Genomic DNA, 144,179 nt, shown 5'->3' with positions numbered 1-144,179 from the left:
CAGTAGGTGGAAAAAGATGAGGACATTTTCCATACCTGAGAGCCTTTGCTGCTGCTGCCTCAGAGTGGGCTGGTTTTCATCTGGGCTCCTGTCTTCACTACCCAGTCATGGGAAGTCTTCTCTCTATTGTCCTTCTAACTTGTTTAGTTATGTCAACCAATAACTAAATAATTGCCTCAGTTATAACAGAAAAGAAAAATATGAGAACTAGGACCTTACGAATTAAATTTTTTAAAAAAAAACAACTTTATTTGCCTTTCATAAGACCCCTTACTTATAATTTGACTCTAATTTCACTGCCATATCACTTTAGTTACTAGACATTCAAAATATTAGCCTATTGGAAATATAAACATTTTTGTCTTCATAAAATCTTTATGAAATCAGTTTGCAGAGTAGCATGTGCTATTTTGTTAAAGGGTGTGTGTGTGTGTGTGTGTGTATGGAGAGAGAGAGAGAGAGAGAGAGAGAGAGAGAGAGAGAGGCATAAGATCAAGACTGAGAATGATTTCTACTTGAAAGAATGATCACTGAATCCTTAAGAGTGCTTAGCACCAAATGATAGCATTTGGGATGGCTTTTGTAGGTTTTCTATATTGTTTAAATTATCCACAATGAACACATGTTATCTTTATGAAAAAGAGAAAAAAATAATTAAGTTACTATTATTGTCCATAAGACAATTTCCGAAGTTTTTTTGATGACCTAATTTATTCTTCATAGCTTAAGAACTGGGTTCTATGAAAAGTAACCTCCCAGGGATCTGATCATAAATTCCTAACTGGGTATATCATAGTGGGAAGTCATGCCCCAAGCCTATAACTTCTTTAGTAAAAGGCTTATATTTGCCTTAACCAAAACCCTGTCCATTGTTTCTGTGCATCTAGGTTAACACAACTTTGAAATGCCCCCTTTCAGACCTCTCCTTCTAAAGCATGACCACCCTCAAGAGAGCACATAATCATAAATGAAACCTCAAACTGCTATTCTCCAGAGCATTTGAGATCTTTCTCCCGGGCATACGTCAACAGTTGGTTCAAATAAGCTCATACAAATTCTTTACAAGTTCGGATGTCCTTATGTTGACAGGACATTTGGGGAATTTTCTAAAGTCACCAACAAGCAAGTGACATGGCCAGAACCTGATTTACAGTTGACATTCAGTACTATTTTATATTAGTTTCAGGTGTACAACACAGTGATTAGACATTTATATAATTTACAAAATGATTCCCCTCCCTGTAAGTCTAGTCAATAACATTGTAATAACTATGCATGGTGCCAGGTGGGTACTAGACTTATCAGGAGGGTCATTTACAAAAATGTAAATGATAAAAAATAAACATTTGAACAATAAGAGAAAGAGAAATGGAAGTCAACAATAGAGACTCTACTTTCTTATCATGGGAAAATCTATTTGGCAATCAACATAGACTGAAAAGTTCCTCCAGATCATCTCATGTTTTTGTCCTCCTTTGGGGCTTCCAGATTTCTTACTTTTTTTTCCTGAACACTGATAAAACCCCTACTTACTCAACTTTCAAAAGTAAATATGTAATTTATACTCCAAATTAACTCAGGAGGGTTTTTTTGTGTATACCTTCAGGTAAAGGGTTTGCCACATTACTCATTAGGCCCTTTTTTGACAACAGCATTTCAATGGGTTGACTCTGCTTATGTAAAGTTGCACAATCAGCCTGACCAGTGTGGCTTGCGGTTGAGTGTTGACCTATGAACCAGGAGGTCACGGTTCAATTCCTGGTCAGGGTACATGCCTGGGTTGCAGGTCAGGGCACATGTCTAGGTTGCAGGCTCAATCCCCAGTTGGGGGCATGCAGGAGGCAGCCAATCAATGATTCTCTCTCATCATTGATATTTCTATTGATCTCTCCCTTTCCCTTCCTCTCTAAAATAAATTAAATATGTATATATTTTTTAAAGTTGCACAAGCAAATCCATCATTTTTTAAAATATATTTTATTGATTTTTTTTACAGAGACGAAGGGAGAGGGATAGAGAGTTAGAAACATCGATGAGAGAGAAACATCGATCAACTGCCTCCTGCACACTCCCTACTGGGGGATGTGCCCACAACCAAGGCACATGCCCTTGACCAGAATCGAACCCGGGACTCTTCAGTTTGCAGGCCGACACTCTATCCACTGAGCCAAACTGGTCAGGGCAAATCCATCACTTTTTTCCTCCAATTTTTTTTATAGCTAAAAGAATAAGAGAATAAATAATATGGTCATAGACCACTTAAGTTTTCTGATTTTTTTAAGCATGCAGCTATGTCTTTTTTTCACACCACATTAATTCCACAAATAACGTTGACTTGGCTATTAAAATGTTTTATAGCAAGTATATGAAATAGACACAAAGTTGTCTAATGTTCTTTTTTTTAATAATTATTTATTGTTGGAAGTATTACATATGTCCCCTTTTTTCCCACATTGACCCCTGCCCACTCCCTCACTCCCTCAATCCACCCTACCTTTCTCCCTACCCAACCTACCCCACCCCAGGCCCTCACCGCCCCATTTTCTGTGGCCATGGGCCATGTATATATGCAGACAAGGTCCTTGGTTGATTACTTCCTATCCACTCACCCTCCCCCATCTTCCCTCCTAGATTCCTGGAACAGAGTGTGGAATTACATGGTCCTTACCTTCCAGGGACTACTAATCTTGAACAGAGTTTGGCAAACTACAGACCAAATGCACCAGCTGCCTATTTTTTTGTACAGCCTACAAGCTAAGGATAGTTTTTATAATTTTACATGGTTGGAGAAAAATATCCAAAGAAAAATAGCATTTCATGACATGTAAACATGTGAAATTCACATTTCAGTGCCCAGCCTGACTGGTTAGAGCAGTGATGGGCAACCTTTTGAGCTTGGTGTGTCAAACTTCGCCAAAAAACTGAGCATAACTCGGGTAGTGTGTCACTTTGAGGAAAAAACATTATTTCACAAATGTTTCATCCTCAGGAGCAGCAAATGTTTCATCCTCAGCATGCGGCCGCCTCAGCGGCCGCGTGTCATCAGAAATGGCTACGTGTGTCAGTGCTGACACGCGTGTCATAGGTTCGCCATCACTGGGTTAGAACATCATCCCAATACACCAAGGTTGCAGTTTGATGCCCAGTCAGGGCACATACAAGAATCAATCAATGAGTGCATAAATAAGTGAGATAACAAATCAATATTTCTCTTTCTCTCTCTCTCTCTCTCTCTCTCTCTCTCTCTCTCTCTCTCATGCTCTCGCTCTCTCTCCCTTCTTCTCTCTCTAAAATCAATAAATAAAAATTAATACTAAAAATAAATTTCCTTGTCCAAAATTCAAGTTTTATCTGAACACGGCTATACTAATCCATTGAAGTGCTGATTATGGCTGCTTTCCTACTAGAACAGCAGAACTGAGGAGTCATGACAGAGACAATGCGGCCCACACAGCCTAAAATAATTACTATCTGGCCACTTACAGAAAGGGTTTGCCAACCTCTGATCTAGAAAGTGAAGTGGAAGGCATACGGCTATAACTGTGAACTCAGGCAGGCTGGGCCAAGTACCATGTGAGTGATGCTCAGCCAATGCTGAGTGCTGGGAGGCTGCGAAGGAGAGCAGGGAGACCAAAGAAGGCATCATGGAGGAAGCAGCTTTCAAACTGGTCCTTGAAGGATAGGAAGGGTTTCAATAAGTGACAATTCAGAAAAGAAGGTTGTTAACAAAGGCAAGAGCTTCACAGAGAAAGGAGAAGGGGAAGTATAAGCTGGAAAGGGCTCTGGGGATAAGACACGCCAACTGTACCATCAAAAGGCATTATTAGAAGCAAAGAATGTGAATACCCCGGTGGATGTCCCCTCTTTATTACATGCTAAAAATCATTAATAACCGCAAATATCAAATGCTAAATGTTGTAGCACTTTAATTCTTAACACTTTTATCTGGAATTCGGTGCACTGCAAAAACTATTAGCACAAAGTGTGTTAAGAAATTGGATAGTCTGATAAACAGGAGACACTTGATTGCATTGGTCCGTAGCCACACCACTGGTGATTTGAATAAAATGGACATGAACTTGCATGATTTGTTCTTGGATGTGTCACTCTACCCAAAGAAATGTCAGCATTTTTAAACTATATTTTAATATGTCAAGTCTACATCTGCATGGCTGGTGACTTAAAAGGCAGCTAACAAAAATGTGCCAGTCTCCAGAAATCCTATATGACTGCCAAAATAGATGAACTGTGTCAGTAATCCAAAGGTCCTGAGCGCCCTGGATTGATGGTCACTAGGTAGTCAATTTTTTACCCATTTGCAAAGGTGTTTTCTTAGCTAAGAACCTTCCCAGATTACAATCTCTTAGGAAAAAGCGAAGTTCCTACCCTTGGACCCTGAGATGATTAAGGTAACTGTTTTACTTCATAAACCACAGGGGCAGTTAAAAAAGGAAATGTTTAGCTCTTGCTGCTGCTTTTGTACATAGTCAAAGTGTAAGGCGTTTCATGGGCAAGCGTGGCTGGGCAGGCAGCGCTGCACAGGGGAGCCTTCCTGATGTCATAAAAAGATAGTATTTTCAGCAAGTTCTCCTTCCAGAGCCTCCCGATAATAAAGCTCCTGCGCCTACACAGGCAACCATTACAATTAAGAACTACATTGTCCGAGTCCCAACTCCTACTCTCCTAGCTGTGTGACTTTGGCAACACCGCCTTGGGTAGTAACCTCCCAGTGACTCAGTCTCTTTATCTGCAAAATGGGACTAATAATAGTGTTTATCCCATACAGTTTTTGTGAGGGTTAGTAAGACTCAGTTATTATTGATGGCGCCACTGTGTAAGTCCTCAGAGAACTCCAAGATACCCACCCTTCTCTTTCTGTCAAGGAGTCTTCTGTCTTTCCCAGAGTCCATTCTATTAATGACCCCACATTTCTCATTATTTCCATGCTTCTTTTCTTACCACCATTCATCAGCCCCACTGCATCCTTCATGAAGTATAATAACCCCAGAAAAGGTCTACCCTTTTTGAATTTTCAAGAAGGATGAACAGGGTAGAGCTCTATGACTAGAGGCATCTATTTATTACTTAGTTGAGCTAGAGACCACCTAGATTGTATTTATATTTATAGCTGAGGTCTCCACAGTTGAGAGTGGAGCAATAGATGCCCTTAGATCTTCCAACATTTCCTCAAAAATCTGTAAACCTTTGTTCAAAGATACTCCTCTGGCCCAAGAACTAAGTATGCGACTATTGGGATAAGAAATCAATGACAAAGGCTGCTAACTTTCAGTACTCAAGAAGTCTCATAAAAAAAAAAAAAATCTAAAAGGGCAGGGAAGTGGGGGAAGGTGTCGTTAAAGAATTATCCATGTAGTCAGCTGTTTCAAAGAAGCTTCATTAAAGATTGAAGTTTTGTTTTTAATTATAAAAGACCTAATATAGTGTCCAATTTCAAATCTCTGCAATGAAGGTGTCATTTTATTTTTGGACTTATGAAGTGCTAAGACCCATTTGGGTCAATGAATTAATTCTGATGAAAAGAGAAGCTCCCAGAATGTACTCTCACTTGCTTTGAAAGCTTTCTAGCACTACACCAGAGTGCATTATAAACAGTTCATTTGTGTCTTTTGGGGCTGCTGTGAATTCATCACCAAAAATGAAAAGAATCCTATTTTTCCTTTTCCCATTCAAGATATGCATTCAGGTCTTTGTGTTCTGAGTTTTGCGTTCCTTGGCTCCAGGAGAGATAACAGTGTTTTGTAATGATACTAAGGCTTCTTTGCCTCCAAGGAAAGGAGGGTTCACCTGGATTCCCAAGGGTTGTTGGATCCCTGCAACACTGGGAGGGGAGAGGGATGGGGTTCTATGAGGAAGAGAAGCCTCCACCACCTTCTCTGAAATGCCCGGAATGTTGAAGGAGGGGCAGGTACATGGAAGCTTGTGCACCAAGGGCCTTGGGAACAGCAGTGGGGCTCTCCAGAACCAAGCCTGCAGAAATTAGAGATGACCTTGGTGAAGGAGTTCTCTGTGGTCTACCTGGAGCCAAACAGTAAAAGACCAGGGCATGACAGGGGCATCAAGTAGAGGGAGGAATGGATTGACAATGGTGACCACTGTAGTTCAAAGATCCAGCCCTCCCCATCTTGTCCTTAAGGCCAAGGTTCTTGTGCAAACCAATGCCAGGTGGGTTATTTATATTGAATAGTTTATTGATCTTGGCAAACAGGAATTCAGAAATAGATTCAATTTAATTTTAAATATCAGAACAATGTGACAAGTGTTATGGAAAAATTCATACCTGTTATCAATTCTTTTACTCACCCATAAAGTGGGAATAATAATACTATCCATCTCAGAGGTTTTTAGTATGACCAAAAGAGATCTACTGTGTAAAGTACTTCATACTTGAAATGGTTCTTATGCTGTAATAGACATGTTTAGCATGAACCTTCCTTCTCTTGCTGGAATGTTGACTAGCCACTTGCCCCAGAGTCATTTCTTTTTTGCACGTAAGTTAAAGCTCAGTTCATTACAGCCAGCAGAACTAGTTCTACAAATGTCAGAAATAGGAGATTGGTGTAATAGACAGACCTGTGAACAGGATTTGCTCTCTTAAGGGTTATCTTCCCTCCCTACACTAACACGCAGTGCTAACATAAGGCCATGGGACAGAAGCTCACATTGATATCCACGTTGCAACCCAGACCAATTAAATCAGAGTTCTGGAAGTAGGGCCTGGGCATTGCTAATTTTAAAAATCTCCCACATAATTCTAATGTGCAGGCCAGATGGAGAACCCTGACCTTGGGGGTGCTATGTCTTGGATAATACTAATAACTTTATAGACCTGTATAGAAAAGGTAACTAAAGGAAAGGTTGAAAGAGGCTGAACCTTCAGTCAATTATTCTAAGATTTCTGTTGGCCTTGTTATGAATTGTATTTGTAAAATATATACCTATGGAAGGCTTTTCTAGGTCAAATCTATTTTTTCAGTGCAGGGAAAATTGATTTAACTATTTTCTGAACACACACAAGAAAAGAGGATTCTTAATACTTACTTGGGGTTTTGCTTTTATTTTACATTTTTCTTATTTTTATGTATGTATGTATGTATTTTTAGAGAGTGGAAGGGATATGGAGAAACATTGATGTAAGAGAGACACATCGATTGGCTGGGGAACCTGAAACCAAGGTACATGCCCTTCCTTGACTGGGAATTGAACCTGAGATCCTTCGGTTCACAGGCCAATGCTCTAAACAATGAGCAACCAGCCAGGGCTACATTTTTCTTATTATCCATTCTAGGAATGACCTCTGAAGTGACAGTGACTTTTAAGCATGGCTATTGTAAATGCAGAAATCTAGCCAAATAATATAGGAAGCTTTATTCAGCCTGGAAGTCATCACTGTGATGCTCAGAAGAAATTTAATCAGATAATGTAGAAAATATGTAGATGAGTGTTGAAAATATGCAAATATACAGCCCTTCTCAGAATTTTAGTAAATTTTCTGAAATAATTACACTCTAATACTTCTCAAAACAACCTTATGAGGGAGATATTATCTCCATTTAAACAAGAGGAAGCCGTTTAAGAAAATTTAAGCAACTTCTCCCAAATTCCAAGACCTAGGAAATTGCAGAACAGAGATTGGAGCCCTTATCTGTCTGAAAAAAGCCTAGATTCTTGACTATGAACCTTGAGGGTCATTCTAGTCTTCTGACAACAGCACCAAAATTCTTTTGCTCCCATCAAAATCTTAACTAGCCCTGGCTGGTGTTGCTCAGAGGTTAGAACACTGGCCTTCGACCCCCAGGGTCACAGGTTCAATTCCCAGTCAAGGTTGCAGGAGGCAACTAATCAACATGTCTCTCTCACGTTGATGTTTCTCTCTCGCTTTCTCTTTCTCCTTCCCTTTCACTCTCTCTAAAAATCAATGGAAAAAAATATCCTCAGATGAAGATTAACAAATAAAAAAATCTTATCCAATCCAACCCAATTCCTGCCTTAAACAGAATTCTCCAACTTGGAGTCCTATAGGGCCCAGGCTGGTAATAAAAATAAATTAATATGGGTCATTTTTTAAAAAAAACTCACATTGGTCTATAGTATGTAACTAAGCTACTGCTCTGCTTCAGCCAATTATTATCCTAGGAGAAGTTAGTCTTGGTATTACCAGCCCCTAATTTTATAACAGAAGCCAGAAATTTGGATTTTTGTGATAAACACCTAATTTTCAAATGTTGGCAATAAGTTTACATACTCGTTTTTAAAAGAACACTACATGGGACAAATCCAAGCAGGCTGAACGATGTGAGTCACAGTTTGGGGAGAGAAGGGAAACTTATTCAATATATATTTTTTTATCCTCACCCAAAGATATGCTTTTATTTATTTTTAAAATATTATTGTTGATATTTTAGAGAGAGAAAGGAAGAAGAGAGAGAGAGAGAGAGAGAGAGAGAGAGAGAGAGAGAGACATTGATGTGAGAGAGAAACATGAATCAACCAGCACCCCCTTCCCCACACGGGCTCCAACTGGGGATAGAATCCACAACCCAGGTATGTGCTCTGACTGGGAACTGAACCTGCACCCCCTTGGTATATAGGAACACACCCCAACCAACCGAGCCACACTGGCCAGGGCTTGTTCAATATTCTTGTCTTTTGATTTCCAATAGACATTAGTTGCTTTAAGTACAAGTAAATGACTTCCTAGGGCCTAGGCAACACAATAAGAGAAGTCTGTGGTAGGAAAAAACAGTTAGCTCATTAATTAATCAGAGTCTCACTTATGCATATAACATGGAAATACCTTTGGTGATCTTAAATCAAATTTTATTCCTTGACAATGATAAACATATAAAAATGCTGTGTATCCATTACTGAACATATAAATATAATATGAAATTTATGCATCTCTCCTTTGACAACATATTTACTGGAGTAATTTTAAGCTAAATTAAAATCAATCCTTTATGGTGAAAGTTCTCTTATCTGTAGCAGGTCAATGAAGCATTATCAGGTTTAGAGGTATGACAGGTTTTCCCCCAGGAATGACAACTTAAATGAAAAGCCCTCAGGTTGAATTACTGCAAACGGAAAAAAAAAAAAAATTCCTATTTTCTAAAATCTCTCTTTAGCTTTGACATTCAGATCTCTGAACTAGAGATAGGGCTGGAATGTAGGTGCAGACGGGAGTAGTAGCACCGGAATCTTTTCAATGAAAATGCTTCTAAGTGCACATTTTTTAAAGGAGTTTCCCAATATCATTCAATGGAAAAAAAATATTTACTCTCTGGGCCTCAAAATAAGTACTGAGCCAATACTTGTGTCTCCATTTCATTTACACCAACCACTCACATTAATAGTTATAGTAGTCTCATCTGTCCCTTCATTTTTGTTTTCTCCCAAAAAATGTCAAACTCATAGAAACAGAAAGTAGAAAAGTAGTTGCCAAGGGCTGGGGTAGGGTAGGTGAAATAGGAAGAGATTGATAAAAAAGGTATAAACTCTCCGTTAGAGATGAATAAGGTCTGAGGATTTAATGATCTAATGTATAACATGGTGACTATAGTTGATAACACTGTGTTGTATAACTGAATTTACTAAATGTTCTCTAACTGAATTACCTAAATGTTCTCACCGAAGGAAAATAAAAAAGGTAAATATGTGAGCTGATGGATGTGTTAATTAACTCAATGGGGAGAATCTTTATACAACATATATGTATATCAAATGATCATGTTGTACAGTTTCAGTATCTTACAATTTTGTCTATTAACCTCAACAAAACTGGGGGAGGAGGGGGGAAATAGGGAGCCAAAGACAGTGGGCCAATTTAAAATGTCAGCAAGGGTCTTACCATTTCTGAATGTTTCAAAATATGGAAGGAGAACATTTTTCATTGTTAAAATTGATGTATATCTTTTTTAAATTAATGTTTTTCTTATTTGAACTAGAAAAGGGAAAGGGAAATTGAAGGAATTTACACTACTTTTCAAAAGAATTTTCTAGCAACTCTGGATGCAAAGAAAAAGAGCACCTTCGCCGAAACCGGTTTGGCTCAGTGGGTAGAGCGTCGGTCTGCGGACTGAAAGGTCCCAGGTTCGATTCCGGTCAAGCGCATGTACATTGGTTGCGGGCACATCCCCAGTGGGTGGTGTGCAGGAGGCAGCTGGTCGATGTTTCTCTCTCATCGATGTTTCTAGCTTTCTATCCCTCTCCCTTCCTCTCTGTGGAAAATCAATAAAATATTTTTTAAAAAAAGAAAAAGAGCAGCTTCATATGGTGAGTTGTCATATATATATATATGAGCTCATGAATGGGAATACAGAACCTTGAGACCGCTATCACTATATTTCTAAAAAACTAATAGTTATCTTAAATTTAAAATGGCCCAGGTTTTCTATAATTGATTTAGATTATTTTTAATCTATAAAAGTGGAAGAACTGCACTGACTCTGATGGGCTTAGAAGGATGCCATATTTTCCACGGCAAAGCCTTAATTAAAACTTTTAAAGGTGGAAATCATGGCAAAAGATCAAAGAATGAGAAATAGGTGGCAGACCATAGTCAGTTCTACATCAATAGCACTCAGCTGCCTCCTCCTCTTTTTTCTTGATAAAAACCTATTAATTCCCACTCCCCTCTGTGCTAACATTCATTTCAAGAAAAATATGCTTGGACCTGCCTTGTACATGCTTTTCAGACTGTGAGGAGCAGAAGCGTAGAAACATGCTGAACATCTGAAATAGTTCTGCTCAATTCATGACTGTGTGTCCTGCACCTCAGCCCCTCCTCCACCCACATGCAATGTCCTTGCAAAGTCCGAGAAGGAATTATCATCCCCTTTAAGACCTGGGGTGGAAAGATCTGATAACAGCATGGAAGAAGGTTATACAGTGACCAAAAAATGTCTAATCCTAGGCTCATGGCAATAATCAGAAGCCTCATAAACCCCATGTTCTTCCATATAATTTGGACAAAAGATGTCCATGGGGGTGGATTTTTACCTGAAATGTTTCTTAAATAAATATGCGTATGTTGGAGAAACCGGACTTTCGGGAGAGAATGACAGGACAAAGGTGGAGGATTAAATATGACCGTTCTAAATTGTGAACCTCTACCTTGCCACTACTGCTTTCAATTCTTACTTTAATGTGGGTAAAACCTAGCACTTCAAGGTCTTACATATAGACGGCACTTAGCCAATCTACATCCTTCTAAGCACACTTTTTAGATTAAAGAGTAAAATATATACACAAATCATTAAGTCTACGTTTAGATGATTTTTTTCACAAATTAATCCATGTAGCCAGCACCAGATCAAGAAACAGAACATTGCCAATGTCCCAGAAAGCTCCCTCCATGACCCTTTCAGATCATGACACTCTCTTTCCCCCAAAGAGTAACCACTATTCTGACTTCTAACCACATAGATTCATTTTAGCAAATATATATTTTAATGCAATTGAATTGTGTCCTTTTGAGTACTTGGCTTCAGATAAAATCTGCAGGTATGTATTGAAACAGCATTAACTATCTCAGGCACACATTGTTTGACTACACTGAGTTCTACATAGTGTGGACAAAAAAAAAAAAAAAGGCTTCTGTGGAAAGTAACCTCCCAGGGGATCTGATCATAAATTCCTAACTCAGCAGGTCATGGTGGGTAGCCATGCCCAGGCCAATAACTTTCTCGTGGAGTTATTGGCGTGGGTGAGGATTAACAATAGGGACTTGAGCTGCAAATGTGAAAGGCCAGTCAGACCCTGAGTTTGGAAGCTCTGTCCATTGTTCTTGTGCATCTAGGTTAACACACCTTTGAAATACCAGAAGTAATATCCATGGAAGGGGGCATTGACCCTCAAGAGAGCACATAATCTTGTTAACTATCCTGTAATCTGATTCCTGCCTTATTCTCCCATCTCCATGTGATCTTTCTTACATTCCCTCTTTAATTTCAAATGCATAAAAGAAACTGCAAAACTGTTATTCTCCAGAGCATTTGAGCTCCTTCTCTGTGGCATATGTTGTCAGTTTGGCTCAAATAAACTTTAAAAAAAAATTCTCTACAGGTCTGGATGTTTCTTACATTGGCAATAGTAAAATATCATTTTGGAACAAAAGACCCCAGATTTAATTCTTGCTGTACCATAATTAGTTATGATCTAGAGGGAATAACTTCTCCATTTTGGCCCTTAAATTTCTCTTTGTAAAATAAGTACATTCAATTAGAAACAGTACAAGTTCTCTTCTGAACAAATATGCTCATCAGAATGAAAATCTTAAGGTTATATACTTTCAACTATGATCATTTTCAAGTGTGTATAGTTAAATATATAGAAATAGATATAGAAATATATATTAAATTGAATACATTCAGTTATATACATAATTTATAATGAATGTAACTAGAGAGAAAGATTTATACAACATTGTGCTTATTTACCTTGCATCAAAAGACATTTGTGGCATTGTACATGCAGTAATAAGGGCATAGTTGGGATCCCTGTCCTCACACTGTTTCCAGTCTTCCTCTAACTGAAGCAAAGAAATGAGTGAGAGATCATCCAGTACCGGCAACCTGCAAGTGGACAAGGGTACCTTGATATACAGAAAAGGCTGGGCATTGGCTTAGACCACTGGATGACAGTCATCTCAGTGCCATGCTTTTGAAACAGGATAAATAGAATGTGCACATGGAATTGGTGGCATTCGCACAAAGAAACAGTGCAAGATAGAATATGATGAATTTGTAGAATGTCTGCTTCAGCAGAAAATGATGAAACTTCTGAGTGCCATCATGAGGCAGCAGTATAAGCTAATAAAAGAGGGGAAGTACACACCTCCACCCCACTATTTGGGCAAGGAGGATCCTAGACCCTGAACAGAGCAGCTGCTTATGGCTGGAGGCTGATTTTCATGTTCATTCTTCTCCACTGGAAAGCTTATGTACTGACAATCTCTTTGTGAAAGTGTCTAAAAATAAAGGATTGCCCTGGCTGGTATGGCTCAGTTGATTGAACGTCATCCTGTGCATCAAAAAGTCACTGGTTCAAGACATATAGATCAATGGAACAGAATAGAGAATCCAGATATCGACCCAAACCACTATGCTCAATTAATATTTGACAAAGGAGGCATGAACATACAATGGAGTCAAGACAGTCTCTTCAATAAATGGTGTTGGGAAAATTGGACAGATACATGCAAAAAAATGAAACTAGATCACCAACTTACACCATACACAAAAATCAACTCAAAATGGATACAGGACTTAAACATAAGACGGGAAACCATAAAAATACTAGAGGAATCCACAGGCAACAAAATCTCAGACATATGCCAAAAGAACTTCTTCACTGACACTGCCCCTAGGGCAATGGAAGCTAAAGAGAAAATTAACAAATGGGACTACATCAAAATAAAAAGCTTTTTTACAGCAAAAGAAACCATCAACAAAACAACAAGAAAGCTCACTCTATGGGAGGACATATTTGCAAATGCTATCACTGATAAAGGTTTAATCTCCAACATCTACAGGCAGCTTATGCAACTTAATAAAAGGAAGATAAATGATCCAATAAAAAAATGGGCAACGGACCTAAATAGAATCTTTTCAAAAGAAGACAGAAGGAAGGCCAAGAGACACATGAAAACATGCTCAAAGTCATTAATTATCCGAGAGATGCAAATCAAAACAACAATGCGGTACCATCTCACACCTGTCAAAATGGCTATCATCAACAAATCAACAAACGACAAGTGTTGGCGAGGATGCGGAGAAAAAGGAACCCTCGTGCACTGCTGGTGGGAATGCAGACCGGTGCAGCCACTGTGGAGAACAGTATGCAGTTTCCTCAAAAAACTGAAAATGGAACTCCCATTTGACCCAGTAATCCCACTCCTGGGAATATATCCGAAGAAACTAGAAACACCAATCAGAAAGGATATATGCACCCCTATGTTCATAGCAGCACAATTTACAATAGCTAAGATTTGGAAACAACCTAGGTGCCCGTCAGCAGATGACTGGATCAGAAAACTGTGGTACATCTACACAATGGAATACTATGCTGCCATAAAAAAGAAGGAATTCTCATCATTTGCAGCAACCTGGATGGAATTGGAGAACATTATGCTAAGTGAAATAAGCCAGTCAATGAAAGAAAAATACCACATGATCTCACTCATTTATGGATAATAAAGAACATTATAAACTGATGAACAAAAATATAGATACAGAGACAGTAAAGCATCAAACAGACTGTCAAATTACAGGGGGAAGGTTAGGGAGAGGTGGGGGAGATAAGAGATCAACCGAAGGACTTGTATGCATGCATATAAGCATAACAAATGGACACAAAACTTTGGGGGGTGAGGGCATGTATGGGTGTGGTGTGGGGGGGACAATGGTAAGATATGTACACATATAATACCTAAATAAAAAAAAGTGAAAAGAAAAAAAAAGTCACTGGTTCAATTCCTGGTCAGGGCACATACCCAAGTTGGGAGATGGATCACCAGTTAGTGTGGGTGGGGGAGGCAACTGATCAATGTTTCTCTCACATTGTTGTTTCTTTCTCTTTCCCTCTCCCTTCCTCTCTCTCTTAAACAAATCAATAAACATATTCTTTAAAAATATGGGACTTAAAAATAAATAAAATAACATAAAAATAAAGAATTGCCCCACCCTAAAAAGTAATTAATTAATTAGTTAATTAATTAATTAGGGTGTAATAATGGAAAGAACTATGGGACTAAATACGAATGGGTCATTAGGTGACATTTCTTCCCAAAGGGACACATAATTCAAGGAAATAGAGGAGCTCTATATAAAGCTCCAAAGTAGAGGTAGTTTATCTATAATGTCCTAACCCTTAGTCATCTTTGCAGTTCCTTTACTCAGTGAGAACTCTTCTTCCCAAAGTGCTCAGTGTCCTTATCTATCCTTATCAAAATCTGTTAAGATTAGTTTATTTTCATTAATATGTATAATACTAGAGGCCCAGTGTAGGAAAAATCGTGCACTGGTAGGGTCCCTAGTGGCTGCTGGCTGCCGCCCTGGGCCTCCCTCCCTTCCCCCGGACAGCCCCGCCCCCTGGTCAAACTCCCAGATGAACTCCTGGTGGAGGGGACAATTTGCATACTATGCTTTTATTATATAGGATGCTCTGCCTGAATGTTCTCCCTCACAGAAATGTTTACATTTACCAGGACATTTTGATTTGAAGGAGTAGATTTCTAGTTATGGAATTTCAAGTATCAGAGAATCAGGAGGACAGGCCCTCTTAGACAAGGAACAACTAAAATCACCCTATTCAGATAACCATGAAAGCAACCTTCTCTTCTAATATTAGTGGCCACTATTTACTGGGGCCTTACAATTGGATAACACTGTACCAAATCCTTTAAGATATCATCTAATTTATTTCCCCAGGCAGTACTATCCTATCTAATAAAGAGGTAATATGCAAATTGACTGTCACTCCAACACACAAGATGGCCACCCCCATGTGGTCAAAGATGGCTGTCCCCATGTGGACACAAGATGGCCACCACAAGATGGCCAGCAGGGGAGGACAGTTAGGGGTGACCAGGCCGGCAGGGGAGGGCAGTTGTGGGGGGTGACCAGGCCAGCAAGGGAGGGCAGTTATGGATGACCAGGCCAGCAAGGGAGGGCAGTTAGGGTTGACCAGGCCTGGAAGGGAGGGTTTTTGTGGGCGACCAGGCCAGCAGGGGAGAGCAGTTAGGGGCAATCAAGCCTGCAGGGGAGCAGTTAGGCATCGATCAGGCTGGCAAGGGAGGGAAGTTAGGGGTGACCGGGCCAGCAGAGCAGGGCAGTTAGGGGTGACCAGGCCAGAAGGGGAGGGCAATTAGGGGCAATCAGGCTGGCAGGGGAGCAGTTAGGTGTCAATAAGGCTGCAGGGGAGTGGTTAGGGGCAATCAGGCAGGCAGGCAGGTGAGAGGTTGGGAGCCAGCAGTCCTAGATTGTGAGAGGGATGTCCCAGATTGGAGAGCATGCAGGCTGGGCTGAAGGACACCACCCTCTGTGCATGAATGTTGTGCACCAGGCCTCTAGTTATTACGATATTTATTTCAGAGATGAAGAAGCTGTTAATTACCTATAAAAAAAATATTTGCCTTTCTGAAAAGCCAGTCAGACTCTGAGTTTGGCAGCAATCACCATACAAAGGCAAAAGTAGAAACTAGTGGTCAAAGTCCCCAGAACAGTACCAGGAAGGAAATTCATTCTTCTGGATCATTGGTGGCGGATGCCTGAGAGGCAAGGACACAGCCACTCTTTTTAGTGATACCAGCACCTCCAGCCCCCCTCCTTTGGGATGGACCCTTTCAGAACTTGCATTAATGCTTACAGGGCTCTGATAAGTTATACAGCAGCAAGGTTCAATTTAACATTGCGCTGGCTGGTGTTGCTCAGTGGTTATAATGTTGGCCTGCCCACCAACGGGTCTTGGGTTTGATTCCCAGTCAAGGGCACATACCTAGGTTGCAGGTTCAATTCCTGCAACCTAGGTATGTGCCCTTCGGTCAGGGCAGATGCAGGAGGCAACCCATGGGTGTGTCTCTTTCTTTCTCTCTCCCCTTCCCTCCCTTCTACTCTCTCTAAAGATCAGTGGGGGAAAAATATCCTCAGGTGAGGAATAACTAAATAAATAAAAAGAAAATAGACATTTGTTTAAAAAAATAAAAAGAAATACTGCTCCAAAGGCCAACAGATCAACCTGCCAGGAGGCCCGGACTTAAATTCATGCCCAGCCAAGGTATTATTGAAGCTTCAGAGGCCAATAGGAACTTCAGCTACAAATCAAGGGCAGCCTCTGAACACCCTAACAGGGCATGAAACGCCTAACGTTCCCCTCTGGACTTGAGCACCAACCGTGTCTCATAACTCCTAGAAGGCGATGCTTCGGAGTCACTCCAGAGAGGCCTGTTTTATACTGTTTGTAGAATTATAAAGCCCCCCCCCCCAAAAAAAAAAAGAATTATAAAGCCCAGAGGCTTTTCCAGGGCCATTTACTAACCAAGGGTTCTAAATACTGTGCAGAGAAACAGAACATAGCATGGTAGCACATATCCCCCAGCTCTTAACCCCCAAGATATAGCTAATGATTCAGAAGCATAATTCTGAAAGTGATCTAAACCAAATTAGTTCAAAAGTAGGTAGAGCCTTGCACAGTGCTTGGGATAGGAGGGGATGTTGAAACCCAACAACAGAATACAGCAGCTCCAGAGAGTTAGGAATCATTGGCTACCTGTTGAAGCTGTATCTCAACACATGCTGATTACATTGGGTTTAGAAAGATTACTGGCATTTTGTCCAGGATGGTCTCAATGTCAGTCCAACATAATGGAAGGATAAATTTGGGGCCACATCAACCTACAATAATTATACTAGCCCTATAAATAGGATGACAAATTAAGGTCTTAAGCTACTTAATTTAAAAGAATGAAAATATGATCGATCCAGTTCAGTAGCTCAGATCAAGCAGATCATTTGTTTTAATTCAAATGAGAGGTTGTTTTAAAATGTTACTTGCAAATATCCAGCTTTATCTGATTTTCTGGTATGTTACTATGCTGTGGTGTGTTGTAGGAATCATAATATGGCTGTGACTTGACTCAAGTGGACACAAACTTCTAAGGAGACTTATCTGAAGAGAAGTAAGATAAACAGAAGTCAGAGGTATGTTCAAGATTGTTGGAGGGATTTAGAAGGAAGTAGGAGGCAAAAGGGGCATCAAAGACTTGCAGACCTTCAGAGGCAAAGACTTCCAGCTTCTCTAGGTTCCATTTCCTCTAATCTGGATTGGCATGTCTGACCAAATTCTTGCCTTTGTACCACATCTAAAATCCTAAGAGATGAGAACATCAGACACTATTTATTATCTTTGGGGGAGGGGAAGGATAGTCTCAATTCAGAATGAGGCAGATCTATATTGTCTGATATAAAGCAACTTCCAAGATACATTATTAAACATTTTAAAAATGAAAGTTTCAGAATGACATGTATACTGTGCCATTTGTATATAACACACAGAGAATATATGTATGCATACATGGTTGTTTTAGATTCTAGAAGAATTCATTAAAAAGAGGTAAAGATACCCCTGGCTAGGTGGCTCAGTTGTTGGTTGGAGCATCATCCCATACACCAAAAGGTTTTGGGTTCAATTCCCAGCCAGGGCACATATCTAGGTTGCAGATTCAATCCCTGATTGGGGTGTATACGGGAAGCAACTAATTGATGTTTCTTTCTTCTCTCTCTCTCTCTCTCTCTTTCTTCCTTCCCCTCTCTCTAAAAAAAAAAAAAAATCATATCCTTGGTAAATGTGACTCTACACTTACACCTTGAAATTTTACATGGTCGGAGTATTGTGCAGAAATAAAGTCACCCAATGATGTCTTACACAATGATGTCTTACACAAGTCAAGCTTACCACAAGAAGATTTGAAAAGTGAAAATGTCAGTTTATTTTTGTTAAATCTACTCTTTTTGGGGGGAGCTGCTGGGTTTATTTGGGTGACATTGGTTAATAAAATTATACAGGTTTCAGGAGCACAATTCTATAACACATTATCTTTATATTGTATTGTGTGTTCACCACCCCAAGTCAAGTCTCCTTCCTTCACCATTTATTCCCCCCTTTAGCCTCTTTTGCTGCTGTTTGACTCTTATTTCCTCCTCAGATTTTCTGAAAATTAAAATCTTCATAGTAGTGAAAGACAAATTACAAAAACTGTAAAAGAGAAAATGTGTTATCAGGTTAGTTATTAAATAAAATTACTGCTTTAACTCTCTGGAGAGAGAATTACAAAGAAAAGCTGACTGAAGTTAATATAAAATTTTTGTTCCATAGCTACTTGTGAATATGGATCAAGATTGACACCCAGTGGCCAAATTTAATCCTTTTTTTCTTCATTGAAATTCCTTTTCTGTATGATTATTCATTTTCTAAAATTCTTCTTCACCTGTTTTTGATTTAAAATGTTATTTAGCCCTGACCAGGTAGCTCAGTTGGTTAGAACATCATCCCGATACACCAAGATTGTGAGTTTGATCCCTGGTCACGATGCATACAAGAATCAATCAATGACTGCATAAATTAATGGAACAATGAAATCAATATTTCTCTCTCTCCACTCATCTCTCTCTCTAAAAGCAATAAATAAAAATTTAAGTCTGATAATCACTTTAAAATATATATGTATATAATTTAAATCTATGACTTGTTCACTGAAAGTAAATTATCCTATATAATAAAAAGCTAATATGCTAAGTGTCCAGTCGTCTGGTCAGCCGTTCAACCAATCAAAGCGTAATATGCTAATGATATGCTAAGGCCACTCAACCCCTCGCTATGACATGCACTGACCACCAGGGAGAAGATGCTCCAACTGGTAGGTGAGCTTGCTGCTGGGGTCCGATCAATTGGCACTGAGCGAGACAGGCTAGACACACCCTGGAGCCCTCCTGCAGTCCTTCTCTGGCTGGCCACCCCTCCCTGGCCCCAATCATGCACCCATGGGGTCCCTCAGCCTGGCCTGCACTCTCTCGCAATCTGGGGCCCCTCGGGAGATGTTGGAGAGCTGGTTTCAACCCAACAGCAGAACGACCGGTTGCTATGATTAGCACTGACCATCAGGGGGCAGATGCACAATGCAGGAGCTGCCCTCTGGTGGTCAGTGCGCTCTCACAGGGGGAGTGCTGCTCAGCCAGAAGTCAGGCTCAATGTTGGTGAGCGCAGTGGCGGTGGCAGAAGCCTCTCCCACCTCCGGGGCAGCAGCACTAAGAACGTCCAACTGACAGCTCAGGCCCGCTCCCTGTGGGAGCGGGCCTGAGCTGTCAGTCAGACATCCCCCGAGGGCTCCCGGGCTGCAAGAGGGCGCAGGCCGGGTTGAAGGACCCCTCCCCCCTCAAGTGCACAAATTTATGCACCAGGCCTCTAGTATTTTATAAAGCCAGATAAAATTAGTAAGTCTTGTTTCATACATAATTAATATATTTATTTCTGTATCCTATATGTCTGCATTTTTTACCTAACATTAAAAAGCAATTATTCTTTAGTTGACAAAATAATGTACTCAATTTCTAGTAGAAATTAATGAGACAAATTGGAATTATGTAGCAAAGCTAATTAGTATAATTTATATCCTTAATTTTCCTATATCAAAGAGCAAACTTACCCATTTCTGGTAAGTTACTTATAATAATTTGAAATTTAATAATTTTAAAGTCTTGAGGCCAATATAAATGTTTATAAAATATGCTAGTTAGGGAACCCTACCAGAGTTTAACTCAGGCGTCCTAAAACTATGGCCCATGGGCCACATGCGGGTGTTTTTGCCGTTTTGTTTTTTTACTTCAAAATAAGATATGTGCAGTGTGCATAGGAATTTGTTCATAGTTTTTTTTAAACTATAGTCCAGCCCTCCAACGGTCTGAGGGACAGTGAACTGGCCCCCTGTTTAAAAAGTTTGAGGACCCCTGGTTTAACTTTACCCCTATTTAAAGAGAAGAAATAATAAGAAGAAATAAATATACAATTTTGTAGAATAATCTCTTATATGAGCACTTTAGAAGTTTTGTGATAAGGTTTAGATGAAATGTGTATTGTGGCATCCATTTTCATAGTTCTAAAGAAAATAATTTCAATATTTATGAAATTAATATTTTAGTAAACACATCTGGCATGTTTAAAACCATCACCAAACAAGAAATTAGAGAATTTAAGAGTCAGAAAGCTTAAAGTTCAAATTTTAGATGGGTAATCTTGGGCAAGTCTCAGCATTATAAAAAATTAGTGGAGAGCCCTAACCGGTTTGGCTCAGTGGATAGAGCATCGGCCTGCAGACTGAAAGGTCTCAGGTTCGATTCCAGTTAAGGGCATGTACCTTGGTTGTGGGCACATCCCCAGTAGGATGTGTGCAGGAGGCAGCTGATCAATGTTTCTAACTCTCTATCCCTCTTCCTTCCTCTCTGTAAAAAATCAATAAAACATATTTTTTTTAAAAAATAGTGGCGAGAACAACATAAATTGATGAAGAAAAATAGGTCCAGAGATAGAGAAACACCAAACAGACCCCATCACACCTCAGAGGGAAGGCGGTGGGGGGGGGGGGGGGGGAAGGGGGCATAAAAGATCAACCAAAGGATGTGTATGCATGCATATTAGCATAACCAATGGACACGAATACTTGGGCAATGGGGACATGTCCTGGGGGTGGGAGTGGCCGGGAAGGGGTCGATGGGGGAAAAAGGAGACATATGTAATACTTTAAATATATATTTTTAAAAATTACATACACACACACAACTTTATCACTTCTGAATTACTTTTTTTTTTGGGGGGGGGGAGTCCTAGCAAAAATTACAGTATAATAATGGATTTGTAAAGCAATATATTCTGTTCTATGTCATTGATATGTTACTAAAGTAACATATGCCTATTTTTTATAAATTGAACCTTCTTTACATGCTGAAGTCACTTGCTACGTTATGGAATCCTTTATAAATCGAGTCATTAAACAAACAAAACAAAACAAAAAGCAGCCCACGTGGGTGCCAGACCAGTCTGTTCTGAACCTCCGCATCTCCTACCAGTCTCAGTGTGCTTTCTTCTTTACTTCTCTAGTTGTAGGACTTCCATTCAGCCAGCTTTCCAGTGGTTCTGGATGATGGTTCTGTATTTTTCTTCTAAGTTTGTTTTTTTTTTTTAAGGAGGTTTTAGCAAGTTAAATACTTAGGTCCTGGTGAAGTTACCTGATGTGGATATGAGGCAAGGGGATGGGGAGGGGGTGCAGGGACAAAATAAAAATTAGCGGAGCTATTAATCTTACCTTGTAGGACTGTTGAAGGAAGATTAAATGAGATGCAACTTAAAATGTTTATCTACAGCCTGGCCAGGTAGTTCAGTTGGTTAGAGTGCCATCCTGATACGCCAAGGTTGGGGGTTCCATCCTTGGTCAGGGCACATGCAAGAAGCAACCAATGAATGCACAAATAAGTGGAACAATAAATCTATCTCTCTCTCTATCATAAATAATAATAAAATGTTTACCACAGTGCCTGGCAGATAAACATATAATGGTAGCTATTATTACTTCCATAATACCAGAAAAAGTAAGGTTACAAAAGTCATACCCACACAAAGCAGACATGTCTTCTTGAATCACTTGCCCAGTACCTGTTTCGAGGCAGGAGAACAGTGGCCCCAGAATATCTAAAAGAATAAATAATCCAAATGTTCAAATAATCCTAATAAGGACATTTACAAGTGGGTTTTTTATGCAATGTTTTTATGGCCTATTTAATTTAACAATTATTTTTATATATTTAAAATTAGATTGAAATACAGAATTCTCCAAACTTTTTTCCTTTCAGGGGAAAAGAAACGTTTAGTGCACCCCCACAAGTCTTTATATATGATATATGTAAATTAATTTATTGATGATTGGGCGCAGTGGGACAAACAAGGACTCTGAGGACCCCGACCCTGCACTGAACACTGCTGGTGTGGCCATGGCACGCCTCTTCATCTCTTTGGCCTCGGGGTCCTCTTCAATCCAAAGCAGCTGATTATGCCTATGAAGGGAACTGTCATAAAGCACAGTGCTTAGAGTGCAGTATTATTATGACTTAGAGTTGAAAGAAGCTTTCAAGGGTCACTTAGGACACTAGGCTAGAAGGACAGTCTCCAAATTTTTAAGTCTGGGAGATCTGCCAAAGGCCACACAGCTGACAACTGGCAAATCCAGAACCATCTTGTTCTCTTTACTGAGCTGTTGGCAAACCTCAAAACGTATCCTGTCAGACATGGTCTCCCTGGGACTGGAAATTTAAATTCTGCCATAAAATGTCCCATAAATTTTACTCCATATGTAAATAACATGGAGGTACAATTACAGTACTGGTAACAGTTACCCATATATTGTTATTACATTGCTTTAAAAAAAAAAAATCCCACAAGGTGGGTGTGGGGGGAGGAGATCATTGGCGGGAAAAACAACAAAGGGAAGATCTTTACTACTTTAAACAATAAAGATAATTTTTTTAAGATAAATTTTTTTTAAAAAAATACCACAAGCCCTGGCCAGTGTGGCTCACTTGGTTGGAGCGTCATCCAATGCACCAGAAGGTCGCAGGTTTGACTCCCGGTCAGGGCACATACAAGAATCAACCAATGAATGCATAAATGAGTGGAACAACAAATCAATGTTTCTCTCTCCCTCACCCTTTCTCTCTCTCTCAAATCAATTAAAAAAAAAGAAAGAAAGAAAAAAAAAAAGATGGAGCATCTGCCTTGGCTCACCTCTTTGGAGCTCTCATCCTTTACTAGGCCTGATGTCTTAACCAATTAAAGAATAGATGCCATAGTACAGGCCTACCACCATGCTGGGTATTTTACATAAGGTATTTCCAATCCTTACAACAACCTATGAAGTGGTGATTATCATTCCACTTTACAGCTATGGAAACGGAGACTCAGAGAGGTTAAGTAACTTACTAAAGTCAGACAGCCAGGACGAGGAAATATCCTGATAACCATTTCAGTCTGGCTCCGAATCACATGCTTTTTCGAAAACATTTCAGCCCTCGCAGGTTTGGCTCAGTGGATAGAGCATCGGCCTGGGGACTGAAAGGTCCTGGGTCCGATTCTGGTCAAGGGCACATGCCCAGGTTGCAGGCTCGACCCCCAGTGGGAGGCATGCAGGAGGCAGCAATCAATGATTATCTCTCATCATTGATGCTTCTATTTCTCTCTCCCTCCCCTTCCTCTCTGAAATCAATAAGAATATATTTTTTTTAATTTTTCACATCCTGATTCCCGGTCTAGTTGCTGCCTAATCTACCCCTAGATTCTGGTTCTTGGTTCTTGTACCCTTGCAGAGGTCCTGGCAGGAATCACTGGGCTGGCATCCACTACAATAACCTGCTTCTAGACTTACCTACTAAGTGGAGGACATATATTGGAGCCCACAGAAGCCTACTCCTACACATGTATGTACCTTGATTTATCAATTGTCTGACAAGCTCATACTGCTATACCCTTTAGGCCCAGAGCATTGTGTTGCATGGCCTTCCCATTTATACACTTCATCTCTCTCTCAACTCAGTCCCAGCTTTCTCCTATTTCATGCCAGGTGATGTTCCTGAGATTCCAGCATACTTCACATCTGAGCCTGATGTAGTTACATACAATGCCTTATCATCTCCCTAGAACTGACAAATTTTTCACTACCTTCGAAAATACCATATTTCATTTGGATGGGCTCAGTGGTTGAACATCAACCTATGAACCAGGAGATCACAGTTCAATTCTCGGTCATGCCTGGGTTGTGGGCTCGATTCCCCAGTAGAGGCCCTGCAGGAGGCAGCTGATCAATGATTCTCTCTCATCATCAACATTTCTTTTTAAAAAAGTATATTTTATTGATTTTTTTTACAGAGAGGAAGGGAGAGGGACAGAGAGTCAGAAACATTGATGAGAGAGAAACATTGATCAGCTACCTCCTGCAACACCCCCTACTGGGGATGTGCCTGCAACCAAGGTACATGCCCTTCACCGGAATCGAACCTGGGACCCTTCAGTCCGCAGGCCAATGCTCTATCCACTGAGCCAAACCGGCTAGGGCTCATCATCGACATTTCTATCTCTCTCTCCCTCTCATTTCCTCTCTCTGAAATCAATTAAAAAAGTATATTTTTTAAAAAGAAAGAAAAAAACCAGCAAACATTTAGGCTTGTCTTTAAATACAAAATAGATATTTGAATTAAAAACATTTGTGAGTATCAAAAAAGCAAAATCTTTGTAATCTGTAGATACACAGGGATCAGAATGGGATGGGCCCACCAATACTACCCTTTTTTAAACTCAGGGACATTGATAACAAGTGTCAGTAAGGGCAATAATCCACATGAAATTTTAATGAGTTCACCCTAACTCTCCAAGTTCAGAGAAATGGAAAAGGCACCACAATGACATTGTTACAGGCATTTGAAAAAAAAATATTTAGAAAGCATAAGTTAACTATGATGTCCTAAGAATGAGCCTTGCAGATCTTATACAATGAAATGATGCCATTCATTTGCTACAGGTCACTTTACTGTAGACTTAAAGTCCTGGTTTAAAAGGAATGTCCTGCACTTTCTTATGCTCTAGTGAACAAAGCTATCTTCAAAGTTGGAAATCAATTTAGCAAAATTCAGACCAATAGCAGAAGATAGGCAAAGTGCATTCAACTCTTAGGTTAAAAATAAAATGTGAATATATTTTATATGAGGCAACTGTGCAACAATTACTTAACTATTATTGAGGTTAGATGGGGGTAATTCTATTCTGATCCCTAAGAAAGTGTCCAGAGAAATGTGCCAAGGTCATTTGATACTTTGCTCTAATTAGATTTCAAAATCACACACAACACTTTCTCCCTTCCTATTAGGGACTGAACAAGTCTTAAAATTGGAATTTGCCTGAGTCAGAGTGACTCAGTAAGATTAGGTAGATGGGGAGAACATCTTCTCTTAAAGTACGTTTATACTTCAACAAGTAACTGTGCTTCTCTTTAGTTGACATTGTTTTCTTCTGTGTCAGAAACTATAAAGCCAAGTACTCTGCCATATTTGAAACACAGAGTTTATTCCCATATTATTATTCATTTAATAATTATTATGTTTATTTATATTATTATTATTGCTATTGTTATTTCATATCATTACTGGTAGTTTGTCTTTTAGGTCATGATGGCTGGTAATTTAACTTACTTTTGCCCACCCCTGTATTTGTGAGAAACGGTAGTACAAGCCCTTGGCAGCACTTGTACAACAGCCAAATTGCTAAGAGAATCTTAAAGGGTAGAGATCAGAACTAATCAGTGTCAGGGCCCTAGCAAAGAACTAGAGTCTATTCAAAACTTCAGACTTCAAAGAGGACAAAAGTTGGTTTCCACACAAGTTCCCATCAATGCTGACAGGGTCATGGATGTCAACCTGTGTCAGGTCTTTTCATGACTTGGTGCTACAGTAATATTGTGTCTTTAGAAAAGATTTTCATGTCAAGGAAACACTGATATTTTTTTAACTTAAAATGCATTTTATTTTTAAACAACCTATATGACATGTTATTCTAAAAAAACAAAAAACAAAAAACTGCCTCTGCCCCAAATAAATCCTGGTCAAAATCAAATGAAGAGCTCAAGATAACATCAGTGCCATTGTCCCAGTCCTGGTGTGTGGCTGATAAGCAGTAGCCAGTTATGATAACAGGTGATAGATCCAAACTGCCAAATTTGTGAACATTTTCCCATTTCTAAACCATCCTTAAAAAAAATCATATATGAGTCACACCATCCTCTCCGTCATCCAGCAGAGCAAACATGCCATACGGATTCATGTTTTCACCAATAAGGAGCTGATGAATTTGAAATTACCAAGGATGTGCAAAATCAGCAGCACCTGTCATAAAAGGCTTTTTGTTTGTTTTTTTCTTTTTAATTTTTTTCTTTCGTTTTTACCTTTTTAAAAATATATTTTTTTATTGATGTTTAGAGAGAGGAAGGGAGAAGGATAGAGAGATAGAAACATTGATAAGCGACAAGCATCATTGATCTGCTGCCTCCTGCATGCCCCGTACTGGGGATCGAGCCAGCAACTTGGGCATGTGCCCTGACGGGAAATCGAACAGTGACCTCCTGGTTCCTGGGTGGACACTCAACCACTGAGCCATACTGACTGGTCTGTCATAAAAGGTTTTAATCTTTCTGATCTCTGTACTTCAAGTTTTCTTTTGATAGACTTCATGTAATCCTTGATGTACTCCTGGTAGACTTCTTTTGTGAAAATGATGGTTCATGACAATACCACACACCACTGATATTGAAACTTTTACCCTTTAGCTTTCAGCGAGTTATCAATGTTACCCTCTGTCCTACTGATTACCTTGCCCTCCACCTCCAGGCACAGCCCGTCAGCAATCTCCCAGAACTTGCAGATGCTGGAGAACATCTCATCAAGGCTGATAAGGTCCCGGTAGATGATCTTGAGGATGGTTGGAAGGAGATAACAGCAGTGCTAACTTAGCAGGAGCCTGGAGCTTATAGCCCTAGCAGGCTATCCCTAGCTACAAAATATATGCAGCTATAAAACCTCCGCTACAAAATATACGCAGATATAAAAATAAATGCAGAAAAAGCCACTCTGATTCTTTTTAATTTGCCATTTAAAAAAAAAAAAAAAACATCAGGTCCAGCTGGCGTGGCTCAGTGGCTGAGCATCGACCTATGAACCAGAGGTCACAGTTCAATTCTTGGTCAGGGCAAATGCCTGGGTCGTGGGCTCAATCCTTATGAGGGGCACACAGGAGGCAGCTAATCAATGATTCTCTTTCTTTGATGTTTCTATCTCCCTCTCCCTCTCTAAAATCAATAAAAATTAAAACATCAGAAGACTTCTATTTAAATATGGAAACTGGCCTTTACATTTTCCTAAGACTCTAACAGGGATGATTTCTGCTGGTGTTATCAGAAGAAAACTCATTGAGAGTGCCCTAGAGCACAGGGAGCACTAGCAGCCATGCCTGTTAGAATTTGATGGCCATATTTTGGTTCTTTTGTGCTTCTGTTGTCTTTCTGTGCAGTAATGGGAGGGTGAGCAGAGGGCGTTGCTGAGGGATCCCATAATAGTTTTGCAATCATAGGCATTCTCTCGCCCTAGACCTGCACATTTCTTGTGTTTTTATCTGTTAACCATAAATTACACAGCAAAATTACCAAAGCCACCGATTTTCCAAGGGAAATGAGAAGGAAAAAAAAATTTTTTAATCCTCACTGAAGGATATTTTCCCATTGATTTTTAGAGAGAATGGAAGAGAGAGGGAAACATTGATGTGAGAGAAACACATCGATTGGTTGCCTTCTGCACAAGCTCTGACCAGGGCCCGGGCTGGGGAGGAGCCTGAAACCAAGGTACGTGCCCTTGATCAGAATCAAACCCAGGACCCTTTGGTCCACAGGCCAATGCTCTATATACTGAGCCAAACTGGCTAGCACAGGAGAGATTTCTTACTGAAAACTCATAGTTCCCTATCAAACCTCTGCTACAATAATCACATCTTCATGTCATTGTTTAGCAATGCATGGACTGCTAAACATTAATATTTTGACAACATACTGTTAAAAGATAATTTTCCAAAAAAAATAAGATTATAACAATCATACAGATATAAAAATATATACATGTTAAAGATTTTCTTTAACTCAATGAGAATACTGAGGACATGTTACAACCAATTCAAAGGAGAAATTTTAAAAAGACAAATTTAGCCCTGGCTTGTGTAGCTCAGTTGATTGAGTGTCAGTGGTTCAATTCCAGGTCAGGGCACATGCCCAGGTGGCAGGCTCAACCCTAGTCAGGAAGGATGCCTTCAGGAGGCAACCAATCAATGTTTCTCTCTCACATGAACGTTTCTCCCTCTCTCTCCCTCCCTCTCCCTTCCCCTCTTTCTAAAATAAAAATTTTAAAAAACAACCAGTCTTATCTAGGGTGTCCCCTAGATAGTGCATAGTTTTTCATTGAAGCACAAAGTGTTCTGTATTTATACGAAGTAGATTAAGGAATTAATAGCTAGGTAACTATTGTCCAAGTAAATAGTCTGAAAGAATGACACAAATTACCAAAGATCTTCCAAGGAGTTTGGCCAATAAGACTTTCCTGGTTTCGTACAATTAAAATGCCACTACATGTTCAACAATAGGAGTAAATACTACTGTGTGTCTCATGGTACATATAGACTTCTACCTCTATCTTGCTATCTTGCTAGCTGTTTTCTGACTCCTCAAGGGGTCAAAGCAAAGAGGAGGAAAAAGGGCAGGGCGGGGGCGGGGGGCGGCAGGGGGAAGGAGCAGAGAGAGGAAAAGGAAAGTTATTCATCAGAACTGTCATAAAATGGTCCTTGCCCTCTGGTCTGACAGACGTGTAAAGCCAGCTCTGTAATTTATGGTCTCTCTTGTGATCCCTTCAGAAATCCTTACTGGGAACATTCAATGTAGTTTCCAGTCCTAGTGGATGCATTTTCCTCTTGCTAGCTATTCCACCTCAGCATTGCATAGTCATTTTCAATCTTGGATTCCCAACAACACTCAGTCCAGGCTTGGACAAGATTAAAAAGAACCCCAGGCCTATTCTTTCTCCCAATGATCACGTCTGATCTAGGAAATTCGCATGTGTCCTTTGCTCCCACCTTGGGTCAGCTGGATCATCCACATTCCTGCCGTTTATATTTTTCCGTCAGAAGTCAGACATTAGTCCACATTGCCTCCCTCTGCCCCCCAATGGCACTAGACACATATCAAGATTTCTGAGGAACCCTTCTCACTAGGCTTGAAATGAGAGAAAAGTAGGCAGAAAGAGCTCACAGCAGAGTTGTCTTCAAAGACATCCTCTACTTAATCCTTTCTTCCCATTTCCAACCCTATCCTTTAGAACTTTGATATAAAAAAGGTTTAGAAACTTTGCTAGAAATTTTACAAATCCTACTGTGTGATCTCACAATCCACTCTGCTACCTGGCATTTGTCATCTTAGGATCTCAGCTTAAACTTCCACTTATAGATTCTCTTAAAAGGGTTTTCTACTATGAAAGTAAACAAGGATTCATGAAGAAGGTAGGTTCAGTTATTTCTAGAGGGGAAAAAAGAAAGTTAAATTTTAACACATCTTAAGTTATGACTAAATGTTGGTTGGCCCAGCTTGTTTCTTCTTTATCCTCAGTATAATGCATGCATGAAATAGGAGAGAGTCCTGGAAAATAGAGATCTCCAAAGAACTCAGTGGAAACAGAAAGAAACTCTGTGGCTAAGAAAGGAAAAGCAATGGAGCAAAGGGCTAAACAAGTTGGCAACCACCTGCAAAAAGATCAGGTTTCCTCTCCTCCATCAATATCAAAAGAGGTTTTAAGCCGAAACCAGTTTGGCTCAGTGGATAGAGCGTCAGCGTGCAGACTGAAAGGTCCCAAGTTCGATTGCGGTCAAGGGCATATACATTGGTTGTGGGCACATCCCCGGTAGGGGGCGTGCAGGAGGCAGCTGGTCAATGTTTCTAGCTCTCTATCCCTCTCCCTTCCTCTCTGTAAAAAATCAATAAAATACATTTTTTTTAAAAAAAGGTTTTCATATTGAGAGATATTTAGAGACTAACTTGATGGCTAATGCTTGGTATCTTCAATGGAAGCAAGAGGTAAACATATTCACAGTAAAAAATAAAAAACAAAGACGGCAGAATCAGGAGCAACAGTGGAGGTGAGGATTCAACTGGAGTGAACTTAAAAGAAAATCTGACTTACAAGATGTGCTGCTTGCTGGGCATCTCAGGAAATGCTGGGTGACTGAGCAGACAGTGCACTCAAGGGCTTACATACCCACCTACAAAAAGAATTAGTGGTGTTGTTTGGAAATTAGACAAATGAGTTGTACAGCTTGGAGTTACACACATTCTGTATGAATTCAGCCCATCTAATGTTTGATATGGCTCTACTTACTAATGTTTTTAGTATAACTTTATGTCAGTATTACAAACTCTGTGTTTCAGATGTCACCAAGAATGCTAGAAAAGGGAAACTATGCCATACATATTCCGTGAAAGCTGGAGGGACTCATAAAAGACTATGCAGAATAAGAGAACATTCGTATTTTAGTTCTTTTGCATCCTTGTAGCTGTCTGTTAAAGTAATACAGATGAAGGAGAATTCCCAGGGTGGTATCAGAGTAATTAAGGACTGTCCCATGAGGGCTTGCTCGTGGCCTGTGTGTTTAGAAATTTTGTTTCTGTTCAACATAGTCACTCTCCCAGTGTTATGGCAGAAATCAGGTTGGCGGGAAGCAACAAACCATATGCACTCAGAGGTCCAGAAAAGGACTGTTTATTCCAATACTGCCAGCAGTATGGGAGAGCAGCAGGTCATCCACAAAAATCTGCTCTCCCGCCCCCTGTATGCCAGCTGCTTATACAGGGTAGGACAAAGATTACACAGGGAAATCGGGTTATAGGCGGGGGAGGGGAAGTAGGAGTTACAGGCTTGGGGAACCAAGAGGCTGGGTGGGACTCCGTTGTTTGGGCAACAAGGGTGTTAATCTCTTCATGAGAATGGACCTCATTCCAAGGGTGACTCCCAAGTCCACAATTGACTCCCAGGTCCCAAGGGCATACAATTCCCAGCCAGGTCAGAATGTCCTTTCTATAACCAACACAAAGCAATCATGGTTAACAGAGCATGATCAATATTTCCCACAACCATAGCCAGTCCCCGATATTCCTTTCTTGCCCCTAACACCAGCCCACCTTTCCTTCCCTAGAACCTGATAAATCTACTCCCTCCTTCTATTTTAGTTACTATTGCCATGTTTGCAAATTATTTCAAAACTTACCAGCTTAAAAAAAAAGATAAAGAACATAGAAAAATAAAATTTTTAAAAAGAAAAGAAAAAATAACTTACCAGCTTAAAACAAGCATTTTATTATGCTGATGGGTTCTGTGGATCAGGAATTTCAACAGAGCACAGCAAATATGACTTGTCTCTGTTCCATGATATTTGAGGTCTCAGATGGGAGAACTCAACAGTTGGGACTGACTCTATGGCAGGGATTGGGGGATGTGCTGGATCTAGAGGTGTCTTCACTTACATGTCTGGCCTGAGATGCTGCCTGTCAGTTGGGACCTAGCTGGGGCTGAGCAGCTATATGTAGCATCTTGTGTGACTTGGATTTTCGCACAGCATGGCAGCATGAGAACTTACATAGTAGCTGCTCAGGGTTCCAAAAGCTGAATCTCTATCACCTTTCTGACCTAGCCTTAGAAGTCACACAGCATCACTTCTGCTGCCTCTGTTAATTATTAAGTGGTCACATGGGATGAGTATCAGAGAAGTTGTAGCCAATCTTTCACCTCTCTCTCTCACTCTCTCTCTCTCTCTCTCTCTCTCTCTCTCTCTCTCTCTCTCTCTTCTTAAGCATGTCCTTAGGTAAGGATTAAAAAGCAGAGAGAGGGAGAAACCAAGATGGCGGCATAGGTTAAACACCTAACCTACAGCCGGGCACAACAATATCAAAAACACAACTAAAACTCAAAACGGACATCATCCAGAACCACAGGAAAGCTGGCTGACTGAAATGCCCACAATTAGAAGGAAAAAGAAAACCACAAGGAAAATCAGAGAAGCCGTAAAAGCTTGAGGTATGGAGACACAGGCGGAGACACGAGCCCGCGAGCGTGCGGGGAAGACGGAGCCGGAGAGGAAGGGGCGGCTGACGGCCTGGCTGGCGTTCTCTGGCGGGAAGGAGATAAAAGCGCCAGATTGTGCTGAACCCCAGCTCCGACTGCACTGAACCCCATTTCCCGGCGAAACCCTGGGAAGCCGGGCTCACGCTGGGGGAGTCTGAGCTGTGGGACGGAGACACAGAGGAGCTGCGCCGGAGCCGCGCACGGGAATGCGCGCAGAGGAGGGTCTGTTGCCTGTGCCGCTGGATTGCCCTAGCGGGAAGGAGACAAAAGCTCCGGACTGTGCTGAATCCCTAGTTCCAACTGCACTGAACCCCAGTTCAGGGAAAGACCCGGGGAAGCCAGGCTCATACTGGGGAAAACTGGGCTGTGGGGCAGAGATGCAGAGAGGCGGCGAAGAACAGAGCACCGGAGGCGCGCAGGGGATTGTGCGCGGAGGATGGGCTGTTGACTGTGCCGCTGAGTCGCCCTGGAGGGAAGGAGACAAAAGCGCCAGACTGAGGTGAGCCCCAATTCTGACTACACGGAAACCCAGTTCCGGGAGAGAATCTGGGAATCCAGATTCATTGGGGGAGAGACTAGACTGTTTGGCAGCGCGCGAAACTCCAGGGCACTTTTCTCTCAGAGGTGTTTGCTGGGAGTACGGAGGGACACAGGAACCTCATAGGGCGGGGCTGATGGGAAGCCAAGGCGGTAGGCTCCGCCCTGTAACTCCGCCCCATCCAAGCTGAACACAGAGGCTTTTACAATTTTGCAAGTCTAGTTGAATGGGGCTGTCTCCCGGCATAGACACAGCTGATCCTCACAGCCAATTGGGCCGGAGGTCACATCCTCCCAGTGTACCAACAGCAACCAAGGCTTAACAACACCAAGACTTTGCACTCAGCCCACAAAGGGGGATATCAAGAGCGACCACCTAGGGAGATTGGGGAAGCTGAGCGATAGGGAGACAGCCAAAAGGGGAAGGCACCGAAACAGGTCACAAATATAAGGGATGCTGTAATTCCTGCTGAGGGGCCACAGGCAGTAGCTGACCTACACTACATTGGAGACCCAGAAATGAGGGCATCTAGTGGTCGGTGTGAGATGACACCAGACTTCGACCACTCCCATAAGGGACACATTCAAGAGGCAGACGCAGTGAGCGCCGAAGCCTTGCTGCACCAAGACCCGGCACATAGGCGTGTCTTCCGCACAGCAACTCTTCCTTTATAGACACAGAGGGTCCGCACGGCCAATAGGCCTGGAGGACAATTCCTCCCAGTGACACCAACAACAATCAAGACTTAACTATACAAACAAGGACCAAGATGGAGGCATAGGGCAGAAGCCTGATTGCTGCCTACCACAACGGTTTTGAGACTACAACGGGAGAGCAGAGCAGACACCATCCAGAACCACCGGAGGGCTAACTGAGCGGATGCTATACAACTAGAATAAAAGAGAGGGGTACGCGGGATGAAGCTGATGCCGGTGACCCAAAGACCACACTTTAAAAACTACGGCTCAGGCGACACAATGGTGGCCTGGAACGTGCTCGGTGCAGTTCCCCCAGCGGTCTCCGGCTGAGGGGAAGGCTTCACTCGCAGCCGAGCACGGACAGACGAGCCCCTGGGAGACATGGGGCGGGAGACTACGCGCTTGCTGACCTCCGAGTCCTTCAAGAATCTCAACACCCCGGAAGCGGCCAGGTGCGCACGCTCGGCGACCGGCCACCGCTGCAGACCCAAGGGCCGACGCAGCCACCCCGGACCAGCCCGCCGCCGCGCACCGGGCACACCGGAGCTTCGCCGAGCCCGCCGCCCAACGAGTTCTGCGGTGGCTGCCCTGGAACTCTGAGAAAATGGCCGAAGGAATTGCTGAGAGGGAATTGACCAACAGGAATTGGGATCAAGAAGACGAAACCCCGCTGGGTCCCGGATCCGGGTGAAGCCGCGTGCCCCTGGGTATGGGTGAGGCTGGGAACTGGGTCAGGGTGAGGCTGGGCCCCGGGTCCGGGTGAGGCCACGTGCCCCTGGGTCCGGGCGAGGCCATGCGCCCCTGGGTCCGGGTGAAGCTGAATCCTGGGTCCGGGCGAGGCCGTGCGCCCCTGGGTCCGGGTGAGGCTGAATCCTGGGTCCGGGCGAGGCCGCGGGCCCCTGGAGCCGGGTGAGCCCTGGGCCCCGGGTCCGGGCGAGGCCGCGGGCCCCTGGAGCCGGGTGAGCCCTGGGCCCCGGGTCGGGGCGAGGCCGCGGGCCCCTGGAGCCGGGTGAGCCCTGGGCCCCGGGTCGGGGCGAGGCCGCGGGCCCCTGGAGCCGGGTGAGCCCTGGGCCCCGGGTCGGGGCGAGGCCGCGGGCCCCTGGAGCCGGGTGAGCCCTGGGCCCCGGGTCGGGGCGAGGCCGCGGGCCCCTGGAGCCGGGTGAGCCCTGGGCCCCGGGTCGGGGCGAGGCCGCGGGCCCCTGGAGCCGGGTGAGCCCTGGGCCCCGGGTCGGGGCGAGGCCGCGGGCCCCTGGAGCCGGGTGAGCCCTGGGCCCCGGGTCGGGGCGAGGCCGCGGGCCCCTGGAGCCGGGTGAGCCCTGGGCCCCGGGTCCGGGCGAGGCCGCGGGCCCCTGGAGCCGGGTGAGCCCTGGGCCCCGGGTCCGGGCGAGGCCGCGGGCCCCTGGAGCCGGGTGAGCCCTGGGCCCCGGGTCCGGGCGAGGCCGCGGGCCCCTGGAGCCGGGTGAGCCCTGGGCCCCGGGTCCGGGCGAGGCCGCGGGCCCCTGGAGCCGGGTGAGCCCTGGGCCCCGGGTCCGGGCGAGGCCGCGGGCCCCTGGAGCCGGGTGAGCCCTGGGCCCCGGGTCCGGGCGAGGCCGCGGGCTCCTAGATCCGGGTGAGCCTGGCCCCGGGTCCGGGCGAGGCCGTGGGCCCCTGGATCCGGGTGAAGCAGTGCCCCTGGGTCCAGCCGAGACCAAACCAGAGGGAGTCGGACCTGCATTACCACCATTTGTCCACCATCCAGAGCTGAGGGGTCAGTGCCGACATGTACTCATAGGGAACCGGTGGACATTGATATTGGGTCTCAAAAGAACTGTTGGTCCAGAAAGAAACTCACTACAGACTGATTCATTTGCCTGTCAGCATAACTATTTTTGCTCGTCGCACATTCAATTCTTATAAGTATATCTATAGTGACACATGATTTCGCTCATCTAGGGGAAATGATGAACAACATAGACTGATGAACAAGAACAGAACCAGAAACAAGGAGGCATCGATCGGACTATCGGGCCTCAGAGGGAGGATAGGGGAGGGTGGGGGGAGGGGGGAGAGATCAACCAAAGGTCTTGTGTGCATGCATATGAGCCTAACCAATGCTTAAGTTCAACAGAGGGTTGGGGCATCCAAGGGGAGGGGTGTGGGATGGGAATGGGGGGATGAGGACAAATATGTGACACCTTAATCAATAAAGAAATTTAAAAAAAAAATAAATAAATAAAAATAAAAATAATTTTACATATTTAAAAAAAAAAAAAAGCAGAGAGAGAGAGAGAGAGAGAGAGAGAGGCATTTATTATATAGCATTATTTGATACAATGGATGCACACAAATTGCTCCAGTTTTTAATAAGCCCTCTTTTGTGGATTCTTGGGGCATCATTTGCCACTCCTTGAATTTCTGGCATACTGGACACATTGGAGGATAGTTATCCTGCCCACAAATCCACAAAAATGCAAAAAAATATCTATAATTTTTATTTAGTAAATTCACCAAACTATTCCATGGTTGTTTTTATCAGATTGTGCAAGGATAACGCAGGAATTTCAACGATGTTCCTGACCAAGGATAACTAACAGTGATAAACAGCATTTACAGTGAAATGGAAGAAACACAAAATGCACAAGGGTTATCAGGCTAATTTGAAGTAATGTATCCCAAGGGAAGAGATTCATATCACATAGAAGCATTATCATTCAGAAGGCTAGTGTAGAGGTCACTGACATAAAGCAGAATGAGAATGCCATAAGAGGATTCAGAGTTCTTTGGAGATTAAAAGACTAAAATCACATAGGTTAGAGGAATCATGAAAGAGCTCATAGAAGTGGCTACACAAAGACTTCCAGCCAATTGCTTAGGGCTCCACCTTTAAATGTAAATGAATGCTCAAGATTTATCAGATATTTCTGGAAGACCACAACATGGAAGACAGGGACCAAAACAAGCAAAGGATATGAAAAAAGAGAGAGAAAGAAAAGTAAAAATTTTGAGGAATGGGGAGGGAAAAGGAGGAAGACCACACAGGGAAGAGAGAACAACTTACAAACAAGCAAAGAATGTCCTCAGAGAAACAACTGAAGGTGTATCCTGAGAAAATATATGTGTAGATAGAATAGATGCTATGAAAACAGATAGTCCAAGGACAGGAAAGACCTCTTGAAAACTTAAAATCTATGCATTAGGGACTCTTTCCCCCTCTCCACATGGGAGTCTGTGCTGTGAGATTCTTTCCCCTTCCCCATGTGGGAGTCTGTACTTGTTCTTCAATAAATTCCCACCTTTGCTATACAAACAAAAAAAAAACTATGCATTAAATTTTATTTTTTTTAATAAAGGTTTATTTTTCAAAATGTACAGCCGGTGAGATCTGTTGTTCATGCATTTTCTCCAGCAGCTGGGGCGTCCCCACCTTTGGTGTTTCTGGTAAATCACTTGAGCTCTGTGCTTTGAGACTCGTTTAGGAAGTCCTTTACTCTTAGGAGCTCCTGAAGGGCTGCCCCGGCCAAGGAGCCGCGAATCCTCAGCCTCTCGGAGGCCTACCACAGCTGGGGTTACAAGCTTGTAGAGGGGAATTTCCTTACAGAGCCTGTCATATGTGGCTTTGCAAACAAGACCAGGTTATTGAGCTTGTCCCGAACTTTGCCTTTGGACCAATTCTTCTTTTTGGCCTTGCCCCCTGACTTGTCCACGGGGTCTTTGTCTTTCTTGGCCGACTTTCCAGCATCTTCTTCTTGTCGTCCTTGGGCTCAGAGAGCAGGGATGCGCCGAGGCCTTGCCAGGATGTCGGCCCTAGAGGAAGCGCCACTCCCCACCTGCATTAAGTTTTTAAAAATTAAATAGAAGGGTTAGAAAATAAAATCATTCCAGAAAGTAGGAGAGAGAGAGAGAGAGAGAGAGAGAGAGAGAGAGAGAGAGAGAACTCCAGAGTGAGCAGAGAATGGGGAAAAGATGAAAAATACAAAATATCAGAAAATCAGTTCTGGTTATGGAACATGTATATTTCTGAGTGCCAAGAAGAGAAAACAGTCAAAATGAAAATTATAATTCAGGAAAACTAGTGGAAATGAAGGACACCCATCTATAACTCGCCAAGTGACAAACACCATTAATTTAAAAAGTCCTGACTATTGGGAATAACATGAAAATCCTTTAAATCAGAAGAGAGAATTTTAAAAATCGAATACAAATGAACCGAAATGAGAATGGCCTTAAATATCTCATTAATGACCCTAGATGGTAAAGATAAAAGATCAGAAGTCTTCAAAATTGTTAAAGACAATGACTTTTAACCTATCATTTTATACCTGGTCAAGCTTTAGAGTAGACTAAGAGCTTTTGCAGACACACAATGCAGGACTTTGGGTGCCCTGAAGTGCTGGTCAACTTCAGACTGCAGAGCTATTCTATACAGTGATTTTTTCCCCCACACAGTGATGTGAGTTTTTGGTGTTGTTTTTTTTTTTTTTTTTTTTTTTAAATGATTTGAGAGAGAGAGAGAGAAATATTGATTTGTTGTTTTACTTATTCATGTATTCATTGGTTGATTCTTATATATGCGCTGACTGGGATCAAACTCTCAACCTTGGTATATCCAGATGATGTTCTAACCAACTGAGGTACCTGGCTAGGGCCCATACAGTAATTTTTAAAATTTTCAGTTGGTTGTTGTCAATATTTAAATTTTGGGAGGTTTCTAAAAACAAACAAATAAACACTGAATTTCCTGTTTCTTTTGAAAACTCAGAAAATCTTGCAACACTGGCCCTGCACTCCTGCGTAGAATATGCTGAAGGTGAGTAGTGGCAACCTCTTTTTTTTTTATTATTTAATATATTTTATTGATTTTTTTAAAAAATATATTTTATTGAGTTTTTTACAGAGAGGAAGGGAGAGGGATAGAAAGCTAGAAACATCGATGAGAGAGAAACATCGACCAGCTGCCTCCTGCACATCCCCCACTGGGGACGTGCCCGCAACCAATGTACATGCCCTTGACCGGAATCGAACCTGGGACCTTTCAGTCCGCAGACCGACGCTCTATCGAGAGGGACAGAGAGCTAGAAACATCGATGAGAGAGAAACATCCACCAGCTGCCTCTTGCACACCCCCTACCGGGGATGTGCCCACAACCAATGTACATGCCCTTGACCGGAATCGAACCTGGGACCTTTCAGTCCACAGACCAACGCTCTATCCACTGAGCCAAACCGGTTTTGGCATGGCCACCTCTTTAAGATGGGACTTTGTTGCCCCACCAGTGGGGCTCAATGGTTGAGCAGTCAACCTATGAACCAAGCAGTCATGGTTCGAGTAGGTTCGATTCCCAGTCAGGGCACATCCCCAAGTTGTGGGCTTGATCCCCAGTAGAGGGTGTGCAGGAGGCAGCCAATCGATAATTCTCTCTCATCATTGATGTTTCTATCTCTCTTTCTCCCTCTCCCTTCTTCCCTAAAGTCAATAAAAATATATTTAAAAAATAAAAAAAGATGGAGCTGTGTTCTTCATCTCTCATCATTAAACATCATTCATACCCTGGAGGCATCTGAGTTTATGATCTCTGCTTTTAACATTTCTACAAAATAAGGGAAGGAAGGAAGGAAGGAAGGAAGGAAGGAAGGAAGGAAGGAAGGAAGGAAGGAAGGAAGGAAAGAAGGGAAGAAGGAAGGGAGAAGAAAGGAAGAAAGGGAGGAAGTAAGGAGAACCAAATTAACCTAGCATGTGGCAGACTTCCTATCTTCCACGTGTCACCTGCTAGCCAGGAATCTCAATAGCTGAATTCTCATAGCTGCACCATCTCCCACTCTGATCTTTTTTTTGTCCTCGGTCATGTTCTAATCTAAGGTTGAGTGGGGAAAAAAAGAGATAGGTATTCCTTTTTAATAAAGACTTTCAATTTTCCCTCTCAGAACTCAAAACAAGTGAGAGGCAGCAGTCAAGATTTTTTTTAAAAATAATTCCTTTGCCTCTGTGTCTGAAACTGAAAAGGTAAAAACTCAAGAGAGATCCATGCAAGTCTCAGTCTTTGCTGTGATGTGCCCCTTGGTGACCCACATGGAGGCAACACAGGGCTGTGGGTTCCCATTGTTAAAGTAAATGTGACCTTTCTTACACAAGAGGATTGTGGTTTTGATCAATTGAAAGGACCTCGTTGGCAGCCAGGGATCAGCATAAAAGGTGAAAAGGTGAGCAATAAATATGCCAGTGCGTTAACACAATTAGTTTATAAAAAAGTCACGGAGGCAAAGTGGAACATCGAGGGTTTACAAACGCAGCTGACATGTTCTGTGCTTTAGAGATGGATTTATGGATAATTAACTGTCCAGAACCATTCTAACTCCTGTACATAGAAAAACATGAGCTGAGACAAAGAGTGATGGATTTTAGTGGGAAAATCCTGTATTGTGAAGTGGAAGAAAAAAAGGACAGTATAAGGCAATTAATTATTTGGAAATGGAGTTCTCACAGCTTACATGTGGAATCAGTATTTTGTAAGAGACCAGGTTTTGTTGCTGCTGTTATTATTCTTATTGTTGTTGTTTGTATTGTTCTAAAGTATCTTGTGGTAAGGTGATAGTTAGATCTGCCATGGAAAGGTGGCTGGATCACAAAATTAAACAAACTTTTTAAGTTACTGGCATTGGAATCCAACAGGAAAAGGTATTAATCAATTCTCATTGTTTAGAGATTATCACGCTATCATTATGAGAGAAATGTTTGGCATTAACAGTAATTACTTTTTCCAGAATGGAAATTTAGCATTTTCATCTGGATTTTAGGGGCACTGAGAAATTCCCCTTAATAAGAACAGGACTATCATATTTTTATTTATTTTTTTAATATATTTTATTGATTTTTTACAGAGAGGAAGGGAGAGGGACAGAGTTAGAAACATCAATTAGCTGCCTCCTGCACACTCCCCACTGGGTATGTGCCCGAAACCAAGGTACATGCCCTTGACCGGAATCGAACCTGGGACCCTTGAGTCCGCAGGCCAATGCTCTGTCCACTGAGCCAAACCGGCTAGGGCAGGACTATAATATTTTTTAAATGTGAATAATTTCTATTCAAATTATTCTGTGTCCTGAAATAAATTTTTTCTGCCTGCAGTCCCATATGCACCCATTTCCCTAGCCTTGAAACATAGTCAAACCAGGAGTGTGTATACCACTCATAAATATCAGTCCAATACCAAACATCCCCATTCAGAGTAAGCCCTAAGCCTAGATAATAGCAATAGGATTAGGATTCATCATCTCTCTGGTTCTCTCTTGCCTCTAAAAATCAATTGCTCTGACTGTGGTTACCCACTTCCTCCCTCTAAAAGAGCTCCTAAGAGAGGCGAAAATATAACCAAAGGAAAAGAAAGAGCTGAAGTCTAATAACAGAGAAGACATGGAAAATAGAAGACAGGGGGGATCCACCAAGAGGGAAAATGGTTGGAAGAAGTTTAAGTTGGTAGAGAGTATTTAAAATTAAAGGTAAACAAATAGTCCTAGCCAGTTTGGCTCAGTGGATAGAGCATCGGCCTGCAGTCTGAAGGGTCCCAGGTTTGATTCTGGTCAGGGGCACATGCCCGGGTTGCGGGCTTGGTCCCCAGTGGGGAGTGTGCAGGAGGCAGCCGATAGATGGTTCTCTCTCATCATTGATGTTTCTATCTCTCTCTCCTTCTCCAGTCCTCTCTGAAATCAATAAAAATATTTTAGGAGCCGAAACCGGTTTGGCTCAGTGGATAGAGCATCGGCCTTCGGACTGAAGGGTCCCAGGTTCGATTCCGGTCAAGGGCATGTACCTTGGTTGCGGGCACATCCCTAGTAGGGGGTGTGCAAGAGGCAGCTGATCGATGTTTCTCTCTCATCGATGTTTCTAACTCTCTATCTCTCTCTCTTCCTCTCTGTAAAAAATCAATAAAATATATTTAAAAAAAAAAAAAAGAAAGACAAAAATATTTTAGGAAAAAAAAGATAAACAAATACCTTGCTTTTTTGAAAGAGAAAATCTGGATCCTAGATTCTATCAAGTAGCTGTTATCAAGCTCTAAAAAAAAATAAACTGGTTTAAACATAGAGTGAATTAGCACTTAGAAAAGAAACGAGATAAATCAGAGCAAGTTTCACAGATTAACCTCCAGGCGGGGGGTGGGGGGAGCGGGGTTGGTTCTGATAGGATGTCTACATTGGTAGATCCAGGATAGATCATTGATGTAAATTAGGGATTTCATAAAGTCATGTGACAAATTCTTTCATTATGGCCTGGTAGGCAAAAGGGAATCAAGGCAATGTGATAGTACAGATAAGACTGACAACTTTATGACAGGGATTGTCACTGATTTGTTCACTGCTATGTCTTCTTTATGCATCACAGAGCCTGACCCAGGGTCATTTGTTCTGGGTTAGTAAAGTTAAGGGCATTCACTGATGATTGAAGAGCAAGAGCGATAACCAAAGTGCATTGTTTTCAGGATCTTTGTCAACAGATTTTATCCTATTTGCTTCCATACTCCAGGGCATTAGAAAGTACCTGGCATATAGTAGGCACTTAATAAAGTGGATAAATTAATGAATAAACCTTTAGATCTTTTATAACGTTCTTCCCAAGTTCTTTTCTTAGTCTTAACCTAGTCAATGTTTTAATCAAAGACTTGACTGAAAATATATTAAAACAAGAAATTATTAGTTATTACAATTGTACACATTAAAAGCAATGAGTACCAGTAGATGAAAAATGATGAATCAAAAGGATCATAGGTCAATACCAATGACTTGGCTGAAGATATATTAAAAGAAGGAATTATTAGCTATTACAATTGGACACATTAAAACTATGAGTAGATGAAAAACGATGAATCAAAAGGATCATAGTCAAAACCAATATGACACAATTTAATGTCACTAAATGTATATTCAAAAAAAGCACAAATGAAAAATAGAAGTGTTCCCAGCATGAAATAATTTACTTTTTTAAAAGATATGACAGTTTCCATCATCTACCTGCGCCACACAGCTATAAAACCTAAATAGAATGCATAGAGCACCTGTGTGAGAACACTGAAAAATAAATAATGGCAGAAAGATTTGGGAAGAAGACCAGAATTGGAAATATCACTAAACAATATTGATTTTCCTTGTTATTCCTTCTAGTATCTCTGGCCTGGACTCAAGGCAGCCTGAAACTCAGGAGTAGGCACCTAGGGATGGACAGAGTACTCCAGGAGAAGCTTTCTAGTTTTTGTTTTTTGTGAGATATATATATCAGAGAGGAAGGGAGAGGGAGAGCGATAGAAACATCAATGACGAGAGAGAATCATTGATTGGCTGCCTCCTGCATGCCCCACACTGGGAATCTAGCCCACAACCAGGGCATGTGCCCTGATCAGAAATTGAACCATGACCTCCTAGTTCATAGGTCGACGCTCAACCACTGAGCCACACTGGCCAGACGAAGCTTTCTAGTTTTGAGTCAAGGAGTAGGAAAAGGGGCTGAAACCAGTTTGGCTCAGTGGATAGAGCATCGGCCTGCGGACTCAAGGGTCCCAGGTTCGATTCCGGTCAAGGGCATGTACCTTGGTTCCGGGCACATCCCCTGTAGGGGTTGTGCAAGAGGCAGCTGATTGATGTTTCTAACTCTCTATCCCTCTCTCTTCCTCTCTGTAAAAAATCAATAAAATATATTTTTTTTAAAAAAAAAGAGTAGGAAAGGAGATTCCTAAAACTCAGCAAGAGAGGGGAAATTCACCATGTTTCTCTGTTCACTGCTCTATCATGCCCCAGAACCCAGACAACTCCATGGCCACAGTGGCAGCAATGACAGTGGTGGCAGCAAGGCTATAGGTGCCTAAAATTCTGAGGTACCAAAGCTTCCTCTCCTATCAGAGGAGGTGCGGTCCCCAAAGGTAGTGCAAACTCCTGTTGTTGTTGTTTTTCGCTCTGTGTTCTCCCACCAATTGACCCTGGACACATACACAAGCATAGGAAGTATGAGGCAGACCCAGATAAAAAAAACCCCAGCTTTTTGGCTAGAGGACGGAATAGGGGCGCCCAAGGAAATTGGTAAATTCTGGGGATAGCATAGAGAGGGAGGAGCTGGGAAAAGCAACCCAACAGAGCAGTTTATGGACTCCTGAATTCATCCCTGGGTGGCACATACATGGACCTGACCCTCAATGGTAGACCAAAGATTTGACAACTGAAATGTGGATAGGTTCCGCTCTCAGCTGGCCATTGATTAGCACAGACACAGACAGATCCAATTAGCACTACAGTTTAAAAGGTAAACTGACATTGGAGCACAACCCACAGTGGGCTGGTAAGAAATTACAGCCTGCACCAAACTGGGTACTCGAAGTTCATGATATGTTGTCTACTTGTTCTATTGATTACTGAGAAGAAGGGTGAACCCTCCAACAATAGTTATGGATTTGTCTGTGTTCCTTCCAGTTTTACCATTGTTTGCTTCATGTATTTTAAAACTTTGTTAGGCATTACCCATTTACGATTGTTACATATTCTGGGTGAAGGGACCCTCTTTAACTTTTATTCTGGACCCTTTCATTTTAAAATATATCCTATCTAATAAAACAGTAATATGCAAATTAACCATCACTCAGCTACACCCACAAGCAACGCCCACCAGCCAATCAAGAGTTATATGCAAATTAACCCAACCAAGATGGCAGTTAACTTGCATATCCAGGCGCAGAGCGAAGACTGAAGACAGTGGAGAAGGAAGCCAAGCACTGCAGAAGGGAGCAAAGCTGCAGAGAAGTAAGCAAGCGGGGTGGTGGAGAAAAGAGGGAAGCAGGCGGGGCGGGGGAGAAGGGAGTGAGCGAGGCAGCGGAGACGGGTGGGAGAGAGGCAGTGGAGAGGGGTGGGAGCGAGGCAGAGGAGAAGGGAGGGAGCGGAGATGGGAGGGAGCGAGGCAGCGGAGAAGGGAGGGAGCGAGGCAGCGGAGACGGGTGGGAGCGAGGCAGCGGAGATGGGTGGGTGGGAGCGAGGCAGAGGAGACGGGTGGGAGGGAGACAGCGGAGAAGGGAGGGAGCAAGGCAGAGGAGACGGGTGGGAGGGAAGCAGCGGAGACGGGAGGGAGCGAGGCAGCGGAGAAGGGAGGGAGCAAAGCAGCAGAGATGGGTGGAAGCTTCGCTCAGGCTGTAGGAAGCCCTATTCTTGCAGGAGTATTCCTGCAATGAGCGGCTAGTATATATATATTGTTATTGAGTTCAGAGAGGAATGGAGAGAAAGAGAGAGATAAAAACACCAATGATGAGAGAAAATCATTGATCAGCTGCCTCCTGCACATCCCTTACTGGGGATCAAGCCCACAGCCCAGGCATGTGCCCTGACCTCCTGGTTCATAGGTTGATGCTCAACCACTGAACCACTCAGGCAGGGCTAGACCCCTTTCCTTTATGTAATGTCTTCCCTCTCTGTCAGAATGGATGAAAAACAAGACGCAACTATAGGCTGTCTACAGAACACTCACTTCAAATATAAGCTATAAATAGGTTAAAAAAAGTAAAATCATGGAAAAAGATAAACCATAAAAATACTAATTTTAAAAAGAAAGGGTTGCCTGGCCAGCATGGCTCAGTGGTTGAGCTTTGACCTATGAACCAGTCTGTCATGGTCTGGTCAGGGCTCATGTCCAGGTTGCAGGCTCGATCCCCAGTAGGAGGCAGCTGATCAGTGATTCTCTCATCAGTGTGATGTTACTCTCCCTCTCCCTTCCTCTCTCTAAAAAAATCAATAAATTTAAAAAAAAAAAAAACAGGGGAAAACGAGAAAACTAAAAGCACACACAAGAAAGGAATTAATAAAAATAAAAGCAAATATCAATGATATTAAAACTAATCAAACCAAAAAGAGAGAGGAGGAGAGGTTGAGGCACTCCCTAGAGAAAATAAAACCAAAAGCTAGTTCTTTGAAAAGATTAATAAAACTGAAAACACACTAGCAAGATCAATAAAAAGAAAAGGGGAAAAGACACACAATTACCAATATCCTTTTGGATCTTCCCTGGGTTCTGCCTGCACAAACCCTCATCTCTGTGACTTCCTGGAGAACCACTGGCTGGATGAGAAGGTGAAACTCATCAAGAAGATGGGCAACTACCTAACTCACCTCCACAGGCTGCCTGGCCCCCAGGCTGGGCTGGACAAGTATCTCTTCGAAAGGTTCACCCTCAAGCAGAACTAGGAGCTTTTGGAGCCTAGAGGTCTTTCAGGGGCCCCTCTGCATTGCCCTGGTGTCTAGCTTTTGCCTGGGCTTCTCCCTGAAACCACTAGCCACTCTGTTAACCACCATGAAGCCCACTTCCATGCATTGAACCAAATGAAACAATAAAGCTTTTTTCAGGAAAAGAAAGAAGAAAAGAACTAGAAGAGCCACAACAACTTTGAAAAAGAAGTATCAAGTTGGAGGGATCACACCACTCTATTTTAAGATTTACTACAAAGTTACAATAATCCAGAGAGAGTATTATTGGCAAAGGAAAAGAACAGAATAGAGTCCAAAAATAAAAATCACACATATATTGCCTTTGACAAAAATGCAAAAGAATTTCCTGGGAGAAAGAATAGTTGTTGTTTTTTTTGTAATTTTATGTTTGTTTGTTTTTTCAACAAATGATGTTGGAACAACTGAGCATCCATATGCAAAACAAAAAACAAATAAAACAAAACCCTCCAACCCATATGTTGAACTATGTTACAAGATTAACTCAAAATGGGTTGTAGATCTAAATGTAAAGCATAAAACTAAACAATGCCCCCCAAATATATATATAAAGAGATTTGTGGTCTGAGGTTAGGCAGACTTCTTGGACATGACACTAAAAACTCAATCTATAAAAGAAAAAATCTATTAGACTTCATACATTTAAAATACTGTAGATGTCTAGTGTCCTGTTTGAGACAATGATAAAAATTAACACTAGAGGAAGGAGACCGGGCTAGTTAGGGAATGGTGAAAAGAATGAGTTATTTAGCCTGGAGAAGAGAGAAATAACATGGTAACTTTCTTAGTGTATATGAAAATTTGGCCAATAGTTTATTAAGTCTTATCTGTATTACTCCTGAGGAAAGAATTGGGTTCCCTGGAAAGTAGTCACAAAAAGGCAGACCTCAAATCGTTATAGAGTGTTATGATCATCCAAACTGGGAATAAATAAAATGACCTGCCTAGATAAGCAGTGAGTTTCCCATCACTGGAAATTATTGAAAATTTTCAAGCAGATGTTAAAAACCCATCTATCAAGGTTATTGTCAAAGGGATTACTTCACTGAGTAGGAGATTGATCTCTTTAACCTCTAAGGTCTCTTCCAAAGCCACCTCCTGTATTCTAAATTATAAAGGATGTTGTAAATCACACTCACCCTACGTGTGTCTTCAACTCCCTGCAACTCAGTAGGTTGTACATTTCACATAAAACCCTCAAGGACTCCTCCTAACATTGACTGTCCCAAAACAGCATTCTAGGCTGTTTTAAAGACTTCCAACCAGCAACAGGGGAGATGTGCAGAACATGTGAAAAAATTAAAACTGTGCAGAGAATAGATAAATAACTTCTAACAAGAATGTATAGGGAACTTTTGACTCTGATCTACGTGTGATGAGTTAGTATATCATCTTAAAAAATAGACTAATACGAAGTTTGAGACATATTTTGACTTCCCTGATTTGGTCTTTGCTCTAGTCTAGACAAGGTAACTGGGAAGTTCCATGTCTTAAAAATTATCAAAAGCAAAAAGAAACACACCTATGCATTCCTATCCTTTTCAATTCTTTGACTCTTTCTTCTTATATTTTATTCTCTAGTTTTCTAAAGTCTTGCTACAAATGAGGAACAATAGTGCCTAGTTAAGGTCATAGTGGGCAGGATCAGGGCAGGCAGCAACGTAGCAGTCATCAAGCAGACAAGGATTGGGACAAGGAGCAGGCTATGGAGATTAATTCTGTCTGGCAGGATGTGAATTAAAGCAACTGATCCGTGTTGGTATGGGCAATATATAAAGCAGTAGATCAGGGCCCTGGCAGGATAGCTTAGTTGGCTAAAGCATTGTCCCAATATGCCAAGGTTGCAGGTTACATCCCCGTCAGGGCACATACAAGAACCAACCAATGAGTGCATAAATAAGTGGAACAACAAATCGATGTTTCTCTCTCTCTTTCATTCTCTCTCTCTCTCTCTCTCTCTCTCTCTCTCTCTCTCTCTCTCAAAAATCAATAAATAAAACTTTTAAAAATAACAATAATAAAAGAAAGCAGTAGATCAGGCATGGATTGGACAGGACTTCAATCAGAGGTCATGTGATATCCCAACAAATCCAAGAGAGCCAAGTTGCAATACCAAAGCCACGGCTGTAATGGTGCCTTTCCACATCAGTCCACAGGCCTCGTCCCCTTGGTGGAACTCTGGTTCCATGTTATTTACATCAGCTGCAACTCTACTCTTTTCCGAGTTCTCATGAAGGTACAATAATTCCCTTTACAAGTCCATTATAGAAAGAAAATGTCTGGCCTTAGCTGGTTTGGCTCAGTGGATAGAGCGTCAGCCTGTGGACTGAAGGGTCCCAGGTTCGATTCCGGCCAAGGGCACATGCCTGGGTTGCAGGCTCGGTCCCCGGTGGGGGGTGTGCAGGAGGCAGCCAGTCAATGATTCTCTCTCATCATTGATGTTTCTATCTCTCTTTCCCTCTCCCTTCCTCTCTGAAATCAATAAAAATATATTTTTTAAAAAAAAGAAAGAAAAAGTCTGTTTAGCAAACAAAAATAATCGATGGTATTAGAAGTCAAGTCACTCATTGGGGCAGGTAGTCGCTGGAAGGAAGGGGATTTCTGGGGTGCGGGTAATACTTCTTGATCAGGGTACATTCAGATAGAAAATTCTAGTTGTATACTTACGATTTGCACATTTTTCTGTATTTATGTTATATTTCAATAAAAATGTTCTAAAGATATGGCAAAAGCCCCGGCCAACAGCTTCTCAGAGCCATTCTGGCTAGTGGGCAGCCAGCAGGGCAATCGCTAAGCCTCAGCTATGGACTCTCAGCCCTCTTTCTTTCCTAGTGTATGTGCCTGCTCACTCACTCACTCTCACTTGTACATGTGCACACACCCAAACACAAACAAGATCTGTTCAGAGGCAGGAGAGGCCAAAAAGCACACTCCAGAGGAGGAGTGTATCCGCCTTCTCTTTCTAAGCCTGACCCAGATGTGGCTACAGAGCTTGGCTGATGTCATCTTATGGACCAGGATTTGACATTCTACACCTCAGTGTTGGAAAGGGGGCCCTCCTTCTTGGTAGAAATCAAGGCCCCCTGAGGTTGAAGAAACAGGATAACTTTAAACATCAGCCAACTAATGGTATCAAAATGAAAGAAATATATTAAAATCTTAGCAATTATTAATGGGATGAATTGGATATTTTTCTGTTTTCCATGGTGATTGTGTATATCATTTTATAATTAAGAAAAATATAAATGCTATAAATAAAATTTGTATAATAAATTATCATTATTAAACTTATAAGCATATCTTTTCTCAGTGGATTCTCAACATTTTAAATACAAATCCTTTTTCAGACATGTTTTTTGCAGATATTTTCTCAGTCTGTGGCTTGTCTTTTTATTCCCTTAACGGTCTCTTTTGCATAGCAGGAGTTTTTAACTTCAATAAAGTTCAACTTATCACTTTTTTTTCTTTCATGGATAGCACTTTGGGTTGTATCTAAAAACTCATCACCATCACTCAATTCTTTTTTTTTTTAATTTTTTTTAAATACATATTTTTATTGACTTCAGGGAGGAAGGGAGAGGAAGAGAGAGAGAGAAACATCAATGATGAGAGGGAATCATTGATTGGCTGCCTCCTGCACACTCCCCACTGGGGATGGAGCCCGCAACCCAGGCATGTGCCCTTGACCGGAATCGAACCCAGGACCCTTCAGTCCACAGGCTAACGCTCTATCCACTGAGCCAAACCAGCTAGGGCCATCACTCAATTCTTATAACAATTCTCTGATATCAGTATTTCCATTTCACAGATGAGGAAACTGAGACTCAAAGGTCAGCTAACTTGACTAAGCTCAGATGGGCAGAAGTAAAGGATTTGGACTTACTGATATTCCAGTGTTCTCTCCACTGTGCAATGTTACAATGCTACCTAACTGTATTCATCTTGCCTTTTGGTTTTGTTTACCTTTCTTTACTTTTTTCATTCAAGTCATTTAAAGTTTTTTTAACCTAAGGTGAACGTGGTTTGCCAGAAGAAATGGCAACTTCCAGAGAAAAAGAGATTGATGAAGCTAGTCCAAAGTATATCATAGTGGCATTGTTAGAAACATACAGTTAGGTAGCAATGTCAAGTGTCATGGGAGCATGGAACCTATGTGAGCATATTATAAAACCTAAGGGCCCATTTCCCTAAAGACACACACACACACACACACACACACACACACACACACACACACACACACATTTTGCATACAATTTTAAGGGTTTGGATGCCATAGCTGCTCTATGACATTAGTACATGCAGAATTAATTTAGTGCCTGGTCATGTGGGAGAAATATAAAATAATATAAAGAAATAATATCTATGAAAGTACTAGCATAGTTCCAGTGCATAGTAGGTACTCAGTAAATTCTTATTTAATCGGGTCTGATTAATGATTAACAGTATTTTTGCCTTCAAATAGGGAATCCACACCCACCGTTTAATGTAGTCTAGTACAAGAATTTGCCACCAGATGTCACTATTGTTCTACAGAAACGCTTACACAGACTCCACCCACTCCAACTTCACCCCACCCTCCATAGTACCTATATGCCAAGGTTGTGGGTTTGATCCCTGATCAGGGCATAAATAAGAATCAATCAATGATTGTATAAATGAGTGGAACAACAAATAGATGTCTCACTCTCCCTCTCTCTCTCCCTCTCTTTTCCTCTCTAAAGTAAAAATTTTAAAAAACATTAAAAGGGGGGGGGGGGGCAAATGAAAGATAAAAATGAGTCACTGACATATAACAATTCTGACATCCATCTGGGCTAATGTTGGATTTGACACTTGATGGATCAGAAAAGACAGCTAGGCCCTGCCGACATGGCTTATTGGTTGAGCTGCAACCTATGAACCAGGAGGTCACAGTTCGATTCCCGTAGGGGCATGTTCCCAGGTTGCAGGTTCAATCGCCCCTGTGGGGCAGCCCATCGGTGATTCTCTCTCATCACTGATGTTTCTATCTCTCTCTCCTTCTCCCTTCCTCTCTGAAATCGATGGAAATATTTTTAAAACACAATTTTTTAAAAAAATTGTGTTTTAAAAATATTTTTTAAAAAGCAAGTGAGCAAGATAGGGGGAGAAACCTAGGGTGGGAAAATAGGCTCATGTTCCATTCTTTGGAATTCATGTAAAAGGAATATGCATAATTAAATGTCTAAACTCAAAAAAAAAAGGAAAAGAAAAAATATTATGAATTGGGGGAAGGAAAGCACGTTGATTTATTCAAAAAGTATTTATTGAGTGCCTGCATTGGGCTAGGGGCAATGTTCAAAGTAACTAGATAAGTCAGGCCCGGTCCTCAGGATGCTCACAGTAGAGTGGAGGAAGGATCAGGGACCCCTCAGTGGACATCTGAGCTGAGACTTAGGCGACAAAGGGCGGGCCATGCTGAGATCTGAGGAAACAGAGTTCCAGACGGAAAAGGGGCCCTCCAAAGGCTCTGAGCCCTGCCTGGCCGGAGGGTAGGCAAAAGGAGCGAAAGTGGCCTGAGGTCCTAGAGGTTGGGAGGGCCAGATCCCAGAGCGGCCAGGAAGGGAATTTAGAGTTTTGTTGTTTTGTTTTGTTTGTTTTTTTTTTAACATATTTTATTGATTTTTTACAGAGAGGAAGGGAGAAGGATAGAGAGTTAGAAACATCGATGAGAGAGAAACATCGATCAGCTGCCTCCTGCACACACCCCACTGGGGATGTGCCCACAACCAAGGTACATGCCCTTGACCGGAATCGAACCCGGGACCTTTCAGTCCGCAGGCTGATGCTCTATCCACTGAGCCAAACCGGTTTCGGCGAATTTAGAGTTTTAAGGCTAAGTTTTTTGGCAGTGTAGAGAAACGGGGGTGAGGAGGAATGCCTAAGCATGTGTGTTGGAAGCCAGGCCGGTCATTCAGAGGTCAAGCACACGCTCCTGGGCCAGGGACCAGCCCGGGGAATCCGAGCCGCTGAACCCTGCCTGGAGCCTCCAATCCGCTTCAGGACGCGACGGCGCCGGGGAAAGCGCGCGCCTACCTCAGCGAAGCTTGGCCCTCGGGGCCCGCCGTAGACGTAGCGACAGGGGCGTCCCGTTGCCTTGGAGCCGGCGAGGCGCCGCTCAGCCTCCACCTCCGTGGAGAGGGCCCGCCGCGGGCCGCGGTCACCATGTCGGTGCTGGACGCGCTTTGGGAGGACCGGGACGTCCGCTTCGACGTGTCCTCGCAGTGAGTCCCGGATATTCCACCGCGGCCAAGAGCCCCTAGAGGGCGCCGCGGCACGCTCCGGGCCAGCGGGCGGAGCCTGCACCCCGCAGCTGCGGCCCGGGCGAGGGTGCCAGTGGGGTTAAGCCTGCGTGGGCACCTCGGGAAACCCTCGATGGGCCGGACACTGCGGCGCTGCCGAGGCCGGCGTTACAGCCACACGCGTCTAAACTACACGGTCTCGGGCCCGTGCGATCCCGGGGACCTGTGGGAGCTGAGCCCAAACCCCGCGGGGACCGCCCAGGACCCGGGCGTCCAGTACACCCAAGCGAGCTTGGGGTGGCAGTTTCGTGTGGCGGGAGAAGGTCGTGTGGACGCAGGAAACGGGGGTTCCAAAACTAGGCCTAGAATAACGACACACATTGTGAACCCCTTAGATAAAGGACTGCCCTGCAATGCTTGAGTCTTCTGTCCGTAAAATGGAGGAGGTGGGAGTACCCATCCTCCAAAACTCCTAACCACGCAAACTATTTCCGTGGTGAGCCTCCGTCTAATTATTCACCCAAATCACCAGTAGAAGAAGGAGCCCCTTTTTGGAGCCTCTCAAACAGAAGCTTTTAAAAGATTTCATGCTTTAAAGAGAGAAGAGTTAGAAATCTCTTGCCCAAAAGTCCAGGAAAAATGCCCATTTGGATATTAAATGTTGGAAAACAGTAAAGCTAAGGTTGTTGGCATAATGACGTGGGACTTATTCGCCACTTAGGATTCCTTATCATGAACAGAACCTAATTACTAATAGGTGGAAAAGTGAAATGTTAACTTTCAAGACTTATTCGTGACTAAATATCTAATACTAGCATGATCTTAGAACCTTTAAGGAGCCCTAGCCGGTTTGGCTCACTAGATAGAGCATTGGCCTGTAGACTGAAGGGACCCAGGTTGGATTCTTGGTCTAAGGGCGCATGCCCAGGTTGCGGGCTCATCTCCACTAGGGGGCGTGCAGGAGGCAGCTGATCAATGATTCTCATCATTGATATTTCTCTCTTCCCCTCCCTTCTTCTCTGAAATCAATAAAAAAATATTTAAAAAAGAACCTTTAAGGAGTTAAAAGGGAAGAGAATTTATGAAATTATAAACCATAGTTACATATTACACATATTCTATGATTTTTTCTGTTATTCTTGGGGGATTCTTGATCCAAGAAAACATCCATTTCATGAATATTTTTAGTTATTAAACAGTTAACAGATGCTTGCTATGTTCTGGTTATTGTGCTAATAGCTAGAGATACAAAATAATAGGAAATTATTTATCTCCCTTCCCTACCCCCATTCTAGTGCAGGAGATATACATTGACAGCTGTTTTTAAAAAATGTGATAAATACTATAAAAAAAAAAAACATGAACAAAAAGTTGGGGAACCATAGAAACAGAATAGTTGATTCTGCCTGGGGAAGGCCTCAAAAAAGAATAATATTTGAATTGAGCTCTGAAAAATAGTCAGAGCCTAGTCAAGGAAAACAGGAGGAAAGTATTCCAGAAAAAAAAAAAAAAAGGCAGAGTCTTGGAAATATAAACTTCATTGGTGAGAAGGCAATGTCTGGTAGGTAGAGGGTGGAGATAGGTACAAATAGAAAAATAGATTAGTCAGATTGTGAAATGTTCAACTGGGGATTTTGGACTTCATTTTTCAGGCAGTCGGGTGCCATGGAAGACTGGAGCAGGGAAGTGATATGACCATATCTGTGTTTTCAATAAGTAATTGAGTTGGTTCTATGGAGAATGTGTTAGAAGACTCTCCCACATATTCTGCTAGGTTTTGTTTTTTGTTTTCTTTGATATATTGGAATGCATTCTACCAGCAAACTGTTCTTCATTACTTTCTTTTGTCTCCTGTTTCTAATTGTTTACAAAGTCATGATGATGCTTTGCTTTGCTTCCATACTTTCCTCGATTCAGAAACCTCAGGGGGTTCTCCACTGTCCACAGGTTAAGGCCCAGTCCTGTCTGACTAGCATTTATGGTTCTCTGGTTCTCCATAATCTAGTTCTTATTTCCTAGCCCAACTATATTTCTCACTACCTCTCAGTATAGACCTTCTCCAGCCAGGCCAGTTTCTTCACATTCCCTTATCGTTTCTTATGCCTGTGCCTCTCTCCCTCTCTCCCAACTCTCTCTCCCCTTTCCTTCCCCTCCAAGTCCTACCTCTCCTTCTAGTTCTGGCTGCTCTACATGTGCCGGTCATTCCAGTCACACTTATCACCAGGTTCTTGGAGTTTTTGAATACCTTATTTTCAATGCATGAGCATTTGGTACTATATCCTTTATACTCTTGGCTGTTTTATAGGTATATGTCTTTTTTCTCCCTAACTAGATTTAAGTGGATGTATTATAGCTTTAAAATTAAAGTATTTATATTTATTTTAGACAAATGAAAACAAGACCTGGAGAAGTCCTTATTGATTGTTTAGATTCAATTGAAGACACCAAAGGAAATAATGGGGATAGAGGTGAGTATATTATCTAATACATTTTATATTTCTGGTTTATATTAGGTGGAGAATAAGATATGAAAAGCACTATATGTAATTCTGAGAGTGGGAGCATTAAATCCACATAAGACTTTCCTCAGACTGAAATGGAAGAAAGGGTAGGTATTAAACCTGTAGCCAGGGAATACAGGTTCTTCCCTCAGAACTCTGGTCCTTCGGTAAGCCCTGATTCTGACATCAGCTTCATCCAATGTAGCTGTTAAAAGTCCAGGAGCTTTGTTTGCGAGGGTCATGGGATAGTTCTGACTTTTGGGTCTGCCTCCCCCCAAAAAAGAATCGGGGTTAGTGGTACATAAATAGGCCATAGCTGTGCTTCATGGAGCTATGCTTCCTTTTAAGAAATCCAAGAATAATGCACAATCCCCTAAGACTGACACCTAGAGATGGACATGTGGAGAGCAAATTCAGTGCTGTATTATGAAGTCTAGTTAAAGGTTAAGTACAGAAAATACTGTGTGAGACGTCCGTGCATGTCGCTGAGTCCCTCCCAAAACAAATTTTCCCAAGCAGCTGTATGGAGCCAATGACCAGTGGTCAGAGGTGTTAGATGCATCACTACTGTTCTTCAAGATAAAAAATAGGAAATAAGGAGTGGGCAGCTTAGTGTATCTAAAAAGATGTTTGTGGGGAGAGGAGGTTTAGTAGGATGGGATATAACCCTCTTATTGAAGAGAAAAAATGAGGAAGGAGTAGACCTCATTCAAGTAAGAAGGATCAATAAATCGTAGAGCTAGAACAGTAACCATTACTGGCATAACATGCTCACTGCAGCATTTGAGTGGCTGATTCCTCTCTGAGCCTTTCTTCTCTGTGAGGAGAACCTAGCATCATCACCAGCTACTGGTGGATCCTGTCAATAGCTAGAGCCCATCATTAAAGAAATGCTTAGATCACATTTCTGAAATGCTTCCTAGTATACGCCAAGACCAAGTGAGCATGAGGTATCAAGACCTAGTAGCAAATAAGAAGGCTTAGTGTGTGCCTTTGGGGATGGAATAATAATCTCTAGATGGTCAGATCTTGAAAAATCCCTGAATTAACTTAACCGTTTGCACTCGCTTGCTTTTTTCTCGATTCCTGCTACCGATGCTAACCGTGTTGAGTCACACTCGACATCCGAGTGCAAAAGGTTAAGGAAGCCAAGAGAAAGTTTTGGTCTCATACAGATTGGCAGGAGTTCTTATGTGACATTCCATCCACTAGTCCAAACAAAGACTAAGGGTACTCACTGAGTGCAGTAGCCTATACTAGCACTTTGAGGTAGGGAGGAAAAAACATCTTCCTGGCCAGAAATCTTACTGTTAATAAAAATAACACCTCAGAAACAGTTGCTCAGAAAATGGAATTTTACAGGAGTGTACAGAGCTTCTGGCTAAAAAGAAAGTAAAAAAAAGAAGGGGCCCTGGCCAGGTGGCTCAGTTGTTGGAACATCATCCTATACAACAAGACGATGAGGGTTTGATACCAGGTCAGGACACTTATCTAGGTTGCAGGTTTTATCCCCGGTTGGAGCGAGTACAGGAGGCAACCGATTGATGTTTATCACATCGATGTTTCTCTCTCTCTCCTCCTTCCTCTTCTGTAAAATCGATTTTTTTAAAAACATATCCTCGTGTGAGGATTTTTAAAAAGGGGGGAGGGAAGAAGAATCCTGTCTTCTAGCTATCTCTTTCCCCTCCTTTCCAGAAGTGTGAAAATAACTAATCTAAGTCACTCTCAAGTTCAGAAGCCCCATGTTAAAACTATAAATATCCCAAAAGATTAGCACACTTAATCCACTTCAACTGTAAATACTCTGATATGGAATTATCAGATTAGCTTTGCGCACTGACGCTATATGAGAATGAAACAGCCATATTTCAGTGTTTGGAAGATTAAGAGAAACAGGGAGAATTATATTTTGGTGTTTGGGAAGACAGGAAAAGTCTATGCTTGGAATACTGGGTTTGGATTTGTACGATGGGGTCCTTTAGCAGGACAAAGGCAACATAAGAATGCTGGAGACTTGTAGGAGATGTACCAAGAACAGAAAAACAGATAATCAGAGTTGGTCAATGGTTTTATAAGGCAAACTCTTTGACCACAAACAACCTTTCTTGCATGTGCTACTGTCCTCCATTTGTCCCTCCAGACTCAGCACATTCTCCATCCTTTCTCCTTTCTCCTGAGAAACTGTATAGACTACATCAAAGGCCTCCTTGTGCACTCTAGCTTCTGGTTGGAAAAACCAAGGCAGAAGATCAAAGGGAGGCAGGAGAGTTCAGTCTGGGTGTTTATTCCCCACGTTCTTTCCTCTCAACACATTTGGCTCTTTAAGACTTTGTTCCTTCTTTTGGTTAACTGCTCCCTATCCTTGTCCCTTTGGGCCTGGGTGGTATAGATCTGCTACATTCACTTATGGTTCCTGACAACCCACCCGTACCTTTGTAATAAATCCTTTTGTATAGAAACCTCAATTATTCTAATTTGAGTGTGCCATCTGTTTTCTGTTTGACCCCGACTGATAGATGCAATGTCTACTCTTCTATGATCTTGTGTGAACCTTCCACTCTAGCCAGGCTGGGTTACTTATCATTTGTCAAGCATACCATGTAATGTTCTGCAGCTTCTCTTGAGGACACCTTCCTTTATTTTTAGAATCTCCTATCCCATCTCACCCCAACATTCATACAGATTTAGTCTCATTTTAGATATTCTAGGGGTTTTCAGGGAGGAAGGAGTATGACCTGGCTATAGATTACTCATAGAAGACTTCTATGGTTATAATTTGTTGAAAAAAAACATTGTGTTAAACAAAGTTAAGAGAGTTTTATTATTTTAGGGCTTCTCAATGCTATCATAATATGCTAATCCTATATAATAAAGAGGTAATATGCAAATTGACCATCACACCATCACAAGATGGCTGCCTACAACCAGGCCAGCAGGGGGGTTAGTGAGAGATGACCAAACGACTGAACAAGCAGGTTGTGTGGGGCGACCAGGCCGGCAGGGGTGTTAGTGAGGGACAACTAAACGACTGAACAAGCAGGCAGTGTGGGGCAACCAGGCTGGCAGGGGGGCCATGAGGGGCGACCAGGCTGGCAGGGGGGGGGGCAGTTGGGGGCAACCAGGCCAGCGGAGGGGGGGCAGTTAGGGGTGACCAGGCAGGCAGGCAGGTGAGCTATTAGGAGCCAGCAGTCCAGGATTGTGAGAGGGATGTCCGACTGCCGGTTTAGACCCAATCCCCAGGCCTAAACCGGCAGTTGGACATCCCCCGAAGGGTCCCAGATTGGAGAGGGTGCAGGCTGGGCTGAGGGGACACCCCCTCGTGCACAAATTTCATGTACTAGGCCTCTAGTTGTATTATAAATCGCTAAGATACATAGTTTACCATGTTCAGATTTACTTTACTTTTTTCCCCTGGGAGCTGCTGATACTGGGCCATTAGTTTCATGTCCATCTTTTTTTTTTTTTATTAGAACCAGATGGCTCTAAAACTAATGCCTCCACTCCTCTGGAATGTGTGTGTGTGTGTGTGTGTGTCTGTGTGTCTGTGTGTGTCTGTGTGTACTCATATTCTGTACATCATCTTATTTTGTATTGAAAAAAATAAGCTCTTAAGGTAACCTATTTTTTTTTTTGTTTGCTTTTAGGTAGACTCTTAGTAACAAATTTAAGAATTCTCTGGCACTCTTTGGCATTACCAAGAGTCAATCTTTGTAAGTATCTTCGTTAGATAACACTAGACAAAAACAAAAAATACTTTGTCAAGTGAACTTGCACAGTGGCTTTTACTTCCAAAAAAACTATACTATAAAATATGTGGAAAACTTTATTTATTTACTTACTTATTTATTTATCCTCATCCAAGGATATATTTGTGTGTTTCTAAAATATATTTTATTGATTTTACTGAGAGGAAGGGAGAAGGATAGAGAGTTAGAAACATCAGTGAGAAACATTGATCAGTTGCCTCCTACACGCTCCCCACTGGAGATGAGCCCTCAACCAAGGTACATGCCCTTGACCAGAATCGAATCCAGGATACTTCAATCCAAGGGCTAACACTCTATCCACTGAGCCAAACTGGTTAAGGCCCAAAGATATGTTTTTATTGACTTTTAGAGAGAGAGAAACTGGGAGGGAGGGTGGAAGGGAGAGAGAGAGAGAGAAGCATCAATGTGAGAAAGAAACATTGATTGGTTGCCTCCCGTAATCACAACAACCAGGGATCGAACTCACAACCTATGTATGTGCCCTGACCAGGAATTGAACCCACAGTCTTTTTGGTGCACAAGACAACACTCCAATCCAGCACTCCAATCACTTGGCGAGGGCAAAAACTTTAAACTGATAAAAGTTTCAGAAATCCTTGACTAGCCCTTTAAGTGCATCATAATTTAAAAGAAATGTTATTCAGTCTGTCCAGTTTATCTCCTGGACATACAGGAGATTAGTACTTTTACATTGAATGATTTTGTTTGTTTTTTGTTTATCTTTGACAACTTGCTATGACCTGTTTCAAGTAATCCCAAAAAAGGGAAATCTGAATTGTAATAGAAAGGTACAAACTTTCACTGTGTTAAATTTTGTTTAACTTACTTTAAAAAACTATTTTAGCCCTAGCTGGTTTGGCTCAGTGGATGGAGCGTTGGCCTGTGGACTGAAGGGTCCCAGGTCTGATTTGGGTCAAGGGCACATGCCCAGGTTGCAGGCTTGATCCCCAGAAGGGGGCGTGCAGGAGGCAGCTGATCAATGATTCTCTCTCATCATTGATCTTTCTCTTTCTCCCTCTCCCTTTCTCTCTCTGAAATTAAAACACACACACACACACAACAAACACACACACACCTATTTTAGATTATCCAGATAAACATTTTTTTCTTGATAGAGTGATGCTAAGATTTTCAGTAAACAATACTGTACGTTTTAGAGAAGTAAATTTTCTTTGTCCAATGTTATGAATGTGTTTGTTCAAAGAGGCAGAATTGACTTTCCATTTCTTTTCATTATTTAACTTAAATTTGTAGTTGTTCCATGAAAATGTTTAAAAGCTATATTTTTACATTTAATTTTTTAAAACTTAAAAGTTCTGTGTATAGATTTTTTTCTCAGTTTATTATATTACATTCTTTAAATTCTTTGCTTTTGAATTTTAGCTATCGGTTACAACTGCATACTGACTATTACAACAAGGACTGCTAACTCTGTAAGTCTGAAAAACCTTATTGAAATATATATATAGTGAAGAAACATGAGATATTTGAAGTTGGTGTTTGTTTTCACTGTGAGAAATTGCTTTTAAAATCTGAACTTTTAAATACATTTGTCCTTACAGAAATTACGAGGCCAAACTGAAGCTCTTTATATACTAACAAAATGTAACAGTACTCGTTTTGAGTTTATATTTACAAATTTGATTCCTGGAAGTCCTAGACTTTTTACTTCTGTGATTGCAGTACACAGGTATGATAATACTTTGTGGATTACTGAATATTTTATAATAATTCTATGATATAAAGGTTTAGAGAATAAAGTTTAGAAGTGTGGTGCTATCTTCCTCCAAGCTCTATTGCAAATATTCTGAAGATATATAGAAGAACACATTGTATTATCATTTAGTAAACACTTTGAAGGTATTTATAAAGCACATACGACTATTGAAGATTCATAAAAAAATTTCTACTGAAGATTCTATTAGCTACAAAGGTAGTTACAAGGGAATAGAAAATCCATTCAATGTAAATAACAAAGTTATATAATTTAATTAATGATTTAAAAAGATTATTTTTCTAATAGTAGAAAATATGTCTGGGTGTTTTCCCCAAAGAATTTTATTGTTGTTTTGTTTTATGGTTATTTGGGGCTTTTTGTTTGTTTGCTGAATTCTTCTCTTTTCACTACTTCAGCTCCTTTTTTTTTTTTTAAATAAATCACTTATTCTCCAACATTTATTTCATGTTCTTTATTGATTTCAGAGAGAAAGGAAAAGGGAGAGAGAGATAGAAACATCAATGATGAGAGAGAACCATTGATAGAGCCCACAACTTGGACATGTGCCCCTGACCGGAATCAAACCCAAGGACCCTTCAGTCTACAGGCCGACGCTCTATCCACTGAGCCAAACTGGCCAGGGCAGCTCTTTTTTTTTTTTTTTAATCAGTCCTAAGTGCTATGATGTTTTTAAAAGCTTGACTAAGATGACAGCAAAATAAATATATATATAAATTTATACACACACACAGAGATATAATAATATATATATAATTGTTTTAATTTGCATGCACTTCTTTTATTACTAGTGATGCTGAAATTTTTCTCTTTTTTTTTTGTTATTTATAGCTTCCTATTGTAAATTTCTTAATTATGTCTCTATCAGCCATATATATTGCAAATGTTTTTCTTAGTTTCCTAGTTTGTTAGTTCTTAATTTTGTTGATTGTTTAAATCTACACAGTGGTTTAGTGTTTTGTTTTTTGTGTTTTTTTATATATATATATAATTCACATAACAAAAAATGTAGTATTTTAAAGTTTATACTTTGGTAGTTTGGGTATATTCACAAGATATCATCACTGCCCAATTCCAGAATATTTCCATCACCCCAAAAAGAAACTGCCATAGCAACCACTGATTTACTTTATGTCTCTATGGATTTGCCTATTCTTGACATTACATGTAAATGGAGTCATATAATATGGTGGTCTTTTATATCTGACTTTTTTTTAAATTTTATTTATTGATTTTGAGAGAGAGACAGTTTTGTTGTTCTACTTATTTATGCATTCATTTTTGTTGATTCTTGTATGTGCCCTGTCTGGGGATCAAACTCGCAAGGAAGCTACCCTGCCAGGGCCAGCTTCTTCTTTTTTTTTTTTTTTTATAAGTCAATTGACCCATCTTTTTCCTTTTTTCTTTCTTTCTTTTTTTTTTTTTTTTCTTAGAGGGAGAGGAAGGGAGAAGGAGAGAGAAAAACATCAATGTGAGAGTGAAACATTGATTAGCTCCCTCCTATACACCTCCTACTGGGGATTGAGCCCAAAACCCTGGCCTATGCCCTGACCTGGAATTGAACCAGCAACCTTTCTGTGCCTGGGACGATGCCCAACAACTGAGCCACATCGGCCAGGGCTAAGTGTGACTTCTTTCACTTACATAATGTTTTCAAGGTCTATCATGTTATAGCATATTATCAGTATTTTACTCATTTTTATAGCTGAATGATACTCCATTGTATGGACACATTTTGTTTATTCATCAGTTAATAGATATTTTTTGTCTGTTATGAAAAATGCTGCTGTGAACATTCGTGTATAAGTTTTGTGTGAAAACATACTTTAGTTTTCTTTGGTATATATCTAAACTTTAGCTTTTTATTTCACTTTACCTAGAGAAGTAATGTAAAATCAAGTTTGAAGGGAACATGGAAGCTGCTTTTCTTTAATAGTATAAAAATGTTATGTGTTTCCCCAAAAATAATTTACAGCATAAATAGTTTCCATTTTCTCCCCTGATTAAATATTGATAATTACAGCACTGAATGAAATTAAGATTTATAAGCAAATGTTTGTATCCTACTTTCACAATTTATATGTTAGAAGGTTAATTAGAGTAAAACTGAGAAAATTAACATTGAGTACTATAATTTATATGAACAACTTCTAAAGTTATTTGGGCTAAGAAAACCTTTTAGTTTCATTATATGGGTAAATTAGCCTATAATTTTGTGGAGTAAAATTAGAATTAATTAATCAAAAGTTAAGAATTTTCTTATAGTAGCCAAGATATGAAGCAACCCAAGTGCCCATCAGTAGACCAGTGGATAAAATGTTGTGGTACATATATACAATGGAATATTACTCAGCCATAAAAAAAAAGTGAAATCTGCCCTGGTCAGATAGCTCAGTTGGTTAGAGTGTCATCCCAATATGCCAAGGTTGCAGGTCCAGTCCCCAGTCAGGGCACATACAAGAATCAACCAATGAGTGCATAAATAAGTAGAATAACAAATCCAGCTCTCTCTATCTCTCTCTCTTTCCCTCTTTCCCATCCTCTCTAAAATCAATAAATGGAAAATTTTTTTAAAGAAGAATGACATCTAACCATTTGTGACAACATGGATGGACCTAGAGGGTATACTAAGTGAAATCAAAGACAAATACCATGTTTTCACTATATGTGGAAGCTAAAGAATAACTAAATGAACAAAGAAAATAGAAACAGACTCAGAGCTACAGAGAACAGACTAATGGTTGCCAGAGGAGAGGGAGGTTGGGGGACTGGTGAAAAAGGCAAAGGAATTAAGAAGTACAAATTGATAGTTACAAAATAGTCATGGGGATGTAAAGTACAGCATAGGGAATATAGTCAATAATCTTATATAATAAAGAGGTAATATGCAAATTGACCCTCACACCATCAAAAGATGGCTGCACCCACAGCAGAGGTGGGGTTTCCGTAACACAAGATGGCTGCGCCTACAGCAAAGGCAGGGTTCCCGTAACAAGCCATAAGGAGCAATCAGCAGGGACCTGAGGCTGCATGGCACCGGGCCTGGGTGGGGGACCTGAGGCTGCGCTCCTGCCCGGCGGAGCTTGACAGGAGACTTCAAGGCGCGCCCCCCACCCCAGCGCCAGGCCGGGGAACCTCAGGCCACGTCCCCCGTCCTGCAGGGCTTGACGGGAGACCTCAGGCCATGGCCCCCGCCCCGGCACCAGGCCGGGGGACCTGAGGCTGCGCCCCCCAGCCCGGCATGCGCCGGTGGACCTGAGGCTGCGCCCCCCAGCCCGGCATGTGCCGGTGGACCTGAGACTGCAGCACTCATCTGGTGGGGCTTGACGGGGGACCTGAGGCTGCGCCCGGCACCGGTCCGGGGGACCTAAGGCTGCACCCCCCGCCTGGCACCAGGCCAGGGGACCTGAGGTTGCACCCCCACCCGGCGGGGCTTGACGGGTGTGGGGCTAGCCGGGTCTGGATCTCGTCCAATGCAGGTGGGGCCGGCCGGGTCTGGGTCTCGTGTGATTTCAAGGCATGTGCGGGTAGGCGGGGACTTGACTCTGGGTCCCACAGCGCGCCCCAGACTCTGACAGGAGGAAGATTTTCATATACATTTTACTAATTTTCTTTCATCTCCGACACTTCTATTATAGAGAAAGGGCAAATAGCAATATTAAAATATTTCCTCTAATTAATTCCCTTTTAATGTGCACAATTTTGTGCACTGGGCCACTAGTGTTGTAATAACTATGTATGGTGCCAGGTGGGTACTTGAAATATCAGGGAATTACTTCGTAACGTATGTGATTATCTAACCACTATGCTGTACATTTGAGATTGATACAAAGTAATATTAAATGTAAATTGTAATTGAAAAATGAAATTTTAAAAAGTTAAGAATTTTCTTCTGGCCGAAACCGGTTTGGCTCAGTGGATAGAGCATCGGCCTGCAGACTGAAAGGTCCCAGGTTCGATTCCGGTCAAGGGCACGTACGTTGGCTGCGGGCACATCCCCAGTAGGGGGTGTGCAGGAGGCAGCTGATAGATGTTTCTCTCTCATTGATGTTTCTAACTCTCTATCCCTCTCCCTTCCTCTCTGTAAAAAATCAATAAAATATATTTTTTAAAAAAAGAATTTTCTTCTGTATTTATTATTTATTAATAGAGAGAAATGGAAAGAAAACAAAATTATAGAGATTTGATACACACACTGTCTGTCTTAGACTCTGTCCTAGGGTTACTTTTGGAATTGGTACAGATTCATTCTAATTTTCTGTGTAGAGGTAGATGTGAGCATAATTTCTTCAGGTTGTAGTGAGAAAAAGAATAATGGTGCCTTTGACTAAAACAAATGAAGGGAAGCATTTTGATAGAAAAAATAATTTTCATGTCTATTATATAGAAGCATTGTTTCTTAGTTTGAGAGAAAATCTGTGCCCTCTCATGCTGTGTGATATGTAGTGCCTCTGTGCTGTGTGATATGTAGTGCCTTAAAAATTAGACATCTAAAAAATAGTTTACTGAGACAAAATATGTAAGTGCCACACTAAAATGACAAAGTTTACAAAAGACTGTAATCACCAAAACTTACTGAAAAGAAAAAAATTTTCAATTTACTGTGATAATTACTTGAGTGATGTATATAAGTACTAACAATTGTATATTTTAACATAAACAAAGAAAACTGCATTTTCAGTTTGGGTTAGCCTTTTGTTTGTTCTCTTTTACAGAGCATATGAAACTTCTAAAATGTATCGTGATTTTAAATTGAGAAGTGCACTGATTCAAAATAAGGAACTAAGGTTATTACCACAAGAACATGTATATGATAAAATCAATGGAGTATGGAATTTATCCAGTGATCAGGTATTGTACAAGAAACTAATGAATCTTTTGGATCAGTACCTTGGTAATAATTTTTCCATTTATCATTATGTTTATATATTCATTTAACTGTTAAAATTAGCATCATTCCTCTTGATAAATTAACATTATAACTCTTCATATGAAATAATATAATTTTCATGTTTTTATGGTTTTGTCTGTTTAACATTTGTCCTACATTGCATTTAGAGCTGGAATGGACCTCAGAGATCATCTCTAGTTTAGCCTCTATTCACTTATAGATGAAAAACTCAGGCCCTTAAGAATCAAGTGACCTCACATACCTAGTTCAGCCCAGAGCCATGATCTTCCCCCTATGCTACTACACTGCACTCCGCATCTTGATAACCTATACTAATGGAGGAGAGCTAAGGGTTGGACCATCACAGAAGTTTTTTAATCTGGTCTTAATGGAATCCTCTCTAATAAAATGGTAATATGCAAATTAACCATCACTCCGCTACATAAGCCACGCCCACCAGCCAATCAGGGCGAGTATGCAAATTAACCCCAATCCAAGATGGCTACAGCCACAGAGAGCAAGGTTTCCCAGGTAACAGAGGAAGCCAAGCTTTCCATAGCCATTGCAGGCCTAAGCCTCCACTCAAGCTACAAAGTTTCAATTATAGAAGGTAAACAAATTCAAACAAATGGCGGCAGAATGGAGCTTGAGAGAGCAGGCCAGGGTTGTCGGCGGCAACAGGGGAAGCAAAGCTTTCCGCACACCCTGGCCGGGCTCACCCGCTTAAGGCTACAAAGTTTCAATTGTAGAAGGTGAATTAACTGCCATAGAAATGGCTGCCGGAGCCCCAGGCTTGGCTCCGCTCCAGGCTACAAAGTTTCAATTGTAGAAGGAAAATAAATTCCAGATACCAGGACCTCCCTTTGGGTTGCCAGGGGGCGTGGCCAGCCTGCAAACCACCACAGGCCCCTCGCTCAGGCCTCCCCACACCCCAAGGGAACCCCCACCCTTATCTGTGACACCCTTCAGGGAAAACCAGCTGGCCCCCACCCGTGCACCAGGCCTCTATCCTATCTAATAAAAAGGTAATATACAGATTGATCATCACTGCAACACACAATATAGCTGCCCCCATGTGGTCAAAGATCCTGCCCCCATGTGGACACAAGATGGCCACTACAAGATGGCCAGCAGGGGAGGGCAGTTGGGAGGCACCCGGCCTGCAAGGGAGGGCAGTTGTGAGGGACCAGGCCTGCAAGGGAGGGCAGTTGAGAGGGACCAGGCTTGCAAGAGAGGGCAGTTGGAGGTGATCAACCCTGCAGGAGAGGGCTGTTAGGGGTGACCAGGCTGGCAGAGGAGGGAAGTTGGGGGCAAACAGGCTGGCAGGGGAGCAGTTAAGCATCAACCAGGCTGGCAGCAGAGTGGTTAGGAGGTGATCAGGCTGGCAGGCAAAAGCGGTTAGGGGCAATCAGGAAGGCAGGCAGGCAAGCAGTTGGGAGCCAGCAGTCCTGGATTGTGAGAGGGATGTCCGACTGCCCGTTTAGGCCCGATCCCACTAGGATCGGGCCTAAACGGGCAGTCGGACATCCCTCCAGGAGTCCCAGATTGGAGAGGGTACAGGCTGGGCTGAGGGACAACCCCCTGCCGTGCACGAATTTCGTGCACCAGGCTTCTAGTTAAATATATAATTCATTTGGTGACTCCTGTATCCATTATTGTAACTTTTCATTTACTCTTGAAATTATTTCTAGTTGAAACATATAAACAACTAATAGTTGGAATAAGTAAAATTAATTTCTAGAGAAAAATTTGTCTCTTACCAAGAATAGTTTCCAGTTTATATGTGTGTTACAACCTAGATTATACTGACAACCACTGTGGTAAAGCTATAGCATTTGAATGAAGAGCATCTTGCTAAAAATAAACATTGAATCATAAACTTAAATTGTAAATAAACTTTTCTCATTTGAAAAGTTCTAGTTTTAAACTATGATAAAGGTTCTATAGGAGATATACATTCCCCACCTGACTAACTCCTTTTTATCAGAAGTCAGCAAAATTTATTCTGTAAAGGGCCTGATGGTAAATATTTTAGACTAGAGGCCCGGTGCACGGATTCATGCATAGGTGGGGTCCCTCAGCCTGGCCTGCGCCCTCTCACAATGGGGGACCCCTCGGGGGATGTAGCAGTGCTGAAGTGGCAGGCGGCCAACCCCCAGCCAGGGCCGGGCGCAGCTCTGCTGCCGCTCAACCTGGCTCCGCTGCCATAGCTGCGCTTACCAGCTGTGAGCCCAGCTTCTGGCTGAGAGGTGCTCCCCCTGTGGGAGCACACTGACCACCAAGGGGCAGCTCCTACATTGAGCGTCTGCCCCGGTGGTCAGTGTGCATCATAGCAACCGGTCATTCTAGTCGTTCGGTCGTAACGGTCGCTTAGGCTTTTATATATATAGACTAGAGGCTTGGTGCACAAAATTCATGCATGGGGGGCGGTCCCCTCAGTCCAGCCTGCACCCTCTCCAATCCAGGATCCCTCTCACAATCCAGGACTAACCACTCACCTACCTGCTCGACTGACTGTCCCTAACTGCCCCCCCCTTGCCAGCTGAGTCACCCCCTACTGTCCCCTCCCCCCCGCCAACCTGGTCACCCCTTACTGCCCCCCCTGCCGATCTGGTCGCCCCTCACTGCTCCCACTGCCAGCCTGGTCACCCCCAACTGCCCCCCGCTGTTGGCCTGGTTGCCCCACGCAGCCTGCTGTTCAGTCGTTTGGTCATCCCTCACTAACCCCTCTGCCAGCCTGGTCGCTCCATGCATTTTGCTTGTTCAGTCATTTGGTTGTCCCTCACTAACCCCCCTGCCTGCTGGGTCACCCCATGCAGCCTGCTGTTCAGTCATTTGGTCGTCCCTCACTAACCCCCCTGCCGGCCTGGTCGCCCCACACAGCCTGCTTGTTCAGTCATTTGGTCATCCCTCACTAACCCCCCTGCCGGCCTGGTCGCCCCACACAGCCTGCTTGTTCAGTCATATGGTCATCTCTCACCCCCCTGCCGGGCTGGTCGCCCCATGCAGCCAGTGTTCGGTCATCTGTCCGGTCGTGACGGCCCCTGGCTTTTTATATATTAGGATTTTACAGGCCATATAGTTTCTGTTCCAATTTCTCCGTCCTGCCATTATAGTGTGAAACCAGCCATAGACAACACATAAACAAGTGTATGGCTGGGTTTCAGTATGGACACTGAAGTTTGAATTTCATACAATATTCATGTGTCATAAAATGTTCTTTTTGCTTTTTTCCCCAACCATTTAAAAATGCAAAAATTATTCTTAGCTTGTGGGCCATACAAAATGAGGCAGCAGGCCAGATTTGGCCTATGGACCATAATTTACCTACCCTTGCTCTAGTTCATAGTTTAGATGTCACTTTCTGAAATACTTTTATGTGTTTCTTATACACCCTGTACTCAATTACCACTCCATATTATTACCACTCTAAAACACAGAGCTTGTCTATACCCCTCATTAGATTGTAGGCTTTATAAGGGTAGGAGTGAAGTTACTCTATTCATAGTTAGATCCTTACCAGGATCTAACTATGAATAGAGTAACATCTAGCAGAACAGCCGGCATTTTTAATTAAGATATTCTAAAATGATCAGATATATCATTTTATTGGAAATAGGGATGTTATTGTCAACCTAATTAATGTTTACTGAAAAAATAATAAATAAAATATGCCCTTCTATTATTTTTTAAAGTTTTTATGGTATTTTACAAGTTCTCTTTTTCTAAAATAAGATAAAACAGTGATATAAAGAGTTATTCCTGCCCTGATCAGTTTGGCTCAGTGGATAGAGCATTGGCCTGTGGACTAAAGGGTCCCAGGTTCGATTCTGGTCAAGGGCATGTACCTTGGTTGTGGGCACATTCCCAGTAGGCGGTGTACAGGAGGCAGCTGATCGATGTTTCTCTCTCATCCATGTTTCTGACTCTCCCTCTCCCTTCCTCTCTGTAAAAAAATCAATAAAATATATATATTTTTTTAAAGTTAGTCCTTGTAAAGTTAGATTTAGTATTGCTTAATGGGACTTGGGCTGGGAATAATGGTGACTAAAATATTTTGTATGATAATTTTTTGCAAGGTAAAAGTGGAGGGGGAATATATGTACTTATATATATTCTTATTAATTTCATTATAATTGGGAAATAGGTGATCTTTTTTGCTGTTTCAAACTTGGTCATTCCAGGAGAAGGCTTTATAAGTTTTGGATTTATTAGTTAATGTTTTATGTGCAACCTCAAAGTATAAAATAAGGAAAATTCTTCTAGTGTATGTGGTGGGGAGGAGGTGGAAATGATAGAGGCAGATAATTTTGGTGCCATGTTATTAGGTCTTGCAAATTTTTTAGGGCACTTGGCTATCATCCTATCTAATAATAGACAAATATGCAAATTGACCATACCTCCGACACACCCACAAACCACGCCCACCATCCAATCAGAGCGAGTATGCAAATTAACCCAAACCAAGATGGCTATAGCCACAGAGAGCAAGGTTTCCTAGGTAACAGAGGAAGCCCAGCTTTCCGCCTGCCCTTGCCAAGCCTAAGCCTCCACTCAAACTACAAAGTTTCAATTACAGAAGGTAAACAAATTCAAACAAATGGCGGCAGAATGGAGCTTGAGAGAGCAGGCCAGGGTTGCCGCTGGCAACAGGGGAAGCAAAGCTTTCCGCACACCCTGGCCGGGCCCACCCGCTTAAGGCAACAAAGTTTCAATTATAACCCCAACAGAAATGGCTGACGGCCTCGGAGGGAGCCCCAGGCTTGGCTCCGCTCCAGGCTACAAAGTTTCAATTGTAGAAGGAAAATAAATTCCAGATACCAGGGCCTCCGCTTGAGTTGCCAGGGGGCGTGACCCGCCTGCAAACCACCACAGGCCCCTCGCTCAGGCCGCCCCACATCCCAAGGGAACCCCCACCTGATCCGGGACGTCCTTCAGGGCAAACCAGCTGGCCCCCACCCCTGTACCAGGCCTCTATCCTATCTAATAAAAGAGTAATATGCAGATTGATCATCACTGCAACACACAATCTAGCTGCCCCCATGTGGTCAAAGATCCTGCCCCCATGTGGACACAAGATGGCCACCACAAGATGGCCAGCAGGAGAGGGTAGTTAGGAGGCATCCGGCCTGCAAGGGAGGGCAGTTGAGAGGGACCAGGCCTGCAAGGGAGGGCAGTTGGAGGTGATCAACCCTGCAGGAGAGGGCAGTTAGGGGTAACCAGGCTGGCAGAAGAGGGAAGTTGGGGGCAAACAGGCTGGCAGCAGAGTGGTTAGGGGATGATCAGGCTGGCAGGCAGAAGCGGTTAGGGGCAATCAGGAAGGCAGGCAGGCAAGCAGTTGGGAGCCAGCAGTCCTGGATTGTGAGATGGCAGTCGGACATCCCTTGAGGGGTCCCAGATTGGAGAGGGTACAGGCTGGGCTGAGGGACAACACCCCTCCGTGCACGAATTTCGTGTATCGGGCCTCTAGTATTGGGATAATTTTGAAAGATATTGAGGGGCCCTGTAACTATATTTTGATCTGTAGTTAGTGTGGAAGAGCCACAGTATAATCTTGTGGACTAATGAGGCTTAGCACCTGTGTTTTGTCTCTTTTTGTACCACAACTCCCTTGCCTTGATTTATCCCAGGTTTTGAATAATAGCCATAATATGATCTAACACTTCACAGTGCTTACTGTGTGCCAGACACTGTGCTATGAGCTTTATTTACATGGATTATTTAATCAGGTATTCATTTTACATTTCATACAATGCACCAAGAAGATATTTGCCCCTGGGTGACACAACTGGTAAGTACTGATGGTATAATGATTATCTAACTCCAGAGCCATGCTCTCAGTAATCTAATTGTACTCCATAATACCTGTACTCAGTTCTGATATTTGCTGTTGCTCTGATTATTAGAATTATTCTTGTGTTTAGAAAATAAAGAATAAGTATTCAAACAAATTATCATTGATATATCTCTCATTACTCTCCTTTATAGGGAAATTTAGGAACCTTTTTTATTACCAATGTGAGAATTGTGTGGCATGCAAATATGAATGACAGTTTTAACGTCAGTATACCATATCTGCAAATTGTAAGTGCATGATGCATTTTGATGACCTCATTTTAATGCAGAATAATTAATTTTTGTTCAACAGTTAAGAGAACTTTGGGGATTAGATGAGTTATCTTTCTGCCTTTTTAAGTGGCAGCAGTTTAGCTGAGAGCATACTTTTAAAATGTTGATAATTTACTATTTCAACATAGAAAAGATCCAGTTGTACTTATATTCAAGGGAAACAGCACCATTACAACTTGCTATTAAGAAAGAAATATACTGGATTCTAAAAGTTAGTTTTCATACAGATTAAGATGTAAGTTTTTTAGATTCCATTCAAAGGGTTTTGGCTACTAAAGGTTTCTATAACCTTTCTGTGATGCAGGTATATTGATTGTTCCTGGGCATGGGTTCAACATACTAATCCATACACTTTATTTTGCCTTTCTTGCTACTTTTTGCTCAAACAAAAAGGATATTTTTAAAAAATCCTCACCCAAGGATATATTTAGAGAAAGGAAGGGACAGAGAGAGGGAGAGAGAAAAACATCAGTGTGGGAGAAAAACATCAATCAGTTGCCTCGCATATACACTCTGACTGAGGATTAAACCTGCAACCTTTTGGTGTACAGGATGACACTCCAACCAACTGAGCCACCCAACCAGGGCTCTGCTCAAACCATTTTTTTTATTTTTAGAAAAGCAAGTAAGAATTTATTGACCAAAGCAAAAACACACTTAGGACAGTGAAACTAGGAAGGATATAAAAGAAGTAGCAGGAGAGCCTAGGCTGGGCTGCTTTGGCTCACTGAGAAGTCAGAGAAAAGGGAGCCTTGGAGACAGGTTCAGGGGGTTAGCCCAGGACAAGCTGCCACTGCCCATTGCTCCCCTGGTTGCAAGTCTCAGGGGTCCCTTAGAGGTTAGGGGATTCATGCCTCGGGGGAAGGGGAGGGGAGAGGGAAGGGCATGGGAGTGCTCCCTGGAGGGAGAGTGCTGTTCAAACCCTTTTAAAGACATAATAAAATCATTCATTCTGTGAATGAACTGTTTACATTGTATTCTGATACAGCTTTGGTGAAAGAAATCAATATGGTTTTTAATGATAATGGTTTTAGCTTAAGTTAAAGCTGTTAAAATCCAAAATAAGAAGTAACTACATCTAAGACCAATTTGTTTTGGGAAAATATAAAAGTGGTTCTTTTTACTCTGCTGTTGCTGCTATGAGAAACAAATAAACAATAAACTGAAGAATTTCATTTTACATACAATCTAGTGCAAATTAGATGGAACATAAAAATACTTAATGAAAATCCTGTGAAGTTATTCTATGATAATTGCCTTTATATATATATATATATATATATATATATATATATTTTACATTTTTGTTGTTGTTTTTTATTTTTTTTATTTTTTTTATTGAGGTATTATATGTGTACATATCTTACCATTACCCCCCCCCCACTGATAATTGCCTTTAATGTAGTATAAGAGTAGTCTTAAGACTAAGCAGTTTCATTAATAAATATTTATGGATTAGATACAATGTATGTATATTTGGAAAATGTCATTTTTAAGAGACTTCTTGGCCTATGAGAAGGATGATTCTTTGGAAAATATTCCCAAGCCTATCTTTTGCTAAATTGTTTGATTTCTGAGTTACTTTAAAATATCTAATAATTCATTTGCCTGATATTGAGAAGCTGCTCTGTGCTAGATGCTAGAGATACAATCAGAAAAATTATGAACCAGAACTTCACAGTTCCTGCCATCAAGGAGCTTTCTGTCAGGTGGTGAAAAGCAACACATTAAACAGAAAATCATAGATACTGATAGGAAGAAAATTATTTCTGACCATCTAACAAAATACAAGAATTTATAGTCATGGCTGGGAAGATGTGACAGAGTCCACATAGGTATTTGATAAATTGGTTCTTCTGGTGTTCATTGCTGTTTTATATTGTTTTTACATGTGTTTTGGCTTGCCTAACCTAAATTCTATTATGCTGAATAATTGATGAGTAGTAAATACTAGTAACCTGTGCTTTCTGCTCTTCAAATAGGGTACTTCTTGTTCTTTAAGAATACAGTTGCCAGTATGTCTTCTGGATGAACTCAGCCAGGCCCAAACAGCTTGCAATCTGATATCATCACAGTCTGTCACTAAGGCAGTCATAGTCTAACTTCAGCTCATTTAACACCTCAGCCATTGCCCTGACCCCATTCCTATATATATCCTTGCCAGTTTCCATCTTACCGACCTATGTCACCCACAGTTCCCTGGTTAGTTTACCTACTGACAATTCAGGTGCCAGTGTTTTATGGTTCTAAACCAGGACTGTGTGCACAACTGGTGGGGTGTGAAGTAGTCTAGATAGAAGGCCAGGTTTTCATAACAATTACCATTTAATCAGTCTCCCATCCCCCTCTAATCTCCTATCTCACCCCCTTCTCCCCCTCCCTCCTCTTCCCTCTCCAGGCATTTCCCTCTTCCTCTCTTTCTTCTTTCTTTCTTTCTTTTTTTTTAAATATATTTTATTGATTTTTTACAGAGAGGAAGGGAGAGGAATAGAGAGCTAGAAACATCAATGAGAGAGAAACACCCATCAGCTGCCGCCTGCACACCCCCCACTGGGGATGTGCCTGCAACCAAGGTACATGCCCCTGACTGAAATCGAACCTGGGACCCTTCAGTCCGCAGGCCAACGCTCTATCCACTGAGCCAAACCGGTTTCAGCTCTTTCTTCTTCTCTCTTTTTTCAACCTCAGGTGTCTGTCTGGAAGTATAATATGCCATCACCCACCACAGACTACCCTTCTCTGTCTGTTGGTCTGCTGGTCATAATAGTAGATCTTCCATATTTTCTCTCTAACCCCATCCAAGTACCTTTTGTGTCACTTTCCACAGGTCCTGCCTGCCATGGTGCTTTCCCCTCTTCCCTTTCCTTAGGCCACTGATGTCACTGCTCATCATCTGCTAGGCAAGCTTCATCTTCATGTTCCGCTTACCAGTTGGTGTTAGCTACATTCGACCTATCCCAGCCTTCCTAGATGCCCAGTGATGAATGCACTTAACTTGTTTTTTTCTTTTAACAAATGGAATGGAGATTCTTCTTCTTTTTTTTAAATGAAGATTCTTTAAGAAGTTAGCCACCTACGATGTAAGAAACAGAAGGCACATGTGACTTTTAAAAAACCAGCCTTAGGAGCCACAGAAGACTCTGGCTCTGCATAACTAAAAGTTTGCTAGCCTTTGGTTCAAAATATCCAGAAAGATTCTCTGACTTCTAAGGAAGTCAGAGAAATTTGTACATATTTCAGAGATGTCATCCTTATATTGCCTTATAAGTTTACAACTTATTTCAAATGTGAAAGTTTTCATTTTACTAGATCTCTGTGGGAGTATAATGAAGGAAAGAAGAATTATTTTATTTAGACTATGAAAAGTGGTTATTGTATGAAAGTTGAAAAAATATGCTAAAAATTCACTACTATCAGATAATAAAAACAGCATTGTTTTTTCTTTTTCATTTTACATCTAGCGTTCAATAAAGATTAGAGATTCAAAATTTGGGTTAGCTCTTGTCATAGAAAGCTCTCAGCAGGTAAGATACTTAATATTTTTATTAATCTTCAATAGATATTTTAAACTATGTGAGTCTACTTTTAGTTTTATTTATACTGTAACCAGTTTACATCCAAGAAGAATTTTAGCTCTAACATGAAGTTATATGAAGAGTTTGAAGTCACGCAGTAATTGTCCCCATAGGAAGAATCCTTGTTATGTTTCTTTGTTGGACAAGCATACTCATTACTATCATTATGATTATCATGTTTAATGACAGAGTCAAGTCACTGTACTTTTCGTGCATTACCTCAATCTTTACACAATTCTATGATACAGTTACTATTCTTTCCCCATTTTACAGTCAAGGAAACAGGGGCCTAGAGAATTTAGGAACCTTGCCCATGTTCTCACTAGTAAATGGTAGGGCTAGGTTTTAATTCAGATCTGATTGATTCACAAGACTGTGTTTGAGAAACACAGATATATACAGATATACACACACATTTGAGACTTTATTCTCTCAAGATTATATTGTATCTAATTATAAATTGCTATGCCCCATTATACCAGATTTTTTAAGAAATACATTTAAATAAAAATTTATTATTTGTAAAATCACTCCTCTTCTCATTTCTAAGTTTAAATATGAATGTCTACTTTCCTGTGGCCTGTTGATTCAAAGCTGCCATTTATTGAGTGCTTACTGTGTTCTAGGAATGGTACAAAATGTCATTATACATTATTTTATTTAATACAACAACTTGTGAACCATTTTATGGTTAGAAAATTGAAGCTTAGAAAGAATAAAAGGCCCTAGCCAGTTTGGCTCAGTGGATAGAGCATTGGCCTGCGGACTGAAGGGTCCCAGGTTCGATTCCGGTCAAGGGCATGTACCTTGGTTGCAGGCACATCCCCAGTGGGGTGTGTGCAGGAGGCAGCTGATCAATGTTTCCCTCTCATTGATGTTTCTAGCTTTCTATCCCTCTCCCTTCCTCTCTGTAAAAAATAAATAAAATATATTTTTTTAAAAAAAAGAAAGAATAAAAGTTTCCCAGCATCATATAGCTAGTAAATTTTTTTAATGATATTTTTTATTGATTTCAGAGAGGGAGAGAGAGAGAGATAGAAACATCAAGGATGAGAGAGAATCATTGATTGGCTGCCTCCTGCACGCCCCACACTGAGGATCGAGCCCGCAACCCAGGCATGTGCCCTGACCAGGAATCGAACTGTGACCTCTTGGTTCATAGATTGACGCTCAACCACTGAGCTACACTGGCCAGGCCAACTACTAAATTTTTCATTTTTCAAGGTGATAGCCTCAGGTAGATCATCCCCTTACCTCTTTTAATATATAGTATATTCCTTTTCAAGGTCTTCACAATAACTTAGTTCCCTTGGCCATCACAATCTACAGTATATCTTTAAACTTGAAATATCAGGTTTGATATTTACAGATGAAATGATGTGATATATGGATAGGCTTTAAAATAATCCTGAGTGTGTGAGGGGAGGAAATTTGGGGAAGGGTACGGTTACAGATGGAAGAGTAAACTGGATGTAAACTGGATGATGGCTTCATGGATGCTTACTGTACTCTTTCTATTTTTGTTTATGTTTGAAGTTTTTAATAAAATTTTTATTTTAAAAAATCAGCTTACATATTATGCTCTGAAATAAGGACAATTAGAGCTAAAATTCATATGTATATCCTTAAATACCATTTCTCTGGCTTGTTTCTTGTTTTTTCATTATTTTCCCTTGTAGAGTGGAGGATATGTTCTTGGCTTTAAAATAGATCCTGTGGAAAAACTACAAGCATCAGTTAAGGAAATCAATTCACTTCACAAAGTCTATTCTGCCAGTCCTATATTTGGAGTAGATTATGAGATGGAAGAAAAGGTAATTTGCTCACTGTGTGAAGTACAGTGTTTGCTGAATTGTTTTCACACAATCTATAAAATTCTGATATAAATATATTATATACAATTTAATTTTAAACTATGTTTAAAAGGACAACTAGACAGACTCTTCTCTGTGCTCACCACCTGTCTTCTCACGGGCTGCTTCATCATTAATTCCTGCCCTTCTCGGTGAACAGCCTATCCAGAGAAGTCTCCATATGCAGGGCTCCTTGATGTAGGCAGACTAGAATCTCTCACTCTATAAGCTTTGTTTTTATTCTACTTCAGCCTCCCATCTGCACAGGCAAACCTTACCGACACCATTTTCTTCCTCCAAGGCCCTACAGCATAGCAACTGCAGGAGTTTGCTCCATCAGTATGGCCTGTGTCCATCCCTATTCCTCAGTTTCTGTGCAAGACCAGTTATGAAATATTTTGAATATTATCCCCACATGTTTGCTCTTTGTCTCCCCATGATATCTGGTTTCTCACCAGGTACATCAGTTCTCTTTTGGCTTTACTTTCAGCTCTCCAGCTAGGACCATTGTCATCTGATTTATCACTGTGTACTTACCAGCCACTGCATTAGAGATGCCTTCTCTGTGTGTTCTATCAGTACCCTCGCCAGAGGCTCTCTCACTGGTACCCTCACTGACCACTCCATCACAGGTTCCCTTGCTATCTGTTTTATTGGGCCCTCACTGTATACTCTATTGCTGGAGTCCTTATTATTCACTCCTTTATCAGTGTCCCTACCAGTACTCAGCATGTTGAGCCATATCACATATCACATATATTATCTATATTAATTTCTCATTTAAAATTTTATTTTAGTAATTTAATTAGATAAATAATTTTCCAAGTCAGTAAAATACACTAAGACTTGGTTGAGTATCTCAAATTTGACATACCTAAAATGGCAGCGTTTTTCTCAAAAGCAACATCCTGCCGATTTATCTATTTATTTACTACTTATTTATTTTTAGCATTGTCAAAGTTGGCTATACTCAAAACCACGGAGTTTCCCCCCACCTTTATTTGTTTGTTTGTTTGTTTGTTTGTTTGTTTTAGAGAGAAACGTTGAGTTGTTCCACTCATTTATACATTCATTGGTTGATTCTTATCTGTGCTCTGACTGGGTGGGGATCAAACTCACAACCTTGGCATATCGGGACAACATTCTAACCAACTAAGCTACTCAGCCAGGTCTTTTTCCCATTATCTTACTCAGTCAATTATACCAGTCTCTTCCCTGTTCCTATCTCCTCCTTTCCATACAAACCCAACTTCAATCCTAACTTCACTATTTATTTTTTATCCTAGGCAAATCTGAGTTTCAGTTTTCTCATTATAAAATAAAGATAATGCCCTGGCCAGTTTGGCTCAGAGGGAAGAACATTGGCTTGTGGACTGAAGGGTCCTGGGTTCTATTCCAGTCAAGGGCACATACCTCAGTTGCAAGCTCAATCCCTGGCCCTGGGTGGGGCACATGGCAGGAGGCAACAGTCGATGTACCTCGCTCACATCAATGTTTCTCTCTCTCTGTCTCTTCCTCTCCCTTCCACTCTCTCTAAAAAAAATTAATGGAAAATTAGTAAATTAATCCTTGGGTGAAGATTAACAAAAAGCAAACAAATTTTTTAATTAAAAAAATAAAATGAAGATAATCCCTCCTTAAAAGTTATTGATAGCCTAAACAACAAAAGAAGTTATTGATAGCCCGGCAGGCATGGCTCAGTGGTTGAGTATCTATCAACCTGTGAACCAGGAGGTCACAGTTCAACTCAATCCCTAGTATGGGGCCAGCATGAGGCAACAGATCAATGATTCTCTCATCATTAATGTTTCTCTCTCTCTCCCTCTCCCTTCCTCACTGAAATCAATAAAAATATATATACTTTTTAAAGTTATTGATAAAAATGTTATTGATCATATCCATAAAATACTTGGCACCTGCAAGACACTTGGCTTGTTAGTTCTACCCATTATTTCTCTCTTTCCCCCTTCTTTGGCCCCAGTACATATAATAGCCTACCATAATAGCTCACTCTGTCACATCATATAAATCCCTCCTCCAACAGCCACCTCTCCAGGGAGGTCTTGCCTGACTATCCATCTAAAATGGCAACTCCACCCTAGCTGGTTTGGCTCAATGGATCAAAGGTCTTAGATTCTATTCCAGTCAAGGGCACATAACTTGGTTGCAGACTCCTCCCCTGCCTGGGCCTTGATCAGGGCTCGTGCAGGGGACAACCAATTGATGTGTTTCTCAAACATCGATGTTTCTTTTCCTCTTTCTTCCACTCTCCCTAAAAATGAATGAAAAAAATATCCTTGGGTGAGGATTAACATTAAATAAATAAAAAATAAGCAAACAAATAAATAAAATGGCAACTCCCATCACATTTTTGTCCCTCATTCTGCTTACTTGCTTTATTTTTGGTAACACTAATCAGTCTCTTCTGCTATAAATAAACTCCATGAAGTCAAGATTTTTATCTGTTTTCTTTAACCATTATATCTCCAAAAGTCTCAACTGGTACATAACAGATTCTTAGTGAATATTCATAGTTGTTGAACACATGTTTGCTATTCACTGCTCTAAGAACTTTATATGCATCATCTCATTTAATCCTCTCAACAATACTATGAAGTATATTATCATCTTCATCCACGTTAAGGAGACCTTAGATAGGTTAAATTACTTGTAACAATCACACAGCTCTGAACATACTTGAAACACTGAGGCTAACCTCAGAATATGAATCAGTTCACTCTCTTGTCAAGCAATACCTTCTACCCTCAGCCCTCCCCCACCAATTACCTATCAATAAAGTTCACATTTTTTGAGCTGATATTAAAGAATTTCAGTAGACTTCTGTCTACCTTTCTCACCTTATCCGCACAGCCACAGCATCTGGTTGTACATGCACACTGTTCAACTCTAGAGGACATTGTTCACATGAACTTGAGTGTGAATGATGCTCCCTAGTGTTGTTCAATACTAGAGCCCTACTTAGTTCCTTCTGTCTCATGGAACTCTCATATTCTGACCATACTAGGTTATTCATCATTCTCCAGCCACATCCTGTGATTTTTCACCTTTGCTGATGCTGACCCCCTCTGCCAGAAACACCCTTTCCCCTAATCCTCCCTATGAATATCATCCTCATCCTAAAAGCCCTAGATCACGACCTTTACGTCATGAAAATTTCTGGGATTCACAATTCAGAAGTTGTGCTTTCTCCAAACTTTTTGATTATAATAAATACTGCTTTTGTTACAGCTACTTTCATATGTTAAACCAATGATATTAGTAACATTTTACCATTTTCAGCTAATAAAAATGGCAATTTCAGATGGTTCAACCTAATATTTAGTTATTTGTAATTATGTTTTATCCTTTGCCGCACCTCCCACTAGATTACAGACCTTTCTTGGTTAAGGTCAGGGACTTTAAACCCTTGGTAGCACTAGTATAGTACCGAATATACCAAGGATACTCAAGTATTTGAAAAGCAAGTTCATAAGTATGAGTATTATATTATGTTTTACCTTTTAGAATACTCCCTACAAAGCTTAGTTCTTTTACTTTTCACAGGTTCTACTTAAATGATTATTTGGGGGAAAACTTTGTTTTGTTTAACTGTATGAAAGAAAATCAGATAAAGTTCAATGAGAGTTTTTTCTTGTAGAATATCTGTAAGTATTATTTTAGAATTCTATCTGTAAGATTTCTTTTAGAATATCATATTGAGGGTGTGTAAATTTGTCATTTTAATTCTTTTGATGATATCAATTTCAGATTTAAAAGCTTAGGTTTAACTGACTCATTTTATTACCCAAGTTAGTTTTAATAGAATATGTTATACAATGAATTTTATAAGACTTGAATAGTTTACAATTGTGTTATCCTTTTACAAATTTATAATTCTCAGCAAATTTTACTAAAATTATTTGTTTAATTAACATTGTCTCTTTAATGCATTTTAACATCTGATTTTCAGCCACAGCCTCTTGAAGCTCTGACAGTTGAACAGATTCAAGATGATGTAGAAATAGACTCTGATGATCACCCAGATGCTTTTGTGGTGAGCATCACAAAGGAGGTCACTCAATTTCTTGTGATTCTGAGTCACGTTTTATTAAATTATAGATTAAGTATGTAAATACCATTGAACTTTGAGACTTTTGAGAGTATTTTAAACAAGAGTTGGAGTGTAATTTTTTTTTAAGTTAGGGATTTTGTGTGTGTGTGAAAATATTTTTTAATTACCAAACTGGGAAATAGTTTGAGAACACAATTATTCAGATTTCAGATATGTGAAAAGTTTTCCATACTAATAGAAAATGCTAAATATAGTTAATTAAATTAATATCTGTACTTTCTATTTATAGGTATTACCTTCAATTTATAGGTATTTTATCTTAAAATGAATATCCATTTTAACAATAAACTTTCCTGTTTCTAAATTTGTATTATGTAATTAATAGTCAAAATAATAATAATGCTTACTTTATATTGTGGTCTAAGAATCTGACCAGAATACCTCTCTGAGAACATATATTTCTAAACAAAAATGTGAAATTAGGATAAAATATTTAATTATAAACTTCTACTATTATCTTAAACTCTATGAATTTGCTGACTGATTGCTTTGTTTTGTTTTGCCAGCATCTTCTTGTAAACAAAAAGTAGGGATGATATTTCATTACCCTCTAAGTCATACTTTTTATCTTTTAACAATGCTAATTACACATGAATAACAAAGCACAATTTTTAGAGCTTAAAGCACAACTCTTGAAGATCTTAATAATGACGGACAGAAAAAGCAAATTCTGCTACCAGCATTGAAAAGATAATTAAGAAAATTATTAGACACATAGTAACAGAATATAAAATATATTGTCTCAGAATTGTTCTGTAAATTAATTACCTGTTCCTTAGCTCACTGACCTATTATAATATTATGTCACATATGTAAAATATAATTTTCTTTATCTTATAGGCTTATTGTGCTGATGGCAATAAGGTAAGAATATTTTACCTATAGCATATGAAAAAAATACTTTCTATTTTCCAACATTTAGTATTCACAAACTTATGTGAAACCTATTTTTTGTTTTTTTCCTCTTCCATGCCTACCTTCTCTATTCCCATCTCATCCTCTTATCTCCCAAAAAGCAACAAGATCGTGAACCTGTATTTTCAGAAGAACTGGGGCTTGCAATAGAGAAATTGAAGGATGGATTCACCCTACAGGGACTTTGGGAAGTAATGAGTTGATCTTGAGTTGAGCTGGATTTTTATTTAAAGATATCTCAAGATTAAAGATACTAGTTGTCTTCTATAAGGCATGGAATCGTTTTTACATTTACAGAAAAAGCTTTTAAGAAAGAGTTTTTTAATGATTGAAGAAAATTTCATTTAGGCTTTAACTATCAGTTTTTTAAAAAATTATATTTGAAACTGTAATCAAAATGTATCTGGTTTGTAAATATGTCTATTTTGTTCCTAATACTTGTTAACTATTAGTTTGTGGATATTAAATGAATGTACCACATTGGGTTTAATAAAAACTTTATGCAGCACCACTTAATGTTTTGAAAGTATTATTTAAAAGAATAAGACTATTCTTATAAAGTAATCAAATTACAACTGTTAACTATAAAAATCTGCTTTAAATATATTATTTAAATATAATGTAAGCCAACTCTAATATAAATTACAACCCTTAAACTTGTCATTTTTAAGTGATTATTTCTATAAAAATTATAGCTAACTCTGGAATATATCAACCCCCATGTAAAGTTTTGAGCAGTTTTATAAATTCAATATAGTTTTGGCAAGAATACATTTTATTTTGTAAGTAATTTTAAATAACTTATAAATAAATAGTTCATTTATTGACTTCATCCTTGTTTGTATTAATTGAAATTTCTTTGAAGTTTTCAAAAATCAATTTTCTGATTTCTTGGTTAGGTAAGATGTGGTGACATCTCTGGCCTCAGTGCTTTTGGCCACTGCTTTGTATAAAGAAGCGTCATAAGGAACCTTTGTCAAATCATTGAAATTAACCAAAGAAACCCTCTTTCTCTAGAGGGAACAGAATAAGCGTGTAAAAACATTTAAGATAAGGTTCAACCAAGAGCTGACTTGTGTCTAATAAAAAACAATGAATAAAATCTATCAAATACTTTATTTAAATAGGAAAGGATTTCTACATTTTATGGGGTGGGGTTATATGATAACCTATATTAAGGGGAAAAATGGTTGTTGGAAAAATGTATAAGGTCACCAAATGCTACCAGGAATATTGTTTAAATAGTTTTTCAAGCAAAAGTGACTATAAAATTATCAGCTAGTAAGGAATAATCTCAAATATCATATCATGGTGTTTGTATCTGACTCAATCTTTTCAAATGTTAGGTGGTACGTGTAGAGAGAAATGAGTCATTTATTGTTTAAATAAGGGAGCAGCTGTTAGTTTTTCCTAGTGTGTTAAAACCTTAGTGGCATCTATAAATGGAAAAAGAGTCAATGAGCTCTTCTTTCAGCTGTTGTTTTAGCAGCTGACAGTACCACTGACTTCACTATGATGTAAATAAGAGAAAAAACCTTTACTCATGGATAGAGATCTTGAAGTTTAAAAATACGTAATTCTCTGATCTGAAGGCATTCATTCATTCAACAAATATTTTTGGAGCACCCACAAGGCCCTGGAAGCAATAGCACTGAACAAAACAACATACAGACCCCCCCAAAAAAAAAATTCCCTCTCTTCATGGAGCTTATGTTCTTTTGAGCATGTTTAAGAATACCAAGAAGTGGTACATATATGCAATGGAATATGAAAAAAAAAATCTGCAAGAGGGTGTATTGTGCTGGTGAAATAAGTCAGACAGAGAAAGTCAAATGTCAGATTATTTCACTTAAATCTAAAAAAAAAAAAACAAAATAAATAAGCAGAACAGAAACAGACTCATAGAGAACATTTTGATGATTGGCAGATGGGAGGGGAGTTGGGAGGCTGAGTGAAAAAGGTGAAAGGATTAGGAAATACAAATTGGTAGTTACAGAATAGTCATGGGGATGTCAAGTACAGCATAGGGAATATAGTCAATAATGTAATAATTATAGTGTCAGACAGGTACTAGATTTATCGGAGTGATCACTTTGTAAGTTATATAAATGTCTAATCACAGGGTTGTACACCTGATATTAATATAATATTCTACATCAATTGTAATTGAAAAATAAAATATTATTTAAAGAGAAAAAATACTAATCATTGATATTACAGTATTTGTACAACCCCACCGAGTTCAGAAAATGTGACAATATAATTTTGCAATATTTCATAAGTATATGATGCTCTCTGTTTATAAAGATCAATTTTCTTTCAAATCATTCTTTCTGCATTCCATAATTAATATGGTGTTCTATTATAATAAACTTAAATTATGGTTCCACTTATACATTCTTTTTTTTTTCTTTTCCATGTATTAGACCAGTTTTCCAAATTATACAGGTGATGTAGCACTTCATCCTGATTTTGCTATGTTCTGTTGATAACATTGTTCTCATGGGGTTACATCTGTTCTTAAACTTTTTCTTTAATGAAAGATCACCTTAAACACTTTACATCATAGAATATCTTCAGTGATCAAATTGTTTGTGTGTGGGTTTATTTCCCCAGTATTGACTTTAAACTATTTCTTTTTCTTTTGGGTCTTGATGATAGCTTTTATTTTACTTGTTTTATTGCTATTGTTTGCCACACCAAATACTATGTAGAGTGAGGCAGGGTGTGAATAAAATAATTTTATAATTTAATTCAATACCAATTATACTTTTTCCATTTAACAAAGATAATTTAGAATATCTTAGAAAATTTGCAGTTTCTCTTATTTCAATTATGATGAGGGTATTACTTTTAATGTTTTTCTAAGACAACTATAATTATAGAACATAAGTAGAAGTCTCTAAGTGTCCTGTTTCTAAAAATATATATATATAGCCTTGACTGGTTTGGCTCAGTGGATAGAGCGTCGGCCTGCCGACTGAAAGGTCCCAAGTTCGATTCCAGTCAAGGGCATGTACCTTGGTTGCGGGCACATCCCCAGTAAGAGGTGTGCAGGAGGCAGCTGATCAATATTTCTCTCCCATTGATGTTTCTAACTCTCTATCCCTCTCCTTTTCTCTCTGTAAAAAATCAATAATATATATATATATATATATATATATATATATATATATATATATATATACCTCACTGTTTTAAATTGAAAATAAAACTTTGTAACAGTTATTGGAAAGGGGATCTTGCTTGAGTATTCTTGACCTTTGCATGATTAATTCAGATAGCCAAGTAGCTTGCCACCAGACCATTTTTAGTGGACTGACTCATTTTTATGATTCAGTTTTCTGTTACTTCAATAAACATTTTCTTGTGGTAGCCTTTATTAGCATACCTTCTAATGCTTTGTGTATTTTAAAGCTTTCCACTTCATTTAAATCTCTTGTTTCTGAGCTGTTCCCTTCGTAATAAAAAGTTTCAGTTGTTCCTTTCCATCTGTAACAGCTGCAAGAACCACTCCTCTTTCCAAACCAGCTCTCCTTAGATTCCCGTCGTTAGAGTTGGTGTCTATATTTAGCCGGTGGGATTAAATTGCAGAGGCTTCAGGCTGGGCGAAGCACACTGCTCTGCCTTTTTGCAGCTAGACCTGTGTGCTGCGCGGAGCTAAGGCCTTCAGTGTCCCCTTCCTCACCCAGGTTCCTCACAGAATGGAATCCCCGCGGGAACTCGCAGAGGAACTGCGGCTTTACCAATCCACCCTTCTTCAGGATGGTCTAAGAGATCTCCTGGATGAGAAAAAATTCATCGACTGCACCCTAAAAGCTGGCGACAAAAGTATTCCGTGCCACAGGTTGATTTTGTCAGCGTGTAGTCCTTACTTCCGTGAGTACTTTTTATCTGACATTGAGGAGGCGAAAAAAAAGGAGGTAGTGCTAGATAATGTGGATTCCGCCATCCTGGATCTAATCATCAAGTACCTCTACTCCGCCAGTATTGATCTCAACGACGGAAACGTGCAAGATATTTTTGCACTGGCCAGCCGCTTTCAGATCCCCTCAGTGTTCACTGTCTGTGTCTCTTACCTTCAGAAAAGACTGGCTCCTGGTAACTGTCTAGCCATCCTAAGATTAGGACTTCTCCTGGACTGCCCAAGACTTGCCATCTCTGCCCGGGAATTTGTGTCTGATCGCTTTGTACAGATTTGTAAGGAAGAGGACTTCATGCAACTGTCTCCACAGGAATTGATCTCAGTCATTTCAAATGACAGCCTCAATGTAGAAAAGGAAGAAGCAGTATTTGAGGCAGTGATGAAATGGGTGCGAACAGACAAAGAAAGAGTGAAAAGCCTTAGCGAAGTGTTTGATTGCATCCGTTTTCGCCTTATGACGGAAAAATATTTCAAAGATCACGTTGAGAAAGATGATATAATTAAAAGCAACCCAGAACTCCAGAAAAAAATCAAAGTTCTCAAAGATGCTTTCGCAGGCAAACTTCCAGAGCCTAGCAAAAATGCAGAGAAGGCTGGGGATGGTGAGGTGAATGGAGATGTTGGTGATGAAGATTTACTTCCTGGGTACCTGAATGACATTCCCAGGCATGGAATGTTTGTCAAAGACCTCATCCTCTTGGTTAATGACACAGCTGCAGTGGCTTATGATCCCACAGAAAATGAATGCTACCTTACTGCATTGGCTGAACAGATTCCCAGAAACCATTCCAGCATCGTTACCCAACAAAATCAGGTATATGTGGTAGGAGGACTATATGTGGATGAAGAAAATAAGGATCAACCTCTACAGTCATACTTCTTCCAGGTAAGAAAGGCAATTTTTATACAAGTAGAGATATAAAGGAAAGGTTGTTACTCATCACCCAGTTAGCTGATTTGCGAATTATTTGGGCTGCTTGCATTTTATTCTACTTGATGTCCTATTCCAGTCCAAAAAAAGCTATAATTGAACAGATTTTCTAACTTCTTCCAAGTTTCCTGAAACTAATTTGTCATCTCTTATTTATAGTTACTGCCTATAATATAATTTTGTTGAAAATGAAAAGAACTTGTGTATATATTTCGCACTTTGAATTACCTTCTAGGAAAAACTGTCTGCACAAGTGTCACTAATTTGAATTGATTCATAATATTAGGAATTTACAATAATTTTTTATTATGACAAATGGTCACATTTATTTGGATCACAGTTGTACTTAGACATTATTACAACTTAATCTGTTTTGTAAAACCACAGAAGTTTCTTAGAAAACAAATCCTAAACTAATAGACTCTTTGTAGTTTGTCTGAAGGGAGTTTGTTTCATATTATCAACACCTTGTACTTGATCAGTTTATGAAGGAACCAGCGGCTTCACCTTTATCTTCACTAATGCCAGTACCAGTATTTGCAGCTTACGGCTAGCTCGAAGAGTTTGTTTAGGTCATATCTAGTCATGGCCTGGGATTTCTGGGCACTTGAGTTGAGAAGGCTAGAGCTAAGTAAGTGTAGAATGTCATACCACAGTAACTACGTACTCTCAAAGTGTGTGAATACTGTGCATTCACAAAATATGGCATTTAACCAGCTTTTTCTAATCTTGAACAATGTAATAATACATGTTAACCATGCTTCTTAATTTTCAAAGATCCACTGAAGAATGTTAACTAGAAATATAAAAATAAAATAGAAGCTGTAATCATAAGTATTTGAATGTGGGACACAAAATTTCCTAAGCCCTAATTTTAATTACAAAAAAGGGCAATTTCAATTTAAAAGACAATAATTATATCTAGGAAGTAAAAATTACATCAAATACAGATTGATACCTAGAAAGTATAGATCCATGGAATACTTACAGTCTTACCTGTATTTTCTTCCATCCTGTTACTACCCTTACTTTTATTGACTTAGCCTCTCATTTCTGGTTCAAGAAACCTGCTTGATGTTTTTATAACCATAAAAACAGTTATACAAAGTTGAAAGGGTCAGGTCCCTGTAATTGCCCATACCAAAGCTCCTTTTAAAAGGCACAAATAGTAGAACAAAATGCCAGGATAAAAATACCCAATCGTCCCACCCAGACCTGTGGACAGAAACTCTGGAGAGTGAGCCCCCTAGGTGATTGTGATGCATGAAACCACTGCTCTAGGGGACATACAAATGAACCTTAATGGAATTCTGTCATATTGATTTTTCTTCCTATGAAGTTTTTAGTTAGCAGAAGTCTTAGCATCGTAAAAAAATTAATTCTCTACCCAAATAACAATTATTTTATAGGTGATTCTTCTACTGGATTCCTTAATATAACTATGAATTATTCATTGCATCATAGGCTCATTATTAAGTTTCTCTTTATGCATTAAAGTAGAAAAAAAAACAACACCCAGTCATAAAAGAGGGTTATGACTCATAAGAAAATTTAGGTATGAGAATTTCAGGTGTTGCATTTTTGCTTGTTCACATCTATTTAAAATGTACTAAGTTAGGAGTAATATGGCCTTTGATTGTATACTGTAAATAGATTATGAGGATTTTTTTACATAGATAAGAGAGGGTGGTTTTTTTTTTTCATAGAGTTAATAGATTCATCAAATCTTTGAACAGCACCACATCTTAAAATAATCTAGGTCCAAACCCTAATTTTAAGGATGAGAAAACTGGAGCCCTAGTGGTTCAATAACTTGGCAGCTCACATGTCAGAGAGTCTGGCAGGCAGTCCACTGTTCCGTCTGCTTCAGGAAATGCCCTTCCAGGGGTAGCAGGGGATGTCGACAGTGCTGCAAAGCGTGGGCAATGAACCCACCAGCATGGGGTCACGAGGGCTTCTGTTCCCATTTTACAACAAAAACTATGGATTTATGTAGCTTGCATTTGAATATCACTTACAAGCTCTGTGAGCTTGGGCAAACTGTTCAACACTTCTGTGCCTCAGTTTCCTCATCTGTAAAATGGAGACAATAAAAGTGCCTATCCTGGAGAACTAAATGAGATTACCAGTGTAAAGCATTTAGTACAAACCCTGTCACCGAGTCAAAACTCCATAAATGTTCATTATTATTTCTACTTACTGAGCACCACTTTCTTTCTTTTTTTTTAATATATTTTATTGATTTTTTACAGAGAGGAAGAGAGAGGAATAGAGAGCTAGAAACATCGATGAGAGAGAAACATCGATCAGCTGCCTCCTGCACAACCCCTACTGGGGATGTGCCCGCAACCAAGGTACATGCCCCCGACCGGAATCGAACCCGGGACCCTTGAGTCCGCAGGCCGACACTCCATCCACTGAGCCAAACCGGTTTCGGCAGCACCACTTTCTTGATCAAAGGATTTTTTTTTTCAAAAATGAAAACGTTAGTGATCACAATGTAGATATTGAAATTAGTAAATGCAAAGCTAATGCACATGTGGGGATTAAACCACTTTTCTCATCTAGTCTTAATTAGTACTTCGCTTTAACCAAGGTTACTAGACCAGATACTGATGGGCTTCCACAGAGACCCCTCCCTACACCACAGCCATTAGTGTCTACATTTGTTCTTGGTATCCATTCATTCTGGGTTTTATTTCTTTTTCTTCCGCTACACAGAGGTAGCACTAGAGAGCTCAACAAGTCTGTGGTGGCACTACCTTCAGAGAGCCGTGTTCTTGTGCCTTGGTGTCCTACATGCAAATTGGAAAATCTTAAAATAACCAATAGTAAGTTGTAATAGTAACAGTAAGCTGAAACTGATGCCAGATGTACCGGAATCACCTCCCCCAGGCCACAGGCACTTAGAAGGCGATCTTAGGCTTGCAGAAGTGGCAGTCGCAAAAACAAGCAGTTACTTCCTAATATACTTTAAAAAAAAAAAAAAAAAAAAGAGAAGCACATTTCAGTTGACTCTCAACAAAAGGCTGGGCGGTGATAAGCTAGAACACCTGCCTATCTCATAAAGCAATAAAGCAAACCTGAAAAGTTTTGGAGGAAAGAAGATACTGCCTAACGTTCCAGTTGTCTGTGGATTGAGCGACAGGTCCAGCTGCCCCGGATGCCGGCTTGGGGAGCATGTTAAATATAGCATGCGGGGATCACTCACATACTGTGACCCTCCCTGCAGTGAAAACCTTTCTTTCTCCAGCGTCCTAAAAGTATTATGATTCCCTGTTCAAACCTGAACGAGGGATGAAAATTTGACAACAAACTTCACAGTTCTAACCAACCTCTGGTGACTCATTTCATTCCCTTTCCTTTCTTAAAATCCTACACATTTTGTTACTTTCAGCTATTTTGTTAAACCAAGTAGATTTTCTCACTTTTCTAAGTAAAATATAATACTCTTGAATTATAGTTGTATTTTACTTGCAAGATCTTTGACTACCTCATAAAGTATAGATATTTTCTGGTACATCTGTAACCTTTTGCTAACAAGCTCCACATTTCCTCTTTCTTTTTTTTTTTTTTTTTTTCCTTTCAGCTTGATACCGTTGCATCTGAGTGGATTGGACTTCCACCTCTGCCTTCAGCAAGGTGTCTCTTCGGTCTGGGAGAGGCAGATGACAAAATCTATGTAGTTGCAGGCAAAGACCTTCAAACGGAGGGTTCGCTGGACTCAGTATTATGCTATGATCCTGTGTAAGTTTGTATGACATTCCCATTTCCTGAGCATTCAGTTACATGAGTGCCTAGAACACTCATATTTCATATTTTTACTGAAAGCTTACAAATAAATTCTTTCATCTTCTGATTTTAGGGCTGCAAAATGGAATGAAGTAAAAAAACTTCCTATCAAAGTCTATGGCCATAATGTGGTTTCACATAAGGGGATGATATACTGTCTGGGAGGAAAGACAGATGACAAGTGAGTACCCTGAACCCTCCTGGTGCTTTACATCCAAGTGTTTTTTTCTCACAAGGGTTCCTTCCTCTTTTCATTTAAATCTCCGTAGTGAAATAGGACTTGATTCTCACCCATACGTCTTTGGGGGGAAATTTTTTAAATTTTGAAAAGTTATTGGAATATATTATAAATGATTTCATAATACCTCCAACATAAGCCGTCTTACAGTAGAAAAAGAATACTTATGAGCATAATCAAATATTTTATTTAGCTATTTTATAATTATATTTTACTGCATTAAAACCAATGGGCTTTTTTTATTCATTTGGCTAGAAGGAGATACAAAATTAAGTATCTCTTTAATTTAGAATTTAAAATATAATTACTAACAATAGTGCATAAAAATCTCATGGATTTGTACTTTACACTCATATGAGAGAATTTAGATAGGAGAGCTTAAAACTGAAAAGCATGGTGACTAAAAATAGGGCAGTTATTTCTTCAGCAATGTTTCACTTTACTCCTGGACAGAGCGGGTATTTACAATATTTAACCCTGGTATGTCCACTAATGCCCAGTCGCTTGTGAGAAAAACAGGATGAAGTTCCATATGTAAACCTAACTTGATTTCTAGGCACTTCTCAAGGGATAGGAAATAAGGAAAAATACTGTATAACTCAAAGGGAGACCTGAGTTCAGAGTACTCTAGAAGTCAGTCAGCTAAGCCAGTAGCCTGTCTGGTAAATTTTAAATGGAAGATTTTCCATTTAAATAGTGAGAAATATTTCCTGCCCCTGAAAACTCTAATTTGGCTTTGTCATCATTTGTCCAAGTTGTTTAATTAATAGCGATGTCCAATCCTGGAAAGGGAGCCAGAATTAAGAATTATTCAAAAAAAAAAAGAAAAACATAATTTAAAGTGCAATGCTGGCTGGTGTGCTCAGTGGTTGGAGCATCTGCCCACACACAGAAGGGTCCAGGTTTGATTCCCGGTCAGGGACACGTGCCTGGGTTGTTGATTCCCTCCCTGCCCCCGGATCAGGGTGCGTGTGGGGAGGCAACCAGTCCATGTGTCTCTTACATCGTTATCTCTGTCTCTCTCTTTCTCTTTCTCTCTTCCCCTTTCCCCAACTTCCACTCCCTCCCTCCCTTCCACTCTCTCTGAAAAAGCAATGGAAAAAATATCCTCTGGTGAGGATTTTTTTTTTAAGAATTATAAGGGCAAAACAGGAAAGGAGAGTAAAATATGGAAATGTGCTAGAAGTAAAGAATTCTATGCTCTGGAGTTAATAGTTAATATTCAATTAAAATGACAAACATAGCACATAAAATGTGGTTGAAAAAAGCAATGAGTTTTTATATAATCATTTTATAGTCAAAGGTAACATTCTGAAATTTTGAAATTCTCCTTAATCTCAGTTATTACTGTCAAATGAATATTTAAAGGAAAGCCATATTATAAACCCACCCAGTGTAAAATCTTATTTTGGATGACCAAAATTTCTGTTCAAGATTAACTGTCAAATCCACTGTATGTAAAATGAAAGTTCTGTAGCTCAAAAAAAGAAATCTTACTTGGGGCATTTTTTCCTGAGTAAATGAAATAGAAAATCTATTAAGCAGCTTCTGATTTTGGAAACATAATGACCCTGCCAAGTGGCTTAAATTGTTTCCTTCAAGTATTAGTAACTGGGAAATTGATATGTCAGTAAGAAGTGTACAAGTCTTGTCAGTAAGAATATATTCCTCTTGAGAATATGATTAACTAAGGCATGTCTTGGCAAATGCCAGTCAGGAACTTTGAAATGAGTCATTATCTAAAAGTAAGCGCTGAATTGCACTAGTTATCACCACTGAATGTGATGAACATGACTTTGTATCATGTTCTAGTCAAGAAATCTTAAATGTTTTTTCTTTTATTAATTTCAGAGAGAGGAAGGGAGAGGGAGAGATAGAATCATCAATGAAAACCATCAATTGGCTGCCTCCTGCACGCCACCTACTGGGGATTGAGCCTGCAACCTGAGCATGTGCCCTGACCAGGAATCTAACCTGTAACCTCCTGATGCATGGGTGGGCGCTCAACCAGAGCTACATTGGAAGGGCAAGAAATTTTAAAGTAATATTCATAGTCAAATATTAGGAGAAATGCTTCTACTTCAGGTATCTAGTCTTTTCTAAGACTGAAGAAAAAATTGTCCTCACAAAAAGTTGGGATTTTGTTTGTTTGCTTTTTGGCTACCAAATATATTCAGTTAATCAATTATTATTAGGAATTCTAAATTATGGATAACTTTAAGGAAACATAAGGAATATACTAAGAAGAAGAATTCAGGTAAGTCCCTGTTTTTCTAGTAGCATTTAGCATATAAAAATATTCTCATTACTCATCAACTCAGATGGCTAGTTATCTAATCTATAGTTCCAGGGTTCTTAAAATACATTGGTTTATTAATGATGGACTGAAATGAAATGAGCCATCATATTACATAAATTTTTAAAATATATTTTTATTGATTTTTACAGAGAGGAAGGGAAAGGGAGAGTTAGAAACATCGGTGAGAGAGAAACATCAATCAGTTGCCTCCTGTACACCCCCTACTGGGCATGTGCCAGCAACCAAGGTACATGCCCTTGACCAGAATCGAACCCGTGACTCTTCAGTCCACAGGCCTACGCTCTATCCACTGAGCCAAACTGGTTAGGGCATATTACATAAATTTTAAAATAGGTACAGTCTCACCTAATTACTTTTTAAGTTAGCTGATTCATTCTCAGGATATTCAGATAATGAAATAAACATTTTGTTACTAACACACAATGAAGGGCTTATGGTTTATATTTTGCTCTATTCATGTCTTCCATTGAATTTAGAAACAGAATTAAAATATACTCTATGTGGATTTCCTGCCCTGGTCGATGTGCTCAGTGGTTAGAGCATCAGCCTGTGCACTGAAGGATCACAGGCTTTATTTCCAGTCAAGGGCATGTACCTTGGTTGCGGGCACATGCCCAGTAGGGGGTGTGCAGGAGGCAGCTGATCCATGGTCCTCCCTCATCGATGTTTCTAACTCTCTATCCCTCTCCCTTCCTCTCTGTAAAAATCAATAAAATGTATTAAAAACAACAACAACAAAAAGAGTAAAGGTGCTCTACCTTCCAATAGTATAATTAAATTACAAAATAGTTTTGATCCTCACATTTGAAAAATTGTCCTTTGCTTGGTGGCATATGTTCCGATTAAGTAAACTTTGGGGTTGATCAGTGTCACCCCAATAAATTCAATAAAAAGGAAAAATAAATTAGATAAAGAATACTTTGGGGGTTTTCTGATCCTCTGCTATACTACATATTTCATATGAGAAGCAAAGCTAGATGCCTCGTGAAGTTGCTTCTTTCAAAAAAGAAAGGTTCTATAAGGATCATTTTGTTGTCTTTTATGTTTACAGAAAATGTACAAACAGAGTATTTATCTACAACCCCAAAAAAGGAGACTGGAAAGATATGCCTCCAATGAAAACCCCACGTTCGATGTTCGGAGTGGCTATCCATAAAGGCAAAATTGTGGTTGCAGGAGGTGTCACTGAAGATGGTCTTTCAGCATCTGTTGAAGCTTTTGACCTCACAACCAATAAGTGAGTTACTGCATGTGAATCACTATATATTTTAAGTTTTAACTTTGGATAAATGTTAAGCTTTCTAGACCACAGGGAGAGGAGGATAGGAAAGTAAGGCTTAAAGAGAAAATATCTTCATCTGGGTTTCTTTTCCTGTTACTGAGTGTAAAAATGCGTAACATTTTGCTGCATTACATGTTTGTAATTTGGAACGCATGACCCTCAAGGTAATGTTGGAGTGCTTAATTTGTACTTGTTATTAACTTTGTGAATTTATTCATGCAAAGGTAACACTTCTGAATAATTATCTACACATAAGTGGATATACATGTCTCTATAGAGTTATTTGATTTGAAACAGGTAGTTTCTTTAAGGATGAAAAGACCTCCACCCGTAGCTTGTGATATTTGTAAAGCATGAGTGCTTCAGAAGTTTAATTCTTTTATGCTCTTTATGATATTCTTAAATTTTTCACTTTTAAGCTGTTATTGGTTTAAAGTTATTGTGAAAACATTAGACAAATATTTACAGAAAATTCGTCTTTTTTAAATTTTTGAACTCACACACTGAATAAATATATAATTTTTATACTCTCAGTTTAGCAATGAAGAAAAAATTAAACTATTATTACATTTTTAAGAAACCATGTATGCCTGATTACAAAATAGACTTTAGTATCTGAAAATTACAAGGAACTTCTATGGCTAGGACTTAAATAATCATTAAAAAATAATGTTTTTGAAGACTATATAATATGGGTAAACTCATGATATAGAAAGTTAAAGAAGCTGCACACAAAATTGTAATTATTTTCTTAGTTTCATTTATATGTATGAATGGATGTTAATATTTAAATGTATCCTTTTATAAAAATGACAAAATTACACCAAAATGTTACTTCTGATTATGTCTGGAAGGTATGATCATAGGGGATATTTGTTTTCTTCTATACCTTTCTGTATTTTCCAGATTGTCTATAGTATGCATATATTATTGTCATATTGAGAACTTTATATCTAATCTGGTTATTTCTTTCAAAGGAAGGAATAATATTTAGATATTTCCTAGTAGCAAATTTCATCTTCTAATTTTGGGTTCCCATGCTTCTTGAATTTCTTTATAATTACCTATAATTGGTCAGTAAATACATTTGGCATTTCTTTAGTTTTACATTGGTTATCTTTTCAATAATTCCTAGATGGGAAGCAATGACCGAATTTCCCCAGGAAAGAAGTTCCATCAGTTTGGTGAGTCTGGCTGGATCCCTGTATGCCATCAGTGGTTTTGCCATGATTCAGCTGGAGTCCAAAGAGTTTGCACCCACTGAAGTCAATGATATATGGAAGTAAGTTCTCTCCACTCCAATTTTCTGAACCAAATATTAAATTCAGATAAGTGGTAATTGACAAAATGAACAATTTTTAAGTAAATAGTAAGCCAGGCTTTCCCAAAATGTAATCTACTTATTGGTAGTAGACTCAGAATCTAATTGAACTTTTGCTAATGCTGCTACTTCTAACCAGAACCTATCTGGGCTTGTTTCATTTTTTTTAAAATGTATTTCTTTATTGATTTCAAGAGAGGAAGAGAGAAGGAGAGAGAGATAGAAACATCAATGATGAGAGAGAATCATTGATCGGCTGCCTCCTGCACAACCCCCATTGGGGATCAAGCCACAACCCAGGCATGTGCCCTTGGTCGGAACCAAACCTGGGACCCTTCAGTCCACAGGCTGACGTTCTATCCAATGAGCCAAGCTGGCTAGGGCTGGGCTTGTTTCTTAACCAATCAAATGAGAATTGGACTGTTGATCCTTTAAGCTCCATTCCAGCTCTAAAAGTGCAATGCTCTAGGCTACTTACAAGCCACCTACCTTTCTACCAGAGAGTACTTTAATTTCCTCAGAAAACAGAGTTCTGAAGAAATATTTAAACTCTTGAGTTTTTCATGAATTCATTAATTCTATTTTAAATCTAATTTCTATGGTTTTACGTATTTCTTGAGGATTTAGTTACAAAAGCTTTTTTTATAAAAAAATTCATATATTTTTAAAAATATATTTTATTGATTTTTTACAGAGAGGAAGGGAGAGAGATAGAGAGTTAGAAACATATTGATCAGCTCCTCCTGCACACCTCCCACTGGGGATGTGCCCGCAACCAAGGTACATGCCCTTGACCAGAATCGAACCTGGGACCTTTCAGTCTGCAGGCCGACGCTCTATCCACTGAGCCAAATCGGTTAGGGCAAAAAAATTGTATTTTTTTAAATTGATTTCAGAGAGGAAGGGAGAACGAGAGAGAGAGATAGAAACATCAATATGAGAAACATCCTTGATTGGCTGTCTCCTGCACACCCCCCACTGGGGATCGTATGTGCCCTTGACCAGAATCGATCCCAGGACCCTTCATTCCGCAGGCTGATGACTCTATCTACTGAGCCAAACCAGCTAGGGCTAGAAAAGCTTTTTAAAAAAATAAAAAGTAGCCATCCACTTTACCTCCCAGATAAGTGTTGTGTCATGAAGAGTCACATAAGTCAGAAGCAGGGTGTATAGTGCATAGATGTCTGGTCACCATCAGAAAACCATGTGCCTGCCGAAACCGGTTTGGCTCAGTGGATAGAGCGTCGGCCTGCGGACTGAAAGGTCCCAAGTTCGATTCCGGTCAAGGGCATGTACTACCTTGGTTGCGGGCACGTCCCCAGTGGGGGTGTGCAGAGGCAGCTGATCGATGTTTCTCTCATCGATGTTTCTAGCTCTCTATCCCTCTCCCTTCCTCTCTGTAAAAAAAATCAATAAAATATATTTAAAAAAAAAAAAAAAGAAAACCATGTGCCTGCTGCCTTCAGCCCAGGCACTGTGCTTGGGGATCTAAGTTTACAGGAAATAGATCTCAGTTGCCTGAGGTGAGCATAAGTGAGTTCAAGCTGAACATCCATCCAGAAACTGCCAAACTTATGCTTTCCCCCTCAGCTTGCAGTGGTTCTCAACCTTTCTAATGCCGCGACCCTTTAATACAGTTCCTCATGTTGTGGTGACCCCCAACCATAAAATTATTTTCATTGCTACTTCATAACTGTAATTTTGCTACTGTTATGAATCGTAATGTAAATATCTGTGTTTTCCTATGGTCTTAGGCGACCCTGCTAGCGGTTCTCAACCGGTGGGTCATGACCCACCGGTTGAGAACCACTGCTGTAGAGCCTAAGACCAACGTGCAGTCAAATTTGAGAACCAATGATCTGCAGTGGCTCCCAAAGCAGCAACAGCAGCACCTGGTATTCGTCCAATATGCCAGTTCACAGCCCTCACCACAGACCTACTGAAAGTCTGGAGGTGGGGTCCAGCAATCAGTGTGACTTGGTGGAAAGCCACTGATCTTTGGGAAAGTGGCTGCCCACTTGCCCTCAACCTCCTAGTGAAGGTCTATTCACACATGCAGAGATGTAAAAAAGAGATGACAATGATCAGTATAACTGCCAGGAAGCAAGCCTTTTCAGCCTCATTTAACTTCTACTTCCTCATGCTTAAATGTCATTTTTTTTCATTAGGTCATTTAAAACCATTCTCTCTTGCCCAGCTGACATGGCTCAGTGATTGAACTTCAACCTATAAACCAGGTCACAGTTCAATTCCCAGTCAGGGCACATGCGCAGGTTGTGCTCAATCTACAGTGGGGGGTGCGCAGGAGGCAGCCAATCAATGACTCTCTCTCATCATTGATGTTTCTATCTCTCCCTCTCTCCCTCTCCCTTCCTCTCTGAAATCAGGAGGCAACCAATCAATGATTCTCATCATTCATCTTTCTCTCTTTCTCTCTCCCTCCCTCCTTCCCTCCCTCCCTCCCTCACTTCCTCTCTGAAATCAAGAAAAATATATTTTTTTAAAAAACATTCTCTTAATTTTCTGCCCCAAATTTTCTTTAGATAATTAAGGTTCTTCCCTTTATTAGTAGTAAAATATTTTTTGCCTACTTTTCTCTACATAAAAATCACTTGATGTATAATACAACTGTTGAGAATTAAATTTGAACTATTGAAGAAATTAAGTCACATAGTGCATATCTTACATAGTTATCAGCTAATTATTAATCCTCACCCAAGGATATTTTTTTCACTAATTTTTTTAGAGATAGTGGAAGGAGAGAGGAAAGCACGGGGGTGGGGGGAGAGGGAAAGAGAGAGAGAGAGAGAGGTCAATTGGTTGACACATCGATTGGCTGCCTCCCACACAAGGGGACCAGGGCTGGGATCAATCCTGCAACCCAGGTACCTGCCCTTAACTGAGAATGGAATCCTCCACCCTCTGGTGCTTGGGCTGACACTGTCACCACTGCACCAGCCAGGGCTGGGGTATTTCTTTATGCCAAGTAATGATTGCCTCTGGAGGGAAAATGAGTAAGATATATTATTTGTCCTCAAATGCCCTTGAGCTTGTTAAGAACATAAATATAGGAGGGGTATTAAAACAGAATAATTGCTATAAAGATACTATTTAAAGGACAATGTGAAAAATGAAGAGACGAAGGCAAGAAAGGCTTCAGAGAGAAGGCAGCATTTGGGAGTTTCTCAAAGACAGAAAAGCATTCCAGGCACCAGGCAGAGGAATTCTAGTTGTCTGAAACTTTATAACCCTGAATATTCACAGGGAACAACCAGATCTTACTTAACATCAAGTGCTGTCTAAGAGTAGTACTCACACAGGGGCAGGAAAATTGATTTTTATGGTGTAACCACTAGTGTCAGGTTCTGTGCTGAGCACTAGGGTATGAGAACAACTGAAATTCATAACCAAGGCAACCATCGGTCCCTGCTCATCCAGTTCTTACCTTAAGATAGAGTCTGTTGGCCTTGATTCATAAAAACCAGCCATATCTATCAGTCCAAATTGAATGATTAATTGCCTGTGTATTATTCCTCACCTCTGGACAGTCTCTGATTCCCAGATAAGACGTAACTGCCTAAGCATCCAGATTAAATACTATGGAAGTTCAGACATAGCTCATTCAAAGGATGAATATTTTGGGAGGAATTCAAATATTATTCTACCCCAGTCAAGGGCAACCTCCTCTGGCTAAGAACCAGTAGGGTTTCTCAAAGATTCACATTTGTATATTTAACACATAAAGAACTGTCTACTTAAAAACTGCTTATTGATTATTCTTTTTTCTCTACCAGGTATGAAGATGATAAAAAGGAATGGGCTGGGATGTTGAAGGAAATACGTTATGCTTCAGGAGCTAGTTGCCTCGCAACACGTTTAAATCTCTTCAAAGTGTCTAAACTGTAAACAAGAAGGTGAAAAAATGTAATAGATTGGGAGGTGGTTTGTTTGGATAACAGGACTTTAATTTATTGGGGTTTTTTTAAAGCCTATACAGAGATCCATGTAGAAATTATCCACTAAGTTACTGTGCAAGAGGTTAGCAGTGGGTATCAAAACCTCAGAGACACTGAATCTTCAATATAAGGATCATATCTTAAAACCATTTTCTAATGAGAAATTAAATATTAATTTGAACAGATTATTTCTTTTGAGATCTCTCAATCAATGACTATAAAGCAGGTTCCTAAATTTGAGTTGCTAATTCCTTCATTTGCATTTTTAGGGTAACTTTACATGTTTCCTATTACAAATTAAACTGGAAAATGAGATATGTACATCTACATTTTTTAAAATGTTTAAAACATCAAAAACATTCCCTCCTAGTGCTTCAAGATATGACAAGAATCCTGTGCATTATATTAAAGATTACATGCCAAGAGACTTCCAAAATGCTATTTAAAGAGTATAATAAATGAGTCTCATTTGAACGGGAAAAGTCTCTAAGTAATCAAATTCAAGTGATCTTTTTCTCCATTCTTTTGTGACACTGGTATACTGTTTGTGATTTAAATAAAATTTTTTCGATTTAAAACCAGCCAATCGCATTTTCAAGCCATTAACAAAAGTATCTGTGGTGAGAGGGAGGGGAAGTGTCCTTAAACTGCTGAGGCAGAAGTTGGGGCCAGTGGGTGGTATGGAGGAGGGTGTGTATTCATTGGTTTATCTATACTTTCCAGGAAAGAGCTATTGCAAATTTCTGAAGGGAAGATGACGGTATTATTCCATTTTCCTGGGATATAAGACCCTTATATTCAAGCTGTTTGTTCTTAGTGTATTAGTATACAGGGTGGAGCAACAGGTTCACAGTTGTTCATATGAAAAATAATTCAATAATTAATAAATAATAATGCAGGAATAAACTGTGTTTCACACACTCACAACTGTAAACTGACTTTTGCCCCAGTGTATATAGTAAGTTGACTCGTAGGTTTGTCCAGAACCATCACATTCAATGCTCTCCAATCATCAACTAATCCTCGCTTATGGGCCTCACCTGCTTTCATAAACTTGTTTAACATCTATCCTGACATGCTATTTTCTGAGAAACCTGATTTAGGACTGATTTGGAGTATTCTCTGATTAGGGAGAGTGCTGAACTCTGTAGACATGAGATTAAGTTGTAAAAATAATGCTTTGGGATAAGGAAAATGTTCTGGAATTAGATAGTGCTGATGATGGTTGCATGTACATCATGTGAATGTACTAAAAACCACTGACCTGTATACTTTAAGAGTGGATTTTATGGTATGTGAATTATATCTTAATGAAAAAATGCTTTATTTAGTTATTTAGACAGAAAAATCATCAAACAAAAATATAAATACATACAAATATATTTATATATTCTTTGAATCAGGTAACTTAGAGAAAGGAGAGATGTGGTATATGAGAAGTCAGATTTTGTGTGACAATAAGTGAAAGGTATACGTGGGTCATTTAATCAGGATTTTTATGTATCTAAAATATATACTATCTGGGTTTTCATTTATAACCCTCGTCAGTTTAATTTATAACCCTCACCAGTCTAATCATTTTATTCTAAAAGTTACACAGTAAAATATTTTAACCTGTTCAAGGGGTTTAGTCCTGGTAATCATTTGCTTGAGAAATAGGACACATTCATAAAATGGATAATAAACACTTAGCATTAAGTGTATCAGCTAATACAAATGAGTATCATGAGGAAATTCAGAATTAGGAAACTAAGTAAGGAGAGACATCTTTCATTTGCTTACTGTACTGATTCTGTTTTGCACAAAAGGTTCTGTGAAGTTCACATTTTGTAAAATTAAGAACTGGAGCTCGACATGCAAAATAATTGTATATTTTAAACCTAAACTAAATATCAGTGGAGCAAATTACATGCAGGGCACATATTTTAAGATTCAAGGCACTCTAGCCACCAACTTTATTTTGAGACAGAATGAATTTTAGGGTCATGGAGTCAGAAGATAACAAATTTCAGATAGTCAATTACCCACACTTCCCACCCCCGGACCAGGTGGCCTAAAGGTCTTACAATATGGCTTTCCACTGAGCACAATTATACCACTCTTGGAAGAAGGGCTAGGGATTATATTGTCGGAGACCTGCTCAGACAGAGAACAGGGTAATCCTGAAAGTAGGAGATGGTGACGAAGAAGAAGAAAGAGAGAGAAGCAAAAGCAGGGGTCAGGAGGTCCAACAGCAGTGATGCTGCTGAAGGCAAGTTTATTCACAGAGAGCAGTACATTTATATCCCAAATTTTGGCTCCCCTCCCGAACTCCCGGGCGTCGTGCTATAGGTCTGGGCAGCGAGCCACACGCACCTCCTTGTGGAGACAAAGCAATCCTTGAGTCATGGACTCTCAATCCAATCTTCCTTGAGCAAAGTTCACTCCAAGAACACTTAACCTCTATATCTGTTACTATTACAGTTTGCTTAAATAACATTCATGTGACCCCTTTCCAAGGACAGGCAATCATGCAGCTGCCTTGGAATAAGAACACCAGTTAGAGACAGACCCTTTTCAAGGCCCGTCTATCCAGTGCCCTTATAGGGAGGCCCCATGAATTTTCCCACATTATATCACATAAGTAGGCCCTAAGTAACTATTTAATTGAATAAATGTGTTGTAAGACAGAGAGGAAATCATTATTCCTTCCTCAGCATCTGTTGGATCAGACCAAGTCAAGATTGGTTCACTTCCCCATCAGCTATCTCCCCATTTCTTTGCTTCCACTTATAAGCAAGTCTTGTCTCCTCCCACTTTCTTTTAAATCAGTCAGACTTTCAAACTCATCACTTCACCAAAACTACTCACTACTCTTTTATTACTCTTTTCACAGTTACCAGTGATTTTTTAAAAGATTTTTTTTTTTTTTTTTTTTTTTTTTAGAGAGAGAGGAAGGGACAGGGAGAGAGAGAAACAGCAATGTGAGAGCAAAACATCAATTGGCTGCCTCCAGGGACTGAGCCCACAACCAGGGCATGTAACCTGACTGGGATCGAAGGAGCAACCTTTTGGTGCATGGGATGATACCCAAAGGAGCCACACAGGCCAGGACACCAGTGATTTTCACATTACTAAATTTAATGGATATTTCCCAGTTTCCAGCTCACCTACTTGGCTTCCTCCTACCTCACTGGCCAAGCCTGTCTAGTCTCCTTTGCTTCTTCTTGACCCTCTTCCTCTTGACCCCTTCATGTCCAAGCACCCGGAGCTCAGTCCTCAGACCTTTCCTTCAGTCACACTTTCCTCTAATCACTTTCATTAGAGGAAAATCTTCTAGTCTTATCACATTAAATACTGCTTGAAACTTCCAAATTTAAATCTGAAACCTGCACCTCTCCCCTGGCTTCCAAACTCATTTATTGAAGTGCCTACTCCACTTAGATATTTAAAAGGCATCACAAACTCAACATGTCTAAAACAAACTTGTGATCCTCACCCCCACCACCACCACTTCCCACCTTCCTCTTCTCCTGGACTTCCCCAGATCAGTCAATGGCATTGACATCTTTTCAGTTGCTCAGGACAAAAACAGAATTGTCCTTAACTCCTCTCTTTTTTTCATACTTCATACCCAATCTTTGGGCAAGTTCTGTTGCCTCTGCCTTCAAATACATTAAAAAATCTGACCACTTCTCATTACCTCCACTGCCACTACCCTCTCCAAGACTCCATCCATTTCTTGTCTGGATTACTGTAATGATCTTCCAATGGGTTTCCCTGCTTATACACTTGCCCCACTGCAGTCTTTTCTCATATCATCAGAGTAGTCAAAGTGATCCAGTTAGAATATGAGTGCTTCATTTCTTTGCCAGAAACTCTCCAACGGCCTCTCATCTCACTCAGAGTAGCCATGAGATCATACTCTGACTGTTATCTACCTTTCCTCTTATACTTCCAACCCATTTGTTCTGCTCTAGCCACAGTAGATTCCTTGTTATTTTCAAACATAGCAGGCATATTCCTACCTCAGGATCTTTGCACCTACTCATCTCTTTGCCTAAAGTACTCTACCCTGAGTCAGCCTCACCTCCTTAAGTCCTTACTTAAATGATAACCTCGTAAGTCTTTCCCAGACCACCCTATTGAAAATTACACCCACCCATAATGTTCCTATGAATTCTTCTCCATACCACTTAACATTATCTAAGGAGCCCTAACCAGTTTGGCTCAGTGGATAGAGCGTCAGCCTGCGGACTCAAGGGTCCCAGGTTTGATTCCGATCAAGGACATGTACCTTGGTTGCGGGTACATCCTCAGTAGGGGGTGTACAGGAGGCAGCCGATTGATGTTTCTCTCTCATCGATGTTTCTAACTCTCCCTCTCCCTTCCTCTCTGTAAAAAAATCAATAAAATATATTTAAAAAATATATCATCTAAGATGTGTATATGCATACACACACACACACACACACACACACACACACATATACATATATATATATATATATATATATATATATATATATATATATTTTTTTTTTTTTTTCCCCAGAAAAGAAGGGAAAAGGGAGAGATAAAAGCATCAATGATGAGAATCATTGATCGGCTGCCTCCTGCATGCCCCCTATTGGTGATCGAGCCCATAACCCGGGCATGTGCCCTTGACCAGAATTGAACCCGTCCACAGGCCAATGTTCTATCCACTGAGCCAAACCAGCTAGGGCTAAGGTATATTTTATTCATTTACTTTGTTTGACTACACTCCTGAAGATACAGTGTACTCACTGCTGTATTCTCAATATCAAAAACAGTTCCTGGCACATAGTATGTACTCAAAGATGAATTGTATTGTAAACTATTTAAGTTTCTTAAAAGCTACATGTCTTTTATATTAAGAATTTTGAACAATTTCCCAACAGACAGTAGAGAGGATATTCTATTGTAAAATGTCTGTTTATTTTAATATGGATTCAATTGACCTTAAAACCAGTCAATTATTTAACTGAGTCAGACCACTTAATTAAAATAAGTTCATATGTAATACACTATGGTAACTAATTTTAAATAAAAACTACTATCATGATTTGCCATCTCCAAATATACGTTCTCTTAGGTAGTCCATTCGAGCATCCTTTGTTGACAATGCCATAGAGTTCCATTCAAAATGAGGGATCTGTGAAAAAATAAGAATGCAGATTGAGTGGATATTAAGGCAACAACAAAAAACATCAGGGAAGACTTCTAAGCACTACTGAGCATAGCAGTAGAAACCCTATGAAGTTAGTTTACATAAGCATAGCCTTTGAACCCGTTTTGGAAGCCAAGTGGGTCCTTCTTCCTGGCGGCCCAGAAGACCTTTTTCTGCCTCACAGCTCTTTTCATTCTCCTGTTCCTATAATACCAACAATGGTCACTTTTTTCTAGGCACCTTTCCAACATTCATACTCTAGCCTTTTTCTTTTAAAACTCTATCCATCTGGTAAGATAAATGAAGACAAGTCAACAGGTCTTCTAGGTACAAGTAATGATTTTTATTTACTACTAGAGGCTGGATGCACAAAATTCATGCAAGGGGCTTGGCCCCCGCCACCGCGGCTTCATCTGAACAGTTGTCCGGAAAGTCATCTGGTCTAATTAGCATATTATGCTTTTATGATTATACATTCTTCCAAAAAATAGAGGATATTTTGTTTCAGATATTTTAATACAACTTTTTTAAATATTAAAAAGATGTAATTCACCCTAGCTGGCTTGGCTCAATGGATAGAGCATTGGCCTGCGGACTGAAGGGTCCCAGGTTCGATTCTGATCAAGGGCATGTGCCCGGATTGCGGGTTTGATCCCCAGTGGGAGGCAACCAATCGATGATTCTCTCTCATCATTAATGTTTCTATCTCTCTGTCCCTCTCCCCTTCCTCTCTGAAATCAATAAAAATATTTTTAAAATTTTTTTAAAAAGATGTAATTCTAGAACTTCATCATTAAAAGGAAACACATGTACATTTTTCTGTCTGAATAACTGTCTACATAAAGCATTTTTTCATTAAGATATAATTCACATACCATAGGTTTTTTAAGAGGATGATTTACATGAGTATCTCATACCTGAATTACACGATAGCCCAAAATCTCCAAATGTCGTTTTTTCATAGCAGATTTCCCTTTTAAATGAGGAATGTTTCTACAAAAAGCTCTTAAATCCAAAAATTCCAAAGCAATTCTATGTAAGATAAAAATAAATATTTGTTCTAAAATCAAAATGAATAATTATAAGCCTTTCAGGAAAAGGTTGTATTTTATAAAAAATCAAATGAATATAAATGAGTATACCAAGTTATTGTCTGTCTAAATTATTGACAATTAAGCCTATTTCTTAGAATTATAGCAATTATAATAAATATCTCCATGCTTTCATCCATTTGTTTCTCTATCCAATATGTATTTATTATGAACCTACCACATGTAAGGAAGACACTGTGAGATGCAAAGATTAAATGACATAGCTTTAGTAAAAAGTGGCGGAGTGCTATCAGAAAAGCAGAAAGGTACGGAGGCTCCAAAGAAGATACTATTTGCTTCTGCTGAAGTCAACTAGGAGATTAGCACTTTATGCTAGGCTTTGGACAATGAAGGATGGACATTAAAGCAGAAAGCACAGAAAAAGCAAAGGTATAGAGGCAGAATGCATAAGATGGATGAGAAGCAGATTCTGCTACTCCATAAATCCTTGATAAATGAGTTCATTAGATTATGCCAAGTATAACATTTAGATGACAAAATCTGAAACTAAAAATTAACTTACTTTTCAGCTCCTGGTGGCAGATTGGATCCAACTATTTGGGTAGTTGATTCCCAGTGCATTTGTGGCAGTTTTCCTAAAGTTGTATTATGGCTTCCGTAAGGAAGAGGTTTTTTTCTTTTATCCAAGATACACTCAAAATCTATAAGCAAGTACAAGAATCAACAGTATGAATTATCCAACTTATAAGATCTGGTCCAAAATCAATCAATACAAATCAACCAGCAAGTATTATTAAACTATAACTAGTATTTAGCATGGGGCTACATTTAAGCACTAGACTAGGCCAAATCATATTGAAGAGTTTATTTTTAATCCCCTTGGTTCTGTTGGTCACATTTGGAGGGAGCTAAGCCAAGACATCTGAAAACTAGTAAAGATTGAGGCATGTATCCTGTCTTTCCTATAGGAAGTGTACATAAGCATAAATAGTTGATATTAAAAGTTTTTTAGACAAATTCCAGCCAATAAACTCAGAAAGAATGATAGATTAGAAGATCACTACTTTGCCCCCCTCTAATGAATGATGGATTTAGGCAATGATATTTTTTTTAATTTTTTGTTTTGTTAATTCTCACCTGAGGATATTTTTTCCCATTGATTTTTAGAGAGTGGAAGGGAGAGAGGGAGAGAGAGAGGAAAAAAAAAAATCAATATGAGAGAGACATATCGATTGGCTGCCTCCCACATGTGCCCCAACTGGGATGGAGCCTGAAACTCAGGTACATGCCCTCATGCCCTTAACTGCGAATTGAGCCCACAACCCTTCAGTGCTCTGGCCAACTCTCTAATCACTGAGCCACATTGGCCAGGGCTAGACAATTATTTTAATGACTACTAAAACCAGTAGGTGAAATGCGATGGGAAAACTTTCTAATGGATGAGATGATAATATACAAACCCACTGATGGAGCTTAATGTGTCTTCTGATATGATCCAATGAAAATTACACACCACCTATACTAAAGTAGTCTGGCCAATTTATATATACATATATAACTTGAATCTAATCAAACCTCTAAATCTAACTACTGATTTACAGGAAAAACAGGGGATCTAGGAGCATGTTAAATGACACCAAGGGTTGCAATTGTGTGAAAAGTTCAGAATGTGAAATATATATATATATATATATATATATATATATATATATATATATATATGTGTGTGTGTGTGTGTGTGTGTGTGCATGTGTATTTACAATAAATAAGTTGTAAGAACAAAAAGAGAGAAAGATAGAACTTAAAAAAAAGATAAATAACCAAATGCAATGTTTGGATCCCACTTTTAACAAATCAACTATAATATACAACAAAAGAAAATTGAGACATTTGAGCATTGGCAAGCTATCTGACATTGAGAAATTATTGTGAATGGTTGTAGGGGGTGATGATGATACTGTGGTTAAGTTTTTAAAAAGCCATCCTTATCGCCCTGGTCAGCGTTGCTCAGTGGTTAGAGCATTGGCTCATGTACCGAAGGATCAGGGTTCGATTTCCATAGGTTGCAGGTTCGATCCCGACCCCAATTGGGGTGCATGAGGGAGGCAACCAATCAGTGTTTTTCTCTCTCTCTCTTTTTCTTTTTAATCTAAATTTTTAAAAAATATTTTATTGATTCTTTTACAGAGAGGAAGAGAGAGGGATAGAGAGTTAGAAACATCAATGAGAGAGAAACATTGATCAGCTGCTTCCTGCACACCTCCTACTGGGGAAGTGCCCGCAACTAAGGTACATGCCCTTGACCGGAATCAAACCTGGGACCTTCAGTCCGCAAGCCAACGCTCTATCCACTGAGCCAAACTGGTTAAGGCTCTCTCTTTCTTTCTCTCTCCTTCTACAACTACACCACTGAGAAACAAGATTAACCAGGTTAGAGTTGAGTACATACCTATGAAAATCCTCATCCAGGTTAATAATCCAACTTAGTTTTTGAGATGAACTTAAAACAATGACATAAATAATTTCCCTAACTTTAGCACACTGCATGGAGAGGACAAAATGTCTAGAAGATCCAGAAATGTCCAGTGAATCTAAACCTGAGTTTTATGTACTTAGAATTGATGAAAGACTGACCTTAAAAGAAATTTTTTTGAAGAACAGCAAAATGCTAATAGTTACCAAAGCTGGGTCATGGGAACTGGAGGGATCATTGCACTGTTCTTTTCTACTTCTGTGTCTTTGGAAATTTTTATTTGTTTGTTTGTTTGTTTGTTTGTTTGTTTGTTTGTTTGTTTTAGAGAGAGGAAGGGAAAGAGAGAGAGAGAAACATCGATTTGTTGTTCCACTTATTTATGCATTCATTGGTTGCTTCTTGTATGTACCCTGACCAGGGATCGAATCTGAAGCCTTGGTGTATCGGGAAGATATTCTAACCAACTGAGCTACCTGGCCAGGGCCAGAAATTTTCAAGATAACTTGAAAAAATGCAAAAAAGCTTCTCTTTAAAATTCCAGTTGATGAGATGACTTACCTATTAAGTGGTAATAAGGTGTAAGAGCGGAGGCTTTTACACAATTGATTCCTCCTAATACTTCTGCTAACATTTTATAAATCTGCTGCTGTGCTCCATTCAGGCTGCCAATATCTTTATAAAAATAAAAAGAATTACTTTACTTAAAATAATCAGTTTTTGAATTGAAAACCATCCAATTCTATAAACTGAAACATAAAGATTCATATTTCCAACAAGGACTTCAATGTAATATCGTATGAAATGACACTAGATTCAGTATAACACAAGTTCTTTGCTCTCTACCAAATATTAATAATAATAAATTCTTATTTCACAAATCTCACCTACAAAAAGGTCCCATTAAACAGGTCATGGCACTGTTGGGAACTCTGGTGTCATGGTTAGGTTTAAAAATAACAACAATGTACTATGAGTTAAATGTAAATTTAAAAATAACAACAATAGAGTTAAACTTTAGAGTTAAACTTTACTTTAGAGTTAAACTTTACTTTCTGACCCAAAGAAAACTCAAACCTTTATTATAAAGTTGCTGACAGAAGCGGTCATGAAACCATGGAATCTGATACTCAGGGCATTCCAAGCAGACTGCTCTATTTAATTCCATAAGACGAAACTGGACCTTGCTATTTAGAGTTGAATATAAAACTGAAATAAAAAATATATTAATGGATTTTGATAGCTTTAACCTAGCAAAGACAATCCATTTTTCACATTCATTTGTCCTCACTATTGATTGACACTTTTATTCTGATAAAATCATTTCAGTTGCACACACATGCTTTATGTTTTTAACTTACTACATTCAGTGGCATGATTAAGACCAACTCCTATGTTATTTCTACTAATTATTAATGTTAAATCTATATTTTTAAAAATACTACCAAAGAATTTTCATTGACCCATTATTCTGCATTTAGGACTCTATCCACAGGAAACAAAAATGAGGTCAATGATTCATACATAACAATCATCCTAGCTAATAAAGAGGGAATATGCTAATTGGCCCTCACACCATCGCAAAGATGGCACCGCCCACAGCTAATAAGGAGAGAATATGCTAATTGACTGTCCTGCCCTCAAAGATGGCAGTACCCACAGCCACAAGATGGCGGTACCCAGTCCCCTCAGCCCCGCCGGGGCAGCAGACACCTGCCTCCAGAGTCCCCCAGTCCCCTCAGCCCCCCAGCCACCCAGGGCCAGCCTGAGTCGCAGGCAAGCCTCGGATGGCAACTTCCCAGCCACCCATGGCCTCCCGAGGCTCAAGTAACCAGGGCCGGCCAAGACTTGTGCTGCCAGCAGTGGCAGCAGCAGAGGTGTGATGGGGCGTCACCTTCCCCTGATCGCCGGGTCGCCTCCCGCCCCTAAGGGCTCCTGGACTGTGAGAGGGGGCAGGCCGGGCTGAGGGACCACCCCCCTCCAGTGCATGAATTTTCATGCACCAGGCCTTTAGTTACTTATAATAACCTCTTAGATAAGTAAACTTCATTACATCTATATAATGGCAGATTATTTAGACACTAAAAAAATCATGACATATCATGCTAAGTGAAATAAGTCAGTCAGAGAAAGACAAGTATCACATGATTGCACTCTGTGTGGAATCTAAGTAACAAAATAAACTGATGAACGGAGTGGATCCAGAGACATGGAATCATGGAACAGAGTGGGGAATCTCAGAGGGAAGGCGGAGGAGGTAATCAACCAAAGACCTTGTATACATATATGCATAACCCATGGACACAGACAGGGTGCTGAAGACCTGGGGCAGGGGTGGGTTGGAGGGGGTCAATGGGGGAAATATGGGGACATATGTAATACTTTCAACAATAAAGAATTATTTTTTAAAAATCATGACATCAAAAAATATTTAATGGCATGAAAAATCATTCAAAATACAGTTCAATGACTTAAGGCAACATAAAAGTGAATACATAAATAATCCAATTTTGTTTTAAAATATGTATCTTCTATATATAAAAAAGCCTAAGCAACCGAAAGACCAAACAACTGAATGACTGGTCGACTGGTTGCTACGACACGCACTGACCACCAGGGGGCAGACGCTCAATGCAGGAGCTACCCCCTGGTGGTCAGTGCACTCCCACAGCCAACCTCCCGCGACCAGCTAACCTCCTGCAGTCCCTCCCTCCGGCTGACCAGCCCCGATGACCCCGATCGGGGCTGCTGGCCAACCTCCCGTGGTCCCTCCTCCCTGCAGTCCCTCCCTCCAGCTGACCAGCCCCATCAGCCAGATCGGGTGGCCCTTTCACCGGCCAGGCCCAGGGACCCCACCTGTGCACAAATTCATGCACTGAGCCTCTAGTAGATACATAAACATATACAAAAGAGCAGGCAAGAGATAGAAAAGAAAGAAACCCTCCAAATCATTAAAAGTAGTAGTTTCACTTGATGATAAGATTGAGTAATCTTTTACTTTCTGTTTTATATTTTCTGTGTTTTCCAAATTTTCTACAATAAGCAGGAAATACTTCTATAAGCAAACAAAAAATTAACATTTAAGTGCTTTGGTATAGGTAGAGCTGAAACTTAGATATAATATACAAATGATAACAATAAAATATAGATACATACTTTCAAGTTGAGAATCCAATCTGCTTAAAAATTTGATGTTAAAAATTGTCTTTAGCAGATCTTCTGGAAAATATTCAAGTGTGGCCAAAAAGAAACCAAGAAACACTAACCTGAGAGGATCTAATAGACCTAAAACAAAATTAAGATTTTTTAAAAATTATTACAGCCACCTCACATACACGTAAGCACACACTTTATTCAGATAAAACCAGGTTTTTAAGAAATGATACAAACATATTCTTGCCCAAAATAATATATATTGCCAGTAGTTAAGTAGTTGCCTTTGGGTGGGGGTAGAATAGAAAAGAGGAAAAGAAAGGAGGGTACTATAGTAATTTTGTTTCTTGATCTGCATACTGATTCCAAGGGTGAATTTATGAATTTGTATAAATTCATACTATATGCTTCTTTATTATTATTATCCTTTCATTAAAAGTTTTTAATTGCCTTGAAAATAAAAAGAATTCAAAACTAAAGGTCAATAGTATACAGAAAACTAAGTGATCCCAGTCTCTATATACTGATGATCTATAATAATAAAAGCATAATATGCTAATTAGACTGGATGTCCTTCTAGGCGTCCTTCCAGACAACCTTCCGGGTGAAGCCAGGGCTGTGAGGGAACCCGGGTCCCAGGTGCCTGCCGGCGGCTGGAGGAAAGCCCAGGTCCCAGGTGCCAGAGGGAAGCTGGTGCCGGCAGCCAGAGGAAGGAAGGCCTACTCTTGCACGAATTTCGTGCATCGGGCCTCTAGTAATAATATAATAGTGCTCAGAATTGTTAGGTATCACTGTAAGCACTTTGTAAATATTAACTCATTTAAATCTCACTTCAGTATGCAGCAGAAATGGTTACTATTTCCACTTTCAAATGAACGTACAGCCGAAACCGGTTTGGCTCAGTGGATAGAGCGTCGGCCTGCGGACTGAAGGGTCCCAGGTTCGATTCCGGTCAAGGGCATGTACATTGGTTGCGGGCACATCCCCGGTAGGGGGTGTGCAAGAGGCAGCTGGTCGATGTTTCTCTCTCATCGATGTTTCTAGCTCTCTGTCCCTCTCCTTTCCTCTCTGTAAAAAAATCAATAAAATATATTTTTTTAAAAAAATGAACGTACAACGATACAGAGAAGTCAAATGACTTGCTCAAAGTCACACAGTTAGCAGGTGGAAGGTGAGATTTAACCTGGAGAGTCCAGCCTGTAGCCTGGACTGCTGCACTGTGCTACTCAGTAGGGATCTCAGATTTCCAGGCTGAGTGCAGACATGCAAAAAGCTCAGATCTCACCTAGCACCTCCTCCCTTACCTGTCACCCAGCAGCATGGTACATATCCCAGAGTATAAGGCTTGAGATAATTTAGCTGATTTGCCTCATCCAAGAGACATTTCTGATGAGAGGCAAGGAGTCATCCAAAATGCCCTACTGCAACTGTCTTTTTACAAAAAGAATGAAATATTTTCTTTTGGAATTTTTGCTGAGTTTATTTTAATAAAGCAAGATCAAGATAAATGAGGTATTTACCGATCTGTCAAAACTAACATTTATTCAAAATAAAGAGAATTATTACTCCATTAGTTATTTTTAATTATCTTATAAAGGTCTCTAAAAATTTTCATTCTCAGAAAGTCTTTTTAAAAAATCAAAGCTGTACTTCTCAACCTTTCTTCTCTTATACCCTAAATTTAAAAAGAAATTCTAATAGCTAAGCCTCTATTTAGAGAATATGAGAAGAGATGTATTTTCATTTCCTTCTGAACAACCAGGAGAGCATATTCTAAGTCTCAGTTTCAAGTCTCATCTTTCTACATACACTTGTGCTACTAAAAATGTTGTATATACTCATTCATATATAAACATACACATATCACAGTCCCATTTTACTTGTCTATTAGCAGACACAATAATGTCAGACATGGTTAGACACTATATGACCTATAAATCCCACAAAAATGTAGTAAAGTCTCTGAGCATGATACTGATAAATTAATGTATACTGGTCTCACACCAGCTTAACTATTAAAATTGATACAAAGAATCAGATATCATGTGTCTCCAGATGTGATACAAACATCAGGTACACAGCAACGCATACAAGGCATGTTTGCTAAAAATATTTAATCTGAATCTAATCAAGCATCTATTCCTAATTTCTAGATTACTAGAAATACTGCAGATGAAGGAGCACAGTTTTAACAAAAAGCAATCAGACAAATCAATAATCTGAACATTCAACAATAAATGGCCAATCTCTTAAAAAATAATAATACCAACGGGAAAAAAGATAGGGAGAAAGTGACATAATAACTCAATATTGGTTGCTTTAAAAAAAGTCATAAAAGACAATTTGGTGAGATTTGGGAAAATTTGATTATGGTATAGATGGTACTTGTTAACTTTTTTTTAAATGTGATATTGAATGTCCTTATAACCTCAAGTATTTAGGGCTGATATTTCAAATCATTCATCAGCCCAGCAAGTGTGACTCAGTGGTTGAGCATCAACCCATGAATCAAAAGGCAAAAGGTCGCTGGTTCAATTCCTGGTCAGGGCACATGCCCAGGTTTCTAACTTGATCCCCAGTAGGGGAAATGCAGGAGGCAGCAGATCCATGATGTTTCTCTCTCATCAATGTTTCTATCTCTCTATCCCTCTCCCTTCCTCTCTATCTAAAAAAAAAATAAAAAACATTAAAAAATCCACAAATAGGCCCTAGCCAGTTTGACTCAGTGGGCAGAGTGTTGGCCTGCAGACTGAGGGGTCCCGGGTTCGGTTCTGGTCAAGGGCATATGCCCGGGTTATGGGTTCAATCCCCAGTGGGGGGCGTGCGGGAGGCAGCCAATCAATGATTCCCTCTCATCATTGATGTTTCTCTCTCTCTCTCCCGCTCCCTTCCTCTCTGAAATCAATATATATATATATATATATATATATATATATATATATATATATCAACAACAACAAATAGTTCATCAGACATGCATGAGTATATATACACACACACACATAACAAATGTGGCAATAAATCAATCATTATTCAAAAGCTAGATTGTGGGTACAGTATAGAGATGTTTGTTATATTGTTCTTTCAATTTTTCTGTATATTTGAAAGCTATGATAAGAGAATACTAGAAAAAAACAACCTTTCTCCCAAATCCATCTCAAGCAAAAAATAAAACCAAAGCAAAACCAAAAACCCAGAGAACATTCTAGACTCTAAGAGATCAGCCACACAATGAGTGAACCTTGAATAGATCCTGGGTAAACAACCACAGTATTTTGTATTTTGGGAATAATGAAGGTCATTTACACATGAACTGCGTATTATATATGAGGAGACTATTAATTTTCTTAGTTGTGATAGCAGAATTGTGGTGATATAGAAGACATTCATTATTTTTAGGAAGGTGTATGCCTGAGTAATTAGAGGTGAAGGGTCACAATGTCTACAAATTACTTTCAAATGGCTCAGAAAAAAATAAGAGCAAGGAAGACAAACAGTAAAGCAAATATGATAAAATGTTAATGATAACTGAATCTACCCCATGAGTATGTAGTTGTTCCTTGTTCATTCTTTCCATTTTATCCATACATTTGACATTTCATAATAATAAAGTTTCAAAACTGGATATAAACTTTTTTATAGAACTCACAGCTATTATGGTTATCCTTTAAATGAGAAATATCAGCAATAGTATCCTCCCACCTATTCATTCAATTTAGTACCAAGTTACCTACTTAAGTAAGAATTAAGGTGTTGAATACAAGTTCCAAAAAATTCATCCCTTTGAGGTGGATCATAGTTCAAGGTGCTGAATGGAAGAATAATAGCAAAGATTGCAAAAGGATGGATCTGTATAAACAGAACAAAAACGTTTACTTTAACTTCAGTAAAACAAAATTTTAACCTAATTATTTTGGATAGAAGTCATTTTCTAACAAGCCTATAGTTAAATGACACATGCATTACTCTATTTAATTTTTCTACCCCCCTGTAATCTATTTAACGCCACTAATTTCTAGTAACTCTAAAGAAAAAGTAAATCAGATAATGTACAAATTAATCTTGTTAGATGTAAAATCCTATTCCAGAAATTCACTAGTCATTAAAATGCATAGGAAGCCCAGCCACTATAGCTCAGCAGTTGAGCGTCAACCCAGACCAAGAGGTCACCAGTTTGATTCCTAGTCAGGGACAAGCCCTCTTGCTGACTCAATCCCCAGAAGGGGTGCATGCAGGAGGCAGCCAATCGGTGTTGTTCCTCTCCCATTGATGTTTCTATCTCTTTACCCATCTCCCTTCCCCTCTCTCTATAAAAATCAATGAAAAAATATTTTTTAAAAATGAAAAAGTGTCACTAATTTATATAATTTATATGATATCAGTGCATTTTGTACTCATAATGTAATTAAAGAGGTTTCTTATTTTATAATAATCATAATTTATTTTTCTCTCATTCACTATTTTTCACTATTCACTCACTCATCCAATACTACCAAGAAATATGCTAACCAGATAAGACAGACTTTTATTTTCACTTGAGAGAATACTAAGTAAAAATCTTATAAAAACAATAACCCAAAAAGCAGCATTTTACAAGTAAGTTCCAGAAATGAATTTGTAAGAAAACACACTGGTAATTTAAGAATACAGCAGACCTGCCCTGGCCAGGTAGCTCAGTTGGTTAAAGCATTGTCACGATACACCAAGGTTGTAGGCTAGGGCAAATACAAGAAGCAAGCAATGAATGCATAAATAAGTGGAACAATAAATCAATGTTTCTGTTTCTCTCTCTTCCTCTCTCTAAAAATCAATAATTTTTTTAAAATACAGTAGACCTTAAACAATATGGGTTTGAACTACATGGATCCACTTATATGCACATTTTTTTTCAATAAATATTGTAAATGTATTTTCTCTTCCTTATCTTCTTTCTTACAATTTTTTTCTATTGATTTCAGAGAGGAAGGGTGAGGGAGAGAGAGAGAGAAATATCAATGATGAGAGAGAATCATTGGTCAGCTGCCTCCTGCAAACCCCCTACTGGGGATGGAACCTGCAACCCAGGCATGTGCTCTGACCAGGAATTGAACTGGTGACCTCTTGGTTCATGGGTCAATGTTCAACCACTGAACCACACTGGATGGGCTATCTTAAAAACATCATCTTTTCTCTAGCTTACTTTATTATAAGAATATAATATATAATACATTTAAGATACAAAATATGTTATTCAACTGCATAAAAAATGGGACAACAAATCAATGTTTCTCTCTCCCTCTCTCTAAAACCAATAAAATTAAATTAAAAAAAAAAACAGTAAACTATTAGTAGCTAAGTTTTGGAAGAGTCAAAAGTTATATAAGGATTTAATGATAACCCCCACATTGTTCAAGTGTAAACTGTACTGAAGTCAGTGGATACCTTATAATTTTCTGTTTTCACACTTTTCTTACACTTTTAGATGTAGTTTTTTTAAATAGGAAAAGTAGTATCACAGGATTACAGAAAATAAGAAAAAGGGAAAACAAAAATTATTCATACTCTAATATCCTTCTTAATAATAACCAGTATTGCTTTTAGTACTTCCTTCTAGTCAATTAATTTTGACTACTGATTTTAACAATCTGTCCATATCTGTAATGCTGGAGAAAAAGGCTTTAAGAGGAGAAACAACAAATTGCTGAACCAAAAATTAAAGTTTAATTTTTAAACTTCAAATTCCAATCAAGGTCTCAAAGTACTTACGATACACATTTGTTTTTATAAGTTGACAACTATATAAAATGGTGTGACATTTCAATTTCACCTTTTCAATCTGCTGAAGGACCACTGAGGCTATCTTGTCAAGCAGCAAAGTATTGAGGTAGTTAGTTCTAGAAATAAAATATGCAATTCCCGCAACATTTGTGTAATTAATTTCATCCACCAAGCGCTGTAAAGTAGCAAGGGTTTCTTCAAGAAGAGACTCAGAAAACCAGTCTCCTTTTAAAGATTTAAGTTCTTCCCATAACGAATTCAAATTGTTGTATTTTTGTAGTCTCTGATGACCATAGTGATCTAATTTTTGAAGTAGTTTCAGCTGTTTTCCAGTAGTGTTATCCAGATACACATGACCATATTGAATCCATCTTAAAACAGATGTGGCAAAGCTATTCAGGTCACCTAGGTCACACTGTGGTAAAATTGCTTCAATTCGAGATATCCCCACTTCATCTAAGTGAGGAGATGGAAGTTTAGAAATGGCACAGACCAGGATGGAAATCTCACTAGTTTTGACACTAATTTTCAAATAACTATAAAGAAAGGGAGGGAAAGTAAAAAGAACAAAATTAACACATCAGCAAGAAAAACAAAATATACATAAGTATTAAAATACGAATATGTAATTATTATTCTAACTAATGGATGGGGGAGGCTTAAAATACAAGTTAATTAAAGAAGGGTTAACTAAATCAAAGACAGGTCCATAGAGTTACTAAGGGAAGCCTTAAGATAATATAAAGCACATCCCAATTTTTGTTTATATATATTTTATTGATTTTTTTACAGAGAGGAAGGGAGAGGGATAGAGAGTTAGAAACATCGATGAGAGAGAAACATCGATCAGCTGCCTCCTGCACACCTCCTACTGGGGATGTGCCCGCAACCAAGGTACATGCCCTTGACCGGAATCGAACCTGGGACCCTTCAGTCCGCAGGCTGACGCTCTATCCTCTGAGCCAAACTGGTTAGGGCCCCAATTTTTTTAATGCAAAAATAAAGCCATGGTCCCTGAAAACAAAAAGGTCAGTATCAGAACAATGTTTTTTCCAGTGCTATTGCTAGAGACAGACTTTGGACTGAATTTCTGCTATGACCTGTCAGGAGTTGGTACTTAGTACAGGCATCAGCATATAGCAATCACTGAATTATACTAGTTCCCATTTTACTTCTTCTATCTAGGAAGTCCAGCCTTAAAAAAACCCAGAATTGACTCCATTCTTTATGTCTCCTTTCCCAAACATCCATGGTAAGATTCTTACCATGAGGACAGCAGTTGTTAAAATAAAATTTTAAAATGAGAGCTTTTAAAAATCTTTAGGGCCTTGGCCGGTGTGGATCAGTTGGTTGAGCATCATGCTGTACATTGAAAGGTCGTCAGTTTGATTCCCAGTCAGGGCACATGCCCAAGTTGTGGGTTCAATCCCTGGTTGGGTGCATATGGGAGGCAAACAATCAATGTTTCTCTCTCTTTACCTCTCCCTTCTTTTCTCTCCAAAATCAATTAAAACATATTTTAAAAAAAGTTTTAAAAAATAAATACATAAATAAAAAATCTTTAGGCCCTGGCCAGGTAGCTCAGTTGGTTAGAGCATATACCAAGGTTGTTGATTTGATCCCTGGTCAGCACATACAAGAATCAACCAATGGCCCAGCCAATGTGGCTCAGTGGTTGAGCATAGACCTATAAACCAGGAGATAACAGTTTGATTACCAATCAGAGCATATGCCTGGGTTTCGGGCTTGATCCCCAATGGCGGTCATGCAGAAGGCAGCCAATCAATGTTTCTCTCTCATCAATGTTTCTCTCTCTCTATTCCTCTCCCTTCCTCTCTCTTAAATCAATAAAACATCTTAAAAAATAAAGATAAGAAATCAAATTGAAGGCCCCTAAATATGAATTTTGCCTTCTTCAGCAGCTCCAATATTTTCATGTTATGCTATTCCTGCCAAAAAGAAGAATGGCTTGGCTTTTTATGCATGCCCTACAGAACTCATCACCCGACTGGCCTCATTTCCATTTCAAAATATACCAAGTATAAGCATTGGCAGAATGGGCATGGGAAGAGATAAGTGTCTTAACATTTTTAATAATAAGCTATCCAATTCTACCTCCTAAAGTTCCAAATTCTTTACATAATTAAACCAAACTAGATTATAAATTGAAAGATTAGATTATAAAATGAAAGACTCAACAAACATTTCTGCTTTGATCTTACCTAAGCAATAATTCTCTGAGTTTCACAAAAAACTCTTTACTTTGGAAATGTAAAACAATCAATGCTTGAGTTATCTTCAATAACTCTATTGGTTTATAGTTCTCCAAATTCTTATGCAGAATTGAAGCAATTCTAAAAAGAATGATAAAACATCTATTATAACCAGTTCACTCATTTATTTATTAAACACTTACTGAGGAGCTCCTTCATGCCAGACACACTCTGAGCTGGAGAGATAGCAATGAATGAGACAAGGTTTTCTGTTCTTGAAGAACTGTCTCAAGATGGTGATAGAAATGGTGCCAGGTGAGTACTAGACTTATGGGGAGGGGGGATCACTTTGTAAGTTATAAGTTATAACTTATAACTAGACTTATGGGAGGGGGGATCACTTTGTAAGTTATAAGTTGTAAGTGTCTAACCAGTATGCTGTACACCTGAAACTAATATAATATTGAATATCAAATGTCATTGAAAAATAAAAATAAATTTTTAAAGATGGTGATAGAAATATAACAAAATAGAATGAGCTATCAATGAAGTATAAATGAAATATTTAATTATCAATAGTAAGAAGAAAGAAAAACATAGTTTTACTTCCTAAATAAATAAATAAATCTCTCAGAAGAGCCACCAAATTCCACATCCTCCCTCCAAAAATAATATTTACCAAGAGTTACTAACAATTATCAAAACTGATTTTTCTTCCTTCAATCCACTGGCCTTATAATAGAAATGCTTCAAAGCAATGGGAAATGCTGAGACAGTAAGTAGGAGGGATAAGGCAGAAGGAATATTTTCAAAATGGAACATGATAGATAAAAAAAAAAAATAACATAAGCCCTAGCTGGTTTTGTTCAGTGGATAGAGCTTTGGATTGTAGACTGAAGGTCCCTGGTTCGATTCCAGTCAAGGGCACATGCCCAGGTTGTGGGCTCGATCCCCAGTAGAGGGCATGCAGGAGGCAGCCGATCAATGATTCTCTCATCATTGATATTTCTCTCTCTCTCCCTCTCCCTTCCTCTCTGAAATGAATAAAAATATATTTTTAAAATAATAATAATAACATATATACATGTATATATATGTTGAACCATGAATTTATTTCCTTCTTAATCTCAAGTTAACAAAAAAGTTAATATGTGGTAGTATGATTTCAAGGTAACAACTGTGGTGTGAAACCAAGCTTACAAAGATGTCAACTATTTTCCAGAAACTGTCCTTTTGAAAAGTAGGATCCTGCTCTATGCTCTCAACTTTCCTAGATTATGATACTCTGCTTGAGAATAACAACAGTAGCAAATGAAATGAAAAATACTATAAACAATTTCAGAATTTCTATTTTGAAAAACAAACTAGGAAATAAATAATACCGTAAGTGTTAATTCCTTATTTCTTCAAAACCAACAGCTAGATTATAGGGAAAAAAAACATAATTTTTCCTCAAAAACATAGCTACTTATGAATGACAACTAAACTTAACACCATGAATTTCAGGAAGGAGTACTTTTTAATCAGACGTAAATTTCTGCTTTCCATCTCTTCCATTGCTCCAATAACTGCCAGGGCTTGCTGGCTGGTCAGCTCCTCTGACATCAATAATATAGTTGATTCAAGTCTAGAAGCAAAGAAAAATATTTTAGGTTGAAAAATGGATAGTTTATTTAAAAATTTTTAAATAACAGTTCTTAAGTAACAAATAGAAAATAATATGAAGAAAAACTTAATTCAAATATGCTCTTCATAGCTTTTCCCAGACACTTTAGTTCACTTTTCTGTCTGCCCATAGCACTTACTAACTGTATCACTAATTTGAGTACTTATTCATAAACTATTTTGCAGTGTCATAGTATTTACATATTTCAATTATATATTTCTACCCTCCCAATTAGAATATAAAATCTTTGAAGGCAGGAACCCAGTTAAATTCAACATTTGTACTGCGTTAGCATATGAGATTTTAATAATAGTGACCAAAAAAAAAGAGATTCCAATAAAGGTTTCTTAAATAATCATCTTGTTCTCATCATGACTGTCTCTTAAAATGTATCTTTAAATTTCTTCATATATATTTCAAAGGATTCTTAAAAATAAAACTCTCCATGAAGTTTTGGCTAACAGAGTAATGATGTAGATACCTCTATTATGCAACTCTCTGGAACCCCTGCTTAACTAATCCACTAATAGTACTTACCCATTTGCTCTTATCAGTAATCATTTATACAGTATTTGCTCATTTTTATATCCCTAAAATTTCTATCTACATTAATATCTAGCAATACTGGAAATTCTTCTAAGATGGGAGATAGATCAAATTCACTCAAACCTGGCATGGGAATATATGCCGATGTGCATAATATAAATGTTTTTGATGATGAATGGGAAGACAAAGCAAAAAATGATCTTGTTAACTGCTATAATTTTGAATAGTCCACAGCCTACACTGGGCAGGGCAGTCTTATACCTTTTTTAAAGCCAGTCACATGACCTAGGAAGGGAGAATAAAGATCTTTAAATAGTGTTCTCCTTCATCCATTGCCACAAGGGGGTACTGGCTCCCTTTCAGAACACAATAGCGGAATAAGAGTTTGAGATGTAAATTAGAATAAACAGAGAATCAAGGAACAGAGCATATGAGATTATTTTCCATTCCACAGTTGATTTTTGTGCCTTCCAGAATGCAAGATCTCAGCTTGAAGGCCCCATATAGTCTCCACAGAAAAGTAAAGCATTGCTAGCAGAACTTACTGTTTCTTTTCTTCAGGTCCTGCCACGGGTCCCAATACTACAAACAATTTTACAAAGGTAGCCGGCTGATCAAACAGAGGAATCATTTCAGTTAGCCTCTTTTTAGTTATTAAAATAAATTCAAAATTATGAAATTGTAGAGAGTGGTACAGACTAAATACTTTACTGATGACGTCCAAGTCAAGGTCATTCATATTGCTTAAAAACACTTTATTACACCTTTCTAATAGTGGGTAATAACTATATTTAATATTTCTAAGGAATTGTACTATTCTTCTTGCAGTGTTGACCTGGGAAGAATCTATGGTACCAAAAAGAAGTTCTGTTTTCTTCACTAATTGTTCTTGAAAACGTTGTGATGTTAAAGAAGATATGCTGACCATCAAAACAGACAAAGACCTGAAAAAGGAAAAAGATGCAAAAATTTTTACATTACTTAAGAATAATGAACAAATCTAAGACTAAAAAAATAGATATAGAAAGGAACTGGTAAAAATATTATCGGTTTTATAACAATTTTTTTAAATACTAGTAGAACTTGACTCAGATCTCTGAGTAATTGAACCTCTTTTAACAAAAAAAAGCATTGAAATAATATTTTTATTGAGTATATATAATATCTTGTTCTATAGATATCTTCTTTGAAGAAAAAAGTTTTTTAATTTTTTTTCTTTATTGATTTTTTTTTCTTTAGAGCGAGAGAGAGATCAATTTGTTGTTTCACTTATTTATGCATTCATTGGTTGCTTTTTGTATGTGCCCTGACTGGGAATCAAACCTTGGTGTATCAAGATGATGCTAACTAACTGAGCTACCAGGCCAGGACTAAAGGAAAATATTTTAGTGAAATTTACTCAGAAATCACTGGACCAACAGCCCATGAATGCAACATTAAAAGTCTCTTTTTGTATTTTTGGTAATAGAACTTTGCTTTATTACTCTTGTCTCTGTATATCTGTAATCCTACACAATAACAGCCTAATACACTAAGTGTCCAACTGTTCATTCGACCATTTGACCAGTCGCTATGATGTGCACTGACCACCAGGAGGCAGACACTCCAACCAGTAGGTTAACTTGCTGCTGGGGTACGGCTGATTGGGACTGGGCCAGATGGGCCGGACATGCCCTGGAGCCCTCCCATGTTCCCTCCCCAGCCCCAATTGTGAACCGGTGGGGTCCCTTGGCCTGGCCTGTAGGAATCAGGCTGAAATCCGCTCTCTGACATCCCCCGAGGGGTCCTGGATTGCGAGAGGGTGCAGGCCAGGCCAAGGGACCCCACCTGTGCACAAATCCGTGCACTGCGCCTCTAGTTTACTAATAAAAATCTTGGTTAAATATTTCTAATGATTTTATATATTTTAATGTTTCATGCTAGATTGATATTAATATATGACAGACAATACCAAACATGAAGTAGCATTTAATATTTCTTCAATCAATAAACACTTTTAAAAAACATATATCAAAAAAATAATAATTAAAAAAAAACATAAATCACTCTTCTGGGCACTTGGAAGACAACAAAATTATAAAAGTGAAGTCCCTGCTTTCAAATGACAGCTCTTACATAATGAAAATCACAACTACAAGAATGCATCCATAATGATGAATAAATGCAGAATGGAAAAGACATATAACAAGGACTCTGGTTGGGTAGCTCAGTTGGAGCATCGTCTCAATGTGCCAAGGTTATGGATTGGATTCCCAATTGGGACACACACAAAAATCCCTTCCTCTCTCTCTAAAAATCAATAAGTGAAATTAAAAAAAAAAAGACATATAACAAATACCTGGGGATGATAATAGAAAACCACCTACAGAAAAGATATAAAAATATAAATCGGAAACTATCTCAACCATTAGGATAGTGGAACTATTTACATATTTTTGTTTACAAATTTCTTTTAATCTTTTCAAGAAAATAAATCTATTTTTTCTGCCGAAACCGGTTTGGCTCAGTGGATAGACGGTCGGTCTGTGGACTGGAAGGTCCCAGGTTCGATTCCGGTCAAGGGAATGTACATTGGTTGCGGGCACATCCCCAGTAGGAGGTGTGCAGGAGGCAGTTGGTCGATGTCTCTCTCTTATCAATATTTCTAACTCTCTATCCCTCTCCCTTCCTCTCTGTAAAAAAATCAATAAAATATATTTTAAAAATAAAAAAGAAAATAAATCTATTTTTAAAGACCCAGTTGTACAATACTTTGGCTTCTCCATTCAAATGTTTAAAGTTAATATTAGCATTAACTAGTAACCTAACATTGCTATTTAGTTTAACCATAAAGACTCCTGAAATTATTTTTCAAAATTATATATATATATATATTTGTAACTGCAGTTTGGAGTGAGGAAATGTCCAAATATTTCATTAGATTTTCTAAAGGGGTCTATAATAATTTTTAAAGTTAAACAAAATTTACTTTACAACAATTTTTATTGTCTGCTTTTACAAGCTTCTTTTATGTGTGTAGAAAAATGACATAATGTAAAATTTACCATTTTAAACATTTTTAAGTGTACAATTAAGTGGTATTAAGTACATTCACATTGTTGTACAATCATTACCACCATCCACCTGGAGAACATTTTCATCTTCTCAAACTAAAACTCCTTACTTATTAAATAATAAATCTCCATTTCCTCTCCACCCAACCCCTGGCAACAGACATTCTACTTCGTTTTGCTGACTTTGACTACTCTAGGTAATTCGTCTGAAGCAAAATCATGCAGAATTTGTCCTTTTGCGTCTGGCTTATTTCACTTAGCACAATGTCTTTAGGGTTCATTTATGTTGTAGCATGTGTCAGAATTACCTTCCTTTTTAAAGCTGAATAATATTCTATTGTAGATACATACCACATTTTGATTGTCCATTCTTCTATTGAAAGACATTTGGGTTGTTTCCAAATCTTTTGGCAATTGTAACTAATACTGCCATAAACATTGGTATATATAACGGACTAAACTATTACAATATTGTGTTATACTTTAAATACTTTATCTCTAATTCCCACAACAACATTGCAAAGTAATCCCTGTTTTATAAATGCGGACAGTGAACTTCTCAAGAAGTTAAAGTCACATAATTAGAAATTGGCCAATCTAAGTGTGTATGCGTACACAGCCCAGAACCTTTCCACCACAACACAAGGGCTTTCTGAATAAATTTACCTTAAGTCCTGTATGGTTTCCAAGTTCCTACTTACAATATCAGCTATTTTTCCCATTAATGGACTAAAATATAAGTGTTGATCTGCTAGGCAAGTGGAAAATTTTGCCAGCACATTTATATCAAACCTATTGAAGAAATATACAAAAGAGATCATTAGTATTTACTTCCTCTTAAAACACATAAAAAACAGTTGTAAAATAAAAAATTATAAAAATATTATTATATTACTAATACATTACTACTTTAAAATGAATTTTTCTAAAATGTTATTTGTTATTTTTAAAGTAACCCATGCTGCCCGGTTGGTGTGGCTCAGTGATTGAGCTTCAACCTATGAACCAGGAGGTCACCGTTCAATTCCTGGTCAGGACACATGTCCAGGTTGCCAGCTTGATCCTCAGTGAAGATTTGCCAAAATGAGCTTTGTTATTCTCTCAGCTCTCTTATAAATGGAGAATTCTCATATACTCTTGTATAATATAAATTGTATAAACTCCTCAATACTCAAGAATACCCTGAATAAATTTCACATTTTTTTAGATGATTATTGATTATAACAACATGATGAAAATAACAGAGTTTGGCCCTAGCCAGTTTTGCTCAGTGAATAGAGCGTCGGCCTGTGGACCAAAGGGTCCCGGGTTTGATTCTGGTCAAGGACACGTACCTTGATTGCAGGCTCCTCCCCGACCCGGGCCCTGGTGGAAGTACATGCATGAGGCAACCAATTGATGTGTTCCTCTCCCATCAATGTTTCTCCCTGTCTTTCCCTCTCTCTTCCACTCTCTCTAAAAAAATCAAAGGAAAAATATCTTCATGTGAGGATTAACCAAAAAAAAAAAAGGAAGAAAGAAAATAGATGAGTTTGTAGTTTAGGAAATAAATCTGAATTGATACTATTTGCAGCAATGGACCTGAAAGCTTCTAAGTCACTGATGAACTATGCTCATTGCCTCTCCATAAAAAAAGAGAGATAGGCAACTTCCTACAGATGCTGTTAAAGTGTTTTCCTTTACACTAGTAAACTGGTGTCTTCTTATTTCTCTTTTTATGGCTCCTGAACATCTAGGGTTTTTTTTTGTTTTTGTTTTTGTTTAAATTTCTTTATTGATTAAGGTATCACATATTTGTCCTCATCCCCCCATTCCCATCCCACACCCCTCCCCACGCATGTCCCCACCCCCCTGTTGTCCTTTGAACATCTAGGTTTTAATTGACTGCCTATCACTCAGAAAATATTCTTTCTGAAGTAGAACTCTTCCAGAAAAGAAAATTCAAAAACGCCAGTCCAGCCCTGACCGGTTTGACTCAGTGGATAGAGCGTTAGCCTGCGGACTCAAGGGTCCCAGGTTCGATTCTGGTCAAGGGCATATACCTTGGCTGCGGGCACATCCCCAGTAGGGGGTGTGCAGGAGGCAGCTGATCGATGTTTCTCTCTCATCGATGTTTCTAACTCTCTATCCCTCTCCCTTCCTCTCTATAAAAAAAATCAATAAAATAAAATAAAAATAAAAAATAAAAAACGCCAGTCCATGATCTAATGAACAAAATAAACAGATAAAATAGAAACAGAAGCATGGATACATAGAACAGACTGACAGCTGTAAGGGGAGAGGGGGGAAAGAGGGACTGGATGAAAGAAGGTGAAGGGATTAGCCAAAGAACATATATGCATAACCCATAGACAGGCAACAGTGTAGTGCTGGCCAGAGGTAAGGGGGTTGAGGGGGAGCTGGGTGTAGGTTGGCAAAGGGGAAAGGAGAGGAAGGGGAAATAGGGACACCTGTAATAATGTCAACAATAAAAATAAAGTTTAAAAAAATGCCAGTCCATGAATAGCTGACTCTACCTTATTTATATTTTGACTAGAAGCCCGGTGCATGAAATTCGTGCATGGGGGCGGGGGGCAGGGGTGTCCCTCAGCCCAGCCTGCACCCTCTCCAATCTGGGACCCCTCGAGGGATGTTCAACTGCCCGTTTAACAGGCAGTCGGACATCCCCCTCACAATCCAGGACTGCTGGCTCCCAACCGCTCGCCTGCCTGCCTGCCTGGTTGCCCCTAACCCAGTGATGGCGAACCTATGACACGCGTGTCAGCACTGACACGCGTAGCCATTTCTGATGACACGTGGCTGCTGAGGCGGCCGCATGCCGAGGATGAAACATTTGCTGCTCCTGAGGATGAAACATTTGCGAAATAATGTTTTTTCCTCAAAGTGACACACTACCCGAGTTATGCTCAGTTTTTTGGCGAAGTTTGACACACCAAGCTCAAAAGGTTGCCCATCACTGCCCTAACCGCTTCTGCCTGCCAGCCTGATCACCCCCTAACCACTCCCCTGCCAGCCTGATCGACGCCTAACTGCTCCCCTGCTGGCCAGATTGCGCCTAACTGCCCCTGCTGGCCTGGTCCCCCCCAACTAACCTCCCCTGCAGGCCTGGTCCCCCCCAAATGCCCTCCCCTGCCAGCCTGGTCCCCCTCAACTGCCCTTCCCTGCAGGCCCAGTTCCCCTCAACTGCCCTCCCCTGCAGCCCTGGTCGCCCCCAACTGCCCTCCCCTGCAGGCCTGGTCCCTCCCAACTGCCCTCCCGTGCAGGCATCTTGTGGTGGCCATCCTGTGTCCACATGGGGGCAGCCATCTTGTGTGTTGGAGTGACAGTCAGTTTGCATATTACTCTTTTATTAGATAGGATTAAGTATAAATGTGGAAAAGCACATTATGTTCCCTACTCTTTTTGTTTTATTGTTGACAGAAACAAATTACAGATGTCTCCCATTTTATCCCTTTTGCCTCCCTCCACCCAACCCTGCCCCACCCCAGGCATTCCCCATACTATTGTTTGTGTATGTTCCTGACTCTTAATTTAAAGAGGAAACATTTGAAATACTGTTCTTTCTCCCTCAAGGAAAAACACACTCCCCATTTTTTTCCTACAAGATTTCACTGTGCTAACCCTGAAAAAGATAACCCCGACCGTAGGGGAAGAACTCAGAGTACTTGCCTTTCCAGTCTTCTCCATGCTTCTGTCACTAGTGCTTCAACTAGTGGGTCATGGGACTCAACAGCAAACCTCAATAAAAACAAGAGAAAATAATTTTCTATATCTCTGCATTTTTAAATTATTAAAAACACATGTAGTATGAATTATAATGCAAAAGTGAACTGCAGGTTATTATACTCTTAAATAGTCCTTATTTCTGGTCCGCTTTCATTTCAGTATTCTGATTTCTTAGTACAATCTAATATATATCTATACTTTATCTCATATCCCGTTAACGTTTTATCTGCTTGTTTCAATGCCCTCCACTGAACAATGAAAATGCTCAAAGATGCATTTCATGTTAAAAGTGCACATAGCCCTAGCCAGTTTGGCTCATTGGATAGAGCGTCGACCTGCAAACTGAAAGGTCCCAGGTTTGATTCCAGTCAAGGGCACATGCCCGGGTTGTTGGCTTGATACCTAGTGGGGGACTTGCAGGAGGCAGCCGATCCATGATTCTCTCTCATCATGGATGTTTCTATCTCTCTCTCACTCTTCCTTCCTCTCTGAAATCAATAAAAATATATTTTAAAAAAACAACACAAATGTATTATTAAATAAATAAATAAATGTGCACATAACCTGTATTACTTTGCTCTGATTATAAAAATATTTCTATAGGGTAAAGTTTGTAAAATAAAGAAAAATTGTAATGGGGTAATAAAAAGCAATTATAACTCTGCTACTCATAAATAGCCACCATCATTTATTTGGAATATTTCTCTTCAGTTATTTTTTCTACACACATGAAATATACATACTTCTTTAACATTTCTATATCCTGCTTTTTTAAATTAGCTAATTTATATTGTACGCATTTGTGTAAGTTATTACATAGTACTCAAAACATAATTTTTTAAATATGTTTTTATTGATTTCAGAGAGGAAGGAAGAGGGAGAGAGAGATAGAAGCATCAATGATGAAAGAGAATATTGACCCACTGCCTCTGGCACACCCCTACTGGGGATCAAGTCCACAACCAGGCATGTGCCCTTGACCGGAATTGAACCTGGGACCCTGCAGTCCACAGGCCAAAGCTCTATCCACGAAGCCAAACCAGCTAGGGCAACATGATTTTTAATGATTGTATATTATTCCATTAAGTGAATATAGTATCGTTTGGTTAAACAGTCACCTATTTGAATTTTAGCTTTTCAATATTATAAACAACTAGTGGCCGGGTGCACAAATTCGTGCACATTGAAAGGAAATTAATTAGAAGAAAGATTTGTGTGATAATTACATTACTGCAGAAAATTACATGTCAAAATAGTATATATAATATAGTATTATAAAATTAAAATACAAAATATTTTAATATTGCTATTCGCCCTTTCTCTATAAAGAAGTGCATGAGTCAACATTTATTTTTAAATTGCCAGTGTGTGTCATATGTACCAGCCAGTCAGTCAGTCAGATGAATGGACGATCGGTCACTTAGCCTTTTATATATAGAGATAGATGCTGAGATGAATTTCCATGTAGAAGAATCTTTATATGTATCTCATATCACTCTTTTAGGATAAATTACAGAAGCAAAATTATTGGATCCAAGGGTAGTTTTAAAGTTCATGATATATACCATGGATGGACCTAGAGAGTATTATACTAAGTGAAATAAGTCAGTCAGAGAAAGACAAATATCATATGTGGAATCTAAAGAACAGAAACAAACAACATAGAAACAGACTCATACATACAGAGAACAGAGTGGTGGTTGCCAGAGAGGAGGAGAGCTGGGGGACTGGATGAAAAGGTGAGGGGATTAAGAAGTACAAATTGGTAGTTACAAAATAGTCACGGGCTCCACCGGTGTGGCTCAGTGGTTGAGCATTGACCTATGAACCAGGAGGTCACAGTTCAATTCTGATCAGGGTACATGCCCAGGTTTCAAGCTCTATCCCCAGTAGGGGGCGTGCAGGAGGCAGCTGATCAATGATTCTTTTTCATCATTGATGTTTCTGTCTCTCTTTCCCTCTCCCTTCCTCTCTGAAATCAAAAAAAATATTTTTTTAATTGTCTCAGGAATGTAGAGTACACATAAGGAATGTAGTTAATAATATTGTAATGACTATGTATGATGCCAGGTGGGCACTTGAAATATCGGGGGAATCACTTTGTAAAGTATACCACTGTCTAACCATTATCTTATACACCTGAAACTAACACAAAATAATGCAGAATATAAACTGTAATTGAAAAATAAAGTTTAAATAAAAATATAATAAAGTTCATAACACATATTACACTACCAGCAACATATAAGAGTTCCTGTTCCAGTAAAGCTTTTGTTAAATAAAAATATATTTTTTAGAAAAGAGTTCCTATTCCAGTATATCTTTACTAACAATGGACATTTTACACATGTAATTAAGCGACATATACCATATATTGTATGTATAAAAGTTTTTCTTTTTAACCAATTTCAGCATCTTTATAATGTTAATAAACCTATATTATTTTATCTCCTAAAAATCAAAGAATTTCAGGTTGAGTCAAGAAGCAAAATCAAACTACATCCTGTTTAAAAATCTTGAAAACACAATTACATTACTCTTGAAATCCTTTCCTTATTAAAATACTAGAGGCCCGTTGCACGAAATTCATGCCCGGGTGGGGTTCCTAGGCCTGGCCACAGTGACCAGGGCCTATTGGGGCCATCTCGCCCAGTACCAATTGGGGCTGAGCCAGTTGGTTGCCAGACAGGGCCTGCCAGCAGGGGGAGGGACTGGGGAAGGTTGGCTGGCCGTGGGAGGTTGGCTGTGGGAGCACACTGACCACCAGGGGGCAGCCCCTGCATTGAGCGTCTGTCCCCTGGTGGTCAGTGCACATCATAGTGACTGGTCGACCGGTCGTTCGGGCCGTTCAGTTGTAACAGTCACTTAAGCTTATATATATATAGATGACTTGAGGGAAACATAGAAATGCAGTTTTTAGGCAAATTACCAAGCAGCATTTCTCCTTCTGTGCCTGACACACACATCAGTTCAACACAATGTTTTGTGGTTAAATAAGTTTGGAAAATGCCCACTTAGAATTCAAATATACACTGGCATATTAATGGCTCTGAAGAGTCCTGCAATAAAGATCTGTTTAATTTTGTCTGGTTCGGCATTTTCCAAACTAACATGACCACTGAGAAAGCAAAACTGGTATTTTGCCCAGTTCATCATTACATATTCTCTTCATGTACCTCGGAGAAAAAACTTTGCAATCTGAGAAAGACCACCAAAAACAAGGGAGAGCCACTCTTTTTTATTTTTACACATATCCCCAATATAAGTAAAGTTTTAGACCCCTTTGCTGTATGTTGACTCTCTAATAAAAACAACTTTATCTATGCTTTGTGCAATGTCAACATCTGTAGCTACTTAAATAGCCCTTGCAAGTTGGATAATCCTGTGAGAAAACTATTTTTCTACCGGAGACTAACAAACAGACTAATTATAACTTCTGTGTGCTTTCTTACCCTTTATATAACTGCTGAATCCTTTATTTAGGGAGTTCAGTTCTTCTGAAGGCTTGATTCCCTTGCAAACAATGTAGTTTCTTTCCTTTTTAAATTTTTTCCCAGTTTTATTGAAGTATTAGAGGCCCGGTGCACGAAATTCATGCACAGGGGAGGGCGTGTTACTAAGCCCAGCCTGCACCCTCTCCAATCCGGGACCCCTCGGGGGATGTCCGACTGCTGGTTTAGGCCCAATCCTGCTGGCAGTCGGACATCCCTCTCGCAAACTGGGACTACTGGCTCCTAACTGCTCCCCTGCCAGCCTGATCGCCCCTAACTGCCTCTGCCTGCCTGCCTGATTGCCCCTAACCACCTCTGCCTGCCTGCCTGCCTGATCACCCCTAACTGCCCTCCTCTGTGGGCCTAGTTGCCCCTAACTGCCCTCTCCTGCTGGCCTGGTCGCCCCTAACTGCCCTCCCCTACTGACCTGGTTGCCCCTAACAGCCCTTCCCTGCTGGCCTAGTCGTCCCTAACTGCCCTCCCCTGCCAACCTGGTTGCCCCTAATCACCTCTGCCTCGGCCCCCTCCACTGTGGCTTTCTCTGGAAGGACTTCGGAAGGATGCCCGGAAGATGTCTGGTATAATTAGCATATTGCCCTTTTATTAGTATAGATGATTAACAAATATTGTATATATTGAGGTTGCACATGATGCTTTGAGATGCAAATATTGTGAAATGATTACCACAATCAAAGAATATTCTCTAAACATCTTTAAAATATTAGGTGATCAGAAAAACTATAAGAAAAATATAGTTTTCCATTTTAAAGAGATATTTAGAAAATTAAATATAATCATTTCTATAAAATCTAAAAATACATTACTTACTGTTGTATGCAGTACAACACATTCACCAGGTTATCATCATTCATAAATTCCATTTTATTTGTAGTTAAATTATAAAGAGTAAGAAATTGGGGATGGTTTCTGATACATCCAACACTTTTCAACAAGCCGGTCTTCTGCTTTTGAAACTGCCAAAGTATATTAAATGCACATCCCACTTCCTCTTCTGAAATTATGGCTTTGTTTTCTTCAATAAGATCAAATACTTGCTCTTCATTTGTACACTTATCCATCTGGCTAATTAATGGTTCACAACCGAAGGGTCGAAAACGAAACACTCTCCAGGAGAATGAACAAATAGCTCTTAGGGCAAGCATATTTGTAAACAATGAGTCTAGAAAAAAGGTGCTTTTTCATTCACATCACAAATTTTCGTGGGTAAAGAAAACCATTTACAACTAGTAGCCAGGTACAACATGCTGGTATAAAAATAACTGTTTTTCCTTCATATTTTTTGCTTCCATTATGATGACTCCAAGTCCCACTCCAACATACAGCCTCTGTAAAATAATTGGTTTAAGATGGCTATAGTTATATGATTAATATCAAACTAATTCCAACATTCAAATTAAAGTAACAAGTTTTTTTGCACTAACTAGAGATGTTATTCTTAGTCTAAACTAGATAGTAGGGTTTGATCCAAAACTGAATGTCCAGAAAACAAGGCTTCTTTCTGCATCCCACTTAAAAAATGTTTGTTAGAAATATAGTCAATAATATGGTGGCAGACGGGTACTAAAGTTATTGTGGTGATCACTTCATAAGGTACATAAATGTCAAAACACTACATTGTACACCTGAAAATAATACAATATTGCATGTCAACTATAACTTAAAATTATTTTTTAAATGTTGTTACATCTAACATTTAGATAAAGTTTTCAAATTTAACCATAACAGCAACAGGGGAAAGTCTCAAATTCAGAACTTTTTTTTTTTTTTTTAATAAAAGAGTAAAATTGTTGCCCAGACTTAGTGGCTCAGGTGGTTGAGCGTTGTCCTGTGCACCAAAGTGTTGCTGGATTGATTCCCAGTCAGGGCACATACCTGGATGTACGATTTGATTCCCATCCAGGGAGCATACAGAAGGCAACCAATAGATGTTTCTTTCTTACATTGATGTTTCTCTCTCTCCCTTCCTAAACATTGTCCTCAGGTGAAGATTAAAAAAAAAAGAGAGAGAGAGAGAGTAAAACTGCAATAAATAAATATATCACCTTTACAGTTTCTACAAAGAGTAACCATTAATTCAGAGCCATAATTAAAAAAAAAAAATTCAGAAGGATAAGTCTCTGGTATACTTGCTTTCAGGATAATTTCTTGCTCCTTTCTCCTGGTGCCCCTAAGTAACTCAAACAATTTAGTCATTTTTGACCTTAGATATAGGTTTTAACCAATAAGCAAGATGATTAAAGGTCCAATCAGAAAATATGAAAAAAAAACAAGTGATGTAACAAGATATGGTGAAGCAATAAATGAACTAAAGATAATTATGAAAAATAATTTGTTTTAAAAATATATTATAGGTCTTGCCGGGTAGCTCAGTTAGTTAGAGTGTTGTCCAGATACGCCAAGGTTGAGGGCTCATATAAGAGATATATGTTAAAAAAAAAAATAAAAAAAAAAGAGATATATGTAATACTTTCAACAAGAAAGAATTTTTTTTAAAAAGAACTAACCCAATGAGTGCATAAATAAGTGGAACAACAAATCAATGTTTCTCTTCTTCTTTCCTTCCCTCCTTCTCTCTGTAGATCAATTTTAAAAAAATAATTAAAACATAACTTTATATTTCTAGTTAAGAAACAATGGTTTTAAAGCTAGGGCTAAAATCACATCATCTAATACTTCTGCAACCTCCTAAAAAGGACTTTTAAAATATATTATGCCATTAAATTTTCTGGACCTGCCAGGTCGATATTGTCGTTTGTATTTTACAGATAAGAAAAGCTAGGTTGAAAAGGATTTAAAAACTACTCTAGTACTAGTGAAGCTGGGACAATCATACCCATTATTTCGACTCTTTCAACTTGAACACCTCATTACACTGACAACCCAACACTAAACGTGTACTCAGGCTCCTCTCTAGGACTATGCCAAGCTCACAAGAAAAAACGGTAAGAAAAAGTATTGACTACTGTGTGGCCATCAGTACAGCAACCGGACCCCAGGGCCACCTGGGTCAAACACAACTCGGAAAACTCTGCACAAAGCCAAGTTATCTTCAAGATTCCCCCATCTCTCCACAACTGAGAGTGGAAGCAACTCCATGGTTACAATACCAGGGTCAAGTCTCCAGCTCTTCCCCAACTAGTAACCTTGGGGAAGACATCTAACCAAAGGAGGGCCTTGGGGCTATAAGTGAGAGATAGGTACCATCTGCGAACTGGTTTAGTTTGTTCCCGGTTTAGTACAGATGGTTCCGTGCAGGAGAAACAGCGATACCCTTCGCAAATGACAGCACGCTCCGCGCCCCGCACACAGCAGCGCTGAACGAATAAACGTGGTCTCTCGGGTGGGCGGGCGTGGGCTCAGCCCCGGCCCGGGATCTGCGCGCTCTAAAAATATCCAACCACCTAGAAGGCCTCGGTTTCTCCGTGGAACCCTGTGCCCCGGGCCTGAAAACATGCTGGGTGGAAAAAGAAAATCCACCGCGGCTACCTGACCCCGACTTGCCCGCAAATACTTCCTCCAACGCCCTGCAACTTTTTAGAAGGATCCACGCAAAAGCTGGTAACGGTAGGTCAGAAGGCTACTCCTGATCCCCAACAACAGACACAATGGGCTCGGTTGCGTTGCTCACCCTTCCCTCATAGCACAGTTTTTTAGTCTTGACTCAAGAGACATCACCTTTTCTCTGGTGCTGTGCGTCCCCAAACCGGAAAAAACGCCGGTGAGCACAGCGTGCGAGGCGGAATGCAAGCACTACATGCCCCAGAGGACGTCGCGGCAAAGTCGGACGAATAGACGTCGCTTACGCGTTTGGAGGAATTATGGGCATTGTAGTTCCTCTTTGAAAGAGACGCTGGGGCAGCACATCCTAAAATTGTTGGAAGTGTTGCAGGCCGTTTAGGTCAGTGTTTCGCAGCTATCTGAGGTTTTGTCTCGGTCATAGAAGGCTGACATTTTTATATATACAATAAAAATTAATATTTATGCCAAAACCGGTTTGGCTCAGTGGATAGAGCGTCGGCCTGCGGACTGAAAGGTCCCGGGTTCGATTCTGGTCAAGGGCATGTACCTTGGTTGCGGGCACATCCCCAGTAGGGGGTGTGCAGGAGGCAGCTGGTTGATGTTTCTCTCTCATCGATGTTTCTAACTCTCTATCCCTCTTTCTTCCTCTCTGTAAAAAATCAATAAAATATATTTTTTTAAAAAAAGTAAAAAAAAATTAATATTTAGAAAAATAAAATTTGAAAACGTAAACATGGAAAAGACACGTGTGGAATTTTGTTTCTTACTACTGTATAGGGATGAAACTGAGAATGACCTGTGACAATGCCTTTCAATCAAAGACCACCAGGAATACACCTACAGTTAAATAAATTTGACTGGTTGCAGTGAAGCAGAACATACCCCAGGGGATGTTAAATTAAGGTGTTAAGAGGAACTTATAGTTTTTAGTCTTGTGTTAAGTGATTTGGGAAAGATTTAAGAGGGGCTTTTCTCTACATTGGATGCTGTGAGGAAGCAAGGGTAAATGTATTACTAGGTTTTTTTATTGTGTTTTTTTATTTTTATAATCCTCACCCAAAAACATTTTTCCCATTGATTTTTAGAGAGTGTGTGGTGGCGAGAGAGGGGGGAGAGAGAGAGAGAGAGAGAGAGAGAGAGAGAGAGAGAGAGAGACAGAAAGAGAGAGAGAGAGAGGACATGGGCCAGGGCAATTATTATTAGGTATTTTAGTAAACTTGATCTAGAAGGCAGAAGGAGAAAATATTTGCAAATGTTGTATCTGATTAAGGGATTAATAGACAGAATATATAAAGAACTCCTATAGCTCAATGATGAAAATATTTTGTAATGTGCAAGGAACTTGAGTAGACATTTCTCCATGGCCATAAGGACATGAAAAAAAAATGCTCAAAATCAATAATCATTAGGGAAATTCAAATCAAAATTAAAATGAGATATTGTGGCAGGATGTAAGAAGCTTGGGAAATTCTTTGACAAGTGGAATAAAGAAAACTGAAACAAAATAATTAAACAATGGTAAACAATTTACAGCCAGTTTATGAATCACAAGGTTTTATCTTCCCAACCAAGGACACTTAGGAGCAAATGGTTTACATGGTCCAGACCCTCCCTAGGCATACCTGTCTCATTCCTAGTTCTTCTTCAATAACATTCTTTAAAAATAAAATTACCCAGCCCTGGCCAGGTGGCTGAGTTGGTTGGAGTGTATACCAAAAAGTTTTTGGATTTGATTCCCAGACAGGGCACATACCTAGGTTTCGGGTTTGATCCTCAGTCAGGGCACCAGCTTGAAGACAAAGGACCTATGATGAAAGTGCTCTCTGATCTTTGGATTGGTGGACTTAGTAAAGTAGATTGCCCTCCCAAAGTGGGTGGATATTATCCAATCCGTGGAGCACCTGAATAAAACAAAAAGGCACATAAAGGAGGAATTCTCCCATTTTGCTTTCTACCTTCCTGTTTGAGCTGGGGCATTGGTTTTCTTCTGCTTTTGGACTGGGGTTTTCACCATCAGCTCCCCTGGTAGTGAACTAGAATTACACCACCAGCTTTCCAGGGACCCTCTCCAGAATGCAGAAAGCAGATTGTGAGTGTTCTCAGCCTTCGTACTCACATGAGCCAATTCCTCATAATAAATATCTTCCTATATATAGCCTGTTGATTCTGTTTCTCGGAGAACCCTGACTAATACACCCAAATAATGGAGTACTACACAGAAATTAGAACAAACTATTGTTGCACACAGCAATGTTGATAATCTCAAATCTTACCTTATAATAGAGAAACATGCAAATTGACCGCACCTCCGCTATGCCCACGATTGGGCCGGCAGGAGGCTGGGGGCGGGACTCCGAGTGGCATATCCGCCGTTGAGAAGATCAAGATGGCGGTGCCCAGTGGCCGGGCCCATGCCGCCGCTCCCGGGGGTGCCTGGGGCCATCGGCACCCCGGGGGGGCGTAGCCGGGCCCATGCCACCGCTCCCTGGGGTTCCGGGGGTCGATCGGCCACCTGGGGGGGCGTGGCCAGGCCCCTCCCGCCCCTCCCGGGGGTTGGGGGGGCGTGGCCGGGCCCCTCCCGCCCCTCCCGGGGGTTCCGGGTCGATTGGCCACCTGGGGGGGCTTGGCCGTGCCCATCCCGCCCCTCCCGCCCCTCCCGGGGGTCCCAGGGGCGGAGGCTTTCCCGGCCTTGGGCACCAGTGGGCAGCCTGCACGGATCGCAGGAAACCACTGGGGGTCGGCTCCTGCGATCCTTAGCAAGGATGTTGGGTGCCCCCGAGCCCAAGGCCACTGCCCGGGGCCAAGCCCCGACCCTGAAAAAGGCAGAAGGCGGTGGCCACAGCCAAGGCCTGGGTCCCTGGTGCCGGCAGAAAACTGGTGCAGGCAGCCAGGTGAATGAAGGTCTATTGCACGAATCTTCGTGCAAACGGGCTACTAGTAAATACATATTCATAATTTCATTTAGATAATGTTCAGAAATTGACAAAAGTAATATATGCTGATGGAGCTCTGAATAGAGGTTATCTTTGTAGGGTGGGGTGAAGAGACATAATTACTGGGTGGGTTGGGTGGGGTGGTAGAATTACTGAGGAGAGGCCTGGAGACTTCTGGGATGCTCATATTGCTCTTTGTCATAATCTGGTGGAGGTGACATCTGCATGCTCACTTTGTAAAATGTATTGAGCTATACTTATGGTTTGTGAATATATGTTAAACTTTAATTTAAAAATCCTATCTTTAGCCTGGTCAGAGTGGCTCAGTTAGTTGACCATAATCCTGTGCACTGAAAGGTTGCTGGTTTGATTCCTGGTAAGGGCACATATCTGGGTCTCGGGTTCGATCCCCAGTAGGGGCACGTGCAGAAGACAACCAAATTGATGTTTCTCTCTCCCTTCCTCTCTCTAAGCATGTCCTCAGGTGAGGATTAAAAATAACAATAGCCCAGCCGGCATAGCTGAGTGGTTGAACGTGGACCTATTAACCAGGAGGTCATGGTTCGATTCCCAGGGCACATGCCTGGTTATGGGCTCAATCTCCAGTGTGGGATGCATAGGAGGCAGCCAATCAATAATTCTCATCATTAATGTTTCTATCTCTCTCCCTCTCCCTTTCTCTTTGAAGTCAATAAATATATATTAAAATACTAATAATCCTACCTTTTAAAAAAGGCATGCAAAATAAGTCAAGGGCTAACTGAAGTCACTCCTTGGAAATCCCTGCTCTGATTATTTTTAAATTATTTTATTTTGTTTTAAATCTGATATTAAAAGTGACCTTAAGTTATAGTAAGAGAGCTGGAGGCTAAACATAGTTCAAAACACTAGCAACATCACAGCAAAATCTTGTGTCGGCTCACAGTGTAGAATGATCACATATTTTTATTGATTTCAGAGAGGAAGGGAGAGAGATAGAGAGATAGACACATCAATGATGAGATAGAATCATTGGTTGGCTGCCTTCTGCACGCCTCCTACTGGGAGGGAATCTAGCCCACAACCCAGGCATGTGCCCTTGGCCAGAATCAAACCTGGGACACCCTTTAGTCCGCAGGGCCGACACTCTATTCTCTGAGCCAAACCAACTAGGGTGCAAACAACTACCTTTTAATGGGATATGTGGTCCAGACTGTTAATGTTTCACCAAAATACCTTCTTCTCTTCTTTAAGGACACGCACCAATATTGCATTTCCCACCTTGTAATTGAGTTTGGCCACGTTCTCATTGATAGAATTAGAGCCAAAGTGCATGCGCTACTTCCTGGTTTAGGTCTTAAGATATTACTACTTCTTTCTGTTCCTGCCAGCTGAAACCCAAGGCAACACACCCTAATGCAATGTCAAGGCTCTGAATATGCTGGAATAACACCATGGAAGAAAGTGAAGTCCTGGATTACTATATGGAGTAAAACTGTGCTCTGACTTGGCCTACCCACCTCAGATCTGTTGTGTAAGAGAGAAATAAATCCTTTGTTCTTGAAGCCACAGTATTGTTGGAGATAACACTTCCTTTACTTGCAACAACTCACTTCTTAGAATAATAAATCCATGTCAAATCCATTTGGGAAACTTTGAGATTTCACAGACCCGTGAAATGTCAACATATCTAGGACCAAAAAAAAAGTATGCCAATTTTTCATTTGTCCAAATAAGGACATCTAGAGAAAGAAAACAATTACCACATTCCATAACCATCATTTCATAAAAATATGTTTAATACTAAGAAAAGGTGACAATTTTAAAAAACAATTTTTTCTAAGAAAAGAGCAGTGAAAATTTTGTCATGACTCAGCACCAGCCATTTGTAATGCTGCTTCTAAACATCTTTCAAGAATCTTCTAGCCCTGGCTAGTGTGGGTCAATGGCAGAGCACTGGCCCTTGGACCAAAGTGTTGCAGGTTTGATTCCTGGTCAAGGGCACATATCTGGGTTGCAGGTTCAATCCCTGGCCTGGTCCAGGCAAGTAACCAATCAATGTGTCTCTTTCACAGTGATGTTTCTCTCTCTTACTCCCTCCCCCTCCCACTCTCTCTAAAAAATCAATGGAAAAAATATCCTTGGGTGAGGATTAACCAAATATTTATATAAATATTTAAATAAATAAAAACAAAATCTTTTTGAAAAAGAATCTTCTAAAATCTCACCCTTTGTAATATATATTATCTCTATATATAAAACCCTAATATGCAAATAGACCAAACAGCAAAACAACTGAACAACCAAACAACCAGTCACTATGACATACACTGACCACCAGGGGCACACATGGAGCATGGCGGGCATTGGTAGCATGCGGCAGAGCATGGAACATGGTGGGCATTGGCTGTGGCGGGCTGGTGGAGCAGGTGAGCAGGGGCGCCAGACCAAGGCAAGGTGCCGGTCGCTGTCATTGGGGTGAGCCTCTAGTGGTTACTGAAAATTCTTTGTTCCTGCGCATCATGGTCCTGGTCCTGCCAGCACACGCACCTGCTGCCGTGCTGGCCCTGCTTGCACCCGCTGTCAGCGCTGAAGCTGCGGCTCACACCCATTGCTGGCGCCCAGTGCCACTGGTCCCAATCGCTCAGCACTGGCAGCGGGTGCGAGCAGGGCTGGCACTGTCAGTACGTGGGAGCTGCATGCAGTATTGGGATCAGGGCTGCCAGCAGACAGGGGACCCGGGCAGCAGTGAGAGGGGCCAGGTGGGGGGCATGGAGGATGGGCTGCGACCCGCCCCTCTGCCCACTGCAGCCTTGCCGCCCACTTTCCTTTCAAGGTGCACGAATTTGTGCACTGGCCCCTGGTATCTAATAAGCACTGTGTGAGCTAAAAACAATTAATGCATTTCCTCCCATTATCTAAATTCTTCCAGCTGGGCTAATAATCAAATTAACAGAGACAGATTAACAGGAGAAAATAAAATTTTAATACATACACAAGGGAAATTCACATAAACATGAAATTCCAATGAGGCAGCATTGGATATACACTGAGTGGCCAGATTATTATGATCTCTGAATGCATAATAATCTGGCCACTCAGTATATATATAATTAATTGTAAGTTTCAGAAAAAATACAGTTTTAGTTCTCAACAATTCCAACTCTAAGGATGGGAGAAAACTTAAACCATTAGGTCAGAGAAGCGCTTTTCAATCTTTTTCATCTCATGGCGCACATAAACTACTTACTAAAATTCTGTGGCACACCAAAAAATATATATTTTGCTAATCTGAGGGGGGAAAAAAAGGTATACTTTTTATTTACTCACACCAGATGGCTATTGTTGTTTTGCCTGTTGTCATGTTTTATCTAACAATCTAAGGGAAAAGAAGTCAGTGCTCCTGATGAAATAGTCAGATATTGCATGTTTTAAAAATTACCTCAGCACACTGATTGAAAATCGCTGGTTCAGAGGGTTGTAGTGAAATATCTAAGAAAACAAGAAAAATTCAGGACCCAGTTCAGTTTACAGGTGAAAAATAAAACTTTTAACACAATTAACTAAACTAGAATCTAATGTCCACAATGGGGTATTATAGCTTCTATTGAAACACAATTTTTCTTTCTAAAATCACCCTCATTTTTCTCAATGATAGCCAAATTAAGACTAATTTACTGCATAAGTCTAGTTTCAATGAATTTGGCCTGATTATTTGTATAACTTCAACAAATATAGCAATTGATCATATAAACTTTTAAATTTGCTTTGCTAGAATTTTCATGACTGTGTGAATTCTCCATGAGCATGTATTAAAATTTTTATTTTCTCCTATTAATCTGACTCTGTTAATTTGATTATTAGCCCAGTTAGAAGAATTTAGAAGGTGAGAGGAAAAGTATTATTTTTTTAGCTCCCACAGTACTTATTAATATTTTACTATTAAATAATTATCAGACAATTCATATTATGGATTAAAAAGGGGTCACATACTAATCCTGACAAGCTCAGAGGAGGCCTGCATGGTGGGCCTTACAAACTCAGAGACTAAAAGTAACCACATAGGATGATCTGAACATAAAAATCTCTACTTGAAAGGAAGGGTTAAGCAGGTAGTCACATCCTAGGCCTGTAGCGTCCTTAACAAAGGTCTATCTTTACCTTGAGTCTGTCTATTGTCCTTTTGCATCTAAGATAACATACCTTTGAAATGTCAGCGTACTCTCCTTTTCCAGACCCCTCAAGAACACCCACCACCAGAAAACTGGACCACAGAATTCCTCATTGTTATCTTGTTCCCCAAATACCAACTCCTTGTGCTATAAATGTTCATTATTAACCATCCTGTACCCACCAATGTAAAAGAAGTATCTCTCCATTTTATTTTTTATTCAATCCCAGAGATTTCCCCATTTTGCTTTCTCCCACCTTCTTAATCTCCCACCAATGGATTTCTTGTAATCCTTCTTACCTCACCTCCTTTGATTCTAATATATAAAACTAGAGGCCTGGTGCATGAATTTGTGCACAGGTGAGGGCTGGCAGGGGGAAGGGGCCATGGGCAGTTGTCCGGCTGGCCATGCCCCTGATGGGGTGGGGGTGGGGCGATTGGGGGCAGGGCTGGCTGGCTGGAGGGGTCATGGGTGGTTGGACAGCTGCCCCTGCCCCCAATTGGGGTGTTGGGAGCCAATCAGGGACAGGGACAGCTGGGTGGGTGGGCCGATTGGGGCCCAGATCAGGCTAGTTGGCTGCCATAGTGCATGTCATAGCCACAAGTCATTCTGGTTTTTCCGCCATTGCGGTTGCTGGGCTTTTATAAATATAGATAAACTGCAAAATTGAAATTCTCTGAAGCATATTCTCAATTTGTTGAGATTTTGCTCCCCAGCAGTTGTTGTCAGTTTGGCTCAAATTAACTCATAAAAATTCTCTAGGTGTAGATGTTTCTTACATTGACAATATATGTGTATTTCTCTTGGAATATGGTATATATAGAACAAGATTAGTAATGTGACCTTTGTATACTTCAACATGCTAATTATGGTATGATGATCTGTAACATTTCTTCAAAAATGTGTCTGACTGAATGGATGAGAAAGAGGAAGAATACACCAATGTAAGAGCAATGTCATTTACACATTACCTCTACCAGTAAGTAGAAGGTAATGTCATACCTAATTAAAAATATATTCTGATGAAAGCTGAATAAACAAAAATCAAACAAACCAATACTCAAGAAAATCCATCTTAATAGTGCTTAACATAAATCAGATTTTTTTAAGGTCTTGCAGAATTGCCCTCCTTACTGCAACGTGTAAATCATACAACCACTTGACTGTCCAAAGATGATATGCTGTTGCTCCCTTGCAATAAAGGCAATCAATAGCTTAAGGAATCGTCCTGTTTTACAAGACCCTTACATGTGCCACATGTCTAACTATTGTTGATAATTAATTCACAGACCGTAAATAAGTGAAAAATTTAAATCATAACTTAAATTCTTTTATTTTTAATAACTTACATTCTTTTTACACAATAATAAAACCTAAGTTCCCTTAGCTAGTTCCTTTAAAACTTGCCCACATCCCCACAAGGATAGCCCCAGCACCCTTCCTCCCAAACAGCAGTGGGCATTTATTTCTAACATAATCTAGGGATTCTTACTTCTTAAAATAATAACAGTATATGTCCTATTTCCCCTACAGAGCACTGTATTTGGAGTCAAAGACTAGCTTTGATATTTAGAAACTGTGTTTAAGAGAGCCACTTAATCTCCCTGTGCCTAAATTTCTTTATCTGCAAAACAATGATAATAACCTACTATGGGATATTGTGAAAATATAAAAAACGAGCATCAATGACTTTGTAATTTTCCTTTTTCCTCAAGTAGCACTTAAAAAAACAAACAAACTTGTGTCATAGCATTAACTAGAAGCGGAACTGGAAGCTTCTTTTTTTAATCCTCACCTATGTTTTTATTGCTTTTTATTTTTAAAATATACTTTCATTGATTCAGAGAGGAAGAGATAGAAACATCAATGATGAGAATCATTGATCCATGGGCTGCCTCCCACACGCCCCCAACTGGGAATGGAGCCCGCAACCAGGGACCCTTCAGTCCGCAATCACACGCTCTACCCACTGAG

At 39.8% G+C, this 144,179-nt stretch overlaps 2 protein-coding genes and 1 pseudogene across 4 annotated transcripts; 1 reads left to right on the top strand and 2 right to left on the bottom strand.

Annotated features, from left to right (window-relative positions):
* Window positions 1–26,233: 26,233 nt before the first annotated feature.
* Window positions 26,234–27,061, bottom strand: LOC307106579 (translationally-controlled tumor protein-like; annotated as a pseudogene). The gene is made up of 2 exons: window positions 26,757–27,061; window positions 26,234–26,483 (listed from the first exon to the last, which is right to left on the bottom strand). The product of its transcript is annotated as a translationally-controlled tumor protein-like (transcript).
* A 24,813-nt stretch (window positions 27,062–51,874) lies between these two features.
* LOC307106007 (BBSome complex member BBS5) lies at window positions 51,875–99,667 on the top strand. Of its 2 annotated transcripts, XM_079782067.1 has the most exons (17): window positions 51,875–52,003; window positions 54,407–54,489; window positions 58,167–58,232; window positions 59,673–59,722; window positions 59,852–59,979; window positions 64,740–64,875; window positions 70,904–70,999; window positions 74,506–74,568; window positions 76,299–76,433; window positions 80,443–80,526; window positions 81,445–81,468; window positions 85,212–86,330; window positions 89,965–90,122; window positions 90,241–90,348; window positions 93,777–93,962; window positions 95,143–95,289; window positions 99,123–99,667. In XM_079782067.1, the coding sequence occupies exons 1-17, from the start codon at window positions 51,945–51,947 to the stop codon at window positions 99,232–99,234; spliced, it is 2,754 nt and encodes a 917-aa protein (XP_079638193.1). In that variant the 5' UTR covers window positions 51,875–51,944; the 3' UTR covers window positions 99,235–99,667. The 2 variants fall into 2 exon arrangements, with proteins under 2 accessions (XP_079638193.1, XP_079638194.1); XM_079782068.1 differs by lacking the exons at window positions 85,212–86,330; window positions 89,965–90,122; window positions 90,241–90,348; ... (1 more) ...; window positions 95,143–95,289; window positions 99,123–99,667 and adding an exon at window positions 81,621–82,231.
* Window positions 99,668–104,208: 4,541 nt separating this feature from the next.
* Window positions 104,209–132,784, bottom strand: FASTKD1 (FAST kinase domains 1; the record flags this gene model as incomplete). Its single annotated transcript, XM_079782427.1, is given in 15 exon segments — window positions 104,209–104,439; window positions 105,372–105,486; window positions 106,069–106,207; window positions 108,538–108,651; window positions 109,054–109,185; window positions 111,133–111,261; window positions 114,864–114,978; window positions 116,936–117,422; window positions 119,109–119,240; window positions 120,616–120,726; window positions 121,857–122,255; window positions 125,031–125,156; window positions 128,034–128,102; window positions 132,410–132,772; window positions 132,774–132,784. Coding segments are annotated over 15 exon segments (2,538 nt in total). The 3' UTR covers window positions 104,209–104,343.
* Window positions 132,785–144,179: the final 11,395 nt, after the last annotated feature.

The sequence above is a fragment of the Cnephaeus nilssonii genome (assembly GCF_951640355.1).
Source record: "Cnephaeus nilssonii genome assembly, chromosome: 10".
Classification (NCBI taxonomy): domain Eukaryota; kingdom Metazoa; phylum Chordata; class Mammalia; order Chiroptera; family Vespertilionidae; genus Cnephaeus; species Cnephaeus nilssonii.
The sequence above is the reverse complement of the archived record's forward strand: the minus strand, read 5'-3'. Positions and strand labels throughout refer to the sequence as shown.

Excerpts from the sequence above, each read along its gene's own strand:
- LOC307106007 (XM_079782067.1), top strand. The coding sequence starts at position 51,945 with ATGTCGGTGCTGGACGCGCTTTGGGAGGACCGGGACGTCCGCTTCGAC. Across the intron at positions 64,876-70,903 it reads GGAATTTATCCAGTGATCAG|GGAAATTTAGGAACCTTTTT; the intron begins GTATTGTACAAG and ends TCTCCTTTATAG. Across the intron at positions 71,000-74,505 it reads GTATACCATATCTGCAAATT|CGTTCAATAAAGATTAGAGA; the intron begins GTAAGTGCATGA and ends TTTTACATCTAG.